General features: G+C 41.2%; 1 protein-coding gene across 1 annotated transcript; it reads right to left on the bottom strand.

Annotated features, from left to right (window-relative positions):
• Window positions 1-312: 312 nt before the first annotated feature.
• LOC129702220 (ADP-ribosylation factor-like protein 13B) lies at window positions 313-50,546 on the bottom strand. The gene is made up of 10 exons (XM_055643874.1): window positions 46,416-50,546; window positions 45,859-46,004; window positions 44,136-44,206; window positions 40,023-40,272; window positions 33,810-33,915; window positions 22,308-22,510; window positions 14,897-15,017; window positions 8,631-8,889; window positions 6,450-6,563; window positions 313-688 (listed from the first exon to the last, which is right to left on the bottom strand). The coding sequence occupies exons 2-10, from the start codon at window positions 45,915-45,917 to the stop codon at window positions 633-635; spliced, it is 1,239 nt and encodes a 412-aa protein (XP_055499849.1). The 5' UTR covers window positions 45,918-46,004; window positions 46,416-50,546; the 3' UTR covers window positions 313-632.
• Window positions 50,547-121,896: the final 71,350 nt, after the last annotated feature.

Here is a 121,896-nt window from a genome sequence, read left to right as displayed (position 1 = left end):
TTCTTTTCTACATGGTTTATCCCAGACTTGTTATGATCTTTAAGCTTAGAATAAAAAAAAGGCTGAGACCCTAGTAGATGCTCAGGTACCTTTAACAATACAATTTGTACAAATGTCAGATTGTTTCCTTTAAATATATTAAGCATGAAACAAAGAATATGCAATAAATGCAATTATTAAAGACATGAGAAAAAGAGAGCATAGCATTGCATATAAAAGAAACTGAATTTAGGATTAACTGTGCATCAGCTTCTCTCTGACAGCTAAGTATCTGATGACGTTCATAAAAATAAAATACAAAGTTCTGTAGTAACTCAGAGGGTCAGGCAGTATCTGTGGAGGGAATGGTCAGGTGACATTTCATGTCAGGAGCCTTCTTCATTAATTTCTGTTAATAAAAACAAAACTGTTAAAGATCTTGTTTATTAAGTTCCATAATTTGTCAATATTTTCTCACGATGCCAGTGAAAATAAAATTTAACGCATTAGCTGACAGCCACCTGTTGTACCTATACATGTCCAACAATGTTCAAGAAAGCATGGACTTTAAATGACAGCTCCAGTTGATACAATGCAATAATATCAAGTGAGTGAAGAACCCAGCTCATCAGAATACACATTGAATTGATTGTTCAGTTGTTAGCTCGAGGTCTGGTCTTTAATGCAAGGAGTGCTTTCCTGTAAAGATCTGAAAGGAAATACAAAGCAAAGCACATGGATTAGATGAAACTAAAGTGTAATTAAGTATGGAATCCCTTGCATTCTTTGAGTAGATAAAATTAAAAAATAGGAATTAAGTATATACCAAAAAAAATTGGAATTGATTATAAAGTTACAATCTTCTAGCTTGTCCCTTATGTTACATGTGGTTATGTTGTTTGAACAGTAATTATTCATATCCAGGAGACTAGTCACCAAATGGGAACACCAGAATTGTATACAATTCCTAGGTATTTATATTCATTAAAACATTATTTTCATATTTATATTATATTCATTAGTAACAGTTCAGTCATTTCTGGAATCCATCTCCTGATAGGTGATCTGTATGATTATTGTTTAAGACAGGACCTCTTGATGTCCAAGCTAATATCTTCTAGACTATAATACTGAGTTTGTTGACGTCAGATACAATTAGAATCCGTGTACCTAAATTGGATGATGCAAGGATGGAAATGTTCCTGTCCTTTAAATTAGGTTTAACACAAGATCTGCTGAACTGTAGCCTGCAGAGAGGGAGCCACCGAGCCAGCCCATGCTCATCCTGCAAAGACCAGAGACTAAGTAGATGGAGCCGATGATGATGACAGACCTGTTGGGCGAAGAGCTAGGCTGGGAGGAGAGGGAACTGTGGTCTAGCCCAGTGATTCTCAACCTGGGGCCATGGCAAATTTCAGGGGGGCCACAGAAAAAAATTGGGATTTAGGGGCCCACAGGTTCAATGAAGGGGGCCACAGAGCTACCACCCGGTTGCCTCCTAAATTTCAGTTCTAATAAATTTAAATCTATGTATTTGAAATATTTTTGATGTTTGTGGAATCGAATAAAAGAGAATATTTGTGCAATTAATAGACACTGATATTTTTATGGAATGTATTATAATATTGAAGTACTTTTTTTTCTGCTAATAATGTCAGGGGGGGGGGGGGGGGGCACAGAAAAATTAAAAGATCCCTAGGGGGCCATGAGCTAAAAAAGGTTGGGAACCACTGGTCTAGCCAACCGCGATCTCAAGGTTGCCTGTGGGAGTCACTCCTCGAACATCAAGGTGGACAGGAAAGGAGAGGGACATTGTTCGCTGGTCGATCCACACGTTCAAGGAAGGTGATGGCTGGAGGTCCTGCAGCAACCTGGGGCTTGCCCGGACTAGGCAATGTTCATTATCTCTAGAGCACGGACTGGACTTTGAAAATGGCACCAAAACCTGGCACTTCCTACATGTGGGCTCAGTAGACTATTTTTGTTCACTTTGCTAATCGGGCATTTGCTTAGTTATGGCAATACTTTACTGGATTGTACGTAAGAAAATAATTTCACTGTGCATTTGCACATGTGACAATAAAAGCACCTTTGAATCTTTGACATTATGGGTCGATCCTGTGTTATAGCATACCATATTCTAAGCCACTATTCAAGATATTTTAGTGATTTTTGTGCAGCAACACTGAACTCTAACTTGCTCTTTTAAGGCTTCATTATAGTTAGAAACATAGAAACTAGGTGCAGGAGTAGGCCATTCGGCCCTTCGAGCCTGCACCGCCATTCAATATGATCATGGCTGATCATCCAACTCAGTATCCCGTACCTGCCTTCTCTCCATACCCCCTGATCCCCTTAGCCACAAGGGCCACATCTAACTCCCTCTTAAATATAGCCAATGAACTGGCCTCAACTACCCTCTGTGGCAGAGAGTTCCAGAGATTCACCACTCTCTGTGTGAAAAAAGTTCTTCTCATCTCGGTTTTAAAGGAATTTCCCCTTATCCTTAAGCTGTGACCCCTTGTCCTGGACTTCCCTAACACCGGGAACAATCTTCCTGCATCTAGCCTGTCCAACCCCTTAAGAATTTTGTAAGTTTCTATAAGATTCCCTCTCAATCTCCTAAATTCTAGAGAGTATAAACCAAGTCTATCCAGTCTTTCTTCATAAGACAGTCCTGACATCCCAGGAATCAGTCTGGTGAACCGTCTGCGCACTCCCTCTATGGCAATAATGTCCTTCCTCAGATTTGGAGACCAAAACTGTATGCAATACTCCAGGTGTGGTCTCACCAAGACCCTGTACAACTGCAGTAGAACCTCCCTGCTCCTATACTCAAATCCTTTTGCAATGAAAGCTAACGTACCATTCGCTTTCTTTACTGCCTGCTGCACCTGCATGCCTACCTTCAATGACTGGTGTACCATGACACCCAGGTCTCGCTGCATTTCCCCCTTTCCCAATCGGCCACCATTTAGATAATAGTCTGCTTTCCCGTTTTTGCCACCAAAATGGATAACCTCACATTTATCCACATTATACTGCATCTGCCAAACATTTGCCCACTCACCCAGCCTATCCAAATCTCCTAGCATCCTCCTCACAGCTAACACTGCCCCCAGCTTAGTGTCATCCGCAAACTTGGAGATATTGCCTTCAATTCCCTCATCCAGATCATTAATATATATTGTAAATAGCTGGGGTCCCAGCACTGAGCCTTGCGGTACCCCACTAGTCACTGCCTGCCATTGTGAAAAGGACTGGTTTACTCCTACTCTTTGCTTCCTGTTTGCCAGCCAGTTCTCTATCCACATCAACACTGAACCCCCAATGACGTGTACTTTAAGTTTGTATACTAGTTAAAGCTCAATTATCCGGTAGTCATAAAAATGTCACTAATTTAGAGGGAGCACCTTGGTTGATACTTTACAGAAGGGTTGCCTGTGATAAAGAATTTTAGTTCTGGGGTACAGTGGGACTCGGTACAAACATTGGTGCCGAGAACTGAACATTATTTTAGAGGAAGGAGACAACAAGATATTTTAGTCAAAAGATGGTGAATCTGTGGAATTATTTGCCACAGAATGCTGTGGAGGCCGTCAGTTGATATTTTTAAAGCAGAAATAGATAGATATTTGATTAGTACAGATGTCAGAAGTTATGGGGAGAAGGCAAGAGAATAGGGTTAGGAGGGGAGAGATAGATCAGCCATGATTGAATGGCAGAGTCGACTTGATGTGCTGATTGGCCTAATTCTACTCCTATCACTTATTAACGCTGGTAATGTGATGGAGGAGGGGAGTAAGGGATCTTGGTTAGGGAGGTAATGATAAGGAAGTCATGGTATGAGACACGCTGGAATTTTGAATTAAATAAATTGTGTAAGAATATTAGCCTTTGCAGCAAAATATTGGGATTAATCATATCTACAGTATGGCAAAGGTTTTGAGTGGTATCAGGAAGTGGTTCTGTGATGTAGATCCTTGCATATTTTTCATGTCCACACCTTGCCTGAGCAGTTAGAGGTTTATTGCTCAACAAAAATAACTAGATGCCAAATGAAGCATGAATTATACAGTCTTGGCGAGTTAAAGTCAATGATATAATTATTAGAGCCACTTGCTTAAAATCAACAAACTAAGGGAAGTTTAGAAAATGGATTTATGGATTTTCTGATTACTAGACTCAATTCCAACATGAGCTATGCAATTGACAACTAAATCTTTGGTAAGGTATTCATACAGAAGAGCTGACTTCTAATGACTTGAGTTCTAAAAAACCATCAGGACATTATCAATAAATATCCTAAATCCAAGTATAGCTAAATAGCATGATTGGGGTTTCAATTATCATTTGGAATCATTAAATGGATATCCTTTTAAACCTACCCTATCCATGTACTTGTCCAAATGTTTTTTAAACTTTGTACCTGCTTCAATTACCTCTTCTGGCAGCTTATTCCAGGGGTCAAGGAAAGAGCATTCACGTTGCAGCCCTGTTTCCACCAATCTTTCCACCACCACACACAAGAAGCACAAGAAGCACAAGAAGCACAAGACGCACAAGACAGACAACATTGTGCAGATGCCAAGAAGTGTGTCAGCTCTGACTGAACAACTTCTAATCTTGTGTGTGGGCTTGATAATAAGAAAAAGCTTATTCCATATAGAAACATAGAAACATAGAAAATAGGTGCAGGAGTAGGCCATTCGGCCCTTTGAGCCAGCACCGCACCATTCAATATGATCATGACTGATCATCCAAAATCAGTACCCCATTCCTGATTTTTCCCCATTCACTTGATTCCGTTAGCCGTAAGAACAACATCTAACTCATGAAAACCTCCAGTGGATTGGCCTCCACTTCCTGCTGTGGCAGAGAATTCCACAGATTCACAACTCTGGGTGAAAATGTTTTTCCTCATCTCAGTCCTAAATGGCGACCCCTTATTCCTAAACTGTGACCCCCTGGTTCTGTAAATCCTAGCCAAAATGGAGCCAGTATAGAGCCAAAATAAAGCAGAGGATTCATGCATTGCAAGGCCTTTTTGGTCAAGTCTGTATTTCTGTATAAGAAGCCACAGGCGGTTGGCTAGTGCCAGGAAGTCTAGGTCCCAGATCAATGTTGCAGATATGAAAGGTATAAGTATCTTTGCAATTGTCAATATGTATGAGAATCTTGCAGAGGACCTCCAAAATATTGTAAATGCATGAGTTTCATTGGATTGCTGCACAAGGATTGTAAATAATGTAAATAATGTTGCAAGACAGTTACCCTGTTGTTTGTTGATTGGCCAAAGTGTTAAGCCCTGGCAGAATTGTTTTGAGTTCCAGGGTAAATGTTGCATTATTCAGTGAATTAGCTTCCTTCCAGGAGCTTCTGCAAGAAACATTGTTTTAGGCACTCTGTAATCGGATTGTGGAACTGTCAATAATGCATTGATGTAATTAATATGTTTGATTGGATTGTAAGGGGACCACCACTATGTAGTTCGGCCCCTCGAGGTTCGTGGACCTATTAAAGGTAGTCCCACTTTGGATCGCTGTTGATCTTCTGGAAGGGCGCTTGGGATTGCGTGACCTTTTGGGCAGTGCCTGCTTGCACGAGGCTGAAGGGCTTGGCCAGGCAGAGACAAGGATCGAACCCGCGGTGGTTTAGGTATCATGTAAGGGATTTGTTGTTATTCTAAAAATAAAGTTTAGTTGGTCCAGTGCTTGAGTCAGTGTTTTTTGCTGAACTAGACTAGGGGGTAAGCTTTAGAAGAGCATATTTAGAGTTCTGGACTTCCCCAACATGGCGTACATTTTTGCTGCATCTAGCCTATCCAGTCCCTTAAGAATTTTATATGTTTCTATAAGATACCCTCTCATCCTTCTAAATTCCAGTGAATACAAGCCCAGTGGAACCATTCTTCCCTCATATGACGGTCCCACCATCCCGGGAACTAACCTGGTGAACCTACTCGGCACACCCTCAATAGCAAGAATGTCCTTCCACAAATTAGTAGACAAAAACTGCACACAATACTACATGTGTGGTCTCACCAGGGCCCTGTACAACAGCAGTAGGACCTCCTTGCTCCTGAACTCAATTCCTCTTGCAATGAAGGCCAGCATGCCTTCACTGCCTGCTGTACCTGCATGGTTACTTTCAGTGACTGATGTACAAGGACATCCTGTATCATTGAACCTCCATTTTCCCTAATTTGACACCATTCTGATAATAATCTGCCTTCCTGTTCTTGCCACCAAAGTGGATAGCCTCACATTTATCCACATTATACTGCATCTGCCATGCATCATATAATATCATCCTTTGTGTAAAATGTTGCCCCTCAGGTTCCTATTAAATTTTACTTCCCTCATCTTAAAATGTTTAGAGTTCTAGTGGACATACTTGATTCACTTTTTGTACATTTAAATAGACATTTAACTCAAACTACTGGATTCTGACTATGTGTTGGCCCTTACCCAGAGGTGCTGTTAAATCCACATTTTTGGAAAAATCATCGTCAGGGTCAGCTGAATTGATCTTGTTTTTGCATTTCATCTTTATTTTCTTCCCCTTATTTTTCTTTTCAGAATCTAAATCAGATTTTTAAAGAGATGTAATCACACAAAATAATCTATCATCCAAATTAAATTCCCTCTAGGTTTTCTAACACTTTCAGACATTACTAAATAATTATATGTTATCACCTATTCGTTTCAAATAATTTTCACCTCTCAGGAACTCATTTGGTTTATAACACATTGTCTCTCTGATCTTACTTTAGGCTCTAAATGTATAACTGAGTGAAAATATGAACAAATAAATGTGTTATGAGCCTTTAGAGTTCAAAGAGTACGATGGGGGAATTATATGGATAAACTTTGAATTAGCTAATGCTATTAAACTAAAATGTACAACATTTACAACTCTTAGACAGGTTGATATTCATCCACTTCCTATATTGAACTTTAAACAGAGAATAAATAGCAAGCAGGAAACTTTGGAAATAAATAGTTTTCAAGACATTTTTACAACACGCCAAATTGAGGGCAGTTTAGGCAGGACTCCAATAAATACAATTAAATGACGAGTAAAAAGAATGAACTTCTTAAACATCAATGAGACCAAATAACAGATTCCAAATCAGAAATATGCTGCATTTACCAATTACCTACTTTCAACTCTGCAATTACATCAAACCAACCATTTTGGCTGACTGCTTATTTTAATAATTTGCTCACAACAAAAAATTGCAACAACTCCTTAAACACAGGGAAATCTACCCGTATATGGAATAACTGATATCAACATAGATGGAGATTGATAGAAAGGTCACAGAGGGAGGGTTGAGGAAAGATTTGAAACTTGAGATAATTCTGCCACAGAAGGTAGTTGAGGCCAGTTCATTGGCTATATTTAAGAGGGAGTTAGATGTGGCCCTTGTGGCTAAAGGGATCAGGAGGTATGGAGAGAAGGCAGGTACAGGATACTGAGTTGGATGATCAGCCATGATCATATTGAATGGCAGTGCAGGCACGAAGGGCCGAATGGCCTACTCCTGCATCTATTTTCTATGTTTCTAAAATTTAGAGATGGGATGGCGAAGGTAATGACCTCCAAAGATGCTGTGAAAGAAGTAGAAAGTGTACAAGAGAAATTATAGGATTAGAGAAGGTTAAGGAACAAGACCATGGATGGATTGGAAAACAAGGATAAAAATGCAAAAAATCATAGCATTAGTGGATCAATTAGCGGATCATTCATTGTTTATTATTGTCTCGTTAATGGGACTTGGATTCAGGTAGAATATTGGTAGCAGAGTTTTAGATGCATTCATATTAATGGAGAGAAAAAGCCCAGAGGGCAATGGAAACATTGCACAATGTAGATAAAACAAAAATATGGAATATTTTGTTCATACAGCAGGGACCAAATGAGACTAGGACTAAGACAAGAGAAGTTATCATTTAAAACTGGCATTCACCGAGGTTCAAGTAGGGTATCAAGGCAAACAGTTTGTGTCACTTTGAAGTATTGGCTAAGAAAAGAGGCGAATAATGTGCATGGAAATTGACTTTTATGGTGGATGAACAGTAAATTTGCCGCCCCAATTTAATTGGAAAAGTCATTATAGAAGTTTCTCTGGTTGTGACGGGACAAATCGTAATGGAACTGAGTGACGGCAGAACCTTTCAATTAAAAAAAAAGCTTTGGTATGAGAGGAGGATAGGGTGTTCAATTGGGCCAATATCTGCAAAGATATTGAAAAATCTGGGGAAGGGTTGTACAGCGCTTTGCAAATCATGGAAAATGCCATTTGTGACTTTGGTGAAGGATCATTAATGCTTCGCACAAAAAATGAAAAGTGATGAAATTATATATAATAAATCAATATCAACAAGGCTTATATATTGTAACAAACTACCTCATATTTCCAGTGGATCAAATTCCAAAGGAGAACAATACATCCAAATCACATATTAAGTAACATTTTATGCTGTAAAATTTTGCCAGATGGATTCAGATTGATTTTGTGGTTATCTTTAATGCCATTAATTTAAGATTTCTCATATCAAAGAGAAATTTGCGTCCTTCCTATTCTATGAAATTCATTTCTTACTGCATTTCAAATATGCCACAAGCTAGGGACATAAATTTACCTTTAATAGCTTCTGTGTTCCCAGAGTTTGGCATCAGTGTTTTATTTTCTGCTTGGTGAGAATTATCCAACTGAATGATACTTCTATCCCTCTCATTCCTCCCTTTGCTGGATACAATTGTATTGTTAGTTGTGTCTGAGGAAGTAGTGTTTCCACTCGTCAGCCTCTTTGTTCGAGATAAACTCAGATTGCTGCCAGAAAACCTGATTTTCTTCTTTTTTTTCTTGGTCACAAAAGCATTCTTGATTTTTTCTTCATTCTGTTACAATAACAAAGGAGAATTACAGTTTCACCTTGGCATCAGCAGAATAATATGTTCCAGTTAGAGTACAGTTACAAGTTGAATACAGGTACGTAAATCAATAAAATGAATTTACATGACATTTATGTACACCAACATGAATGGTGAAAATATGAACATAATTGGAGATTAAAAAATAAGCCTCCTTTTTAAAATGAATTATTCATTTTATATTTATGCATTTTTTTCAGGTTTGTGACATAGATTATCATGGTAGAAGGGGTGGCTCCTCTGAATTCTTAATCCTTTCACCTAATAAATGATGTGGAAGAACAGTGCTCTATTACTCCTCCTGCCGAATGAAAAGCACATGATTTCCACTTAGCATTTCCTTCCAGCAGACTAATGGTTGCACAAGAACAAAATGCTGTGGTGTATAAGCATTCAACTGTTTAATTTCTGTAAGGAACCTTAGGGTGAATATTATTGACTCAAACAACACAAAAACAAGGTTGTGTAGCCTACTGTGCTTGTCCTATTTTTCTAAAGAGATTCACAATTAGTCTTATTGATTTGTTCTTTCCTCTGTAACTTTCATCTACGAATGTCCAATTTCATTTCAAAAATTACTGCTAAGCCTGCTGCCAGTACTTTCACAGTGTATTTGCATCATGACACTAATATGCTTATTATAGAGTAAATATTAAGTTTAGAAATAAGATATGTATTTTCATTAATATTGTATTTTAAGTAAGGATTGTTAAGTGCCAGTACATTCTGGAGATAAGTTATGCATTCATTCATGCATTCAGTCAATCATCTCAAAGAATGCCTTGAGAATAAATAATCATAAAACATTTGTATCTAGAATGTTTAAGTTGTGGTGATGCTCTGGAAAAAAATGATGGATTGTGGCCAGTAGAGTCTGAATTCTGAAGGATTATTAAAGGAACATGAGATACATTTGAAACAAATTGATTGAAAAGAGATATTTTTAAAGATAATTGAAAGTGTAAAAATTAAATATGGAACATTTTTTTAAAAACCACGAGAAGAGTAGAAGGAATGCAGACTCAGATTGGTTAAGGCGAGCTTTAGGAAGATCTCTGCAGAAGTCTTCTTCTTCTTAAACAGTCCCTTTGGATGGATGATGATTTGGTTCCACTCCAGAGGTGGCTGATAAGGGTAATGTATAGTCTGCTACAAATGGGACAGCAGTAGTGTTTGATGGGCTGGTTGAGTGGGTAGTTCGGGAGATGATGCAATCCTTTTGCAGTTTACAGTGGGCTTTTGTCCGTTCCAGCCAAATAGACTTGAAACTCAATGTAATCCTGAGTATTACGTCTCCAAATTAAGTAGTCACAGGCCAGGAATTCTGACGAGCAGAACCTGGAAGAGAGTGAATGTTTTGGGTGTCTGGTATCAGACTTGAAATAAAAATAAATCATGCAGGAAACATGCAGCAGACTAGATAACATTTGAAGAAGGATAAAAAGAGTTAACATTTTAGGTCAATGTTGAAAGTGAGTAAACAAATACAATTTAAGTTAGAGAGAGAATGGGGGTGGGATGGATAGGATAAAGGGGATATTGCTGATAGGATGAAACCAAGGTTGTGGAAGGATAAAAAGGATGAGACCGTTCCAATGAACAACTTGCTGAGAGACTGATAGAAACAGTCCCAATTTCTTACAAAAGGGAATTGAAACAATACTTGCAAGATTAAAGAGAAGGATAGTGCAGATTGGTTTATGCATGAGAACCAATCATAGTAGAATAGCATCACTAACTCCACCCTACTGTACGATTTATACTAACACCCACTTCCTACACGGGTCAGTCTTGGAAGTGGTCACGATGTTCAAACAACTAACAACCTGCTGTACCGCTATAATATGAATACTGATTTCCTTTGACCAGTCGGTCCCCAAGCTACTGATATCTGTGGACCCGGTAAAAGAATACCCTGATTTGTTCGATGGCAAACTAGGCAAGCTGCCTGCGACCTACAAGATATCCATTGACCCCAATGTTGACCCTGTCGCCCGCGCACCGCATCGTGTGCCACATGCCATGAGAGACAGGATTAAGTCTGAACTAGAGAACATGGTCTCCTTAGGCGTACCAGAAGAGATCAGGGTCTCCACCATGGTTGCTACTCTCAAGAAGGATAAAAATGAGCTCAGCGTGTGCATCAGTCCGAAGGATTTGAACTCTGCCACCAGGCATCTGCATTATCCTATGAGGACTGTCAAGGACATTGCGGCACAGATCGGACGAGCCACTGTATTTTCTGTCCTCGATGCAAAGAGCTCTTTCTGGCAGGTACTACTGGACGACGAGTCGTCAAACCTCACCACATTTGCCACTCCATTTGGCAGATTCAAGTTTCTAAGAATGCCATTCGGCATCAACTCGGCCAGTGAAATCTTCCAGAGAAACATGGGACTGCTGTTCCAGGGTCTCCCGTGTGCCATCATAGTTGATTATATCTTGGTTTATGGCAAAGACTTACCAGGAGCATGACTACAACCTAAAGCTTATCATGGACCGGGCACGTCAGATAAACCTGAAATTTAACTCTAACAAATGTAAGTTCAGGGTTTCAGAGTTCATCTATGTCGGTCATGTGTTCACTTCTGACAGTCTCAGGCTGGATCTGAAGAAAACTGCTGCCATCACAGAGATGCCAGAGATGTGCTCGGCCTGCAGCGATTCCTGGGTATGGTGAACTATCTTGGGAAATTCATACCAAACCTCAGTGAACTGAGTTCGACTCTGCAACAACTAACTAGAAAGGATACTGCTTAGTCCTGGTTCCAGCTACACCAAAATGCTTTTGATGTTTTAAAATTGAAGCTGACCAACGCACCAACCCTGCCATTTTTCGACCTGAACCGTCCTGTGACAATTACCTGCGATGCCTCACGATTCGGACTTGGCGCAGCCTGCCTACAATCATCTGCCGTTGGAACTTTGCGCCCTGTCTCCTATGCCTCCCGCACCATGACCGACACCAAACAGCGCTACGCGCAAATCGAGAAACAGCTGCTGGCCGTTGTCTTCGCTTGTTCCAAATTCAAGGACTTTATCTTTGGCAATGTTTTCACGGTCGAGACAGACCACCAACCCCTGGTGACGATCCTCAACAAACCTACACAAGCAGCACCTGCATGTCTGCAGCATATGACGATGCAGCTCCAGCGCTTTGACTTTAAACTTGTTTACAAGAAGGGTAAAGACATGCTCGTTGCCGACACTCTCTCTCTCGTGCACCACGGGCATCCAACGAGTGACACCCCTACGAACGGGACAAGTTTATGGTCCTCAGCATTGACTTTGTTCCTACAAAACAACTGCACCGCCTAGCCAAACATACAGCCACCAACACTGCTCTCCAGATACTTTCATCCGTAATCAAAAGAGGCTGGCCAGACAGACAACCCAGTGTACCAACAGAGGTGCAGTCGTTCTTCTTAGTCCGCGATAAACTGGTAATACAGGATGGTGTCATAGTTAAGGGCCACAAAGTCGTGATCCCCTCATCACTACGTGACGAATACAACAAAGAGGCACACAGCGGTCACCCAGCAACTGATGTCACGCTGGCCCACGCACAGAACCTGTGAACAGAACAGAATTTTTGTGTACCTGTTCTACTGGCCTGGGATGACCAAGTACATACAGCCTCCTGCCCCATTTGTAACAGCCTTGCACCACACCAAGAGAGACAGCCTTTACTGCAACAATTTCCACCAGCACTGCCCTGGACGTCGCTGGTGGCAGACATTTTCGAATGGCATGGTAAACACTTTCTTGTCCTGGTTGACTCCTATTCCAACTGGTTTGAACTCAACTTACTGACTTCTATCACATCAGAAATGGTCATTCAAAAGTTAAAGAAACACTTCTCTACATTCGGCGCACCTGTCCATTTGCAGACCGATAAAGGAAGACAGTTTACCAGCCACGCTTTCAAGCTCTTTGGCAACCGATGGAATTTCCACCATGTCACGAGCAGCCCTGAATACCCACAAAGTAACGGGCTCGCTGAACGAGCTGTCAGAAGCGCTAAACATCTAATGGAACGCGCACACCTAGCCAATTCAGACGTGTATCTCGACCTCTTAAACCTCAGGAACATTGCTAGAGACAGAACCCTGGGCTCGCCGGCCCAGCGACTGATGTCCAGAACAACGAGACCTCCGATTCCGAGGCCCAGCAGTGCTGAAGCCAGCTACAATCCAAAAGCGTATCCAGGAGAAACACGACATACAGAAACGGTCGCATGGCAAGTCCAGCAAACCACTCAAACCTCTACTACCGGGCCAAGTCGTTCGTTTACAAACTTCCGTGGGACATTCCCATTTGGGTAGTGTTGTTGGTCTTGCTGAAGAACCACGATCTTACCTTGTGGACTATGATGGCACCTTATACCGTCGGAGCAGCCAACACTTGGTTGCTGTGAAGGAGCCACGTCCACCACCAGCTGGTCCTTACGCTCCACCTCTACTGTTCCAGCCGTCTGCTGCCACGTCCACCAGTTCCAGCATGTCCCGTACCCCTCCACGACCGACGGCTATGACTAACCACAAAAATACCTCTCCTGCATGCTCCCCCTGTCGGTCACCACGGATGTCCCCTGCTGCTTTCTTTCTTCTAGGGTTCACCACCTCCCTTTAATCTGTCTGTCCGCGATTTTGGCGCTGTTTGGAGAGGGCTTGGTCCGTATGCATTCGGGCCATATTAGTGGACCGTCTGATAGATATGGCGACTATGTTTAAATTCTTAAGACATGTATGCTTACCATATCCACTCTTTACGGGGAAGGATGTAGATTGGTTTATGCATGAGAACCAATCGTAGTAGAATAGCATCACTAACCCCATCCTACTGTACGATTTATACTAACACCCACTTCCTACACGGGTCTTGGAAGCGGTCACGATGTTCTAACAACTAACAACCTGCTGTTCCGCTATAATATGTTAATATCTGATGGGATAAATTGCAGATGATTTTAAAACTTCAGATTTTGTAACATTGCTATCTCTTTGGCTATGTTACAGATTGGTCCGATGCATTTGGATAGTTCTGATAGATTTTTTTTTAAGAATTGGCTTATTGGCATCCATTACAGGACCAGATTAGATTGGTTTTCTTTATGTAGAATTAGAATTGAGGAGATTTATAATCAAAACCAGGTCTTGGAAGCGGCCACGAGTTCTACAATAGCTGTACCGCTAATTTACTGATTAAAGATGAGGAGAACTTTCTTTACTCAGAAATGTTTGCGATATGGCCTAGTTCTTTATGACAAATTGAGGGATCAAAACCAGCGAATACAATAGGGAAGAGGAAAACTTCTTTACTCAGAAATGTTTGCAAAATGCCTATGAAAAAGGTGGATAAGCACATAAAGAGGAAACAAATAGGTAATGCCTATAAATAAAGTGAGGTAAGAGGGTAGCCGATTGTACCATTAAGACTTGCCTGTGACTCTTGAACAGCCTAGTCCATCACAGAATTGTCGATTTCATGCAAACTGACTAACTTAATTAAAGTGGTGTGCCAAATACATAAACATCAAGTTAACATAGGATTAGGTCATAGAGATGCCTTGTGTGGCATTATTAGCGAGGTGCCATGTGTGGGCATGCATATCCCTCACTTCTATGTCTATTCATTACCACATCGAAATCAAGAATGGGCATCACGTTCTGGCACATCTGACCTCTTGTGACTCACAATCAGAGACATTGAAAAGGGCCGCTGCTAGAAGGCAATTGGGATGAAGGGGGAAGCAAGGTTTCAGGTTCTGCCAGCTAATGTTTAGTCAGCACTGGTATACCATTTTGTCCCACAGAGATTCTCAAAACAAAATGACTGCACTGGCAGGATTAGCTGAATGAATAAACTTGTGGCAAAGTGGTGTCAAGCAAGATTAAGCACACATTAATTAACAATGCTAGATTAAAAAATGAAGGATCTCTACAGCAAATAATCATTTTTTTTATTTTCATACCTGAGCATTGATGACATTACTTAACCGCTTAGATGAGTTGATCTTTGCCGGAGTTGTGTCTTCAATGTCTTTCAGATGGTGACTCTTTTGTTTCTCTAAACCAACTCTGGTGTGCCTTTTTCTATAAAATAAAATTAATATTATATTTGAGGTTCCACAGAATGTTCCTCAAAGATTATTATATAATCCATGCTAATAAAAGCCACAGATTATGCACTATATTATGCACCAACAGTGGATTGCCCCAAAATAAAATATTATATTCTCAATTTTTTGCACTTCCTTCCTTTAGTCTTTTGCAATGATCGGTGCAGAAGGAATTTTTTTTTCACACCTTTAACTTCCAATAGATTGTACGCTGAGTTAGTTTACAGTGAAGACTATTTTTGTATGTGCCTGACTCAAAACCTACCAAAGGATTTATAGCAAGAGATAGAGAGTTCTTGGCTGCCTCTGTCAGATACTGTATGTACCTTGCTAAATATCATCCTAAAATTTAGAGTTGGTAATTCCTATCCTTGCTCTCTGCTTTTGCTCCACCAGGTGGCGCCAGCAATGGCTGCCTCATCAACAGTCTGTCTGTCCCTTTCTTTATCATTGTTTTTTTAGCATGTGTTAAATGTATGTTTTTATCGTTCTTTAGCTTGTTTTATGTAGGCCGTGAGGGAGGGGGTTGGGGAAACTTTTTGTAATCTTTTACCTCAACAGATGCGATTTATATTCCGTATCATATTTCTTTCTGCACTGCAGCCTAACATCGAGGAGTTGGCGTTCTTTGCTGGAGACTGATTTCGAGAACTCCACTGCGGGGAGCCTACGGGACTTTTTCATCGTGGAGCCCGCAATGCCTTTGCCAGGGATCGACCTCTGAGCTCTACCGCAGATGCTTGCGGACTTTAACATTGCGGTGTCTGGTCAGAGACTGACTTCGGGAACTCCAGGCTGCACGAGCTTCGACAGCCTCGACGCGTAGGCTTTGATCACTCCGACGCGGGAGTTTCGATTGGCAAGATGCGGGAGCTTCGATCGCCCTGATGCAGGGGCTTCGGCTGCAGGCTGCAGGAGCTTCGATCAGTGTACAGTGTATGGTAAATCATTTAAAAGAGGGGGGAGGGAGGGAGGGGAGAGGGGGTGGGGGACGGGGGGGGGGGGGGGAGAGGGAGGAGAAGGAGGGAGAAGGAATGGAGACAACTTTTAAGAAGCCAGACATACACGGCTCTGAAGCTCGGCAGACATTAACATTACTGGTCGGTTATCCTTGGTTCGGAAAACTACTGCTTACGTTTTATTCCCCCAATTCACCGGTCAGCACCGGCTACAACTAGGTATGTTACAATACTTACCTTCAACAGCGCTGCAATTCTGCCACTGGCTGTGTGCGTGATTTTGGCGCGTTTGGGGGGGGGGCGGGGTTAAAACGCGGAGTGCAAGATTTTGCTAAAGAATCATTCCGACAGCCGTTCTGTGTGTTTTTTTTTTAAATTCGCCCGACAAGTTAATCACTAGAGTGATTTTAAAATCAGCTTCTGAAGCCATCAACGCCGACAACGGGGACAGATTTTATGTAGGGGACAGGTAAAAGAAAGTAGTTTATTGTTATGTATAAAAGTGTTTCTTAAGATGCATTTAATTCACATTTTAAATTGCGAAATGGTGATTTTTTGCCCCGAAGAACCGGCAGTGTATTTGCTGGAGATATGGGGGACTAAATCACCGCAACCTGAATGTTCCAAATGGTCCCGTTCCAGAAAATCCCACTCGCAAGCTGATTTAAATGGCCATTAATTTACAGGTATTAAACATTAAATTCCTTCCATTTGGCCTATAAACCCATGACAATGAGATTTAAAAATTATGTTATATTGTGAATTCTTGTGTGAATGTTATTTGGACACTTAGGCTATTTAAAAATGGTAATCTATTCTTAAGAAATGGATAGATGTTTAGATCTAGTAATTGAATTTTGTAATTAGCTACAGTTAGGTAACTAACTAATTATATGCTTTAATTTCAAGTCATCTAAGTAAGATTGTTTCATATTTGTTTCAGAATGCTTCAAACTGTAATAACTGAAATATTCTTTCAGTTCTCTTAATTTTTAAGAAAGTTATGGGCTTTTGACTGTTCTCGATCTCAGTCAATGGAAAAGCAATAGGGAACAAGATGCTAATTTCCGAGTATGAAAATGGCCATAACCTTTTTAATACTGAAGATATGAATGTGTCAAATTAAACTTCTTTTTATGCTTTATCTGATGGGATAAATTAAAGACTTGATTTTTAAAATCTCAAAATTTTGTAACATTGCTACTACAACCAACGAGAACCTATGAGAACCTTCGACCACCTGGCAACCCACTAGGACCTCCTGGCGACCTGCCTACGGCACGAGAATTCTTGCTACACTCCATGGAGTGTAGCAAGACCATGAAGGCGACTACCTGCCAACCACCTGCAAACATGTGGAAACCATGTGGCGACCGCAGAGTCTCCTGCAGTCGCCTAAAAAGTTGCCTAAGTGGGACCGGCCCATTGGGTTTGTATGTTTTTATTCACTTTCTTAATGCATTTTATTTGTTAATATTTAATGCACGGCTGTTTGATTGGTTGGTATGTGTTCAGTAAACTAGCAACAAATGCCAATGACAATTGGATGCTTCATCCACCATAAACCTGGTTCTCCTTTCACTGTGTTTGCTGCAGTGAAATGGAGCTGCCTACCCATCAGAAGAGCGGAAAAATTGTAGTCCTCCTTTCCCCCCAAATGGCAGCTTATACAGAAGGATTTTTTTGGGGACCTGGAATGGATCGTCTGATAGGGGAAAAGCCGTGAAATAAGAAATGGAAGAAATAAAAATCACTCATACATTTGAGTCACATGAGGCCATAGCCTGTGGATATTTATTCTTACTAAAAATAATTCAAATGTAGATTGCCATCTCTGCAAAAGCCAATTGAAGGTACCAATCAGATTATTTTTTGTTATTGGTCATCCTTATAATGTGGTGCAAAACAAAATCATAAAATGGGACAAAGGTCATCTTCAATTCCTTGAATCATGCATTTGCGTCACATGGGTGAAAACCTGGGGTTCCACATCTCTGAGGATTGACACTGTCATCACACGCCTGCTGGTGAGAAAAGGCAGCGCCTTTACCACCTCAGGCAATTGAGGAAATTCAGAGTGTCTCCGAGGATCCTCCAGTGCTTCTACGCAGCGGCGGTGGAAAGCATCTTGTCCGGGAACATTACCATCTGGTTCGGGAATTGCTCTGCCAAGGACAAGAAGGCTCTGCAGAGAGTAGTGCGTTCGGCCGAACGCACTATGGGAACTTCACTCACCCCCCTGCAGGAACTATACAACAGGAGGTGCAACTCCAGAGCAAACAAAATCATGAGAGACCTCTTCCACTCCCTGCTGCAACAGACTGTTCCAGCCGCTACGGTCAGGCAAACGCCTCCGTTGCCATGCAGTGAGAACGGAGAGGTTGAGAAGGAGTTTCTTCCCAAAGGCAATTCGGACTGCAAACGCCTTTCTCACCAGGGACTAACTGTACAGAACGTTTTTCCTTCTATTATTTATTATGTAAAATAATATGTGTGTTATGATTGTGTTTATAATTTGTTTGGTTGTTTTGTTGTTCCGCGAGCATTGCCACTTTCATTTCACTGCACATCTCGTATGTGTATGTGACAAATAAACTTGACTTGACTTGACTTGACTTGACATGGCATAAGCATAAATGGATTTACTTATGCCAATAATAGCTGAAAGCATACAATTTTTCTGCAAAGCATGGGATCACCAGCCATAAGCCATAAGCATAATACAAGATAAAGCAATTCTTACTCCTGCTTGGTCATGTGATATGCAAAAATAACGACTGACTTGAGCTCCATCGCGGGCGTGGTCTTAACGTCGGAATAGATCCTTTGCCTGGGATTGCTCCAACCGTGGCCTGCGGACTTTACATCAGGAGCTCGCAGTCTCGGGAGAGGCTAGTCGGGAGCTCCAACGTCACAGAGATTCGACCCGCCCCGATGCGGGGTTCAATCGCCTGGCGCCTGGGGAGCTGACATCCCCCCGAGGAAGGAACGGATCACCCTGATGCGGAGGGGCCAAACGCAACCCGCTATGGCAGTCAAGATCGTCCCGTCAATGGAGGGCTTAAGGCCCCCGACCACGGGAGAGCAGAGAAGGGAAGAGATTTGAACTTTTTTTCTGCCTTCCATCACAGTGAGGAATGTGGAGGAGTCACTGTGGTAGATGTTTATGCTTCTTTTTCTTCTTCTTGCGTATGGCGTGCACAGCCTAAAGTTGTTGGACAATTTGTTTTATTTGATCTTACTTGATTGTGCACGCCAGGTCAATTGCATTCGTTGAAACAGGGCGGACCACGTGAAGGTTGCAATCTCCCACCCCGATGTTTATGCTAAAATGTATTTTGAGTGTTCCGTTGCTTTTTATTTGAATGACTGACTTGGCAAATGAAATTCCTCGTATGTTGCAAAACATACTTGTCTAATAAAGTATTATTGTGATTTATTGTGTGATTGTGATTGATAACATTTACTATTCATGCAAGTACTAGCTTCCAGGGAATATGTGTCTGTATTTTCTTAAATTGGAATGTGGAAACTTGCTCATAGAGTGGTGACCAGCAGATGGAGCTCCCACATTTTATTCTTTGCATGGCAATTTGCACGTTCTTTTCTATTGCTTCACTTGATTATGTGATCATCATCTAACTGCTCCCATTCGCTCATTGATCAGATAACCTTGTTTACAGCTTATTCCCATGGTCGACCCGGTTTACCCTGTTAGAGGCATTCTCCTCCCCCACTCTCCCTGCAACTTTACGAGCTTCTTTGGTCCCATTTCTGTTCTGAGAAAGGTTGAAACATTGACTCTGTTGCTCTTCCTTCAAATGTCAAATATATCCAGAATTTTCTTAATTTATTTTATTTTAGATTTTGAACATTGCAGTTTGTTAAAATTACGTTAAAATAGAATTTCCTAGACATTAATTCATTGGAATTGATAGTGCAAAACACACTATCTATTTGTTGCAATTTTGCCTCCAAAGTGCATTAAATAAAACTGATGCCCAGGGACACTCCAGAAGTGCAACCGCTACTATATTGTGCAATAGTGTTGCCTAACTAAGAATGAATTTCTGGGCACATATATCCATGTTGTAGATGACACTAAAATAGCTGGTATCATAGGCAGTGAAGATTACTATCAAGAATGACAGAGGTATCTTTATCAGCCAGGCAAGTGGGCCGATGAATGGCAATGGAGTTTAATTCAGTTAAGTGTAAAGTGCTGCATTTTGGAAAATCAAATCTATGAACCTACACAGTGAGTGGTGGGAAAACTGAGGGAGATTGAGGGAACTGTGAATACAAATACAAGAAGGCGTATGATATGCTTGCCTTCATTGCTCGGGTCATTAAATATAAGCATCAGGAAGTCATGTTGCAGCTCTATGGGACTATCGCTAGGCCATATTTGGAGTATTGCATGGAGTTCCTGCCGTCCCATTACAGGAAAGATGTGGAGGTTTTGGAGAGGGTGCAGAGGAGGTGTACCAGAATGCTACCTGGATTAGAAGGGTTCAGCTACAGGGATAGGTTCAATAGACTTGGATTGTTTTCCATGGAACATCAGAGGTTATGGGGCAATTTGATAGGTAGATAAAATTATGAGACACATAGATAGGGTAGACAGTCAGAATCTTTTTCCCAATGTGGGAAATGTCTAGATGGCTTAGCTATAAGGCAAGAGTTCCCAACCTGATTCTGGATTTGTACATATTTTTTCTCGTTGACTGACTGTGTTTAATTCTGGTATATCGGTATGTGTTCATCATTAGTTGTTCATAAATAAGTGAAATAACATTGTTATGTGCTATTAAAGTTGCCAGGGGTAAACGGGATGGAAAAGGTTGGGAACCCCTGCTATAAGGCGAGAGGGGAAAAGTTTAATTAAGATGTGCGGGGCAGCTTTCTTTTACACAGAGAGTAGTGGGAGCCTGGAATTCATTGCCAAGGGTGGTTGGTGGAGCCAGGCACATGGAAATTCCAGGAATAGAGGATACGGAATATATACAGGCTGATGAGATCAGTTTAACTTGGCATCATCTTCAGCACCAACATTTCTGCTGTACTGACCTATGTTCTATGTGCATTGTTCCCTGAAAGTGGTATCACAGGTAGATAGGATGGTGATAAAGATTTTTAGCATGCTGGCCTTCATCAGTGAGGGAATTAAGTATAAAAGTTGGAACTTTGTGCTAAAGTTGAGCAAGGCACTGATGAGACTATACTATGAGTACTATTCGAGGTACATGGACAGGAAAGGTTTAGAGAAATATGGACAAACGAGGACAAATGGGACTAGCTTAGATGGGGCATTTTAGTTGGCATGAACAAGCTGGGCTGAATAACCTGTTTCCATGCTCAATTATGTATTAACCGAGAGGTGAGTGAGCCTCCATGCAGTCAGTAGGAAAGAACAGTTTTCATGTCTGACTGTTAAAAAGTAAATAATTTGCATTGATAGCGTCTTTCAAGATCCCAGGACTGCAAAAATGCTTTGAGCACTCTGCAGTCATTGATATAACATATGAAACATAGTTCGGTTGCAACTGGTGTCAAGCTCCATCATATTGGAAGTGTGTAAAGTTCTTAATGATTCCTGGAATTAAGCATTTCAGTTATTTTGCATAGAATGAGATTGTTCAAGCACCGAAAACTTAATTGGACAAAACAATGGAAAGTTTAGAAAGATAAATAAAAATAAATTACTCCTTTGGTGGATAGTTTGTGAACAAGACAGTATAGATTTTAAGTGCCTGCCAAACAAAAGCCTGAAGCAAACATACAGGAAACCGTCTCTGCTGTGATGGGAAATGGGAAGGTGGTGGAAGCAGAAATAATCATGGCTTTCAAATAGGAATTCGACTGTATTAGAAGGAAAAAACAAAATCTGGTTTACAAGAATAGGGCCAAGAAATGCATTGCTAAATAAAGAACAAATGGTCTCCTTCAACACTATGAAAGACAACAGTCTGTTGTGTCATGACAAAATCCCACAAATAGGATTGCAATAAATAAGCAGATTTCTTGGTATTTTGCAATATAGGTCAAGGGATAAATGTAGGTCAGAATACTAGGAGAACTCACCTGCTTCTTAAATAATCCAATGCAATCATTTATTTACTCCAAGAGAGCATACAGAATCACAACTTAACATCTTATCCAAAAGCATGTGCAGTGTATCACCCTTTTAGTACAGCACTGAAGTACCAACATATAAATTGTACCCTCGTCTCTGGAGTAGAAGAAGTTGGCTGTTCAAACTACTAAAGGATTAATTATGCCATGCTAACTCAAGATATTTTTACCTTTCTCCTTGTATGCTACATATTGGGTGTGTTTCCTCGCATTTTTCATTTACTTTGATCTTTGGTAGCATGGTGTCATGGTACACTCGTGTGCACAAATTGTTGTAGTCTTTGGCGATAGTGCGCAAGAGCCAGCGAAGCCCTTTCAGAATAGTTTTGTCTAGTCTTTTTTCAGCGTAGTCCAGAGTGGCTGAACACGGTTCCTTAAAACAAAATTATAGACATTGAATATTCATATACAGTATTATGGTTTACCATCTTATTTTGAAGTGGTGCCCAATAGTCAGGTAATAAATAGTACAAAAATCGCATCATTTTATTACAATCGATAAACCAGGAGGTAAAGGCCTATTGAAAGTCTATGGTTAATGAGGGGTTCAATCAGCTTTTAAATATTCACATTCACAGTTATTGTTGACTTGGCTACTTTAGCTATGTTGGTCTGGCCCTGGGCTGAAATAAATAAACTCTTAACAAAGGTTATCATTAGGACTGGGCATGAATTAAAAAACAGAGTTTGGTAACAACATTATTCCGCGTGGCAAGCACTTGAAGATAATGATGATCAGACCAATATATTTAACTATTTTGCAGTCAATGAGTAGCCAACTGGATACTAAATTAGCTTGGTGGTAGGAGGCAGAAATGGATGTGAAGGGTTGTTATTCAGAATGGAGGCCCAATGACCAGTGCCCCAGGAATCAATGCTACTTGCCTGCTGTTTGCTAATGATTTTGGATAAAAAGGTAGATGGTCTTGATTAGTTACTTTGTAGATTACAACAAAAATGGTGGTGATGGACTGTGAAGAAGGTTGACTAATGTTACAACAGGATGTTCATGACCAGTTCCAAAGTGACATATTTTGGGAAGTTAAAGCAGGATAGGACATACATAAGCTCCTGTAGAGTGTTGTTGAACAGATCGACCATGCATATCTATCTATCTATATAGCTAAAAGTCTCATCTTGACCACTTCCCATCTGCGCTGTATATTGATTTTAGAAAAAGTGCTACCATATATCACTATGATGTTTGGCCATCTTACTCACAGTTCTCCTCCGCTGAGGCAACCCTGAGGATTTTTCCAATTGTTGAAAAATAAAAGAGTTATGAATATTTAAAAAATCTTGAGATAAGATGTTTGATCCTGTTACCTGTCAATCGCCATGATGAAGGTAACACCTCTTCCGGGGGGGCGGGGGGGTGTGCTTGCAATAAATGATTTGTTAGCCAGCAATGTGCTTGCAATGAATGATGATTTGTTAACCCTTAATGTGCTTGCAATAAATGATTTGTTAGCCAGCAATGTGCTTGCAATGAATGATGACTTGTTTTTATAACCCTTAATGTGTTTGCAATAAATGATGTGTTAGCCCTTAATGAAATTAAATTAGTTGTTTGGCCTGCCCTGTGCTTTTGCTTTGCCTTTGCTTTGCTTGACCTCACCTGAAATGAAAGCAATTGGATTGTATTGTTGGCTGGCGCTGCCTGCCCTGTGCTTTTGCTTTTGTTTTGCCTTTGCTTTGCTTGACCTCACCTGAAATGGAAGCAAATGGGTTGTACATGTAGAGTAGCTATGGATACTATGAGTTTCAAAGTAAAAGAAGCACTGACACTTTTGAAAAATATAAAAGTGGATAAGTCTCCAGGTCCCGACAGGATATTCCCTAGGACATTGAGGGAAGTTAGTGTAGAAATAGCCGGGGCTATGACAGAAATATTTCAAATGTCATTAGAAAAGGGAATAGTCCCCGAGGATTGGCGTACTGCGCATGTTGTTCCATTGTTTAAAAAGGGTTCTAAGAGTAAACCTAGCAATTATAGGCCTGTTAGTTTGACTTCAGTGGTGGGCAAATTAATGGAAAAGATACTTAGAGATAATATATATAAGCATCAGGATAAACAGGGTCTGATTAGGTACATTGCAACATGGATTTGTGCCTGGAAGGTCATGTTTGACTAATCCTCTTGAATTTTTTGAAGAGGTTACTAGGGAAATTGACGAGGGTCAATTTTAATTGACGAGGGTCAAATTGAGGATGTTGTCTATATGGACTTTAGTAAGGCCTTTGACAAGATTCCTCATGGAAGGTTGGTTAAGAAGGTTCAGCTGTTGGGTATAAATGCAGGAGTAGCAAGATGGATTCAACAGTGGCTGAATGGGAGACGCCAGAGGGTAATGGTGGATGGCTGTTTGTCGGGTTGGAAGCAGGTGACTAGTGGGGTGCCTCAGGGATCGGTGTTGGGTCCTTTGTTGTTTGTCATGTACATCAATGATCTGGATAAATGTGTGGTAAATTCGATTAGTAAGTATGCAGATGATACCAAGATAAGGGGGTGTTGTGGATAATGAAGAGGATTTCCAAAGTCTACAGAGTGATTTAGGCCATTTGGAAGAATGGGCTGAAAGATGGCAGATGGAGTTTAATGCTGATAAATGTGAGGTGCTACACCTTGGCAGGACAAATCAAAATAGGACGTACATGGTAAATGGTAGGGAATTGAAGAATACAGTTGAACAGAGGGATCTGGGAATAATCGTGCATAGTTCGTTGAAGGTGGAATCTCATATAGATAGGGTGGTAAAGAAAGCTTTTGGTATGCTAGCCTTTATAAATCAGAGCATTGAGTATAGAAGCTGGGATGTAATGTTAAAATTGTACAAGGCATTGGTGAGTCCAAATCTGGAGTATGGTGTACAATTTTGGTCGCCCAATTATAGGAAGGATGTCAACAAAATAGAGAGAGTACAGAGGAGATTTACTAGAATGTTGCCTGGGTTTAAACAACTAAGTTACAGAGAAAGGTTGAATAAGTTAGGTCTTTATTCTCTGGAGCGCAGAAGGTTAAGGGGGGACTTGATAGAGGTCTTTAAAATGATGAGAGGGATAGACAGAGTTGATGTGGATCAGCTTTTCCATTTGAGAATAGGGAAGATTCAAACAAGAGGAGATGACTTCAGAGTTCAGGGACAGAAGTTTAGGGGTAACATGAGGGGGAACTTCTTTACTCGGAGAGTGGTAGCGGCGTGGAATGAGCTTCCAGTGGAAGTGGTGGAGGCAGGTTCGTTGGTATCATTTAAAAATAAATTGGATAGGCATATGGATGAGAAGGGAATGGAGGGTTATGGTATGAGTGCAGGCAGGTGGGACTAAGGGAAAAAAGTTGTTCGGCATGAACTTGTAGGGCCGAGATGGCCTGTTTCCGTGCTGTAATTGTTATATGGTTATATGGTTATTGTTGGCTGGCCCCGCCTGCCCTGTGCCTTTGCTTTGCTTGACCTCACCTGAAATGAAAGCAAATGGATTGTATTGTTGGCTGGCACCCCACTCCCACTCGCCACCAATATTGGAATTGGTGGCGTGGTGGAATATTGCGTTGGGGGACCAGCCCTTCCATGTGAACCTGGGTAGTCTAGTAGTTTCCTGAAAGTGGCAACATAGGTAGGAAAATTAATGAAGAAGGCATTTGACAAACTTATTATTGTCAGCTGAGGTATTGAACACAACAGTTAAAACTATGTTTTACAGTTGTACAAAACATTGGTAAGTTCTGATTAGCACATAACAGGAATTGTGTGATTAAGCTAGAGGAGATGCACAATGTAGAAGGATGTTGCCTGGCTGGCTCATGTCCTAAAATGATGTTGCCTCATGAGTTATAAAATGAGATTAAACAGGCTGAGACTCTGTTTTCCCTAGAGCAAAGTAGTCTGAGAGGCAATATGTTAGAGACGTATAAAATTATGAGAGGCATAAATAAGGTAGATAGTCAAGAATCTCTTGTCAGGAGCAGAAGGATTAAAGGATATCAGAAGAGCACATTTTTCACAAAAAGTAGATGGTATCTAGACTGAATTACCAGAGGAATAGCAGTACAGGGTACAACATTTAAAAAACATCCGTATGAGGAAAGCATAGGTGGATTTGGAATTATTGCAGGTAAATGGGATTAGTATAGAGAAGCATGATGGTCAACACAATCTTGGTAGCCCAATGGCCCTATTTTACACTGTATAACTCTATGACTCTATAATTGTCCAATGTGAGTTTGAGGGCTGAGGGGAGTCCATCTTACAAAAGGATGGCTGAGTTGTGAGATGTGGGTGGGGCCCTAATATCAAGGGCAATACCGCGGAATTGAGGAGAAAAGAATACCATATTTCCGGTAAGTTGTAACTTTTGTCTTTAAAAATGACCTCCAATTCCTTATGTTCATTATTTTGAGTTAAACTCTGTCATCTTATTATTTAGACCCATCCACCCTTCATTATTACTGTGAATTGGTTTATTTTCATAATCTGCTAATTCCTCACTGAAGATAGCTACAAACACAAATGGCCTGCAGTACCACTACACTATTGAATCTCCCTGAGCAACCTTGGAATGTTAATCCTGGCCAGATTGGCGGGGCTAGGACTCTAAAATGGGATAAAAACTTCTGGGCTGCTGGGAGATTTGGTCAATTTGAAAGTGCTCTCTGTGGAACTGGGACAAGCTGTAGAGTGGTGCCAGTTTGTCTAGAGCCTAGATCCAAGCTGCAGGAAAAGAATAAGAACATCTGCAGACCCAGTCAATTAGGTGCAAAATGCATGGAATGGACTGGGTGACTGCAAACCAGACATACACCTTGTTAATAATTGCAAATAATGTTGCAGAGTTTCACTTTGCCAAATGTTGATTGGATGCGGTATTGAGCCTTGTCTGGTTTTCTTGCAGATCAGGGTAAATGTTGCTCTGTTTGCTTCCTTGAGAAGCCCTGTTTGAATACAATCTATTAGCTGCTGTATTATTGGGTTAGGGAAATGTCTGTTATGTATGGGGTTAATCGATATCTGTAATTGGATTGCAAAGAGACCACCCCCTTGTGGTTCTGCCCCTCGAGGTGCAGGGACCTATAAAAGTCAGCTACCATGAGGTCCTGCATCGATCTTCCGGGAGAGCGCTTGGAACTGTGTGACCTTCTGGAGTTTCTCTGTTTGAGCGAGGCCTAGAGGGCTTGATCAGGCAGAAACGAGGATCGAACCCGCAGTGGGATAGGTACAGTAGTTGAACTGTAATTGTGTTTGGTTAAAATAAAGATTAGTTGATCAAGTGCTTGATTCAGTAGTTTTTGACTGAAACTAAACTGGGGGAATGCTTAGAACGAGTAATTTACAGGAACACAGAACAGTACAGCAACGGAGCTGGTCCTTCAACTCATCATGTCAATGCCAACCATGATGCTAGATTAAACTAATCCCATCTGTCTGCACATGGTCCGTATCTCTCTCTTACATGTTCCATATGAGGAGAATGTGGACCATTTCCAGCCCTATTATGCAACTGAATTCAAAGGGTTCCAGGAGCAGAAGACAATCAAATACATTTCATACAAATCCAACAGGCATAAAATCATGTGATTGCAAAGTTGGGGCTGTGCCTCATGAATTATTCATGTTCTTACATTCTGAGGGTGGTTTTATTTATTTGTGATTAGATTATATGGTTATCTGCATCATACTAATTGCATTGGGTAGTTGAAATGGCATTTTGACGTGAAAAATGTATTACCTTTACCTAGGGAGACATCTTTATTTAAGGCCCACAAGAGGCTAGAGAAACACTGTATAGAAGTAGGCCCTTTGGCCCATCACACGCATTTATACTTTATTGGTGGTTTTGTAACATTGTATTCCCAGTTTTCAAGTATGTATAATGCTGACTGAATACATTGGTTAATCTGGTGAATGAACAATATTAACCCATGAGTAAATTAACAAAGTGCAGGGAGTGAAACAGTTAACTGGAAAAACAAAGCTTATATTTTGCTTGGGTATCCTACAACCCAACAGCATGAATATTAAATTCTTCTATTTCTAAAACCACATCCCTTACTCCTGCTTTCCCATCTATCCTGGGTTTCTTTTTATCCCCCCCCCCCCCCCCCCACCCCTAGTATGTATACCTTCCTCCCAATTCCATTCCACTTCTTCCCCGCTCATGTCCCCTTTCTCTTTTTATTCCTCTCTCCCCATTAACTGCCATCCACTACCCCTCACTCCAGTTTTCCATTTTACACCTCCTCTTACATCCTTCTCTGATTCTCCATCTGCAGCCCATCGACTCCATTTCACCTTCAGCCTTAGTTACTATATCCACCCATCTGCCAATCACCCCTTGTCACCTGAATCGCTTATCACTTGCCAGATTTTACCCCACCACCTACCTTCACTTCTCTATACCACCTTTCTCCCCTCTACTCCATTAATCTGATGAAGGAACCCGACCCAAAACACCGCCCAACCATTTCCATCCACAGAAACACCTCCACTGCCTGACTCACTGAGATCTTCCAGCACTTAAAAAAAAAAAAATCAAGATTCCAGCATCTGTAATCTCTTGCGTTTTCAATATTAACCCACGATTCTTTAATGTGTACTCAGTTCATACTTCATTAAAGATAATAATGGAAAGAATGAGATGTAATCTAAATATAGATACATGCGGTCAAATTACTTCTACTTCGTATAATCTATATTTCTACAATTATTAGGCAGACATTTTCAAATAGATCTTTCATAAAAATATTTTTTTACTGGTACCAAAGATGTTTCTGTTGCATTACTCACACCAACTCTGGTAGTTATTTTTTTAGTACCTGGAAATGCTGGGGCAGTTTAGGATGGCTGGCGAGACAAACTGTAGAAAGCCTAGAAAAACTTTTAATCGTGTTCTTCAATTCTGCAGGCTAATCAACTACAGGTGTGATGGCCTTTCAGGGGAACCTTGCAGAAAATCACTCTCCATGCTTTTTGCAGCTATCATGTTTGATGATCAAGGTACTGAAGCTAACGGTAATACAAATATCTATTATTGAGGTCGGTGAGCTGTTAAATGAACCAAATGTCTTTCAAAATGTACAACTCATGAGGTACTTGTATTTAGCTGCTGGCATGTATTTAATGCTAATATTTAAAAACCTGCCAGTCTGTAATGCCACAGTATTCTCACTTCTGGAAGTGGCGGTGCTGTCATGCAGCTGCGGCTCGCCTGCAGTCCGTCTGTCTTTTTCTTTGGTCTTGTTTTAGTTTATTTTTAGTTGTGTATGTGTGGGGGTGGGGGAACCTTGTTTTAGTCTCTTCCTTCGGGGTGATGCGACCTTTTAATTGTCGTATCCCCGTCTCTGTCTGCGCTGAGGCCTAATCATAGAGTTGGAGGCCTCCAACTGGGACTGACCTAGAGGCTCCGGAGGCAGAGCCAGGACTCACCATTGCGAAGCTGGATGACTTTGGGGCTGTGGTGGCGCTGCGGCAGCGGCCCGGCTTCGGAGCCTCGGAGGCTTGGACCGCGGGCCCAGTGGATGATAACACAGGAGCTCGCAGGTCCCAGGTTGGTGACCTATTCTCCGGAGCTCCCGCAACAGCAGCTTCGTCCGCTGGAGTGGAGGGTGGCAGCTTCGTCCGCCCCGGGCCGCGAAGTTTGAACTGGCCCATTCATGGAGCTAGGATTCGGCCGCGGGACACCCAGCGGGGGGGCCCAGCATCGAAAGCCTGGATGGCCTCAACGCAGAGGGAGAACAAGGAAGGAAGAGATAAGACTTTAAGACTTTTGCCTTCCATCACAGTGAGGAGGTGCCTGGTAGACTCAATGTGGTGGATGTTAAACTGTTTTCATTGTGTGTTCTGTTATTATATTTTCTGTCATGACTTCAAGGGTAAGAAAAAGACAATAAACAGAGAATAAGAGAGGGTGGGTTTCTTAAATGTGTATATTTTAATGCTAGGAGCATTGTAAGAAAGGTGGATGAACTTAGAGCCTGGATTGACACCTGGAAGTATCATGTTGTGGCGATCAGTGAAACATGGTTGCAGGAGGGCTATGATTGGAAACTAAATATTCCAGGATTTCGTTGCTTCAGGTGTGATATAATTGGAGGGGCAAGAGGTGGAGGTGTTGCATTGCTTATCAGGAAATATTACAGCAGTGCTTTGGCAGGATAGATTAGAGGGCTTGTCTAGGGAGGCTATTTGGGTGGAACTGAGAAATGGGAAAGGGGTAGCAACACTTATAGGGGTGTATTATAGACCGCCAAATGGGGAGTGAGAATTGGAAGAGCAAATATGTAAGGAGATCGCAGATATTAGTAGTAAGCACAAGGTAGTGATTGTGGGAGATTTTAACTTTCCACACATAGACTGGGGAACACATTCTGTAAATGGGCTGGATGGTTTGGAGTTTGTAAAATGTGTGCAGGATAGTTTTTTGCAGCAATACATAGAAGTACCTACTAGAGAAGGGGCGGTGCTGGACCTGCTGTTAGGAAATGAGACGGGTCAGGTGGCAGAGATATGCGTTGGGGAACAGTTCGGATCCAGTGATCACAATACCATTAGTTTCTGTATAATTATGGAGAGGGTCAAAACTGGACCTAGGGTTGAGATTTTTGATTGGAGAAATGCTAACTTTGAGGAGATGCGAAATGATTTAAAAGGAGTAAATTGGGACATTTTGTTTTATGGGAAAGATGTGGAAAAGAAATGGAGGACATTTAAAGGTGAAATTTTAAGAGTACAGAATCTTTATGACACTGTTCGGTTGAAAGGAAATAGTAAAAATTGGAAAGAGCCATGGTTTTCAAGGGAAATTGGACACTTGGTTCGGAAAAAGAGAGAGAGCTACAATAATTATAGGCAGCATGGACTAAATGAGGTGCTTGAGGAGTATAAAGAATGTAAAAAGAATCTTAAGAAAGAAATTATAAAAGCTAAAAGAAGATATGAGGTTGCTTTGGCAAGTAAGGTGAAAGTAAATCCAAAGGGTTTCTACCGCTATATTAATAGCAAAAGGATAACAAGGGATAAAATTGGTCCATTAGAGAGTCAGAGTGGACAGCTATCTGCAGAGCCAAAAGAGATGGGGAAGATATTGAACAATTTATTTTCTTCGGTATTCACCAAGGAGAAGGATATTGAATTATGTGAGGTAAGGGAAACAATTAGAGTAGCTATGGAAACTATGAGATTCAAAGAAGAGGAAGTACTGACACTTTTGAAAAATATAAAAGTGGATAAGTCTCCAGGTCCGGACAGGATATTCCCTAGGACATTGAGGGAAGTTAGTGTAGAAATAGCAGGGGCTATGACAGAAATATTTCAAATGTCATTAGAAACGAGAATAGTGCCGGAGGATTGGCGTACTGCGCATGTTGTTCCATTGTTTAAAAAGGGTTCTAAGAGTAAACCTAGCAATTATAGACCTGTTAGTTTGACGTCAGTGGTGGGAAAATTAGTGGAAAGGATACTTAGAAATAATATATATAAGCATCTGGATAAACAGGGTCTGATTAGGAACAGTCAACATGGATTTGTGCCTAGAAGGTCATGTTTGACTAATCTTCTTGAATTTTTTGAAGAGGTTACTCAGGAAATTGATGATGGTAAAGCAGTGGATGTTGTATATATGGACTTCAGTAAGGCCTTTGACAAGGTTCCTCATGGAAGGTTGGTTAAGAAGGTTCAATTGTTGGGTATTAATGGTGGAGTAGCAAGATGGATTCAACAGTGGCTGAATGGGAGATACCAGAGAGTAATGGTGGATGGCTGTTTGTCAGGTTGGAGGCCAGTGACTAGTGGGGTGCCACAGGGATCTGTGTTGGGGCCACTGTTGTTTGTCATGTACATCAATGATCTAGATGATGGTGTGGTAAATTGGATTTGTAAGTATGCAGATGATACTAAGATAGGTGGTGTTGTGGATAATGAAGTAGATTTTCAAAATCTACAGAGAGATTTATGCCAGTTAGAAGAGTGGGCTGAAAGATGGCAGATGAAGTTTAATGCTGATAAGTGTGAGGTGCTACTTCTTGGCAGGACAAATCAAAATAGGACGTACATGGTAAATGGTAGGGAATTGAAGAATGCAGTTGAACAGAGGGATCTGGGAATAACTGTGCACAGTTCCCTGAAGGTGGAATCTCATGTAGATAGGGTGGTAAAAAAAGCTTTTGGTGTGCTGGCCTTTATAAATCAGAGCATTGAGTATAGAAGTTGGGATGTAATGTTAAAATTGTACAAGGCATTGGTGAGGCCAATTCTGGAGTATGGTGTACAATTTTGGTCGCCTAATTATAGGAAGGATGTCAACAAAATAGAGAGAGTACAGAGGAGATTTACTTGAATGTTGCCTGGGTTTCAGCAACTAAGTTACAGAGAAAGGTTGAACAAGTTAGGTCTTTATTCTTTGGAGCGCAGAAGGTTAAGGGGGGACTTGATAGAGGTCTTTAAAATGATGAGAGGGATAGACAGAGTGGACGTGGATAAGCTTTTCCCACTGAGAGTAGGGAAGATTCAAACAAGAGGACATGACTTGAGAATTAAGGGACAGAAGTTTAGGGGTAACATGAGGGGGAACTTCTTTACTCAGAGAGTGGTAGCTGTGTGGAATGAGCTTCCAGTGAAGGTGGTGGAGGCAGGTTCGATTTTATCATTTGAAAATAAATTGGATAGTTATATGGATGGGAAAGGAATGGAGGGTTATGGTCTGAGCGCAGGTATATGGGACTAGGGGAGAATACGTGTTCAGCACGGACTAGAAGGGCCGAGATGGCCTGTTTCCGTGCTGTAATGGTTATATGGTTATAAGGTACACAATTTTGTTCAAACTAAAAGTTTGAATGACAATAAAGGAAACTTTATATACTTTATACTTAATAAATAAGTAGTAGAGTGAACAATCTTGAGGTCTCCAGTCCTCAATAACAAGGTATCAAAGCCGCAGGATACAATAATGAGCCCATTACAGGTCATTTTGGTTCCCTATATCCCTGTCCCAATTTCCTTCAGGATTTTCACATTATGCAGATAGAGTTTACTTCAAACAGAAAATGCGCAAATTTGCTTAAATCTCTGTTGTGAATGTTCACAGGAGTCCTACCAATTATAAGCTTGTTAACATGTCGCCCCACCTACCCTTCTTATCCCTTGACTTCATATCATGATTGAAGCTAGGTCCCTGTTTGCCCTGTTGATCAAGTTACCTATGAACAGCAGAATAACAATTGAATGGTATGCTTCAGATGCAGAGGCGATCCTTTGTATCATCTACTGTACATTTTCAGGTACTTTGCAATGGGGTTTGTAATGTACACATAACAGAATCAGTTAGAATTTCAGTACAATGGTACCAGAAGAAAAAAATAAGTGAGAGGATCTGCCACAGGAACACATACAAATGGATGGTTCAATGTAGTTGAATGGAGCCAGAATGTACCAACTTAAACCTTGCAGGTCAGTAGCAGCATTCCTATTTTCTGTCAGGTCTACATCAAAACATTGGCCCACGACCTAAATATGAGTGTCCTTTGTACTCTTGATAGACGCATTGCTCCTCATTTATTGAATTGGAGAGACCAAGATAAATATGTCCACCATTATTATTTTAGAGAGGGTACTAATGGAGTGTGAAAGATGATAAAAAAAGTAAGGAGTTCCTCAATGATGCAGTAGCTGTATGAAACTTACAAGATGGCAGAAGGATTTATTTTCATTAGCCATTTTACCCAGGGACATCTGTTCAATAATGGCAAACTCTGGTAGAGCCTCAGCTTTATCCTGTTTGTTTGCAAGTCTGAATAAAATATAAAAGGAAAAACATTCAATGCAAGAAAATGAGAAACATGCAAAAAATACTCATAGAGTGTCGATACAAGGAACTGCAGATGCTAGTTATAAAAACACAAAGTGCCGGAGTAATTCAGCGGCTCAGGCAGCATATCTGGAGAAAATGGATAGGTAATGTTTTGGGATGGGATCCTTATTCTGACTGATTGTGGTGGGGGAGGGGGGGGAAACTGAAACGAGGAGAGACAGGACAAAGCTTGGCGAGCGATCACACGGCAGGCTTTGTCTATTTCCTTCGCTCCACGTTGCCTATTTCTTGCACTCCAACATCAGTCTGAAGAAGTGTTTCGGACCGAAACGTTGCATATTTCCTTCACTCCAACCACACACAACTGACTGACATCATCCGCTTCACCACTAACTTCCATCCGGCAATCAAATACACCTGGACCATTTTCGACACTTCCCTACCATTTCTTGACCTCACTACCTCCATCGCAGGTGATAGACTTCTGACCGACATCCACTATAAACCCACTGACTCCCATGGCTATCTAGACTACTCTTCTTCCCACTCTGCTTCCTGTAAGGACTCCATCCCCTATTCCCAATTCCTCAGTCTACGCCGCATCTGCTCCCAGGATGAGGTGTCCCACAACAGGGCATCGGAAATGTCCTCATTCTTCAGGGAACGGGGGTTCCCTTCCCCCACCATAGATGAGGCTCTCACCAGGGTCTCTTCCATACCCCGTAACACTGCTCTCTCTCCCCATCCCCCCCCACTCACAACAAGGGCAGAGTCCCCCTAGTCCTCACCTTTCACCCCATTAGCCATCACATACAACAAATAGTCCTCCGTCATTTTCGCCACCTCCAACGTGACCCCACCACTCACAACATATAACCATATAACAATTACAGCACGGAAACAGGCCATCTCGGCCCTACAAGTCCGTGCCGAACAATTATTTTCCCTTAGTCCCACCTGCCTGCACTCATACCACAACCCTCCATTCCCTTCTCATCCATATGCCTATCCAATTTATTTTTAAATGATACCAACGAACCTGTCTCCACCACTTCCACTGGAAGTTTATTCCGCACCGCTACCACTCTCTGAGTAAAGCAGTTCCCCCTCATGTTACCCTTAAACTTCTGTCCCTTAATTCTCAAGTCATGTCCTCTTGTTTGAATCTTCCCTATTCTCAAAGGGAAAAGCTTGTCTGCATCAACTCTGTCTATCCCTCTCATCATTTTAAAGACCTCTATCAAGTCCCCCCCCTTAACCTTCTGCGCTCCAGAGAATAAAGACCTAACTTATTCAACCTTTCTCTGTAAGTTAGTTGTTTAAACCCAGGCAACATTCTAGTAAATCTCCTCTGTACTCTCTCTATTTTGTTGACATCCTACCTATAATTGGGCAACCAAAATTGAACACCATACTCCAGATTTGGTCTCACCAATGCCTTGTACAATTTTAACATTACATCCCAGCTTCTATACTCAATGCTCTGATTTATAAAGGCTAGCATACCAAAAGCTTTCTTTATCACCCTATCTATATGAGATTCCACCTTCAAGGAACTATGCACAGTTATTCCCAGATCCCTCTGTTCAACTGCATTCTTCAATTCCCTACCATTTACCATGTACGTCCTATTTTGATTTTTCCTGCCAAGGTGTAGCACCTCACATTTATCAGCATTAAACTCCATCTGCCATCTTTCAGCCCATTCTTCCAAATGGCCTAAATCACTCTGTAGACGTTGGAAATCCTCTTCATTATCCACAACACCCCCTATCTTGGTATCATCTGCATACTTACTAATCGAATTTACCACACCTTCATCCAGATCATTGATGTACATGACAAACAACAAAGGACCCAACACAGATCCCTGAGGCACCCCACTAGTCACCTGCCTCCAACCCGACAAACAGCCATCCACCATTACCCTCTGGCGTCTCCCATTCAGCCACTGTTGAATCCATCTTGCTACTCCTGCATTTATACCCAACAGTTGAACCTTCTTAACCAACCTTCCATGAGGAATCTTGTCAAAGGCCTTACTAAAGTCCACATAGACAACATCCACTGCTTTACCCTCGTCAATTTCCCTAGTAACCTCTTCAAAAAATTCAAGAAGATTAGTCAAACATGACCTTCCAGGCACAAATCCATGTTGACTGTTCCTAATCAGACCCTGTTTATCCTGATGCTTATATATATTATCTCTAAGTATCTTTTCCATTAATTTGCCAACCCTGGAGTCAAACTAACAGGTCTATAATTGCTAGGTTTACTCTTCGAACCCTTTTTAAACAATGGAACAACATGAGCAGTACGCCAATCCTCGGGGACTATTCCCGTTTCTAATGACATTTGAAATATTTCTGTCATAGCCCCTGCTATTTCTACACTAACTTCCCTCAATGTCCTAGGGAATATCCTGTCAGGACCTGGAGACTTATCCATTTTTATATTTTTCAAAAGTGTCAGTACTTCTTATACTTTGAAACTCATAGTATCCATAGCTACTTTACTAGTTACCCTTACCTCACATAATTTAATATCCTTCTCCTTGGTGAATACCGAAGAAAATAAATTGTTCAATATCTCCCCCATCTCTTTTGGCTCTGCAGATAGCTGTCCACTCTGTCTCTCCAATGGACCAATTTTATCCCTTGTTATCCTTTTGCTATTTTTGCTATCAATATAGCTGTAGAAACCCTTTGGATTTACTTTCACCTTACTTGCCAAAGCAACCTCATGTCTTCTTTTAGCTTTTCTAATTTCTTTCTTAAGATCCTTATTACATTCCTTATACTCCTCAAGCACCTCATTTACTTCATGCTGCCTATAATTATTGTAATCTCCCATTTTTTTTCCAAACAAGATGTCCAATTTCCCTTGAAAACCATGGCTCTTTCCAATTTTTACTGTTTCCTTTCAACCGAACAGGAACATACTGCCCCTCCTCTAGTAGGTACCTCTATGTATTGCTGCAAAAAACCATCCTGCACACATTTTACAAACTCCAAACCATCCAGCCCATTTACAGAATGTGTTTCCCAGTCTATGTGTGGAAAGTTGAAATCTCCCACAATCACTACCTTGTGCTTACTACTAATATCTGCTATCTCCTTACATATTTGCTCTTCCAATTCTCGATCCCCATTTGGCGGTCTATAATACACCCCTACAAGTGTTGCTCTTACTAAAATCTTCCCATCTCCCCCCCCCCCCCCCCCCCCTCCCCCCCTGTCTGCTTTCCGCAAAGACCGCTCCCTCCGTAACTCCCTTGTCAATTCATCCCTTCCCTCCCACACCACTCCCTCCCCGGGCACTTTCCCTTGCAACCGCAAGAGATGCTACACTTGTCGCTTTACCTCCCCCCTTCACTCTATTCAAGGACCCAAGCAATCATTCCAGGTGTGACAGAGGTTCACCTGCATCTCCTCCAACCTTATCTATTGCATCAGCTGCTCTAGATGTCAGCTGATCTACATCGGTGAGACCAAGCGTAGGCTTGGCGATCGTTATGTCAAACACCTCCGCTCGGTTCGTATTAACCAACCTGACCTCCCGGTGGCTCAGCACTTCAACTCCCCCTCCCATTCCAAATCCGACCTCTCTGTCCTGGGCCTCTTCCATGGCCAGAGTGAGCACCACTGGAAATTGGAGGAGCAGCATCCCATATTCCGCTTGGGGAGTCTGCACTCTCCTCCCCTTGTCAGCTCTCCCTCAGCCCTCGGGCTCCTCTTCCTTTTTCCTTTCTTCCCCCCCCCCCCCCCCCCCCCCCCACCCACCCTCCATCAGTCTGAAGAAGGGCTTCGGCCCAAAACTTTGCCTATTTCCTTCGCTCCATAGATGCTGCTGCACCCGCTTAAACACTTAGTCCTACCCATGATATCTTCCAGCTTCTTTACCCTCCTCAATCGCACTGCAATGATTCTGAAGAAAAGTCCCTGACAAAAACATCATCTATCCGTTCTCCAGAGATGTTGCGTGACCTGCTGTTACTCAAGCACTTGTATCTTGTTATGTTAAAATGCTCTGTCCTCTAGTATTTATATCCAAGAACGTTGAGTTACCAGTCCTGTCGGTCCCTCAGCTATGTTTCTGTAATAGCTATATCTCCATCCCATAGATCAATCCATGCCTTTCACTGACATTTATTGACTAATATTATACTGATATCTAGACATTGTGAATATACTTTGATACATAAAGTTTCCTTTCTCTATGCAATAAAAGCACCATACATTAAAAAAGAGAATGAAGGGAATAACATCTATCTAAAATAGATATCTGCTAAGAGGTGTGATACATTCAAGAAGTAAAAGGATCAAACTTTTAAAATAAATTGCCCCAAAGCATTTTACAGTCAACAAAGTACTTTTTGAATTGACATCAATATTGTATTAAATATGAATGCTACTGGCATATTGCAATGTTGTTGAATATCACATAAGATTGGATAGAATACTGCAAACACAGGCATGTTCATCTCACTAATATTTGTGAGTAAATGCATGGGAATGGAAGTTTGTGCTCAGTCACTTTTACTAGATTCGCAAGATAGGAGCACCATATTTGAAATTCATTTCCTATGACTTCCATAGGGCCAAGTTTCGGAACCTGAGTGCAAGATACAGCTTCTATGGTGACCAGGTGATATTCAACCCCAACATTGTAAGAGCATGTTTACGGAACTTTTTTGATGCAGCACTTTAAATTATGAATATGATATAGCATTTTCAATTTATTTGAACTGGGACTGCCAGCCAAAAGAGTTTGAGAACAACTGAATTAGACATTGAGTACATCTCTTTATATGCTGCCACATCAAACAGTGAAATGGTTGTTGATCAAACAGTGAAATGCCCATCCGCCAAGGCCTACGGGATCTCCCCATTGCCTCCATTTCAATTCCCCTTTCCATTCCCAGACTGATCTTTATGCCCTGGGCCTCCTCCATTGCCAGAGTGAAGCCACATACAAATTGCAGGAATGGCACCTCATATTTTATTTGGGTAGCCTACAACCCAGCAATATGAATGTTGAATTCCCTCATTTTACACAATTTCTACTAACACTCCCTCCCCTCCCACTTTGTTCCATTCCTCCACCATAGTCATTTAACCAGTTCCCCAGTTCACCACATTGTACCCCTTATGAGGTCACACCTTCCCTGGCCAATATTGGGCCTACCAGGGCTTCATCCTGCCTGAGGTAATTAGTCGTCACCCCGATTGGTCCTGGTCTTGTCTCACCTCCAGCTCTTCAAACCCTCCACCCATTACTTTCAGTTTGAAGAAAGGTCCCGACCCGAAACATTACCAATCCTTTTCTCTCTAGAGATGCTGCCTGACACACTGAGTTACTACAGCACTTTGTGCCTTTTAGTGAAATGGGTGTTTTGTTTTATACTTGTTTTATACTGAATGCTGGCACAAAGCAGTCACCCAATTTGAGTTTGCTTTTCCAATAAAATGGGCACCGCAATATGAACACTGAATATAGTACATTAGTATTGATGACGTATAATAAATCTCACTGCTATTTCAACTATGCTTCCTTCTACCAGCCTCAATAGATCATCCTTCACAATTATACTCAGCTTCAACAACACTTCGCCATTAATCACACCTTCCCCTCATTTCTTCTTTCGGCATTTTGACTGAACTGTTCCCTTCACAATTCACTGGTTTATTCTTCCCTTCCCACCAACCACTCCACTTTTAACAACACTTTCCCATTCAATTGTAAGAGATCCTGCAACTACCTTTTTACCTCTTCTCTTCATACCATCAAGAAATCTCAAACACATCCGAGAAGAAATGTTTTCTTCTAGGAATGTCAAAGCAGTATATGATTGGGATGGTGATGAAGTTAGGAATTAGCTGATGAAGTGATGGCAAAAAATGTAATGGTCAGAAAATCTGGTCTCCACTTAAATTTTAATGATGCCAAATACAAATTATGTTTAGTGGTTGCGTGTTCATTCTATTTACCTAGTCAAGTCACAAAATAAGGCAAAGTGCTATCAAATACTTTGGTTCTCTTTAATCATCCATCGTGTACTTTATCCAATAGATTTTAGGACTTACACGAGGACAGGTTTCCCAGACATCTTTTCATGCTTCATTACTTCTGATAGAACCTTTCCAGCTTCCTCTATTCGCTTCACATCCGTAGAATCAACAATGAAAATAAAGCCATGGACTGCAGAGTAATAATTCTTCCAAGCAGGTCGGATTTTCTCTCCACTGCCAAGATCAAATAACGTCAGATTAAACCGATCTACCATGAGATCTGTCCTGGAAAATCCGCCATTTGGACGAAGGAGAAAAGGAGATTCTGTTGAAGAAAAGAGAGTCCAGAGAGAGAGAGTGTGTTTTATTGTCATGTGTCCCAGATAGAACAATGAAATTCTTACTTGTTGCAGCACAACAGAATATGTAAACATAGTACATTGTAAACAATATGATAAACGAGGGAGGAAAAAATTCAGTGTGTATATAAACACATACTCACAAGTACATACATATATATATATATAAGAGGCTTGAATACTTGACCCCGCCAGGTGATGGTATGTCCCGCGGCCGAATCCGAGCTCCACGAACGGGCCGGTTCAAACTCCGCAGCCCGGGGCGGATGAAGCTGCCACCCTCCAGTCCAGCGGAAGAAGCTGTTGTTGCAGGAGCTCCGGAGAACCGATCACCAACGTGGGACCTGCGAGCTCCCGACTTTGTCGTCCACTGGACAAAATGAATACTGCTCACTGTCCATACTGATTCCTCACAACACTCATTGTTTGCCTGCCTGCCTGTCTGCAGGCATGAGCCCTGCTAATGCAGAGGGGTAAATAAACTGACCTTGCACAAAAGGGTATTGTTCAGTCAGGCATATTCAGCACTGAATATTGAGCAATGTTAGCCAATGAATGCACTAACATTCCTTGAAATGAGACAAAGCTAAATGTGCCACCTTTAACAAAACCTGTCAAATCACCAAATCTTTAGATTGTCTGTGATATTCAGAGGCATTTAAAAACCATTAAAATTGGTTAAAATAATTAAACAATAAAGAAGTAATAATAATAATATTGAATGAATTAAAATAATATCAATACACTACAAACTACATAACAAAAGAAAATGTAAGTATCTAAATAACAAAACTTACCTTTCCCCACCTAATTTAAATTCAAGTTAACAGGGACTTCCATTCTATTCTAGGGTTGACTAATGCAGAAAGGGAGAGGCATTGCGCTGCAAAACCACAACGGAATGAGCTCCCTCTGCAGTACTCAACGTGAAGTGCAGTGACAGATGTGCTTTGATGTATCACTCCATGTATCCTAATCTTACTATATTACTTATGTATGTACCCAAGAGTGATTGAACGCTGGTGACACAAAGGGGGAAATTGAGAATGGGTAAGGAGGGGCCAGATAATCAAGACTTGTGGAAAACTCAATCAGAGACTTAGGATCATATTGTGAATTTGAAGTCTAGGAGGTATGTTGGACCATGTAATCAGTGGTGAGTCAATAGCTCGGTGGGTGAATGCCAGGACTTGAGACAAGGGATTCAGTAACATTGATATTGGTATTGGTTTATTATCGACACATGTACCAAGAAACAATGTAAAAAATGTGTTTGCGTACAATCCAGGAACAGCATACATGAGTACAGTAAAACCCCATGTATGAGTACAACAGGTAGGGCAAAGAGAAAGGAAAGAGTGCAGAATAAAGCGTTACAGAAAAAGTGGATGGGCTACAAGAGGTGGATTGGGAACTATATCCTTATCTGATGAGAATTCCATTCTATAGTCTGATAATATCAGGGAAGAAGCTGGTTTTGTGCTTTGAAGCTTTTGTATCTTTGGGAGAGGGCAGAAGAGGAAATGACTGGGGTGTAAGTGATACTTGATTACATTGGCTGAGTACAGCCATGTGAGGGTAAAGCTCGGAGGAGAGCCTATAAGTAAATATCTTGAAATTATTTGTAGATTCTTTCAGCTGCAAGTTGGGGACTTATTCAGAGAAGCCCCCATTAAATTGCAGCAGAGCAGGTTGCAATATGAACCTGGTTGAGCTGCGAATGCCCTAAGACAAGTACATATCAGGACAATGGGTGTTAATTTCCACCAGCAATCCCAAATTGAGTTTCATTGGGAATTATGTTGTTACATCTGGATCTAACACAGAAATTCGCTCATCTATGAAAACACAATTTGCAACATTAAGAGACTGGCTGCATTTTCTGAGAGGCACAATTCAATCTGAAAATCATCAATATCATTTTCCACTCCAGAAAACATTGACTTTCATACGTGCAGCTCGAAGAAGGTCAATGCCAAGCGACCACATATTTAACCGTGTGTGCTTGAAGACTGACAGATCTGGCCAAGACAGTAGTGTGATTTCTTCTCCTACTTGTTGATGGGATCTGTTCTGCTTCCGTCCCTTTACTTATGTGATGACATTATTTCACCGAAAGTCCTGTCGACCTGCAGGAAATTATGGGCAATATTCTCCTACAGATTCCCGCTGATAAACACAAACTTTGTTTGGACTTGCATGATCACCAGGTTGCTTGCTGCTGATCACAATTTACATGTCTTTTTTAGGATCTGGGCATTACTGACAAGGTACACTGTTTTTGCCCATCTTACATTGCCCTTGAGAAGGTGATGGTGAGCCACCTTCCTAAACTGCTGCAGTTCTGAATGTGATATATTTTAAAATTCGGAGGTAAACCTTCAGGTAATGATTGTGTTCAGTGTGCCATAAATATAGTATGTTTAAATATGGGACACAGGCAAGCCCTATCAGATCATCAGCATTTTAGTTTTTGGAATGAATAAAATATTTTTAGATTAAAACAAAATTAGAAAATATATGTAGCAGTATGAATATACAGTAGGACAATATCTTTCCCAAAACTATTAACATCAACATCATAAAGTGGAGTAGAAATAGTCATAGTTGTACAACATGTAAATAGGCACTTCTTCCTAACTTGTCCATGGCGACCAAGATGCACATAGCTAGTCCAAATGACTTAAATATTCTAATTGTACCTGCAACGTACAACGCCTTCCTATGTCAACTCATTCCATGTAGATTCCACCCTTCCTCTAAAATGTTGCCTCTCAGGTTCCTATTAAAACATTCACTTTTCATTTTAAATCTTTGCCTCTTGTTCCTGATTCGCCAACCCTGTGAAAAAGACTGTGTTCATTCATCCTATCTATGCTTCACATGATTTTATGTAAGGCCATCTAACAGTGGCCTATCTTGCATGTTCCAGTTCAACTACTATACTCATTGCCATGACCGAAGAAGACCAGTATGCCAAAGCTGCCCTATTTCTATGATTTATCAAATCCTACGTCACTGCACCTTTTGGCATTTATTTCCATTATAAATTCTAAGCACACTTATAATTGGAATAGTTAATGCAAACGCGTCACAATGAAACTATTATCAGTGGAGGTGCATGCTACATGTATTGTAGTACATCAAAAAATGCGAAATCAGCTCATGCTACCTGTCAAATAATTTCATGAAATATCTGCATCCACATTAAAAATGGAAATGGATTATGCACACGTATCACACTATAATTATATGCATTCACTGCTGGTTGAGGCACAGCAGCATTTAAAATGATGACTTAATTACATCTGCACACCCTTGACTAATTAATCCCTAGTTCTTAACCCTTTCTCAAATAACTCTTGGTTTCACTGTCCCATGTGTGACACCAAAAGCTATTAAATAAAAATCTGACAAAATTCATATTTCGAGCCTGCATTCATGCATATCCAGTGCAAATATTGTAGTAAACTGAAGAAAAGATGCTCTGTCAGGCTTAGTTCTAGCATTATTCTCCTGTTTTTTTAACTCAATGGAAAAAATATTCAGGAAATGTCCACAGCAGAGAATATGCATAGCTTCTAAAATTTTTTCTCCAAAGGTTTAGTAGTTCACACCCAAGCTTCCCACAATATAAAATGCAATTTCAAGATTGCCATTGTTGGCTGAGTGTTAATTTCATTTAAATTCTGCTTCAATGTAGTCAGTTAATTTTCTCTGCTTTCCCATGAATCAAGGTTTGCACGTGTGACATAAAAGTGATGTAAACTATTAAAATCTATAATTATGTATCTGTCTTGATCGTATCTTAAGGCAATGGTTCATTTACCTTTCTGTATTCCTTTGAGTATTGAAGTTTTCCCTGCATTACTCAGTCCAAGGATCAGCAAAGTGACATTTCTAAAACAGAGATGAACAGTGTGGAAATGCTTAATAGACAAATTTACATAAATTCTGATAGAAATATCAGAAAATAAATTAATATCATGCGGTTATGCCAAATGTGAATGCTTGGAATGACTTGTCACCATGATGAATCAAACCTGATTTATCTACAAAGCATTGTTTTTCTACTCAAGAGCATTCCCGTACTTCAACAAGGCACAGTTGCTCAAATCTAGTTATAATGTAGAGGCACCAAACGTCGTTAATAAATGGGTTACTTTATTCAGGCATAATAGGTTTGAAATAAATACACGTTGATCCTCTAACATAAAGTTGTTGTTGCTGCTGCGAGGCTGTTGCCTCGTTGGCTCGAGCTGAGCTCCTGCTGAGGTGGAAGGACACTCACGAAAAGAGGGAAGAGAGCTGGTCAGCTCGAAGTCAGAGAGAGAGAGAGGGTTGTGCCGGGGTTCATTATATATACAGGACACACCCCTATACCCCGTGACAACTCCTCCCTGCCATTGCCCAGTCATGTGACCCTAGCCCCGACTGCTGAGGGTTTGTGTAGCTAGTGGCCCAAACACCGGGTGCTGCCACAATAACCCCGTAGATGTAATAAGTGCCATGGTTTTCTGCCATCTAAACTCTGTTAATGCCCATTTGCCTAGCTGCCAAGAGTAGCGCAAAGCACTTTTCACAAACATTACTATTTCATTATTTTCCCCCTCCTTCCAAATCCTAATACACTCACAGGAATCTGCTCCCATTGTGTTTTACTGCCTGCTGCTATCCACTAATGCATCAATATTGTGGCACTGTGCCATTTCCACTCTGTTCTTGGATCAGGTATTGATGAATTTACAGATCAGATTAGTTCTCATGATAGAATTGTACAAGCACTCCTTTAAATGATACAGTTCATTATTTTAGCACCAAGATCAATTTGAGTAATACAGGATTTGTGCACAAATCCTCATGCATTGCTGGTCCTGATTCCTGATTAGAACAGTGCCAGTTCTTAGCAACATAGCACAAAATCTTCAGCATGTTTGCAAAAACATCAACCTGATTCAGAAGCCACAAATAGATGTCTCGGGAAATGCCACACCACCAATAGTCCTATCCTGATTCCACATATAAAACACACACCTCTTCCCCAAACACCACCAGCTCCTTCTGGCACCAGTATATTCCTCTATGTATAAAATGTGAGCCAATTTTCTTATTTTCTTCCTTGATGTTCATTACAAAAAGATAATGGCAAAAAAAACGAATTATGACGTGAATGAAGTACATAGGTTTGCTTAGGATATTTCAAAGAAATGGAACCTTTCGTTAATTTTTCTTCAAACCAGCATCAAGATCGGATCGTAATGGCAAGTTATAGATCCTACATGTCTGCATAATAATCAGCATTATAATTTTCCCACTGTAGTTTAATCCCAATCTCAAGATTGATAATTTCATTACATGTGAAGGTCAGTTCCTAAATTCAAAATGTTCTGAAAAAACATAATGGTGAGAGCTCATGACTCATTGAAGTGTGGCGAAGATGCAATTGAAAGAAGATGTAAAATGACTTGTCCATGTCACTTTCCGCTGGTAGATATTCAGTAGCATTACTTATGAGATATTTATTTTATGTCATCAGAGCAGTAATAACTCACCTTATCGGCTCCTGAACTTTCCGAGCCCAGATACAGCAGTTTGCCATCAGGCTGAACATGATTTGGAATTAATGCTTGATGTAGGCCAGTTGGATCATCCAGTTTGGAAAAATGGCTGTCAAACTTATATTTCCTAGATTCAGGAGCTAAAATAAAATAAATCGGGATGAAGAGCAGAATTAAAATCCAAACCAAATTACAGTTAAGAATATTCTCTCAACGCCTATTGTCAAAGCTAATTTTCATATTAATTTATGTTGTCCCTTTTGAATCCTGCTATTCATAGAGATTACAATGGAATTCTACTTCCATTCTGGAAGTCTGTTTGTCCTTGAAATTTTTTCTCTGAATGTACGATGCTAGTTTCAGCTCAGTGCCTTTTGGAACAGCGCAGTACAAACTAATAAATACAGGGGAACATGATGCTGTCAAACACCACCATTAGATTTTGCTGCGAGCACCAAATAAAGCTCTGCTTCTGAGCTGACTATTTATGTACTAGTAAAACTTTGAAAGGCATATTTCCTGAACAAAACATTCCTTTAAATAATACTTACATGGAAAATAGGTCATGCAGCACTTCTTTTGCTTCAGTGCAGTGTGATTCAAAATTGATTTTACGTGGAGTAATTTGCAGTTGGTATCATTTCTGTATGAAATTGTGTCAATTTCTAAATTTGACAGGCCACTTCGGTAGCAGTCCAAGTCAATGTGCCTAATATGTTCCTTATATTCCTAATATTACTTAGATAAGTACCTAATGATGTAATTCATCATGCAATGTACGTTTCATGAATTGGAAAAGAATTATAGAACAGTCACAGAAGAACTTGGAGCAGATCATGCCTAGTTTGTGATTGATTTGTAATTGAAAGGGACACTCTGCTGCAGGAATCTCTAGAAAGCAATGCCAGAATTAAGTGGAGAATGCTCAAATACCTCCCAAAGTACACAGTCAGTGTTTAGATTAGCAAGGAGTACTACTTGCAGCATTTAGGTTCTGAGCTACTTTATTGAGAATCTCAGCGATGATTCTACTCTGCACTTCATCGCTGTAGATTTGAGGACAGCTGTTGCAGATAACATGGAATGTTTGGGTGGTGTGGTAAGAGGCATATAACATGGATATCTACAAAGATCTGAAGTAAGGAGAGTTTCCAGAGATGGCACATTGTACCTGGATCTCTGATGAGCAATGGCTTTGGAAGCTCGGGTTATCTTAGGCAGCAGTAACAGCAGTCTGTGACATTCTGCAGAGTGAGCAGCAACCATGCTCTACTGCTGGGAATGCTCTCTCTCTCGCTCTCTCTCTCGGGAGATGAGGGTCACAATAAGTCTCAAATTCCCAGCCTCCAGTCATCAGCCATATTTCCTAGCTTACTGCTTATCACAGCATTAGAGCGCTCAATAGGTTTTGTATCAAAGAGGAATGATTTAATTTACATTTATATCATTAAGCTGAAGGTGACGTCTTGGGCACTTGGATTTATCAGTGTTCTTAACTTCCCCAGATGGCAGGCAGCCATCACTTGCATTTGTGTTTCCACAGAGAGTATCTTTAATAAGCAGGATATAGAAGGGTTTTGTACATGCTATGTACAGTTTGCCATGGATCATGAGAAGAATTTTATGGTGGTCAATGCCATGTTGTGACTCCCAAATGATGCATTATCCTTAGGATATTTCCAGTAGCCAGCACTTCCCTGAGGGTTGGATTCTAAGCAACTATTTGTATTCACTATTGCCATGGATTTTGACCCCAGAAAACTGCACATGCGTGAAGAAAATGAATTTGACCCGCGTCAAGGGCAATGCGTCATCAACTGCTGTAGCGATTTCAGTGCAGCGTGCTGCATAACCTGGCTGACAGAATATAGCAGCCAGTGCCTGAGGAAGATCTGAAGTCCAGGAAGCAGGCATAGAAGGCCAGTGGAACAGTAAAAATTGTTAAGGTATTGTTTCTGCCTGACATCAGGTGCTCCACCTTCTGACTGAGTGAAGGATTGAGGTATTGTCCAACTAATCAATAAAGAATTCCCTTAAAGAGAGAAGATTCTTCTGATCATTCTCCATAATCATAGTCCCCAAACAACATATCAAGATATTAAGCCCTGCTACAATTATTTAGATGTTTTTTACAACGTTCAGTATTTGTGGATGGATGGCACTCCCTTAATGGACTCTATCTTCTGCACACAATATATTGTACATTGAGGAACTCCACACAGGAGGTATCACTGGTAGAACACAGCTTTCATACTCTAGTCTCACATCAACAGTGAATATTTACCATTGTGCCCCATGCAGCTATCCCAAATATTGATCAGGTTGGCATGCAAAGGGCAGAATGATTCATTGAAGGGTAATGTTTCAAACAAATGAGTCCTCTCTCATTTATTGATGAGAAATCCCTCATGAAATTCTGTGAGGTTCATTTGAAGTCATAAATCAAATGACTATTGGCAGCAGAGCTAGTAGAGCCACTGCCTCACAGTGCTTGAGACCTAGGTTCAATCCTGACATCAAGTGCTGTCTGAGTGGACTCTGATGTTCTGCATGTGATCATGTGTGTGTTCCCAAGTGCTCTGGTTTTCACCCACATCTCACAGGCATGTAGGTTGATAGGTTAATTGGTCACTGTAAATGTGACTGATTGAATTGAGTGGTGGAGAGAGACCCAATTGGCTGAAGGGCCTGTTTTAATGCTGTATGACCCTGACTCAAAGATTACTGTAAGATAAACTTTGTGAAAGAACTGATTAAGCCTCAGCACTAACACAACATGCTCCAAACATTAGAAGTTAATACTGTATTGTAACATCACCCAGCTCTACTCCAATTGGTGTCAGAGGTTATGGGGTGAGGTTACGAGAAGTAGTAGAGGTATCAGAGGTTATAGGGAGAAGGCAGGAGAATAGGGTTAGGAGGGAGAGATAGATCAGCCATGGTTGAATAGCGGAGTACACTTGATGGGCCGAATGGCCTAATTCTACTCCTATCCCTTATGACCTTTTGATCTTGTGAGCTCAAAAACATTTCCTACTATAACTACCTTGCCTAATTTTCTACTTTTCTAATTCTTTCGCACTAAAGCCTTGTTATTTTGCATTTTTTTCCTTTTCATTGCCTTGCAGAATTTAGATGTCATTTATGTACAATTGAGGTTTTCTGTGTTAGACATGAGTCTATATGCCTGCGATACTGTTGCAAGCAAGATTTTCACTGTACCTCACCGTAATTGTGTATTCCACAATAAACTCAACGATGAAACCTGATTGTTTGTGCCGCGTTTATTGCTATATGTAATAGAGGGCTCTTAGAGAAAATAGACATTGAGTCGATGTTTGAGCTCATGTTATAACCTTGTTGATTAACTTTCCCTTGGATTAAGTCCAATAGAGATTGCTATTATAAGTATTGGAAGAGCAGGGTGAAGATCCAGGAATAGGAATCAGCTTCATGCTAGAGGTTATACCAGTCATTGTCAGAATAATTTAGATGCTACGCATGTCAAATTGTTCCATCATTAAATGCAACGAGACAACCCTTTTCATCTGAAAATCATCCATAACTTGCAAGCAACAATCAAAGTTGACCTCCATTGACCTGAAATGCATTAACGTCAACAGGCTTGCTGATTGATGCGTCAAACAGGTAAGCAGTATGCCAGTGATTGTTATGTGAGTGTGACATTTTTTCTGTACTCTGAGATGTTATTTGTACTAGCTAAACATTTATTTGACTAATACTGGTACATTCATTTGGAGCAAAGCAAAGTCAAATTATGCAAATGATACAAATAATGGAAAATTATGATGTTTATATACAAAATTAAACACCTTAGTTCTTCCCCTACTTAGCATTTTTAGGTGGGTTTCAATGACCTATTTCTCTCTGTGGCTGCAATTTCTTTAAATTGGACACAGATGTCCTGATGTATCATAATAAACTGGTCATGGCGCACATTAACTCCAGCCTCCCAGACACCCGTGATCTACTGCAGTTTGCCTATCATCTTCAGAACAGGTCCACAGCAGATCTCCCTGCTTCTCCCTGGCGCTACTCTCATCACTGGAATATCTAGATAACAAGAACGCTTATGTCAGACTCCTATTTATAGATTATAGCTCGATCTTCAACCCAATAATCCAACCAAACTCATCTCCAAACACCTTAGCACTTCCCTCTGCAACTGGGTCTTCGACCATAATTCGCAGATTTTCAGTGAGAATAGGCGGCAAAGCATCCTCCACAATAATTCTCAGCCTCTAACTGTACATCCTATATACTCATGAACATGTGACTAAATTTGTTTCCAACTCCATTTACAAGTTTGCAGGAAATGAGGTGGCATGCATGCCCCAGACAGGATCAATGATGCCAAAGTGGAGATGTGGAAACATCTTCAAGTTCAATGTTCTGAGGAAACAAATTTCACCAACAATTTTTCCTGGACCAATCTATGGCCAAGAAAGCACACCTCAGTCTACTTCCTCAAAAAAATAAGGAAGTTTGGTACGTCCACAACAATTTTTACCAACTTCTACAGATGCATTGTAGAACGCATCCTATCAGAATGCATTACTGGTTGGTTTGGCAACAACTCTGGTCCAAAACCACAAGAAATTGCAGAGAGTTGCAGAGAGCTGCAGAGAAACCAGCCTTGCCCTCACCCCCCAGCCCCCATCTACACTTGGAAGGCAGCTAACATAATCAAGGAACATTTTCATCCATCATTCCCTCTCCAATCATGAGGAAGTTACAAAAGCTTGAAAGCACATTACATCAGATTCAGGGACAACTTCTTCCCCACTATTAACAGACTATGGAACAATCCTTTAATAAGATAGGGTGCACTCTCAACCTACCTCATTGCAAACCTTGTTTTTTTTTAATATTTGCATTGTAACTGTAATGCTTTAACATTCTATATTTGCACTCTGGTATTTTTCTCTTTGCACTACATGTTGTATTTGTTTATGGCTTGATTGTAGTCATGTATAGTATGATGTGACTGATTGGCATGTAAACTAAACTTTTCATTGTATCTCGGTACACATAAGATTAATAAACCAATATCTATACCAATGAACGACCAGCTTTTGGTATTATTGGTTACCCATTAAAATAATAACTGTTGAAATTACAACGAGGGTACAAATATCATATTATTTGGGAAACCAAAGAGCAAAATAATTTAGTTGCCTAGCATCCCTGCAGAGGTATTGTTTTTATACTTTTCAGACAGAACTATGCGGAGAGTGATTACACCTGCCTGCTGTCACCCTAAATTTAACTGTTATTCAACTACATCCAACATAAAGAATAACACATTTAAAATCCCAGGGTCTTTCAAGGAAGTATTAGAAATTGACATTTATAAATTGAAGGAATCATGACTATCTTATTTTTAAACTCAGTTAGAAATTATTTTTGTTTTAGAATTACCTGAACTCACCTACTCTTGTAAACTGTTCCTGTGAAGATAATCACATTCAAAGTAGGTCATCGCTGATGTTTAATCTAAACGGAGAGCAAGATGATCAACTTAAACACTGGAATATTTAAAGTGATTGAATTCATCATTACTCGGAATATTACAAGAGTAATCCTGTTGTCTGTTGACCTGAACTTGTTCACTGTAACAAGCACATCCACGTATGCTAACTGTAATCCGGATTTTTATAATTCCCTTGTTAATCCCACTGGGGGAGGGTAAGGGGGTAAATGTGGAGAAATGGGACACATGCACACTGCGGTTCTTTTTCTTTCCTCTCTTACCAAATTTTACAAAATAATTCCCCCTGTTGTTAGACTATTATTGATAAAAAAGAAGATTCAGTCAAAAGGCTGTTATTTAACTATGTCATGGACTCTAGTAACTTCAGAGAGATTTTCTTGGTTGTGTTAATTTCATTCAACATTAACGACGCAGTGGTGCTGCTTTCCAACGGGAACGGTGACGGACGCACACAGACATCTCTGTCGTCCAGTTCCTGCGGACTTCCGCCGCTGGAATTATAGGATTTTGGTGTGCTTTATCATAATTTCCTACAATGCTATGTACTTCAGTGATCGCAACTACTACTGAAGTGCAATTGTCCCCCCCCCCACCCCCCCCCCCCCCCCCCCCCCCGCCCGCCCCCCCCCCCCCCCCCCCCCCCCCACCGCCGACTTTCAATAGCACCACTTCCAAACTACGACATTAGGAGAAAAATCGATTTCTAATTTTGTGCTAGTTTTGTTAAGGATTGGACACTCATTAATTTTGTCACTATTCAAGATAATAGATATGTATTAACTTCCAAAAGAATTAAACATACAGTGATAGTAATTACACGTATTATTAGGGCCACACCTAATTTATAAGATAACAAAGAGTTTTAAATTTAATACCTGGCAAGTTTTGTTGAATTCTGAAATACTTGTTTTTACACTTATCTTTATATAATTTGGAGATACACCTTCTGATCCATCATGAACTTTGATTTTAATAGGAACTAGACAAAGTGCAGACCCGTTGGGTCTGCTCCTCCAAATGCAATATTCCACCACTCACACGTTCCACACGTTCCCCCAACGCAATATTCCACCACTCACACGTTCCCCCAACACAACCCGTTCCCCCAACACAATATTCCCAGCACTCCCTCCCCCTCCTCTTCACCCTCCCTCTTCTTTCCCCTCTCCTCCTGCCCTCCCCCAATCCCTCCCTCACCTCTCCATTCCTCTCCTTTCCCCTCCCACAGTCACTCTATAACTACTCTCCCCTCCCTATCCCCGTTCTATCCCCCTATCTCCCACTTACCTCCCCCTATCCCCCCCCCTCCTCCCTCCCCCACTACCCTCCTCTCCCTCTATTCCCACACTCCCTACCCCCCCACACACCCCCTCCTCTCCCTCTATTCCCCTCATCCCCAACTCTCCCTCCTCACCCTCCCCCACCTTCCCCCCCCTCTCCATCCCTACCAACTCCTCTCCCTCAATCCCCCCACTCTCCCTCTTCACCCCCCAGATCTTTATCCTCCCAGCCCCCCCCCCCCCCCCATCCCTTCCTCACCTCTCCCTCCCTCTCCTTTCCCCTACCCTCAGTTGCTCCCTTCCTCCCTCCATAAAAAGCAGCATCTGCAGTTCCTTCCTCAACAGGTCATTCATTGTTAGCTGTGTTTAGTCCCATTGACTTGACGATTGGACCAGTTTGCATTATGTGTGCGTGTGTGCAAGTTACTCAAATTCGGTGCAAACTACTCGGCCACCCTGTAACCTGACTCTCCCTCCCTCTCTCTGCCCACTCCGGCTCAGCCGCTGCTCGGCCTATCCCTTTCCTGCCCGACTGCCCACTGCTGCCGCTTGGCCCTTCCCCACCCTGCCCACCCACCCTCTGCTGCTGCTTGGCCCGTGCCCACCCACCTACTTGCTTGCCCGCCTGTTGCTGCCGCTCAGCCCGTGCCCACCCACCTACTTGCCTGCCCGCCTGTTGCTGCTGCTTGGCCCGTGCCCACCCACCTACTTGCTTGCCCGCCTGTTGCTGCCGCTCAGCCCGTGCCCACCCACCTACCTGCCTGCCTGCTCGCTGCCGGGGGAGGGGGGATGGAGTTGGGTTTCGTCACGGTGGGCACCATGAGTTTCGATGAGCTGGTGGAGAAGATCTCCTCTGAGAGAGCGGTGAGGGTGAGTTACCGCAGCGGCAGAGGAGGAGACGGACGGTCACAGCCATTCACCTGGGAGATGGGTAGACGGGACTGCTATTGCCGCAGAGGGTGGGCGAGGGAGAGGGGTGAGTGAGGAAGAGTCAGGCGGTACCAGGGCCTCCACTGACACCCCACCCGCAGCCGCCGCTGGTGGGGGAGACGGTAGACAAGTTAATGTGAGGAGGGGAGAGAGGAGTTTGTGAGTGAGGCAGGAGGGGCTGTGGTGCAGGAAGGGGCGTCATCACCCCGGCCTTGGCATTGACTGACAGAAGAAGAAACCAATCTGCGCATGTGCGGTTTTAAAGATTTTTAAACCTTAATAACTTTAAAAAATATACAAAAGCTTGTTGCACTTGCAGCACAGGAGAATGGTGAGTCAGGTGGCGCAAAATCGTAGCGCTATCATGTACCGTTTTTGAGCAGATAGAAAATCTATGCAAACCGGAAGAGCACAAGATCAGAGTTTATCTATAGATGGTTCCTATACATTTTATCACAGGTATATTTTGATTGATTGAAATGATTTGATTGGTGATACTTATCTAGGCCTAAATACAAAAATTAAAATGTGCCAGCAATAATTACTATGAGCATTTTGTACAGAATTGGTAATCTTTTATGAAAACATTTAATCAATTCTATTGATAGGTCATCAAGCTGAAATGTAAATTGAAAAGCAAAAGATTGCAGATGCTAGAACTCTTAAATAAAAACAGAACATGTTGAAAATACTCAGCAGATCAGGCAGCAATATAGAAATAAATAGTTAACATATTGTGTTGGTGAGATTTTGGTTCTTCCCTTCTGCACAAATGCTGCCTGACCTGCTCTGCGTTTCTAGCATATTCTATTTTTATGTCAAACTTCAGGATCCACAGTATTTAGCCTTTGTTTCAATAATTTATTTATCGTTTAAGCAAGTTCCTCAACAATGTTCTTGAAGAAAAAGGCCAACCGATGACTAGTCATCTACGACAAAGCTGTTAGGCCAAAGACATGGACAGAGGCAACCTATCTAACAAAGGAAGGTAGATAAAAATGCTGGATAAACTCAGCGCGTGAGACAGCATCTATGGAGCGAAGGAATAGGTGACGTTTCGGGTCGAGACCCTTCCTCAGACTCTATCTAACAATGGATATCTTTTTTGCCTTTGCTTAAATATTGTCTCTACAAAACTCCATCTTTTCTGAAGAAATTAAGACAGCATAAATGAATATTAATTCATTCCTTACATTTAAAACCAGAGATTTTGAAATTCATAATATCTGATCAAAACATTGGGCCTGTATAATTCTGCTATAATGCATGTTATCATAACTCCACCCCCCAAAAATCAGCCTATCCTTGCCTGAGGTCATCTTTTGCTGGACCTAATTTGTCCTGTTTTTTAGCTTCCAGATGTTTTCTCCACTCTCCCCTACTACAACAATGTGAAGAAGGGTCCCACCCCAAAACCTCACTTATCCAGGGGTTCTCCAGAGAAGCTGCCTGGCCCGCTGAGTTACTCCAGCTTTGTGTGTATAAAATGGACTAGCAATCACTTCTATTGACACTTGTGCAATGGTACTCTGATAAACAATGTAACATACAGCTTTTAGCATTTTAGCTTGCAGTAATAAAATTAAACATTGCTACTGAAAAGACCTCTATTTTTAAAAATCCTTCAGGAAGAATAACTTTGTTATTGTGAGTCAGAAAATCTCTAGACCCCTAAACAGACAGGAAGGAGGGAGGAAGGAATCTTCATACCATTGGGTTGTAAGCTACAGAAAGGTTAGTATGGGACTAGGAAGAGGGTTAGCAACTGGATGATCCAGTAGGCCTTGGCAGACTGAGTGCAAGCATTCAGCCAAATGGTCATCGAGTTTTTGCTTGGTTTTGCCGATGTTCAGCAGGTCACATCAGGAATATTGGATGCAGTAGATGAGGTTAGAGGAGGTGCACGTGAATCTCTAACCTTGAATAAAAAGAAATAGAATAGTGGTAACTATGATTTATTTGACTATGACTTAAAGACACTAATAAGAATAAAATGTTTGCTATAATTATTATTTCTTCTTCCTTGGGACAGTCTAGCTTTAGTGTGAGGCATTTGCATCTACTTGCTTCCCCACGCTTAATATTCCTCTGTTATCAATTTGTTGACTTTTCTGAATTACAAATAGATGAAAAATAAAATTAATAAACCATATCATACTGTGAAAAATCCCCACTAGAGGGTGCCTTAAGGCAGTGAAATAAGATTTACAAACCATTAATTTTCGTCTTATTGAGGAACAATTCCCCCTGGGGAAACTTAGATAGATATGGGGTAACAAACTGTTTACTTAAAACTATTTGAGTAGCTTTATTAATAGCTGGATAAATCAAGGTAATCGAGCAGGTAAAATCACAAATTTTCAATGGAAGGATTTAATTTTATTCCAATATGCATTCAGATCTGATCAGCACTACCATGGCATCATCATAACTTTTGTGTCCATCAGTTTATTCTTTCTGAAACACAAGAGTAGTCACCCACAGAGAAAAGGACCTGTCCCACGAGCATGCGACTGCATGTGGCAAGCGCGACCTAACGTGGTCGCTTGAGCCGTATGGCCTCGCGGGGGCCGGTCCCACTTCGATCGCCGGAGCCGTATGGAGTTGTGCGGAGCTGGTCCCGACATCGCGCGGGGCTCCGAAAAACTGACAGTGTTCAAAAATTCCGCGCAGCAACGGCCTGCCGGCCCACAGCCGCATTGAGGCCGTACGCACTGCCTCGACGGGCATACGCAGCGTCTCGACACCGGACGCAGCGTCTTGATGTCGTACGTCACGCGTGAACGTCCCGCGGACTTCGCTCAAGCTTCACATCACTCACTCAACCTCCGCGCGGCCCCCGCTTCCAGTTTGGTCGCGCTCGCCACATGCAGTCACATGCTTGTGGGACCGGCCCTGTACAGGGGTCACTCAACCTCCGCGCGACCCCCGCGCGGCCCCCGCTTCCGGTTTGGTCGCGCTTGCCGCATGCAGTTGCTTGCTCGTGGGACAGGCCCTTAAAGATTCTTCATGCTGTATGTTCAAAGACTTCAAGATCAAGGACTTCAATTAACTTAAACTATGGCAAATAAGTCAAACAATGAAACATTTGAGCTTGGATAAGGAACCAAATGCAGAGTTACCCTTATGCCCAAGGAATCAGATTCAGAAATCTTAAGAGATGGCAACGGCATGGAATTACCTGTTAGTTCTTGAGTGTGATGACTCTCCCAGGAATATATATGCAGATACGTAAGCATTAAACAAATATATGTAATTATTGAGCTGGGGTTTGAAAACCTGTAACACACATTTACCAGTAGTTTCCCCAAATTGTTCTGTGTTCCCTGCAAATAGTGGTTAAGCCATTTTATTTTGATTCATTATTTTCACATTTCTACGTTTGATAATGCAAAAAAACACAAATTCATTCAAAATGAACAGATGTATACTTTCTGTAATAATATCAATAATTTGATCTATTTATTAACTATATCAAAAGGACATTTTATTGACCATCTAACTTTTTTTTCTCATTTCTCACCCCTTTTGTAGTTTAGCACAGTTTGACATGCCCACCGAGTCTATCTATCTCCACAGGGAAAGTGCAGATAAGAAAAAGCAAGGCCTGCAACAAAGTAGATTGGAAGATCAGGAATTCATTCTGAGCACATGAGAGGTCTGGTCAACAACCTGCTAACAGCAGTGACAATGCTGTTCTTGAACACGATGGTCTATTGCTTCAAGCTTTTGAACCTTCTGGTAGAGGGGAGACAAGACAATAACTGGGTTGTGAGTGCTCCATGATGATGTTACCTGCTTTCCTGTGGCTGTGTGAAGAGTAAATCAAATCGATGGTGGGAAGAAGATGGTTTGTGTGATGAACTCAGCTCTCTGCAACCCTCTGCAATTTCTTGTGGACTTGGGCAGAACAGATGCCAAACCAAGTTGTGATGAATCCAGGTTGGTTGTTTTCTATGTAGGAAGGAACTGCAGATGCTGGTTTAAACCAAAGATAGACACAAAATGCTGAAGTAACTCATTGGAACAGGCAGCATCTCTGGAAAGACGGAATGGGTGATGTTTTGGGTCGAGAGCCTTCTATGTTGCATCTATAGAAATTGATATGAGTTGTTGAGATGTTGAATTTCCTTAGTCCTGAGGAAATCGAAGTATTGATGTGCTTTCTAGGACATAGCATCAATGTGGTTCTACAAGCACACATTGTCGCTGATGTTTATACCCAGGAACTAGAAGCTCTCGACAATCTCCTTTGGTACAGACTCAGATGTGCACTCCACCCTGAAGTCGACTGATCAGCCCTTTTGTAATACTGATATTGAAGGAGAGGTTATTGTCCATTAAACTCTCAATCTCCTACCTGTAGCTTGTCTTATCATTGTTTGAGATCCGGCTCATATATGTCAACTCCAAGTATGCAAATGGAGTTAGAGTAGTATTTGGTCACATAGCCTTGAGTGTATAAGTGTTACAGCAAGGGGCTGAGAGCACAGCCTTGTGGGGCACTGGTGGCAAGAATTAACGTGGAGGATATTTTTGTCACCTATCCGTACTGATTGCTGATCTATAGGTCAGGAAGTCAAGGATCCAATTGTAGAAGTGTGTGTTGAACCTTAAGTCCAGGGGTTTGGAGATGAGATTGTTTAGAATTATTGTGTTGAAGGCAGAGCTATAGTCAATAAATAGGAGTTGCAGTGGGTATTCTTGTTCCAGGAATGAGTGTAAGGCCAAGGAGATGGTGTCTGAAATGGACCTGATGCAGCGGTCAGTGGATCAAGTCTAGCTGGGAGACTGGAGTGCCATAACCAGACTCTTGAAGCATTTCATGAAGGTGGATGCAAGAGCCACGGATCGTAGTCAATAAGACATGCTACCATTTTCCTCTTTGGTACCAGGATGATTGTAGTCTTCTTAAAGCAAGTGTGAACCTGCAAGCTGTCCACACAGGTTCTGAGGACACAGCCAGGATTCAATAAGGCTAGTCGCTTTCCATGGAAGGCCGGTCTGACTGTGGGTACCGGTGCACTCAAGACTGACGGGGTTGGTGACATAATTCCAATGTCCTTCTATTCAAAATGAACATGAAATGCATTGAGTGTAGGAAGGAGCTGCTGATGCTGGTTTACACCGAAGATAGACAGAAAATGCTGGAGTAACTCAGCGGATCCGGCAGCATCCCTGAAGAAAAGGAATAGGTGAAACCCAAAACATCACGTATTCCTTTTCTCCAGAGATGCTATCTGATCCACTGGATTACTCCAGCATGGAATACATTGAGGTTGGCGAGGAGGGATCTTTGCTGCCTGTGATTCTGCCTGATTTTGCTTTGAATCTTAGGTCCAGGTGTTTGGAGATGAGATTGTTTAAAATTATTGTGTTGAAGACAGAACTAATAATTAAAATGTGTGCTTTATCACAATCGACAGGTGTCTTTTTGGTTGGTCTGGAACTATAGCTTGGTTTAGAATTGTCTCTTGGAGTCCCTGAAGATTTTCTGTACCTAGAATTCCTACACAGGTTGGGATCGCCCAACTTGATCATCTCAGACCTCACTAATGAGTGGATCTCGTGCTTCATCATTGGAGTTTCCCCATTGGAGTTGTCGAAATGACTTGTGTTTAAGAAGGAACTGCAGATGCTGGAGAATCGAAGGTACACAAAAAAGCTGGAGAAACTCAGCGGGTGCAGCAGCATCTATGGAGCAAAGGAAATAGGCAACGTTTCGGGCCGAAACCCTTCTTCAGAAGAAATGACTTGTTTGGCTCGCAGTCCTAACATGCTTATTGATGAAGTTTGTAACAGGATAAATATTTAGGTTGGCTGCTGAATCCTTGAATATGAACCAATCCACCAACTGAAAACAGCCACACAGGAACTCACCTGTTATTTCAGATCAGCATTGTATAACAATACTTAAATAGCTGAAACTAGTTAACTGAAATCAGTTGCCTCAGACACTGTTGGACTAGGCTGTACCAGTCTCATCAAGGGATTCATAGTGTGCAGTGTTAAATTAGTGGATTAATTTAAGTTAGGGATTTTATGTGGAAATGGCAATGTTGCAGTTTTATATTTATGTAAATAAATACAATTAAGTTTAATTAAATTTAGGCAGACATAGCAGGGCAGTTGATGTGTTGCAGGTGGAGTATGTGGAAGTTAATGGAAATCATGGTATTGCATTGAAACCTTATTTGTGGCAAGTATTTGCAGCTGAAGGAGTTCTGTCTCAGAATTTATGACCTTACGATAGAGAGCCAGACACAGCAGTTTTCTCAGGAGGATCAAGTTTTGCAAGATGCAGTCAGAGCCTTAAGCCGTAAATTCTGAAGATCTGGTCATTCAAAAGAGACAGGAAAGTGTGTCTATGAGTGAGGCAGAAAAGGGGATACAGCGTTTGCATTTCAAAGCCACAGCCCATTTATTGTCCAGCTGATACACCGTGTGGACAAGAGCAGAGACTGGAGGGAAGACAAGCAATTGATTATAGCATGGTGATACAGGAGACTATTTAAGTGAAATAGTCATGGGGATGAATACTGCTTCATGATGGTTCGTCCTAAAGGCTGTGTTTTCTGGCCAGAACTAGGATTGAGGACATGTTCTTGTGCTGTGAGCTGAAGAGAACCATGGAGTGGAAGCTGCGAACCTCGTGGGGACCAGTGACATAGATAGGACAAAGAAGGAAGATTTTGCAAAGAGGTACAAGCAGCTACAGTCTATATTATAAATCAGAACCAAATAATTCATATTTTTTGCATTAATCTCAGGATCAGCAAGGTCACCAAAATGGACTATGTATCTTTGAAATTGATGTGAGTGAAATGAGTTTCATTTCATGGGACGCTGACATCAGTACTGGGGAAAGAAGGAACAGTTCCATTGGGACTAGCTTCCCTTGATTCGGCAGGGACCAAGCCTGCATCTTAAATTAAACTTCTCGATGATAAATGTTTTAACCTATATAGTAATGGGCCTGTCCCACTTGGGCGATTTTTCAAGCGACTGCTGGCAACTGTCAGAGTGGAACAGACACACACATCGCTTCCTTCATCAGCCCGTTATGCAGGTGAGGGACAGGGGAAGCGGGGGGAGTGCTGTCTGAGTGAAATTCACACGGTGCAAAGCCAATGTGATACAACCACACACTGCGATGAACAGGAAGATTGGCGCTGTAATTAAGAAGGTGAAAGCACAGTGTACGGGAAAGGTCATGCAAGTCCTTTAAAAGAGGGGGTTCAGCGGGCATTTAACATTACCGGTCTGTTCTCCTTGGTTCTGAAAACTCATGCTTATGTTTTTTTCCCCAATGAGCCAATGAAAATGACAGGTCAGCAAAGGCGATTAAACAAAACTACCTACGACTACCTCGACTACCCATAACTATTTGACGACCCCACTACCACTGCACCCACGACTACAAAATTATCAATTATCTCCATGGCAACAAATTGTCGGTCGCAGAAAATTTTGCTATACGTTGAAAATATTTGCACCGACCATACTGAGGTCGCGACTATTTCCCAGAAGGCGGGAACTGCTCGCGACCATGAAGGAGACTCACCAGAGACCACCAGCGAACATGTGGCGACCATGTGGCGAGCGCAGAGTCTCCTGCATTCGCCTAAAAAGTCACCTAAGTGGGACAGGCCCTTTAGTGGGACAGGCCCATAAGGAAGGGAATTTTGGTGGGGGGAAATTTAAAGTTAAAGGGAAGGGACAAGGTAATAGTGTAAAGTAGCAAAATGAGAAATGATAATCAATGCATACAAACATAAGAGTATACCTCCAATGAGGGTGATGATACTAAGGAAAATAATATGAATACTAAATTGAAGGGTTCTTTGTAAAAATGTATGCAGCTCTCATAACTGGACAGCTAAATTAATGGGACAATAGAAATAAATGGGTACAAGTTAGAGCTATTGTAAAGGCAGAGTTATCAAGGTTGGGAATTGCATATTCCAGAAAGACAAAATGCAAGAGGAAAGGTAGCCCTGATAATAGCTGATGGAATAAAGACAGTGGAGTGCAAGGATGTTAGCCCAGAAAATCAAGATGAAAAAACTCAGAAATACCAATGGACAGAAAGCACTGGTCCAAGGTGTCGATAAATCTCAGGTATGTGTAGTACAGTAGGATGTAGCAGAAAACGGGAAATAAGAGTTGAATAAAGCAAGAGTAATACAATAGATATGGAGGACTTTCAGCTCCATATATATTGGGCAAAACAAACAAACAGTGGTAGTGTGATGGATAAAATAATGGAGAGCATGGAAAATGCTTTTCCTGATCAACAGGTTGAGGAACATGAGAAGACCGTGTAGATATTTTAAATATACTGCTTTGCAATGTGTAGGGATTAATTAATAACATTCAATTACACATTTTCCAGAAGGGGTCACTCACTGCAATCAGGAACCACAAGCCCTGGTTACAATTCTCTCATCATCAGCTTAAATGCACAAAACCGAATGCAATACATGCACTGCCAACCTTTCTCATATATCATAGAAACATAGAAAATAGGTGCAGGAGTAGGACATTCAGCCCTTCGAGCCTGCACCACCATTCAATATGATGATGGCTGATCATCCAACTCGGTATCCTGTACCTGCCTTCTCTCCATATCCCTTTAGCCACAAGGGCCACATCTAACTCCCTCTTAAATATAGCCTTTGAACTAGCCTCAACTACTTTCTGTGGCAGAGAATTCACAGATTCACCGCTCTCTGTGTGAAAAAAAAAATTCTCATCTCGGTCCTAAAGGATTTCCCCCTTATCCTTAAACTGTGACCCCTTGTCCTGGACTTCCCCAACATCGGGAATAATCTTCCTGCATCTAGCCTGTCCAACCCCTTAAGAATTTTGTACGTTTCTATAAGATCCCCCCTCATTCTTCTAAATTCCAGCGAGTACAAGCTGAGTCTATCCAGTCTTTCTTCATATGAAAGTCCTGCCATCCCAGGAATCCGTCTGGTGAACCTTCTCTGTACTCCCTCTATGGCAAGAATGTCTTTCCTCAAATTAGGAGACCAAAACTGTACGCAATACTCCAGGTGTGGTCTCACCAAGGCCCTGTACAACTGCAGTAGAACCTCCCTGTTCCTATACTCCAATCCTTTTGCTATAAATGCTAACATACCATTCGCTTTCTTCACTGCCTGCTGCACCTGCATGCCCACTTTCAATGACTGGTGTACCATGACACCCAGGTCTCGCTGCATCTCCCCTTTTCCTAATCGGCCGCATTCAGATAATAGTCTACTTTCCTGTTCTTGCCACCAAAGTGGATAACCTCACATTTATCCACATTATACTGCATCTGCCATGCATTTTTCCACTCACCCAAATATCCAAGTCACCTTGCAGCCTCCTAGCATCCTCCTCACAACTAACACTGCCCCCCAGCTTTGTGTCATCCGCAAACTTGGAGATGTTGCATTCAATTCCCTCATCCAAATCATTAATATATATTGTAAATAGCTGGGGTCCCAGCACTGAGCCTTGCGGTACCCCACTGGTCACTGCCTGCCATTCTGAAAAGGACCCGTTTACTCCTACTCTTTGCTTCCTGTCTGCCAGCCAGTCGTCTATCCACATCAATACTGAACCCCCAATACTGTGTGCTTTATGTTTTTAAACTAATCTCTTATGTGGGACCTTGTCGAAAGCCTTCTGAAAGTCCAGATATAACCCATCCACTGGTTCTCCCTTATCCACTCTAGTAGTTACATCCTCGAAAAATCCTATAAGATTCGTCAGACATGAATTACCGTTCATAAGTCCATGCTGACTTTGTCCAATGATTTCACCACTTTCCAAATGTGCTGCTATCCCATCTTTAATAACTGATTCTAGCATTTTACCCACTACCGGTGTTAGACTAACTGGTCTGTAATTCCCCGTTTTCTCTCTCCCTCCCTTTTTAATAAGTGGGGTTACATTAGCTACCCTCCAATCCTCAGGAACTACTCCAGAATCTAAAGAGCATTGAAAAATTATCACTAATGCATCCAATGTTTCTGGGGCTACTTCCTTAAGTACTCTGGGATGCAGCCTATCTGGCCCTGGGGATTTATCGGCCTTTAATCCATTCAATTTACCTAACACCACTTCCCGACTAACCTGGATTTTACTCAGTTCCTCCATCCCATTTGACCCCCGGTCCACTGCTATTTCTGACAGATTATTTACGTCTTCCTTAGTGAAGACAGAACCAAAGTAGTTATTCATTTGGTCTGCCATGTTCTTGTTCCCCATGATCAATTCAATTGGTCTGCTATGTCCTTGTTCCCCATGATCAATATCATACATCTATCTTGATTTGATATCTTTAACCCTACATCTCATGGATCATTTACTTATAGAGACAACAGTGGACCTTAATTACATCACATTTGTATAGTTTAAATGGTTTAAAAAATCTGTTTAGTTCACTAAAGGGAGAGGGAGTAGGAGAGAGAGGGACACTTCCCTGCTAGTCAGGCTTCCCGCACCACTCAGGTTAGTCAACACTTGTGCAAAATGAAGTAAAACTCCATCTGCAGCCCAGAAAAATCTGACACAAGTCCAATATGTTAATTTATTATTATAGAACAGTACAGAACAGCACAAAACACAGGCCCTTTGATCCACACAGTCTGTGCCGCCCATGATGCCGAGACTATCTCATATCTACCTGCATATAATCCATATCCCTTCCATTCCATGCATATCCATATGCCTATCCAAAAGTCTCTTAAATGCACTATCATATCTGTCTGAACCACCACCCCCAGCAACACATCCCAGGCATTCACTGCTGTCTGTGTAATAAAACAAAACTTGCCCTGCACATTTCCTTTAAACATTGCCCTTCTCACCTTAAAGTTAAGCTCAATAGTATTTGATTTTTCCATCTTGGGAAAAAGGTTCTGATAGTCTAGCCCAGGGGTGGGGAACCTGCAGCCTTCTAGGCCATTATGTGCAGCCTTTTGTATGAATCAAAATTTGTAGAACAAATCCTTTTAATTTTATTAATGTTTTTGTTCGTCTTTTATTATTTTAATTTTAATCTTAAAATGAACGTATTTAAAATACCAAAGAGTACAAGGAGATTCAACGAAATAATCCTATATCTAATTGAAGTTTCTTGGATGCGGCCTTATTAGATTACAGCTAACTTAATGCAGCCTTCCAACATGAATAGGTTCCCCACCCTTGGTCTAGCCTATCTACACCTCTCGTTATTTTATATACTTCTGTCAGGTCACTCCACAACCTCTAGTGTTCCAAAGAAAACAATTCAAGTCTGTCCTACCGCTCCCTGAAGCTAATACCCACTATTCCAGGGGTTATTCTGATAATGCTCCTCTGCACTTTCCAAAACCACAATATTCTTCCTATAATGGGGATGACCAGAACTGCACACAATACTCCAAATGCAGACTAACCAAATATAAAGCTTTAATTTATGCCAGTCGGCCCAGTTTCATGACATTCCTTATTTATGATTCAGAGGCTCCAACATGTGTGTTTGACATTTGCTGACATATGAAAAGAGCAGGAAGAGAGGAGAAGTCTCAAAACTTATACTGTGTGCTTATTAGTCAAAGGGTAATGATGTTTGAGAATCAGGAAGGTTAAAACTTGAGAGATTAAAAATAAATATTATTTTGATCTCACTAAGATCCCAGTGCAAGATTTTGATAATATAGAAATCTAGAAAAATTTACCCAGCAACCCTGGGATATTATGTTCCTCAGAAGACTAAGGATGTCTGGTATGTCTCCGCTGACGAAAGATTGAAAGTATGTACCTCCAGATTCAGGAACAGCTTATTCGCCTTTTTCAAATATCAGATATTGAATGGCCCTCCCATAAGCTAGGGTGAGGTACTGATCTTCCAACCTATCTCATTGTAGTCCTTGTACTTTTCATATTTGCACTATAACACTATAACGCTGTAATACTATATTCTGCACGTTTTATTTTCTTTGCACTATTTCTTGTTCTTGATATGGCTAAATTGTACTCATGTATAGTATGACTTCACTGGATAACACACAGGCAAAGCTTTCCCTGTATCCCTGTACATGTGGCAGTAATAAACTAATACCAATTACCGGAATTTTCAATCCATGCTCGCCAACTGCTACACTTCACTTCATTGCCTTTGGCCATACACCTGTTAATTTCTGTGACATATCTCCTTGCCACGCTAATTTAAAAACAATTTAATTTATCACATGATGAAAGAATTCTTTTCCACATCTCCTCTGTCATTTCCAGTATGAAAGACATTAGAAAGAAAATTACAAAAGTGGTTTTAATTCCAAAATATTTTTTCTTTCAGGTTGCTTGCAATGACTTTTCTGTAGTTATTGGAAAAAAATCAGCATTAATAACTCGGCTAGATTTTACTTCAAAATGATGCCACTAAAATTGAAATTGAAATGCAGATTGCGTCAATAATCCAGACTCCTCTCTGTAAAGTTGTTTCAGATAGTCATGTACAATTTAGAGATGCTAGCCCCACTAAAAAAAGATGACAGGTTTTTATAGGTTGTGATGAAATTACAAATAATATAAGCCAGATATTATTGCATTACGATCATTATACCATTATGTTCACCACAGATTGATGTATGAATCACATTAACACCAATGAACAGATAAAAATAACTTCAAAACACTCAATAAAAAATAGATTTCAAAGATCCATTCAGGACCAACACATAGAAAGAAAATAGGTGCAGCAATAGGCCATTCGGCCCTTTGAGCCAGTACCACCATTCAATATGATAATGGTTGATCATCCAAAATAGTACCCCTTTCTGGCTTTTTACCCATATCTCTTGATTCTCAGCCCAAAGAGCTAAATCTAACTCTCTCTTGAAAACGATATGAACATCTAGGTAATACCTTAATATCTTAACCGATAGGTCTAAGCAATGCTGAATGATATGTCAAATTCATGCGCCATCCTACCAGCAAACAACATAATGCCAGAATTTTGTAGAAAATAAGGCGTAAAAATCTGCGTCTATCATAGTTCAAAGATGCTCCACCATATAATTGCAAGTACCAAAGAAAATTCACAGTCTTTGCAGACAATTGCAACCTGGACAAATTGATATATCCCTCGTTATTGTAAAGCAATGTTAAACAAATCCATCGCAACAAATACTAATTATATTGTTATAACATAACACAACAAATGAAGTATCTCATATGAGTAATTCTGAAATTAGCCTATCCTGTGGAGTGTAACAGGGCAGGGAGAGTTAATGAAGAGCTGCTCATCAGATTGATGAATTTTCTTTGACATCAGCAATAGATATACCAATTATAATTTGGTTAAAAACTCTAATCTTAACCACACTCTCAACATTTCTAAGAATGTGTCAGATTAGGATTACATAATTCAACACTTGCAAATCTTAACTCATTTTATTTAAATATAAATCCAAATTCAATATTAGAAAATTAAGTATATATAAGATGCAGCAAATCATTATGCAGCTTTGTATGACTTTGTTTGGACAGCATTTGGGGAATTTGCATGCAGTTCTTATCACCCCATTAGAGGAAGGATGTGGAGGCTTTGAAAAGGGTGCAAGGGAGGTTTACCAAAATGATGCTTGTATAGATATGGTATTAGCTATGGGGAGAGATTAGACAGACTTGGATTTTTTTGCTTGGAATGCCGGAGATAGCGGGGAGATCTGATAGTATATCAAATTGCGAGAGGCACAGGTAGGGTAGACAGTCAGACCTTTTTCCCCCAAGAAAGAAAAGTAAAATACTAGAGTGTATAGCTTAAAGGGCCTGTCCCACATATGCGATTTTTTTGGCGACTTGCCGGGACCCGTCATAGTCACAGCAGGTGGACGAAAATCTTCAACATGTTGAAAATCCAGCGGTAACCAGAAAAAGGTACGACTCTTTGGGCGACAACTCACGACCGTACAGGCATCACCTCGCAACATGTTGTGAGGTGACACCTGTATGGTCGTGAGTAGCCGCCCAGAGAGTCTTGCTGAGAGGGGAAAGTTTAAGGGAGATATTCAGGGCATCTTTGTTTTTACACAGAGTATGGCGAGTGCCTGGAACATGATGCTGGGGTTGGTGGTTGGGGCAGATATGATAGTGGTATTTAAAAGGCTTTTGGATAGGCATATGGATATGCAGGGAATGGAGGGCTATGGTTACATGCAGGTAGATAAGAGATGATCTTGGCTCATGTTCAGCACGGCCAATGTGGGGCAAAGGGGCCTATACATGTGCTGTTAAGTTCTATGTTATATATTTAACATATGTAAACATGACATATGTTTAATTTGTTTATGTGATTATTTATATTGAATAGGCTTTGACATTCATAGAATATTTGTGAGTTTCTTCCATTTCCAAATCAAACTGAGATCATTCATGATAGTTTCTTGTTCCCTGTTGATGTATTGTTCCATGTTTATTTACTTGAATACAATTCACAGACTAAACCTGAAATGGGAATATTTGTACATAACATATCAGGAACTGATCTCAGGGTAATTTGTCAATGTATTACTAGTATCTACAGGATTTTGCTGATTACTAATTAATATCAAGGAGTTCCTACAGTGAGATGGTGCAGATATCATAAATGTCCACAAGGAGATCACACAACCCTTCTCGAATTCTGGTATTAGTGAGTTCCCTTGCGTGATCAGTGCTGTTATTCTTGCCTAGATAATATAGTAGGTGACTAAATCAGGCATGGTAATCTAAACCATTTTGACCACTGTTGTTAACTGAGTTGCATGTTCAAAATGATAGGAGCAGAATTAGGCCATTCGGCCCATCACGTCTACCGCCATTCAATCATGGCTGATATATCTATCCCTCTTAATTCCATTCTCCTGCCTTCTCCCCTGCTAACACCCATACTAATCAAGAATCTATCTATCTATATCTGCCTTAAAAATATCCATTGACATGTGGAGATGTCAGTGTACAGGGGAGAGATAGAACACCTACATGAGTGTTGCTACATTAATAACTTCACACTCAATTTCCTACACATCCTTCCGAAAAGAATTAATTTATATCAGTTAGTCTTGCTAATGATGCCTTTGATTTACTCCCATGAAGATGGCCCCAATAGTCATTTGCATAGGCAAACATAAAGTAATTGGCTCTACTCATAAGATAGCAGCAGGACATGGCATTTGGGAAATCTCCCTGAATGCTACCAGACCCCATATTATGATTTTTAAATAGTCTAACCTGCTTCAGTGTATCAATATGCTTGTATTTGCTCATGACGATTGGTGTTTCTTCTTTCCTAGTGATATGAGATGGTGAAGTGGAATGACAGCCCCACAATGTCAGCACAGGACTCTACATTAAAAAATGGTGAGGACAAGACAAGAGGTTGCTTTAGCCTAGATAAGGATACCATCAATCATGTTATACGCGGAGTGAAATGTTGTTCAGGAGGGATTGGTGAGGTATGGTAATTTTGTTCGCTACAATGTTAAAATGTACCAAAAAGAAATAATTTTTAAGGTTAATCTCAAAAATGTTGTTAACTCTCCAAGTGATTTGCTGTTTATCCCATTCTTATCTCTATAATAGATCAGAATTGTTTGAACCGATGAACGTTATACATTTTTTTTAGTTCAACTAGTAGCAGAATGTAGAAAGTCCAGTCCTGACATACTCCATTGCTGGTTTTCCACAGTAAAGCCAGCCTTGGTGTGTGTGAATCAGGCTGGCAGAGCTGCAGGGAGCTCCTCAGTAGTACTGACTGTCAGCAGTGATGTAGATGTACAGGTACGAATGTCTGTGAGCAAATCGCTAGCTACCACTGCTGCTCCTCAATGGAAGGCAGACTGAATTATCTTGGTCATGCCTCATAATAGGATGCATCTTCATAATTGACCAAAATAAAAAGGTAAGGGATGTTAAATCATGACTAAGGATTACTGAAACATTTCTCTCTGTTGGTGATTGTCAGACATCAGTTGAATCTTGTCCACAAAAGCTGTTTTACAAAAAAATTGAACTGGTAATATAACTAGCTTTAATCAATTTTGTTTTCTGAATTCGTGTGTGTTTTTAAAGTAAAATGCAGAAGATTTGCATTCAGTTGCATACATGAATCATCATAATGAAAATGTACTTCTTTAATCAGTTTAACCATGTAACCGAGGTTGTTTGAATTCTTATTATTTCCTCAGCAAAATAGATTTTGCATGAATATGCAGTAACCTTTCATTGCCTACAATTGCACCACTGTATAAAACAAAAACAAAAAAAATCATATTGGTGTTTGGAGATTGTCGTGAGCTTGTTCACTCTTTGCACTGTCTGGCTGAGCACATTTGCTTGGTCTGCGCTGCTTCACCTATTTAGGAAGATTGGAGGGCAGATGCTGGCCGTTTAAGATGAGGGTGATCTTAAAGACTTTGAATACAGAGTGGGATTGCACAGTGCACACGTCTTCATCTTTTAAATTTCTGCTTTAAGCATTGAACTGCTATCATGTCTGTCTCTTTGCTTAGGAAGTGTAACAACTCTTACCTGGTAGCTTTGATGGAAACTCTGAAATCCTAGTCTATTTCTTTCCCTGGAGCAGGATAGTAGTTTGCGACTGGGTGGGAAAGGAGAAATTAGAGGAAGCAATAGCTGTGCTCCCAGATTAATTCTTATTGAAAAAAATAAGCTGATCATAAAATCATGATTCGACTAGTAGATCAGAATAGTTCAGTTACTATAGAAACAGCATCACTATTGTTCAAGATGGTGGAGTTATGGACCACACTGTCCTCTGATATTTATGTTTCTCACAGATCCAAATTGGTGATCTTCATTTGAAAAGTTGAAATTGAAAATGACTGTTTTCTAAAATCATGCTGCAGTGAAGCAAATAGAGATGCATATTTTTTCCTCGGCTTGGGTATAATTCATCATTCACTGATGATGAATTACAAGCTAGAATGTCTGTCCTTATTTGCAGAAAGGGAAAACCCTTCCCCATTTGAAAGCAATCTGTTTAAATGATATCGGCTTTTCCGTTTATCCTAATGCATTCTTCAGTCATTTATAACATCAGATTATAAAAATAAATTGTTTCTTGTAAGCTATTTCCACAAGTTTTTTATAACGATAGGGATATTCAAAAGCCTTAAACTTGATATCTGTATGACATCATTCCCTTGGCTGAATCAAGGCCAGAGCCAATTCAAAGCTCATACACAAAGTGGATATCTTTCAAAATGCTATTCAATTCAGTCACTTGTTCATAAAGTGTTTATCAATATTGCTTTTTTGTTAGCAACGCACACAATTGATTTGATACTGGTTGACTATAACACTTTTAAGAGCACGGTTAAATATTTTGTTTGGAATTTATTTTAGTTAAGTAAAATAAGTAATCAACTCCAAATCAAGACGAGTGGGGGACCAAACTCATTCACTCACTCACTTGGGATTAGTTATCTTGAAAGTCAACATATATCTTCTTAATACGTGGACTTGGCCACTCCTGATCACCAACTCAGAGGCAATTTGGAGGCATGTTCTCAATGACTGGTTGTTGCTATTTGGCAGAGGAATAATCTGGCAACACACAAATATTTACATTTGCATCCCAGTGGACAAGTCAACATTTATTGGTGGTGAATCATGTGGAATAGTAGCTCAAGACAAATGCTTAAAAAAATTTCAAGTAGTTACTACGAAGCCAATTTATTTCTGAACAAATTACCCCCAACAATATTGATATTAGAAATGGAAACTAAAAAAGCAATTATTATACCAGGTATATTAAATTTATTGGAGCCATTGTTTCAAACATTTTCTGTTTTGATTTTAATTTTAATTTTAAACCTGTCATTGGTATCAATTTCCACCTTCCTTATTGATCAAGCGTTATGTTTCTTTGACATCCCCAAACAAACCAGCAAAATACTATTCTTTATATAGCGAAAAGAGATATATGACCAAGAGGTTTCTTCCCATCTCCCACTGTATCAATAATTCGTTTAGCACATCTATAATAAATTAAAATCATAAATTTAACGTTAAACCAATCATCCACTCCTCTACAAACATTTTGCCTATATTTACCTATAAACCAATGCATCCAGAGATATACCCTCTGATAATTCATGTTCAGAGACACCCAGTCTCCTGGGCTACATTATTGTCATTGGCAAATAATGGACGCTTAACATGACATTGATTATACTTGTGCAGATTTTGAAAATAATTACCAATATGCAATCACTTGCTTGTAAGGAGAAGACATTAAAGGTGAAATCTCATTATCCACATTACTCTGTTGTCGAGGGAGAGAGGAAATAAAACCAAGGAAGGAGAAAAAATGTGAAATGACAAAAGAAAAAATGAATGCGAAAGAAAATGTGGGCAGCTCCGGAGACATGATTTTCTACCTATTTTAGTGGACCTATGTAACAAAATAGCATAGTATCTGGCAATTTCATAGCATAAATGTGCCAGTCTTGTATAGTTTATATCGCACGTGTTACAAATATTATATTATAGAACAAAGAAATATATTTGTTGAACATGAACGAAGTATTTAAAATAAAGGGTCAGTTATTTTCAAACTGTTCAGTTGACCATCACAATTTGACCTTTTCCTGAAGAGATGATGATTTGCAAACAACTGACATACTAATTATGAAATTTCTTCAATAGAAGCAATTAGCTTTGATTGATTTAATTAGAACATTTTCTCACTGCAATTTTATGCTGTGCCATATCAGGGCAATACAACTTTAAATAAAACGTTATCATAGCTTGCATCATGAGAGTTCCCAATTGGGATTATTCTTTTCAAGGAGTGAAAGATTCAAGCTCACACCAGGTAATATTTAATGATACAAATATCCAATCTTTCCAAATGCTAATTTGTCATTCAATTGGGGACTCGAGCTTAGACAATGTACACACTGAATGGATGGTTTAATTCCCAACACTGAGATTAAAGAATTGGACTGTCATCTGTCCAACATCTTTAGTTTCTTGGGTCTCTTCCCCAATACTATTCTTGGACAACTCCCTCCTCAGTCCATAAAAAACATTTTCAAAATGTCACCGCATGATGCTCCTACACAATAAACCCATTTGCCTGTCACCCCCATGCTCACAGGTATTAACATCTTCTCTCCCTATGCATTCAGTCCAAAATAATAATCTTCTCAAAATTGCTCAATGCCTTTCCTTCGCTCTAACGTCCTCTAATAAAGTCCTCTAATCTAGCCTTCTCGGCATCCATTCTGTCTTTTAGCAATGTCAGAGGTTTCAGTTTTCCCCTGAAATGCCTTTTATTGTGCCTTATGTATTCACATCTTTAAACCTCCCCAAACCCCATTGAAGCTTTTTTAAGGTGCATAGGAACTTCTTCTCACAAAGACTTGTGAATCATTGGAGTTGTCTATCCTGCAGGGCTATGAATGATTTAGGATCATTAGGGGGTATTGAAAGAGGAAGTGGATTTTTCCTTAGAAGAACATGGAATTAAAGCTTGTGGGGAACTACACAGAAAAATGTGATGAAGCCTTGGGCAGATCAGCCATGATCACATTGAATGTCATTGAATGGCAGGGCAGGCTTGACAGGATGGGTGGCTCATTACTGCTCCTATTTTCTTGTGCTATTATATTCAATGTCAGTAATCATTCTAGCTCCTGCTTCCTGCCACAACATTCAATTTTATGCCAGCTATTGACAAAGCAACTTGGAACACATATTTACATTAGAGAAATATATACTGTAATTGCAAGTTGTTACGCAACTGTCATGTGATGAGATTTTAGCTTGCATTTTAATATTTGTATTATTTATCCATTTATGGGATACAGACATCACTGACAATGTCTGGCCAGCACTTATTGTCCATTTTTAATTGCTCTTGAATTGAGGAAGCAGTTAAGAGTTAACTTATCATCCACTTTAATGGGCCTAGAGTCATATGCTGATAAATCAGGAGAAAATGTCTAATATCTAATGGCTACATTTACTTTGTTTTTGATAATCTAATGGTATCATGGTTACTATTACTGAGGAGTACAAAAATAAATACAAAGTGCTGGGCTAACCTAGCAGATTAGGCAGCATCTCTGATGAAAATGGATAAGGTGACGTTTTGGGTCGGGACCCTTCTTCAGAGTGATTGTGTTCAGATTTATTAAGTGGTATCGTTCATTTTGAATAAGGCAAAGTGTCTGAATATAGTCCTTAAAGTAAGTGTGGATGAATGTTGCTGCAGATTCATATGAATTAGAACCCAGTTGAAGTTATTCATAGGCACAGTTTCACAGATCTTTGCTTCTGGGTCTTGCTTCTATTGTCTGGATACATCAATGACTTGGATACTGCCCCAAATTTGCAGATTATACAAATGGGAAAAAAGATAACTCCAAGGGCATTTGATTAAGTCGGGAAAATGGGCATGCACTATGTGGATAGATACTCATTTCCCCTCGCCCCTCTCCCCTCCCTTCTTCCTCATCTAAAAGTCAGTTAACCAGTTCCACAGTTTGCAGTGATGTATCCCTCTTGGGATCACACCATGGCTGGGCATCACTCAGCCTATCTGGAAACTACCCTGCCTGAGATCATTTGTTGCCAGCCCTAATTTATCCTGTTTTTTTTCTTACTTCCAGTTGCTCTTTTCTTGGATGCTGCCTGACCTGCTGAGTGTTTCCAGCATTGTATGGTTTTCATTCAAGTGAAACATAGAAACATAGAAAATAGGTGCAGGAGTAGGCCATTCGGCCCTTCGAGCCTGCATCGCCATTCAATATGATCATGGCTGATCATTCAACTCAGTATCCTGTACCTGCCTTCTCTCCATACCCCCTAATCCCTTCAGACACAAGGGCCACCTCTTAAATGTAGCCAATGAACTGGCCTCAACTACCTTCTGTGGCAGAGAATTCCAGAGATTCACCACTCTGTGTGAAAAATGTTTTCCTAAAAGATTTCCCCCTTATCCTTAAACTGTGTCCCCTTGTTCTGGACTTCCCCAACATCGGGAACAATCTTCCTGCATCTAGCCTGTCCAACCCCTTAAGAATTTTGTAAGTTTCTATAAGACCCCCCCCCCCCCCCCAATCTTCTAAATTCTAGCGAGTACAAACCGATTCTATCCAGTCTTTCTTCATGTGAAAGTCCTGACATCCCAGGAATCAGTCTGGTGAACATTCTCTGTACTCCCTCTATGGCAAGAATGTCTTTCATCAGATTAGGAGACCAAAACTGAAGGCAATGTGGGGGACAGGAGGAGGTGATAGGTTGTCATGGGGTGAAAAGGGTTGTTGCAGGAGCATGTATGCAAATGAGGGGTTGTTACAAATCCTGAAAGGAGTCTACATATAGGAAATCCACAAACTCTTTTCCATGTTCATGAGCCAGGTCAATTCTGGCTAAATCAGGCAGAAACAGACTTCAATTTGCCACTTCAAGGTTTGATTTTGCATCCTGTGCCATTCACAGTCTAACACGTGGAAAAGTGAATTTTGCAACTCTGACATCAAAACATGATCCATATGCCATTTAATGTCACTGCATACAGTATATTCAAACACATCTATTTGTAAGTATGTGATATGGGCCGCTGTAGGCACTTCCAGTCCTGCTAAGGAAAGGTTTTGAGGCAGTGGAGAAAGTACTATGCAATTTTACTGCTCATTGGAATGCTATTTAGAGTATAGAAATGCAAGAAAGTATTAGACCATCACAATAATTTATTATATTTCCAATTTGCTGTGGGATGAAAGATAGTAAAAGAGTGAACGGATGGGGCACAGAAAATAGGAACAGACTGCATCCAATGTATGAAAGGTCTAACAAGAGCTCATAGCTACATGATTAAATGTAAGAATTGGAGCAGAACAGAGATAAAAAACACAGTGAGCTGTGAAGTTGTGAGTTAGCGATTAAGGCAAAGAGAGGTTTAAAAATAGGCTAGATGAGGGGGGGGGGGGGGGGTGGCGAAGAAAAGAGAAATTAAAGAACATAGGAAGGCAAAAGTCAATAACATCACAGAATTGCAGAATAGTTGTAGCTAAAAAGGGGACCATACAACCCGCTGACCATACCAGCTCTGGTAAGAGCCATCCCGCTGGTTCCGCTTGTCCGCACTCTCTCCCAACTGATTATAGTTTAGTTTAGTTCAGAGATACAGCACGGAAACAGGTCCTTCAACCCACTGAGTCTGTGTCGACCAATGATCACCCATTCACTAGTTCTATCGTCTACACTATGGACAATTTACAGAAGACAATTAACGTACAAACCTGCACGTCTTTGGAAGGTAGAAGGAAACCAGGGCACCCGGTGAAAACCCACATGGTCACAGGGGGGAATGTACAAACTCCATTCAAACAGCACCTGTAATCAGGATCTCTGACGCTGTCAGGCAGCAACTCTACCACTGCGTCACTGTGCCGCACTGTTTGTTCAGCCATTTACTTAGCTCCCTTTTGAATGCTCAAATCAAATCTGCCTCCCAATTCTAGACCTAAACCATTCATTGCTCAAATATGGTTCTCCTCATGACACTTTTTGGTGCTATTACCAGTTGCCCTCCTCATGTATTCTCTGGTTAGCATTGCTACTTTATTAGAGGATAACAACAGACCAACTGGGCATTTCGGGATCGTGACCTCTATGCAGTTATGAGGTCTCCAATAACTTTATTATTTTTAAGTGGGCTGCACCTTGTTCTCTCTCTGCCAATTCTTCCTATCCTGCAAAGAAAAAGTAACACAAATAAAAAGCACAAGACCTTGACTTTCAATAAACCATGTCTTTGAACACCAATTTATACTTGCACTTTTCAATTGGAGAATCAGCAGAGAAAAGGAACACTGAAGAGTTATTATAGACCTTAAATGGACCAGATTAGCCCACTGAAGAGAGTAAGATAATGACCAACAAGGAAAAGTCTAACCACCTTATCATTCAACTGACATCACCACTGCCTGTTCCTTCATCATTGGCATTCCTGTGGTCACCATTGACCACAAATTTAACTGGACCAGGCATATATTATAAAGTAGCCAAAGAGACTGGGTACATTGTGGGGAATATCTCACCTTCTGACACACCATAGTCTTTCTAATACCTTCACTTGCCTAGGTGAATGTAACATCAACGACTCTCAAGAGATGTGATACCATCCAGGAGGTCTTGGAAACCATCCAAGCCATCCTGCTTGATCAACATTCTGAACATACATTCTCTTCACCATCATTACACTACTGTCATAGTGTGTACCAGTGTGAACTAGCTTTGCAATTACTTGCCCAGGTCACTCCTATCTACATCTCCTATCCCTATCCAGATCTACAACTTCTTCAACAAGTGAAGGCCATGGAATCATGTGCACAGAAACATCACCTTCACTTGCAAATTCCACTGCATGTTACACACCATATTAATTGGGGAATATATAAGCATTCCTTCATTGTCGCTATCTATAATTCCTGGAACTCCCTCCCCAACAGTCCTATGGAAATATCTTCACCAGATGGACTTTAGTGGTTCAAGAAAGAGACTTGCCTCCACCTCCTCAAGAGCAATTTAGAATAGGAAATAAATGCTGGCCTATTCAGTAAATCCCACATCCCAAAGAGTGGCTTAAAATAAAGCAAGTTGAAAGTATTTAGGAATAATTCCATGTCTTTCAAAGCAGCAAAGGAAAAATGTGGCAATGGGAATTTATTGAGTCAAAAGTAAATAATTTGATGATCTGTGTTATAAACACAATGCTGCTGGAGGTGAAGCTACAGTTTTTTTACCAAAGTGCTTATAATTTATAATAGCATGGCCACAGTCATTGTAAATGTGGGCATCACTCTTGAAGGTGACCAGATTATATAATTACTGTTGGGTTGAGCAGAGGAAGTGCCACCATCATCCACGTGATCCTAGCAAAGAGCCTTTGATACCTCAAGACTTTTCTGACACTGACAAATACAGTGCTGTCAGCAGGAGGAATTGCGTTTGATATTGGACAATGCTTCACAAAGTAGTTTGCCAGATGAAATGTAATATAACTGGGTTCAACTGAATTCCACGCAAAGCTACGTCTTTATTGCTTTGAGAACTTCAAAGGAATTTATGCAGGCTTTCATGCAAGCATATTGAAATGCATTATTCTCCAGGCAGTCCCTTGGGATCAAGGATGACATGTTTCTTCTCCAGTTCTGTAAGTCCCCTCCAAGCTGGTTACCAAGCTCTCAGATCTGGGTTTCTGCGCATCCCTCTGCAATTGGATCCTCAACTTCCTCATCCACAGACCACAGTCCGTAATGGTGGAAATGTTTCATCCTCAATAACAATCAACACGGGAGCACCTCAAGGCTGCGTGCTCAGCCCTCTGCTTTACTCACTCTATAATCATGACTGGGGAACCTGGACATAGTGCGAACTCCATCATCAAGTTTGCTGAAGATACCACTGTTGTGGGATGAATCACTGATGGGGACGAGTCAGATTCGGATTCAAACTTTATTGGCATTGTGCAGTGTACAGTACAGAGACAACGAAATGCAGTCAGAGTATCGAAGTGAGATCGACCGATTGACCAAATGGTGCCAGCACAATAACCTGGCTCTCAACACTAGCAAAACCAAGGAACTCATTGTGGACTTTAGAAGGGGTAGGATATGGACCCACAATCCCGTTTATATCAACGGGACGATGGTGGAAAGGGTCAAGAACTTCAAATTCCTGGGCGTGCACATTTCCGAAGATCTTTCCTGGTCCCAGCACACTGATGCAATTATAAAGAAAGCCCATCAGCGCCTCTACTTCCTGAGAAGATTACGGAGAGTCGGTATGTCAAAGAGGACTCTCTCGAACTTCTACAGGTGCACAGTAGAGAGCATGCTGACTGGTTGCATCGTGGCTTGGTTCGGCAACTTGAGCGTCCAGGAGCGGAAAAGGTAGCAGAAAGTTGTGACCACTACCCAGTCCGTCATCGGCTCTGACCTCCCCACCATTGAAGGGATCTATCGCACTCGCTGCCTCAAAAAGGCTTCCAACATCATCAAGGACCCACACCATCCTGCCCACACTCATCTCTCCGCTACCATCGGGCAGAAGGTACAGGAGCCTGAGATCTGTTACATCCAGGTTCAGGAACAGCTACTTCCCCACAGTCATCAGGCTATTAAACTCACCAACAAACAGACTCTGAAATGTAACAGCCTATTGCACTTTATCTGTTTATTTATGTGTATATTGAACTGAACCTGTATTTTTGCTTACAATATTCTGTTGTGCTACAGCAAGCAAGAATGTCATTGTCCTATCTGGGATACAGAGAAACATAGAAACATAGAAAAAAGGTGCAGGAAGAGGCCATTCGACCCTTCGAACCATTCATTGTGATCATGGCTGATCATCCCCAATCAATAACCCGTGCCTGCCTTCTCCCCATATCCCTTGATTCCACTAGCCCATAGAGCTCTAACTCTTTCTTAAATCCATCCAGTAACCTGGCCTCCACTGCCCTCTGTGGCAGGGAATTCCACAAATTCACAACTCTCTGGGTGAAAAGGAATTTTTCTCACCTCAGTCTTAAATGACCTCCCCTTTATTCTAAGACTGTGGCCCCTGGTTCTGGACTCGCCCAACATTGGGAACATTTTTTCTGCATCTAGCTTGTCCAGTCCTTTTATAATTTTATATGTTTATACATGACAATAAACTCTCTTGATTTGACTTGACTTGACTTAATTCCTTAGGTAGCTGATGAGGCCAATGTGGGACCCTCAGACTCTACTATAGTTGGGGCAGTGGGTATTTGATGAGGCAGGTGACTTTGCATTGGTATAGAAAGGAACTGCAGATGCTGGTATAGACAGAAAGTGCTGGAGTTACTTAGTGGGTCAGGCAGCATCTTTGGAAAAAATGGATGGGTAACATTTTGGGTTGGGACACATATTCAGATTGATGCTTCGGGTCAGGTCTGAAGAACGGTCCCGACCCGAAATGTCACCCATCATTTTTCTCTAGAGAGTTACTTCATTGAGTTACTTCAGCACTTTGTGCCTATCTTCGACTTTGTATTGGTATTGTTTTATTATTGCCACAAGTACAGAGATACAGTGAAAAACTTTGTTTGCATTTTATCCAGTCAAATAACACTGTACATCTGTATAATCAAGCCATATGCATGTATATCAGGTCATGCCAAGAGAAAAGTATCAGAATACAAAATATAATGTTATGGCGTTGCAGTTATAGAGAAATGCACATAAACATTTAGTGCAATCAAGTTGGTTGGGAGATCAGGATGATATTCTCTGCTTATGAGAAAACCCAGTAAAGTCCAAGAGTCATACAGCACGGAAATGGGTCCTATGGCCCAACCTGTGAATACTAACAAAGATGCTGCATCTAAGCTAATCCAATATCCCTAGGAAAGGTTATCCATATACCTGTGCAAGTGTCTTTTAAATTATGTTATAGTACCCATCTCAACTACCTCCTCTGGCAGCCGTTCTATATACTTACCAATCTCTGCGTGAAAAGGTTGCCACTCAAGTTCCTGGTAAATCTTTTCCTCTCACCTTAAACTATATCCTCAGGTTCTTGATTCCCTTAAGCCAGTAAAACTCAGTGCATTCACCCTGTCAATTCCCCTCATGATTTTATACACCTCTTTAAAATCACACTTCAGCCTCAAGTGCTGCAAGGAATAAAGTCTTAAGGGCCTGTCCCACTTTCCCGAGTTATTCACAAATTCTCCCGAGTTTTCAAACTCACAGAATGTTCGTAACGAGTCTGTAGGAGGCTGTAGGAGTCCGTGAATATATCGTAGTGGCTCGTTATTCCCGCTGTAGGTACTCGGGGCATCAGGTAAGTCGGGACATTTTTTCCAGCCTGATGAAAAATGTCCACGAGTAAAAAAATAGCCCGTGTACCTACGGTTGTCATAACGAGCCACTACAATATATCCACGGACTCCTACAGCCTCCTACGGACTCGTTACGAACATTCTGTGAGTTTGAAAATTCGGGAGAATTCGTGAATAACTCGGGAAAGTGGGACAGGCCCTTTAGTCTGCCCAGCCTTTCCCTCGAGCTCAACCCTTAGGACTTGGCAACATCCTTATAAATCTCAGCACTCTTTCCAGCACAATTACATCCTGTATATTTGGGTGACCAAAACTGAAAACGATACTCCAAATGCAGTCTCACTAAGTCTTGTAGTGTTGTAACATAACATCCCAACGTCTATGTTCATTACCCTGAATGATGAAGGCCAGTGTACAGAAAGTCTTCTTCACTACCCTAACTATTGTGACATCACTTTCAGGGATCTATGTACCTGTACATCTGCATCCCCCTGCTCTACAACACTCCCCAAGGCCCTACCATTCACCTATATGGTCTTGCCCTGGTTTGACTTCCCAAAATACAATACACTTATCTGCATTTAACTCCATGAGCCAGCCCTGATAATCTGAAAACAGTGGGGAAGAAGCTGTTTCTGAATCCGGTGGTATGTGTTTTCAAACGTGAGTATTTTCTGCTCAATGGGAGATGGAAAAAAGAGGGAGTGACTGGGATGTAAATGATCCTTAATTATGTTGGCTCCTTTCCCATATCAGTGTGAAGTATAGATGGATGTGTAGGAAGGAACTGCGGAATGCTGGTTTACACCAAAGAGAGAAACTCTGATAGTGGAAGAGGCCCAGGACAGAATGTCTGAAGAAGGGTCTAGACCCAAAATGTCACCTATTCCTTTTCTCCAGAGATGCTGCTGGACCCGCTGATTTACTCCAGCTTTTTGTGACTATCTTTGAAAAATAAATGGAGTCGATTGCGGGGGAGGCTGGTTTATGTGTTGCACTGGGCTAATTCCACATCCCTCTGCAATGTCTTGTGGTTATGGGCAGATCCTGCTACCCGTGATAGTGTCAGCCCTTTGATACTGTGGGCTCTCAATAGAAAACACATAATAGACAATACATTCAGCCCTTTGAGCCAGCTCCGCCATTCAATATGATTGTTGTGTATTTGGGTGCTTTGAACAGACTTGAAATAAGGCTCGGACACGGGAGCAATCATACAAGCTTCTTTACTGCAGGACGCCACCTTGAGTCTCCCCCTGCTCATACATACTTGCACAAGACATCACAAGACACCAGTTACTTATGCTAATTATTATCCCATACATAACACCCCTCCCCCTTTAACTTGGAGGCAGGTAACACTATTTCTATTATATACATAACACTCCTTCCCCTTTAACGTGGAAGCAGGTAATACAATTTATATTACATACACAGCACTCCTTCCCTTTTAAGTCACCTGTACGGTATATGCTCTTTTCCTACCCATCATTGAATAATACACTGTTGCACAATGGTATTATACTTAAACCAAATACATTAACCCTTGCTTTATGAGTTATCATTTTCTGGTTCATGTATTTGTTTTGTTTTCCTCTTTGTAGGTGGGATCTGACCCATGGATGCAAGTTTCCATTTTCTAGCAGCTTCCTCTGCTGTTCAGTTTCCCTTTTCTGCTTATTTATCTGCTCTTGTTGTTTCATGAGATTCTGCAATGCATAACCCTTTGTCCATTGCTCAGTGAATGAGGCTCCATGCTGGACTATACTGAAGTGTCCTAATTGTAATCGGTCCTGCATACTTTTGTCTTGACCAACAAGCCTCTCTTCTTTAGACTCTTCTATTAGCAACTTTCTACTCATTGTCACACATTTATTCAACCTTTCCTTGCATCGTTCAAACCTTTTCTGTTGTTCATTTACTCATCTTCTTAAGTCACCTTTCTGGTTCTTTTTCAAGAAGTAGGATCTATATTGTCTTTGCAATACAACACTGCCTTTCCTATATTGTTTAAGTCTTTTGTATCATTTAAGCCTTTTCTGTTGTTTATCTATTTGTCCAATTAAGTTACATCTCTGGGTCTTCATCAAGTAAGATCTATATTGTCTTTTCACTACAACACTGGCTTTGACTTTGCTCTGCTTAGTTTTCTTGTATAAGCACGGTAGTGAGACTGTACTACAATTGTTGTATCTTTCCGTTTGAGGAAGTCTTTCCTATATCGTTTAAGCCTTTTGTATCGTTTCAGCCTTTTCTGTTGTGCCTTTATTTGTCTTTTAAAGTCTTTCCGATACCAACTCCTACAGAGTACTGACTGACTTTTTTACAGTAGCTCTCTTTTGCTTAACCCATTGCCTAACCACCATACTCTTGTAGGCAGTCTGAATGGTAATAGTTGCATCCCTCATTGACTGATATTGCACAAACCGGGAATGCCCTATTTTGCATGCTTTGTACCATCTCTGGATCGAAATGACTGCTTGATGCACAGCTTTGTAGCATGCCCTTAATCGGTAACCACGGTATGCTGCTTGCAGAGTGACTACAGCCGCCTTTTGCATCAAGAATTGCTTTCTTGTAATGCACATTCTTATGAATGACTTAATACGGTGTGCTGCCTTGATTTTCTCAACCAATACTCTGGCTTTGATCCCGCGGTATAAGGCCTGAATACAAACTACTGCTTTTCTCAAACTATTATAATGTCTCACTTGGACATTTCTTATCTGGCAAGCTCGGTATCGTTGCTGTACCGCAATGGCAGACCAGCGTAGTTTTTTAAAATACTGACGCTGTTTATGCATCTGATAATAAGTCTGTATGACCTTGGCAGATTTGTACATGCCCCGCAATTGCTTTCGAATAAGCATTCCACGGTAGGCTGCCTGAAGCAGTACAACACTGCTGCGTATCTTCATGTAAGTTTTGCGATCACTTACCATTTGAAAGTGTGCCCTATAATGGGTTTGCACTATTATAGCTGCCCTTCTCATTGCCTTGTATTGGCGGTATACTCTATGCATTCTAAATGCTGCTTGTATTACCGTTGCTGCCTTCTGTTTGTTCCGGGTCTCTCTCCGTACCTTCATACCCCTGAATGCAGCTTGAATAGATAGGGTTGCACTTTGGATGGCAATTTCCCTTTGCCTTTTACTTCTTTTCCTTTGCCTTTTCCCTTTGGCCTTTTTCCTCTGCACTTGACCTTTGTCACTTGACATTTGACGTGTCATTTTACACTTGACTTGGGTCCCTTTGCACTTGACCTTGGTCCCTTTGCACGTGACCTTGGTCCATTTGCACTTGACATTTGTCATTTTGCACTTGACCTTTGTCCCTTTGCACTTGACCTTGGTCCCTTTGCACTTGACCTTGGTCCCTTTGCACTTGACCTTGGTCCCTTTGCACGTGACCTTGGTCCATTTGCACTTGACCTTGGTCCCTTTGCACTTGACCTTTGTCCTTTTGCATTTGACCTTGGTCCTTTGAGGGACTCCCTGCCATCTTTAGTTCAGGCTCCTTGCCTCTGAAGGAGCCTGAACCCTTGGAGGTTTTGGCGAGAAATGAGCCATTAATACCTCCTTACACTCCTCATACGTTTTATCCGTGGGCGCTGCTGGCAGCAGTAACGTACGGAAGGTGTGATAATTCTCTCTTCCTAAGCCTAATATGAACCATGCTCTCTTCTTCTCCTCTGTAGTGATATTATTGGAAATGAACGAAGCCTCCAAGACTTCAGTCCATTTCTCAAAATTGCACCCAGAATCTAACTGGGGCCATTTTCCTATCCATTGAATAGCCATGCTACCTGTTGCTATCCAGGTGCCCTATTCAGGTGCTCTTGCACAGACAAAACACTGCTTACCTCAAGATAAGAAAACACATATCTCCTGTACAGCCAAAACACTGGCTTCTGCCCTGGATAATACAGTTCTGTATTAATTAGCTTTAGCAACAATCACTGTCTCTTACTTAATCTTATAATAACAGATTTATACTATTAACCAACATTTTCTGTTAATAGCAACTAGAACATTTTAAACATATTCTTCCTATGCACATAGATTTACTTAAATTATTGATAACAGTCCAATGCATTACACATCCAACAGTCCTGTTTTTATTGTGACAATGCATTACAGTTTTATTGTGAAGGATTTCACTGCTCCAGCTTGCGGCCTGTGGACCAAAGATGCTCTAGTATCTTTGCTGTGGACTCTGGTGCATTCTTGACCTCTCTAGCTGTCCCCACCGGTAGTTTTGCTGTTGGTCTCACCGGACTTCCACTGCTGCTTTAGCTGGCTCCCCCCCAGGGCTTCACTGTTATTTCTAAACACCGCTGGCCACTCTGGACCTCCGATGCTGCTGCTGGCTCAGCCGTTGCTGTTGCCTTTCTGCTGCTAGTCCCTGCTGCTCCAAGCGTCGGGACTGTGCCTCTCAGCTTTCTCCACTCTCGGCCGTCTCCCGCGACCGGGCTTTCTCAGCTTTCTTCCCTCAACCGGGCTGACTCTTCTCCCGAACGGGCTGAAGTGCTTGAGTTCTTGAATGCTGTGTCCCACTTCTCTAGCACGGACCCAGTCTTCGCTGAACTTCCTTTCACGCCCGGGCTTTCCCCGCTCTCGGCCGTCCCCTGCGACCGGGCTTCTCGGCTTTTCTTCGCTTTCCTCGCGGGCCTGTCCGCTTTTCTGCTCACTGTCGGGCTGACTCTGCTCCCGACTGGGCTTTCTTTACTTTCTCCCCCCACCGGGCTGACTGTTCCTGGTTGGGCTGAAGACTCGGCCTCTGTCGATGGCTCTCTGGACCTGTCCGTGGCCTACACGGTACAAGGCCCTCACCCAACGTTGGTGGCTGCTAATGGGGCTGGCCGTGGGCTACACGGTCCTCTTTTGTTGGTGGCTTTTCTGGACATGTCCGTGGCCTTCACGGTACTAGGCCCCCACCCGCCGTCTGTGGCTGCTGCTTGGGCCTGGCTGCGGGCTGCACTGCCCTGGATACATTCCAGGTAAGCTGACACCATGCTCGGTGACCCTTACTGCCCTTGCTTGTTTTCCTAGCTCTTCCCCTTTCCTACCTTTTTTTCTTTTTGGCGCCAATTCAAAACTATTTGGCTTGGTGCTGTTCCCTTTGTTTCCAAATACACTTCTATTTTTATGTCAATTGTCAATTACCCTGCGAGTCGGGTCGGTTCCGGTTACTACAAAATCAACTCAAACACTGCTTGTAAGCCATTTAAAAAGAAATGATTTAAAATATATTAAAAAAGACAATTACCAGAGTCAAATTTTATTCTTGACAAGAAGTATGAACTGACAGAATGATGAATCTAACCCTATATCACACACACAAATTGTTCATTGCTTACACTGCGAGTCGGGTCGGGTCGGGTCAGATAGGCTCCGGTTACTAAAATGGGCGGGGAAAAATGCCCAGGATCCCCTCCGTAGCGTACTACACGTCAGCCCATTGTATTTAGCAGGAGTAGCCTATCTTGCACCGCTATAAGATCTTTGCATTCAAGTGTTCTTCAATTGGAAATCCCACTACATCCACTGGAGGCAAGTTCCAACAGGAAACTAAAGGTCAGATGGCGCAAGGACCAAGTGCAGGGGATCCAGCAGCTTGCTGATAATGATAATCCTTCAGCTGTATCAAGCCGATTTACTGCCTAAAGGGGTTGTTCCACTGCGGCGATGTAATTGGCGAGTTTAGAAGAGCTTAGGAGAGTTTGAAAAAGTGTCATGTTGAAGACCTCCCTCGACCTCCTTCGACCATGTTGAAGACTGGCTACGACTAGCTTCGACTAACTTCAGGAAAATTAGACAACGAATAGTGGAGAGTTAAGACGACCTCCTTCGATCTCCTTCGACCTCCCTTCGACTATGTTGAAGACTATCTACGACTACCTTCGACTACCTTCAATTACCTTTGACTACCCTCGATTACCTACGAATAAAATGCCGACCTACTACGACCTACCTTTACTAAACCTACGAGTAAAAAAAATATTGATTTTTTCCATGGCGACCTTTTTTTACTCGCGGGCATTTTTCAGCATGTTAAAAAATACGCCGTGACCTAGCTGAGACCTCGAGTACGCGGGGCCTACTCTCGAGCATGAAGGGGAGTTACAAAGACCTCCTAGGACCTTGTGTCGACCATGCTGCAAGGGCAAACTCTTCTGAACTCATGGATTAGATCACTGCAGTGGGACAGCCCCTTAAGCATTCTCCCCCAAATAAGTCCAAGAATTAGGTGAACCAATCCAAAACACTTTATGGGCACAAGAAGTAACACTTTAATAGACACCTCCACCTTGAACTAGTTCCTAACATAAATAGCCTTGAGTTCATTTCACAACATACTATCCAAGCCAACTTTATCACCATATCTGATTGACAAGTAAACCATATAGAACATACTGCTTTAAGAGGGCATCAATAATATCGGTGCCCAAGAAGAGTAAGGTGACGTGCCTCAATGACTATCGATCAGTGGCACTAACGTCTGTGGCGATGAAGTGCTTTGAGAGAAAAAATATTTTGAGAGGGCATAAAGAACTAAATCATGTACTATGAAAACTGATGTATAGCATTGTCAGCAAAATGATAGAATACATCAAAGCAAGTGCATCATCATTGCAACTGATTGGATTACTATAATCTGGATCTGTACGGTAACTGATAGTAAACAAGAAAGTCAATTGAACTGGCAGGCAAAACTGGAATCAGTTGGAATCAGGCCTCCAGGCTTTTTGGCATTGGAGCTGTCCAATTACAGAACTGAGATCAAGGATAACACAAATCACATATACCTCAGGAGTGGAGTCCAGGTGCAGATAAGTGTTGATTGCCTGCCAGTTTAAGCTGATGAAAGCTGTTTATATTGCAGCCTTTCTTTGGAGGCTGGACTACCATGTAAACAAGGCAGGAGACTAATCTCCTGAGGCAAACTGCTGACGTCAACATTGGGTAACATCAACAGCCAGACACAACTTTTGAAAACCGTGATACCCAACATTATGCCACAAGGCATCAGAAAATTCATCTGGTCATATAAATTAATTTAAATGTGCTTGCTAGAATCACAGAACCAATACCTCAGAGCAAGGCCACTAGGCTCATCATATTAATGCCAGAAAAAAAGTACTGTAAAGAGTGCTAAATCCTGCATTGGCTCTTGGGCTAACCCTATAATTGCAGCATATCAAATGCTTATACAGGATTTTTTCCTGTCTGCACTATAATGGAGTCATAGAGTCATACAGCATGGAAACAGGCCCTTTGGCCCAACATACCCACACTAACCAACTTGTCCCATCTACACTAGTCCTGTTTGGGCCATATCTCTCTAAAGCTATCCTATCCATGTACCCATTCAAATGTTTTTTAAACATTGTGATAATACCTGCCTCAACTTCCATCTCTGACAGCTCATATACCTACCACCCTTTGTGTAAAAAGGTTTGCCCTGAGGTTCCTATTAAATTAAAGATGCTTCTATCTTTCATTGAGTCATCTAAAATGAATCAAGACAAATCCAAGGAAACTATTGCCATGAAGTCAGCAGTTTGGGGAAGATGCTGGAGAAATTGAGCCAGATGACGTTGGAAGCTGATTCCATCCTTGCAGAAGATGTTACAACAATATGGTGATAATAAACAAGATTAGATCAGATTTCAGTGCACTGAAAACAGAAATGTGACATACCAGACGTTTTACAATATAAAATGAGATTATAATGTTGCAGAGGATAATGGCAAGATCCTAGTTAGGACAATTAGTTGTTGTGTGTGTTAGCAATGCTCAGCTTGGTTTTACATTGGTGAACTGAAAAATCTGACCTTAGAAACCACTGAAATCATTATCTAATCAGTTTTTATGTTGCAGGCCATTAACGCACTCTTGAGTTTTAGATATGTGATTAGTGTGCAGACTAAAGGAGATGATATAAAACTGTCAGTGGATCACTACAGGTTCACTGGAGCTGAAAGAATAAGACTGTAAATAGAAGTGCTTTGCAGAGATTAAGAGAGTTGGTTCCTTGAAATTGCCAGTCAATATATGAATGGATAACTCGTGCTCATACCATGAGTGTTTAATTAATTATAACAATACTACAGAACCTTGTGAAGTTTCCCCAGTATTTAATTTAAAGATGCATGAAAGGTATGTTCATCTAACTTTTGTGCATTTTCCAAAGAAAAGCAATGTACATGTGCTACATTTTTGAGGAATGGAAAATATTGATCGTAAGTCGAATTTAAAAATAATTTATTCTTTACTTTTTATATTTATCCTTTAACATCCATCGGAAAAATACATAACTCAACAAGTCGCTAACAACTTCCCAGGTTAAATTAGTATGAAAATAATAATGCAAAAGTAATATATGACAGATGCTGAAACTCTGAAATAAAAGCAGGGACAGTGAGAAGCACTCAACGAATCGGGAAGCAGTTGCGAAGAAAAATACTAAGGTTAATATTCAGTTTTATGACCTTTCATTTGATAAAAGGATAGAAAGATTCTTATAATGTCGAATTAATGTTTTTTCTAACCTCAAAATTTCTTCAAGTGCATCACACAATACAGATCTTTTTTTTCTCTTAAATGAAATAACAAATATCTTAGCAACATTGAAGGTTTGAGCTCCTATTTAATTTAAGAAATGCTGCAGACTCCATGAGATAGACATAACTGGTTAATGGGATGTTATTATTGAATTTTCCAAAGTATGGGTGGGGCAGAGATTAATACTGTTTGGCATTGGTCAAGGCTTCAAGTTCCACTTGATGAAGTCTAGAAGCAACGGTAGATCAGCATATTTCAAGAGTCGATCATGTCCCATGGGTTTTCCAGGGATATTCCATTTTTCTCCTACATCCCAAGGATGTGCAGGTTTTCAGGTTAATTGGCTTTCCAATGTGAACAAGTGACCAATGATCGGCATGGATTTGGTGGGCCCTTAGGCCAATTCCAATGCTGTATCTCTAAACAAAGAATAACCGTCTAGCATATGATTTTGCTGGGAGTATCTGAGTTACATCAAGCCACTTGTGATGCACTGAATTAATTGCCAAATTCAACAATAATTTTACTTATATTTTTACATTTTTGTAGTTTTACCAATGCCATACACCGCGCAGACACATAAAATAAACCTTGCATAAGCATTGAAACTTTTTAGAAAGTCTACAGGTTCATGTGTTTATCATCATAAAATATATTTATTATGAGATATCATTACTGAAGGAACTGTTTCACTTTAAAACAGAAATACAAATTGTAATTAATCCTCCTGCATGACAGGAGACAGTTACAAACAGTAGTAAAGAGAAGCTAGAGGTTATCAAGAATGATTATAATAGCTCTAAACACTGTTCAGTTTGGATTGCTCAACATGACATGAATTTAATGCTGTGAGATCTTTTGGTAGGATTCCCAATGCCATGTTTATGCAAACATTAGAATTCAAAGGCATGTGTAGAAAATAAGCCAAGCTACATTGGATAGTTTTTATATTGTTGCTTTTCATAACCCTCTGGAAAATTCTGATCAGCTGACTGCACTAAATTAAATCTCAGCTTTCCTTCTAACCCTTGATGAAATTAATGATCCATATTTTTGATGACATAAAATATAATTTGAAGAAGAAAATAATCTTCTGCTTAAAGGTCAGTTGTTTCTTCATGAATCCAAAACATGTGCTTTCTCACCATAACTGTCAATCTCTACTATGCCCAGGAGCATTAATGAATGTGTTACCAACTTATCTAGACAGCAACAATCTTCCCTGATCAGTTATTCAAAAAAGTATTTCTAACATCAAACATCTGAATTGTTGAACTCTTGTCACTGATGCTTGAAAACTTCACTATTGTGAATCAATCTTGCAATTTCCTTCATAATCACAATAATGTGAATTAAGTCCTGAAATTCGTTCTCTTTTCCAAAACAATCAAATGCAATTTTTATGCTTTCACCTTGGCATAATTTCCTGAAGCCTGAAACTAGTTTCATTGTTTAGTCTCTGGCCTCTCACGAAAGGATTATCCTTTTATATTGTTCGTAATTCCTGACCAAATTGCATATCATATTCTAGACTGACTGAGAATTCCAAGTGTTCTTTGAACACCTGCGCTTGGTCCACCACGGCCTATTGGATCTGATTGCTAACCATTTTAACTCTCCTTCCCATTCCCATAGTGACCTTTCTGTGCTGGGCCTCCTCCATTGGCAGAATGAGGTCACACTCAAACAGTGGGAACAGCACACTATTTCCGCTTTGGTAGCTTACAACGCAATTATATGAATACGCCACAGTCGTTACAGACTTCGTAAATAAATGTGTGAAGGACTGCATCCCTACAAAAACCTTCAGAGTGTTTCCCAATCAGAAACCTTGAATGAACTTTGAGATCCGCACTCTTCTGAAGTCCAGACACAGGGCATTCACTTCTGATGATACAGTGGCCTACATGAAGTCCAGATACGACCTTGGTAAGGCCATCAAAAAGGCCAAAAGGGACTTCTGATCCAAACTGGAGAATGAGACAGATGTTTGGCTACTGTGGCGGGGCCTGAATGCAATCACCTCTTACAAGGCGAAACCAGGAGGCAGCTCCAATGTTGGCGAAACATCACTCCCTGACAAGCTCAATGCATTTTACGCTTGCTTTGATAGCGAGAATACTGATGTGTCTTCCCGACCCCCCATTCGCTGTCATGACATCTCAGTCTCAGTCACAGAGGCCGACGTCAGGAAATCCTTCAGAGGGGTGAACCCCCGAAAAGCACCTGGACCTGATGGTATACCCGGTCGTGTTCTAAAAACCTGCGCGGATCAACTGGCTGGAGTTTTTACGGACATTTTCAACCTCTCACTTCTGAGGTCTGAGGTCCCCACCTGCTTTAAAAGGGCATCAATTATACCAGTGCCCAAGAAGAGCAAGGTGACGTGCCCCAATGACTATCGACCAGTGGCACTAACGCCGGTGGTGATGAAGCGCTTTGAGAGGTTGATCAACGCTGGCTGTTTCTTGAGGGAAATATCATAGCTGGCGAGCTGTGTAGAGAGCAGCTCTTATACTCATAGTGCGTTTGTGTCTGTCTGTGTCGTCTCCCCATCTGTCTACGTCTTCTCCGTTTGTGTCTGCAACGTATCCTGTCTGTACCGTGTCATCTGTACCGTACTGTCTGGCTCGTATCCTGTCTGTCTGCCTACTACTCCGTGTGTCTGCCTTGTACCGTCTGTATCTGCCTCCTACCCGTCTGTGTCTGCCTCCTACCCGTCTGTGTCTGCCTCCTACCCATCTATGTCTGCCTCCTACCCATCTGTGTCTGCCTCGTACCCCGTCTGTGTCTGCCTCCTACCCTGTCTGTGTCTTACCCTGTCTACGTCATATTGTCTGTGTCATACCCTGTTTGTGTCTGACGCCATCCCCTGTCTGTCTGTGTCTGTGTAGGGCCCTGTTTGGTGATCATACCATCTGTTTTGCCCCACCACCCACTCCCTAAACTGTGACACTGTCCAGATATTGCTGTGAAAGTGCAAGCAGGAATCAACCCCTCGTCTTTCCCTGTCCCTCTTCCTTGCACGATGCTGCAGAAGGCATCTTATTTCCAGATGCAACAGATCGAGTCTTCCCCACCACCACCCCTCTCCACCAGCATACCCAATTTCTTCCTGCACCCTATTGTAATCTTTACCCTTCATCTAACCCACGCTGGCCCTTCTCTGGGTGAGGCCAGTATCGAGCAAGTATCGCTCGACGTCCACTGTGGCCTGACCCTACCTCAGCAGTGCACAGTTGGTTATACTTGGTGTAGAGGGAGCTTCACTCTGTGTCTGATGCTGGGAGAGTGTGATGGGATGGCATAGAGGGAGCTTCACTGTGTGTGTGTGTGTGTGTGTGTGTGTGTGTGTGTGTGTGTGTGTGTGTGTGTGTGTGTGTGTGTGTGTGTGTGTGTGTGTGTGTGTGTGTGTGTGTGTGTGTGTGTGTGTGTGTGTGTGTGTGTGTGTGTGTGTGTGTGTGTGTGTGTGTGTGTGTGTGTGTGTGATGTCTGGGGAGTGTGTGTTGAGACACTATTGAGGAAGCTTCACTCCGTATTCCACTTGTACCCTGGAAGTGAAGTGATAGTGTAAGAGGGGGTGTTATTCTACATGCAACTCCGTAAATGGGTGAAAGATTCAAGTGAGTAAATGAGTTGAGATATCAGTAATGTGTAGGAAGGAACTGCAGATGCTGGAAAAATCGAAGGTGGACAGAAGTGCTGGGGAGGCTCAGCGGGTGAGGCGACATGTATGGAGGGATGGAATTGGTGATGTTTCGGTTCGAGACCCTTCTTCTAAGGGATAAAGGAAACAGGCCATTGTTAGCTGTGGACTGGGCCAAAACGAGTTTAGTTTAAGAAAGAACTGCAGATGCTGGAAAAATTGAAGGTAGACACAAAATGCTGGAGAAGCTCAGTGGGTGAGGCAGCATCTATGGAGAGAAGCCCTCCCTTCACCACCTCCAGTTTAAATTCCATTTGGAATATTTTGGAGGACCAAGAAACCAAGAACCAAGAACCAAGATCATGGAGCAAATCAACTCCTACCTCGACAAAAACCTGGACCCACTGCAGTTCGCTTACCGCCACAACAGATCAACGGTGGATGCGATCTCGCTGGCCCTCCACTCCGCTCTGGACCACTTGGACACCAAAAACTCATATGTCAGGCTGTTATTCATCGATTACAGCTCGGCATTTAACACAATCATCCCCTCCAAGCTGGTTACCAAACTCGCAGAACTGGGTCTCTGCGCATCCCTCTGCAATTGGATCCTCAACGTCCTCACCCACAGATCACAGTCTGTTCGTATTGGTGGAAATGTGTCAGCCTCGATAACAATCAGCACAGGAGTACCTCAAGGCTGTGTGCTCAGCCCCCTGCTGTACTCACCCTATACTCATGACTGCGTAGCCAGTCACAGTACGAACTCCATCATCAAGTTCGCTGATGACACCACTGTTGTGGGACGTATCACTGATGGGGATGAGTCAGAATATAGAAGAGAGATCGAGCAACTGTCCATATGGTGCCAGCGCAATAACCTGGCCCTCAACACCAGCAAAACCAAGGAACTGATTGTGAACTTTGGAAGGAGTAGGAGGGAGTACCACAGCCCCATTTATATCATGGTTGAAAGGGTCAAGAACTTCAAATTCCTGGGCGTGCATATCTCTGAAGATCTTTCCTGGTCCGAGAACACTAACGCAATTATCAAAAAAGCTCATCAGCGCCTCTACTTCCTGAGAAGATTACGGAGAGTTGGTTTATCAAGGAAAACTCTCTCTAACTTCTACAGGTGCACAGTAGAGAGCATGCTGACCGGTTGCATTGTGGCTTGGTTCGGCAATTTGAGCGCCCTGGAGAGGAAAAGACTACAAAAAGTAATAAACACTGCCCAGTCCGTCATCGGCTCTGACCTTCCTTCCATCGAGGGGATTTATCGCAGTCGCTGCCTCAAAAAGACTGGCAGTATCATCAAAGACCCACACCATCCTGGCCACACACACATCTCCCTGCTACCTTCAGGTAGAAGGTACAGGAGCCTGAAGACTGCAACAACCAGGTTCAGGAATAGCTACTTCCCAACAGCCATCAGGCTATTAAACCTGGCTCGGACAAAACTCTGATTATTAATAACCCATTTTCTGTTATTTGCATTTTATCAGTTTATTTATTCATGTGTATATATTTATATTATGGTATATGGACACACTTATTTGTTTTGTAGTAAATGCCTACTATGTTCTGTGTGCTGAAGCAAAGCAAGAATTTCATTGTCCTGTACAGGGACACATGACAATAAACTCACTTGAACTTGAACTTGAACTTGAAGCTGTAACACTATATTTCTGCACTGTTTCCTTTCTCTTTTTCAACTATCTGTTGGACTTTAGGTTATATTTATGTATGGTATGATTTGCCTGCGTAGTAAGCATAACAACGTTTTTATCTCTATCTTAGTACAGGTGGCAACAATATATTAATACCAAACATGTAACATTACATTATGGGAGCTAATGTCAACTCTTGTGATTGAGATGGTGTGTGTCAAAACTGGCTGCAGCCTTGGAAGGAATTAATTGTACATCTGGCTCTCATTGCTATTGTCAATCATCCCAGTATTTCTCAGCAACTACTGCTACTGTGTGCTCAGTCATCTATTCTTCTAAGCTGTCTTGCTAAAATTCTATCTGGGACATATGACAATAAAACTCTCTTGACTCTTGCTTCGAATCTAAAGACGTGGTGCCTAAAACAAGATTACTGTTTTGTTTTTTGCTTTGTTTCTTCATTTTATGGCCCAGAAATAGAAATGTGATTTTTGCCACATCATTTGAAGACATTTTCTTTCTCTTTGCTACCCAGTTGGGGAAAAAAAAGAAAAAGCATTTTTTAGTTCAAAGGTATATGGTAGTGTGTATAATAAGTTGGCATGGAGCATCGCAGACTTTAGGCAGTTCATTTTTCTTCAATCATCAGCAGACTCTGGTAAACAGAGATAAGGATTGTTAAGCTTCAAAAGATACATGTCTACTGAGGTGACATTGCCATAGAATTGTCTGTCAGATTTTCATGTACATTTGTTTATTTATATATAAAACATACATATTATGCTCTTGAATTTTTTGCAGGTCTCCATTTTTGTTTTATATGATGAGCGTGAAAGGGAAATAAAGCAAGGATATTAACTCTTGAAATCGGTATCTTCTGCGAAAATTGGAAAGGGTGAGAGAGATGTCAGAAGGTTAGCTGGAGGCAAGGAAAGAGCGAAAAGGAGAACAACATTTATATAGCAACTTCATCAAGGCAAGGTGCCCTGAGGAATATTACCAAGCTGTACACAGAGATAATAGGCCTGATGGCAAAAGGTTCAATTTTATGGAGCAGATCAAAGAGGGCGAGACGGGTAAAGAGGTTCAAATGTTTTCGGAGAGAATGAGAGATCTGAGACCTATGGTGGCCAAATGCACAGTCACTAGTGGTGGAATGATTAATATCGGAAATGATCAAGCAATCAGATTTAAAGAAGCACATATCTCAAATTGTAGGGCCGGAAGTGATTACTAAACCCTCAAAGGTGACACCATGAAGGGATTGAAAACAAGAGTGAATCTTAAAATCAAGGCATCATTTAACTGGAACTAATTTTAGGCAGCTTACACAGGTGTGTCAAAAGCTACTTCAGGTGAATTCAGAACATAGCCAGCGGAATTTTGGGTGACCACGAGCTCATGGTGTCAACACTTAGAGGGGTGTATTATAGACCACCTAATGGGGAGCGAGAATTGGAAGAACAAATATGTAAGGAGATAGCAGATATTAGTAGTAAGCACAAGGTAGCGATTGTGGGATATTTCAATTTTCCACACATAGACTGGGAAACACATTCTGTAAAAGGGCTGGATGGTTTGGAGTTTGTAAAATGTGTGCAGGATATTGTTTTGCAGCAATACATAGAGGTACCTACTAGAGAAGGGGCAGTGCTGGACCTCCTGTTAGGAAATGAGACAGGTCAGTTGACGGAGGTACTGGGGAGCACTTCAGATCCAGTGATCACAATACCAATATAATTATGGAGAAGGTCAGAACTGGACCATGGATTGAGATTTTTGATTTGAGAATGGCTAACTTTGAGGAGATGGGAAAGGATTTAAAAGGAGTGAATTGGGACATTTTGTTTTATGGGAAGAATGTAGTAGAGAAATGGAGGACATTTAAAGGTGACATTTTAAGAGTACAGAATCTTTATGCCTGTTCGGTTTAATTGGAAAGAGCCATGGTTTTCAAGGGAAATTGGACACGGCTCGGAAAAATAGAGAGATCTACGTTAATTATAGGCAGCATGGAGTAAATGAAGTGCTCGAGGAGTATAAAGAATGTAAAAAGAATCTTAAGAAAGAAATTAGAAAAGCTAAAAGAAGATATGAGGTTGCTTTGGCAAGTAAGGTGAAAGTAAATCCAAAGGGTTTCTACAGCTATATTAATAGCAAAAGGATAACGAGGGATAAAATTGGTACATTAGAGAGTCAGAGTGGACAGCTATCTGCAGAGCCGAAAGAGATGGGGGAGATATTGAACAATTTCTTTTCTTCGGAATTCACCAAGGAGAAGGCTATTGAATTATGTGAGGTAAGGGAAACAAGTAGGGTAGCTATGGAAACTATGTGGATCAAAGAAGAGGAAGTACTGACACTTTTGAATAATATAAAAGTGGATGAGTCTCCAGGTCCTGATAGGATATTCCCTAGGACATTGAGGGAAGTTAGTGTAGAAATAGCAGGGGCTGTGACAGAAATATTTCAAATGTCATTAGAAACTGGAATGGTGCCGGAGGATTGGCGTACTGTGCATGTTGTTCCATTGTTTTAAAAGGGTTCTAAGAGTAAACCTAGCAATTATAGACCTGTTAGTTTGACGTCAGTGGTGGGCAAATTAATGGAAAGGATACTTAGAGATAATATATATAATCATTTGGATAAACAGGGTCTGATTAGGAACAGTCAACATGGATTTGTGCCTGGAAGGTCATGTTTGACTAATCATCTTGAATTTTTTGATGAGGTTACTAGGGAAATCTATGAGGGTAAAGCAGTGGATATTGTCTATATGGACTTCAGTAAGGCCTTTGACAAGGTTCCACATGGAAGGTTGGTTAAGGAGGTTCAATTGCTGGGTATTAATAGTGGAGTAGCAAGATGGATTCAACAGTGGCTGAATGGGAGATACCAGAGAGTAATGGTGGATAACTGTTTGACAGATTGGAGGCCGGTGACTAGTGGGGTGCCTCAGAGATCTGTGTTGGGTCCACTGTTGTTTGTCATATACATCAATGATCTGGATGATGGTGTGGTAAATTGGATTAGTAAGTATGTTGATGATACTAAGATAGGAGGTGTTGCGGTAGATTTTGAAGTAGGTGTTGAAGTAGATTTTAAAAGTCGACAGAGAGATTTAGGCCATTTGGAAGAATGGGCTGAAAGATGGCAGATGGAGTTTAATGCTGATAAGTGTGAGGTGCTACATCTTGGCAGGCCAATCAAAACAGGACGTACATGGTAAATGGTAGCGAATTGAGGAATGCAGTTGAACAGAGGGATCTAGGAATAACTGTGCATAGTTCCCTGAAGGTGGAATCTCATGTAGATAGGGTGGTAAAGAAAGCTTTTGGTGTGCTGGCCTTTATAAATCAGAGCATTGAGTATAGAAATGGGATGTAATGTTAAAATTGTACAAGGCATTGCTGAGGCCAATTCTGGAATATGGTGTACAATTCTGGTCGCCAAATTATAGGAAAGGTGTCAACAAAATAGAGAGAGCATAGAGGAGATTTACAAGAATGTTGCCTGGGTTTCAGCAACTAAGTTACAGAGAAAGGTTGAACAAGATAGGTCCTTATTCTTTGGAGTGCAGAAGGTTAAGGGGGGACTTGATAGAGGTCTTTAAAATTATGAGAGGGATAGACAGAGTTGACGTGGATAAGCTTTTTCCATTGAGAGTAGGGAAGATTCAAACAAGAGGACATGATTTGAGAATTAAGGGACAAAAGTTTAGGGGCAACATGAGGGGGAACTTCTTTACTCAGAGAGTGGGAGCTGTGTGGAATGAGCTTCCAGTGGAAGTGGTGAAGGCAGGTTTGTTTTTATCATTTAAAAATAAATTGGTAGGTATATGGACGGGAAAGGAATGGAGGGTTATGGTCTGAGTGCAGGTAGATGGGACTAGGTGAGAGTAAGTGTTCGGCACGACTAGAAGGACCTAGATAGCCTGTTTCCGTGCTGTAATTGGTATATGGTTATATGGTATACAGTGCAAGGGAGGCTAGCCCCAGGAATGCATAATTATTACAAAGATAACAATTTCATAGATTAATGTTTCCTTACGACAAAGTGAGCAATGTAGAGACACACAGAAACTGACAGGAATGTCTGCAGAAACAATGAACTGCAGATGCTAGTTTACAAAAGAAGACATTGAGTGCTAGAGTAACTCAGCAGGTCAGGCAACATTTCAGGATAACATGGATAGACAATGTTTAGGGATGGAATGCTTTTTCAGAATGTGTGCAACTGATTTACTCAATTCTCTCTATACTGCTCTTGTAGAATACATACAGATCTTGCAATTTATTCACCACATTTATTTCTCCTTTTTGCAAGCAGCAATGCATATTTGCACATGGTTTTTAGATTTAATCTAAGTTCTGAATGACTTTGATCATTGTAAAACCCATACTTTTGATTTTGGATCAATTTCTTGACGAGGAAAGTGCCACTTCCTGACTCAATTCAAAATAACCTGTCAATAACCAGTCTCCATTGGATCAACTTCTGGGATATAAGGAGAGTCACATAACACTTCACGTCATTATTTTGCTGGAATCATGTGGGTTATGTGTACGCTTGTAATTTTATCTGCTATTCTCATAAAATATTTTTTTCTGCCACATACATCAACTGTCACTCCAATATCACATTACCGAATATCAGGTTTAGTACAGAGTGTTAAGACAAAAATTATATTGTTAGGTTTATATTTTTTTTCCATAATCTGATTCACAGATTAATTCATCTCTCAATTGCCTCCCTCGTGATTGGCAAATCAAATTTAATAATGTTATGAGGCCTCGAGGCATAACTGAGCAAGAATATAACCTGTAGTAGAATGCAAACCATTCTATAGTCCACATGATGTTTTCCCCTTGATGTCTTATTGTTAAATTTGAACACTCCTGTAATAGTCGTTTCTTTGGTTTTTGAAAATGTGCACTGATTTCTCAGTTACACCCTTTGGAGCTGGATGTTTGGTAAAATAAGATTGTATTTAATGTCATATTATTTTTCAAAGTGCACAATTTAAAACAAACATAACGTACCTGAAATAAGTTCTTCTTATAGGAGCTATGATGTGAGAAAATTGATCTCATGTTTAATAGTACATCCCAGACTTGGCCTAATGTGTTTCATTTCAATCTATTTTGATTGGCTGCCCATGTGAAAGGAAATGTTTTCAATCAACATGCTATCACTTCCTACAAGGTGAAATCAGGGGGCAACTCAAGCAACAGCGAACCATCACTCCCTGAAGAGCTCAATGCGTTTTATGCACATTCTGATAGGGAGAACACTGACGTGCCTTCCCAAGCCCCTATAGTATCCCCGATGCTATTACAATCTGAGTCACAGTGACCAACGTCAGAAGATTTGTTCAGGCGGGTGAAACATTGAAAAGCAAAAAGCATGAAGAAGTATACATATGCAAGAACGGTCTCGACCCAAAACATCACCCATTCCTTTTCTCCAGAGGTGCTGCCTGTTCCGCTGAGTTACTCCAGCAATGTCTATATCTATACATTGTTATATTTTGGGATATATGTCAGTAAAACACCCCTGACTTAACTCGTGATCTTATCAGAATAATCAACATGTATTTTTGTGAAGGCCTAGTTGGCTGTTTCCAACACTTCTTTGGCTGGACCACAATGTCAACAGCTATCACATTTACCTTTGGAAAATCTATCAACTGTTAACTCAAATTAAACTTGATTGCTCATTATGACATTTTATTCAAAAAAAATATTCTTAATAAATGTGGTATAATAACTCCAAGTCTCCATTTAACATAAATGTGTTCCTTTAATAACTCATATTGTCAATGATGGTCTGGTCTCATGACTTCATCTGAAAATGTGTCTCTTATAGGCCATCATTGTGTAGTTTAATCACTTTCAGAATGATATCCCTATTTTTTTGTGGCTCTCAATTGCAGTAACTATAAAATCATTGTCTGCAATTTTCAATTTAAAAGTCATACTTTTACTCTTGTATCGGAAATCTATATTCAATTGTAGGGTCATATTGAATAAAAGGATGGCTCACTATTTCATTTTCCAATGCAGTCAGTGTGCTAAAAACAACAATAGCCTGTGACCAAGGTAAGTAGGAAGTAATGAAACTATTTTTTCTCCAAAGAAAATCCCTCATGTTCTTTTTTTCAATTTGAGCAGTTTCTCTCACTTTCCATGAATGTACGCAATACCATCTCAATATTTTTCTCTTGACCGTTGTCCATTACATGCCTAACAATAACTCTCAAACCATCACAAGTTTCAAAGTAAATATTACATCATTATGAATTAACTAAGACTCGCTTCCAGACTCTTCTTACATAAGTCGTATAAGTTTTCTACTTTTTGCCCCTTCTCTATACCATCTTTCTTTTGTCTGATGCAATTATATCAATATTGCTGACTTCCTTATCTATATGTGTGGCATATTTAGTCTGGTGAAAATTTGGCTTTGACCAACTCGATATAAAAATCTTGTGAACAAGGCAACTGGTACTGATCACCTTCAAAAGCTTGATTTAATGTCACCATGTCTATTATAGATAGTTGATGCTGTCTAGTCACTTTCACTTCTCTGACTCTATTCTATTCTAATTTATCTAACTCTGGTAGTCTCACTTGACTTTTGAAACCTAATTCCAAATGTGTACTTCTCTACAGTTTTTTGATGGGTTAGGAATAGAATCACCTTCTAACATTTGTATTACTTTTTAATTCAAGGGAACATATGTTCATAACATGCTGGCCCTTTTATGTACCAAAGGAATTCATTTCTCCATTTCACCAGGCCATTGCCAACGTGGCAAATTATAATTGGCCGTGACTCTCTTAAAACAGCAAATCATGATGCCCTATTCATCATCGCCAGACTTGCTAACTTGAGGAATACATTCCCCAAATACCACCTGCATGTTGTCAGCCCAAGCAGGATGTTAGCACTCCCTTTCACTGCTAACCCACCATCAAGTATGTATGCCCTCACTTCAGCTAACCTGATCATCTATTTGTTTGTTTGTCTCTCAGTGCTGCTACTGCCGGCCTGCAGTTAGAGATTAAAGTGCAAAGCATCAACAAAAGGAAAACTGCAGCAGTGGTCTGAGCATGTACAATCGGGAATGCATTGAGTCAGAGGACTGGAACATGTTCAAGACCACTTCATCCTACTTAAATTAGTATATTTCAGTCATCTATGGATTTATCAAGAAATGCGTTGACAACTTCATTCCAACGGAGACCTACCCTAATACATCAGGACGTGATCAATATCCTGATCATATCCTGATTTATTATATCTAATGATATAATACATCAGAGATACAATCAGGATCAACCCTAACCATAAACTTTGGTTGAACAGAGACATTCACTCTCTGCTAAACTCCAGATCAGATCGATGCTTTCAAGAAGAATGATCCTGCAATGCACAAGAAGGCTAAGTATGAGCTCAGCCTGTCTATTGGAGATACCAAGAGGATTGCAAAATAAGTTGGTGGCTCAATACAAATCAAGCAGATGCCAGGCAGAAACTGAATACCATCATGAGGTACAAGCCAAAATCAGGAGCGATCGCTGGCACTAGTGCACCTCTACCCAATAAGCTCAATGTCTTTTGTGCCTATTTTTGATCAAGCAAACAAATTTCAACCTCCAGCCAGGCTCACCTGACTCCTCTGTCCAATGGATCACAATATAGGCAAACACATGAGAGAAAGAATAGCATGTTCAGGTTTACAAATGTCCCATGCTGCTTCAGTCCCTTTTTTACAGCAACTATGGGATACATGTAAAACAATATTAATCTTTACTAATCAACACTCTAGTTCAGTAACTTTATAAGGACTGTTTCTGATCTCCCTACAGATTTTGGTGCTGATTCCACTTTTGAACTGTTTGTTTCCAGATCTGAACCTAAGGAAGGTTTGGTTGCTTTGTTCGACTTCTTTGGACTTGGTCCTTCACGTCCTGAAATCAACGCTAGATCCGATTTTATAATCAAGTGGTTTGCTATGCAGACTGGTTCTTGAGTAGAGATAATTTGGTTTATATGAACATTATAGAATTTATCACCAATATTAATCGAATATCCATTCATTTGCAAACCTGTTCCGTTTCCTTCCTCACATTGTGTGACCTCACTGGAGAGGTGAAGAACACTTGTACATTCATTTTTATTGAATTTGTGTTCCCTGTAATTAGTGCCAAATTACATTTGTGACAGCCTTTTCTGCTCAATTCTAGTCGACAATAGATTTGAAATACATAATATGAAAGAACTAAGTTTGAAATCATTCAGGGTCTTACATCTGCAAAGCGAATGGATTAAAATTGAGAGCTGTTGTCAGAAACACATTTTTCAGGTAAGCCAAACCAAGTAGTCCTCAACTCATCTACAGTTCACTCACTTTCACTTTACTCCAATGTGTGTGACCTTCATTCTTTTTTTTGAGAAGGAGTAGGGAATGCCTGCTCACAAATTCTATTAATGTGGGTGGCCATTGAACATCCAGCTACTCACTAGGCAATTGAGGTAGCTGTAGGCAATCTCCTTTGCTGACCGGGTATTTTAATTGGCTCATTGGAGTTTTCAGGACCAAGGAAAACCAACCGGTAATGTTAAATGCCCGCTAAACTTTATTAACAGTTGGCTGGCTTCTTAAAAGTGTCTCCACTCCTCCCCTTCTCTCCCTTTTGCTCCCCTTCTCTTCCCTTCTCCCCCCCCCTCGCTCTCTAAATGACTTACCATACACTGTGCCAGCCGTCTTTGACCTTCCTGTTAATCGCAGGTGTGAATTTCAGACAGCGTTCCCCCACTATCCCAGGTCCCCGCCTTTGCTGTGTGTGTGTGTGTGTGTGTGTGTGTGTGTGTGTGTGTGTGTGTGTGTGTGTGTGTGTGTGTGTGTGTGTGTGTGGTGTGTGTGTGTGTGTGTGTGTGTGTGTGTGTGTGTGTGTGTGTGTGTGTGTGTGTGTGTGTGTGTGTGTGTGTGAAAAGTTGTGTGTGTGTGTGTGTGTGTGTGTGTGGACAGTTGATCCAGCTCGCGGTTCCATCACTGACGGTCGATCCAGCTCAAGGTTTTTCAGGCGAGTGCCCTCGAGCTTGAAGGTCAAAAACAGTCACTGAAAAGTTGCATTAGTGGGACAGGCCCTTTAGGTCTGCTGCATGAATATCAATCTCCAGATTACGAACCTATCCATCCTTGTCTCAATCCCCTGAACCTATCTCAGAAGTGAAAGCAATGAGTTCCTCTCACCCATCACATGCCAACTTCAGCCTATGTATTATATTGCAATGTACAAGAACTGCTTCATTTACTGAGCTTATCTATTATTATTATTATTTATTAAATCGTTGAAAACATTAGCGACGCAGTGGTGCTGGTTTCCGATGGGCATTCCTTACAATGCTATGTACGACGAACTGATCGCAACTTCTGCCGGCCCCGATGGCATCCCTGGCCGGGTGCTTCGGGCATGTGCTGGACAAACTATCCCCAGTCCTCGCCGACATTTTCAATCTTTCACTGGCCCAGGGTGTTGTCCCCACTTGCCTCAAGACATCAACTGAATTGTGGATGGTCGTTGGCTCGCTAAGAGCTCATCCGCCATTTGACAGGTCTTGTTGTTGGTCCTGCTGGGGGTCCACAGCCCCCTCCTCACCTGGCAAACCAGGTGTGGGAGACCGTTTAGTCACCGACTATCCGACCTTGGAGCAGTTAGCACGGGTTTACATGGTACCCGTGGCGGGGGGAACTCCCCCCGACCTGACCAATGTAGCTTGTCTAACATCCATCCAATGTGTTTTGGTGCTCCTTGCACATACACTTTTTACCTTTTCCTAACAAGTGATGCAATGCCACAAGATCTGGAAGTAATCTTGTGTAATACAGTATCACCTCTCATTATGAACTAGGCTTTGGTGCATTAGTGATGTCTTGTACCGGCAGGTCACCGGCAGGTCACTGGTATCACCTTTGAAACAAGGCACACTGCATCTTATTGCAAAGTTTGTATTTTGCATCACATTGTGTTTATGTATCCATCAGAAACTTACTTCAAGGTCATATTTTCTGCATTTATGTCAAGAGCGCCAAACAGATTACAAAAATAATGATGTCAGATGAACATCTATTGCAGCCTGGACAATGCAGGATGAACTCTTAACTCCAAAGGATATTCTTCTGTCGGAATCACACTGCATATGTGTGTGTGTGTGTGAATGATCAGATACTGTTGATTAGTGTTCTCTAATGTGTTAGCATTCAACTACATAGAGGTTTAGGAGATGACCAATTTTATGAATACTTTGACCCAGCTATCTTTGTATCCTGCACATCCTCATCTTGCTAAGTGTATGTGGTCATCATTTCCAGCATTATTTCATGTGATTTTGCAACACACAGTTTTGTGTGTCTCAGCCCCCTTCGGTCGGGGCTGACCATGGGTGTCTCCAGGGTGCTATGGACACCTGTGCGTGACTTTGTTTAACGTGGGGAGAATGGTTCACAGACAGCCACACCACGGTCCTTGTCAGATCTGGGTCAGGATCCAGTGGCATGGAGTCCAAGACGATTGGAGACCTTTTTCTGCTGCAGCCTTCATCCACCTTCCCAGCCATTCTGATGGTCCACTAAGGTCAGCCATCGTACTCTGTCTGTTCCACCTTTGAGGTCTTGGTTGGATTGCTCTTTGTCAGAGACCTCCCCCTCGACCTTACTGCCACGGGTGGCCCTACCAGGAGCATTGCTCCAGAAGGCATCGCTCTTCTTGTTTCCACATATCTTTACATAAAACTATTTTCATTTTGCATGGCACAAAGAGATTTATCAGTATGCCATATGCTTCTTGTTCAATCTCCATTAGGACTATTGCTTTATCATTCCAGCATATCATGTCATTTTGAGATCTCGCAATATTGCTTTCGCCTTGGACTGTCTGTTTATTGTTCTCCTTCAAGAAAATGTCTGACTGTTCAATACATGCGTTGAACTATTATTGAGCTTTTATATATCTAGACACCTGATATGGTCAGTAGAAGCAGCCATGTTGCTCTGTTCCTATTCAATAGTAATAGTAACATTGCTAAACTCAGCGTGTTGACAGCATAATTGACAAGACAAGTTGTTGATGTGGTTTGATTTGCTATAGAGGTCTTCAACAGAAGATTTCAAACAAATCTCATGAGAAAAGGGAATAAACAGCTGGAGGATAATTTGTTACCTCTTAAATATGATTATCTATTTATTTATTTATGTCGCACTGTCTCAATTAAACTGGAAAATGTATGTTAATTTATTTCTGATCCTTTTCCAGTGACTTGTTCTTCAGAAAAATCAAGAATCATTGAAATGTGTTACATCTGCTCCTTATAATCTTAGAACTCAGAATCATACTCCTCATCTCTTTCTGTCCAGTGGATATTGCAGTGTATTTTTTTTAAATCTAGCTGTTTTTGGTGTGGGGACAAAATATTAAATTTTCCTCAGAATCCAAAATGACAGAGGTTTGGCTGCAGTTCACAGACATTGAATATTTCAAAGGGCAGAAACAAATTTATCTGCTGTTTAGTGGTTGCCTTAGACATCTTCAGCCAACAATCATTGCTTCATCAAGAATGACCACCAGGAATGGTGTCAACAATATAAATCTTGATGTTTTTAGTAGCTTCAGATGAAAAGAAGAAACCTATATTTTTCCTAACCTGCACTGCTCTGGGTTTCTCTCAGGGCTGGTTACAGGGTGAAATCTTCACTATTTAAATTGTTTTTAACACTAGTTTGGTTAGATAAAATGGCTGCATAGTATTTTTCCCTGTATCTCAGTACACGTATCAAGAGAGTGGCAGTGGAAGGACGCCAGCTGTGAACAGTCCGCAAACTCACCTTCTGTGTCCTTGGAAAGTGCCCTAAAGTTCTGTGATAAGCTTGGGAAGCAGGAAATGGCGACCTTGGTGTATGGAAGCAGAAGGGCAGCTGTTGGAGGAAATGGATGGCACATTTGAGACGGAGCTGAGTTGTACGCAGTGGCCATAGAAGGAGCTGACAGCATCGCTATGGGCCAGGCCGAACCATACATTATTGATGCAATGCCATAATGACACCGGCCCTTGTGAGAAAATAAGAAATTGCATATCTCCTAGGGCCAAACCCAACATTTTCAAGGACTTAGAAGTTGCAAGATGTTATAAATGTAGTGACTTACTGTGTGCTGTTCCAGAAGAGGATCAATTTTATTCTCATAGAATGATTTACTGGATAGCACGCAGACCATGCATTTCACTTTGTCTCTGCCCGGATACAGAACTGGCTTCATGAAAGGAAGCAGGGTGTGGTGGTGGTGGAAGGTTGTCTTTTGGTCTATGGCTAATGGTGTGCCTCGTTGCTGAGCCTATTATAATCGTTGCTGGGCCTATTACTGTTTGTGGTTTGTATCAACCATTTAAATGAGAATGTACAAGCCATGATTAGTAAAGCCCTTGTCCCACTTACGTGTCCTTGGCACGCTAATTACGCGACCTCGTGGTCGCGCTGAGGCACGACGGTCCCGCGAAGGTCGCACGCGATTTCATGTGCCCGCACAGCCGTCTGGAGCGCATGATGTCATTTGAAGATGGGCACAAAATGCAGGAGTAACTCAGCGGGACCGGCAGCATCTCTGGAGAGAAGAAATGGGTGATGTTTCGGGTCGAGACCCTTCTTCAGTCTGAAAGAAGGGTCTTGATCCGAAACATTATCCATTCCCTCTCTCCAGAGATGCTGCTGGTCCCGCTGAGTTATTCCAGCATTTTGGGTCTATCTTCAATTTTCTTGGCTCCGCTCTGGGAGTAGAAGTGGGGGTGGATCCGGACCGCAACGGCCATGAGCTCCAGGCCGAGTTCGGCGATCGTTTGCCTGCTCTGCTGCTGTTGGAGGTGAGACATTGCGTCGTGCCAGGGTCTTGGGCCTGTCCCACTTGGCCGTCAGTTATGCGACAGGCTGGAGGTGCGCAAAGATTTAGTTCGCTACAAAATTTCGGAGCGCCGCGCGATATCGCGCACAACTCCATACCCCTCAGCGCTTCTCAGTGGGTCCGGCCCCGCTCGGCCACACGATGCCCGCGCGCCTGAACATGACGATGAGGTTGCGTAATTTGCGTGCCAATGACACATAAGTGGTACAGCGCTTTAAGTATACAGATAACACTAAAACACATGGTATTATGGACGGTGGAGATGGTGATCAAAAATTACAACAGGATCTTGATCAACTGGGCAAGTCAGATGAGGAATGGCTAATGGAGTTTAACGCAGATAAATGTGAGGTGTTGGACTTCAGGAAGGCAAACCAGGGAAGGATCTTGACCTTGAATGATAGTGCCCTGAGGAGTGATGCAGAGGGATCTAGGATTGCAGGTACAGTTTCTTTAAAATGGCATCATGAGGGGATGGTAAAGAAGGTTTTTGCTACATTGGCCTTCAATTAGGATATTGAGTACAGATGTTGGGACATTATGTTACAGTTGTACAAGACGTTGGTGAAACCACATTTGGAGTATTATGTGTGATTTTGATCATACTTCAATAGCAACGTAATTCAGCTGGAAAGAGTGCAGAGAAGATTTACAAGGATGTTGCCAGGGCCTAAGGGACTAAGCTATAAGGAGTTGTGCAGGCTCGAACTATATTCCTTGGAGTGCAGGAGGCTAAAGGGTGATTTTATTGAGTTATATAATCATGAACAGAATTGATAGGGTCAATGCAGTCTTTTACCCCAGGTAGGCGATTCAAGAACCAGATAGGACATATATTTAAGTTGAAAGGGAAAATATTTAATAGGAACCTTATGGGCAACTTTTTCACACAGATAATGTTGGGTATATGGAACAAGCAGCCACAGGAGGTTGAGGCAGGTACAATTACAACATTTAAACGACACTTGGACAGGATAGGAATGGTTTAGAGACATATGGGCTAAACACAGGCAAATGGGACGAGTTAAGATGGGGCATCTTGGTTTGCATAGATTAGTTGGGCTGAAGGGTCTGTTCCATGCTGCATGACTATGATTCTGTACACGTGACAATAAATAAACTAACCAACAAAACCAATACCAGTACAAATAATGGTGATGCATCTTGTGAATTGTAAAGGTTCAATCATGTCTCTTTAATCGATTCTGTACTAGAAGCGTTCAGTATTTCAGCCATTCATTAATTGAATTGCATTCCATTGTTGATTCTTTGATTCTTTTCGTAAAAGTTACAGTATAATTGTACTTGCGACATTAGGCTTAGCTATTGAGCTATTTATGAACAGTATTGAATTTTCACCAAGCAACGAGAGTGATTAAATTGAGTAATTTTATATTTAGCTGAGGCTGTTGAGCCCTTAAAAACCTTTGAATCTGTACAGGCATTTGATTATATTTTCGAGGGCAAGAAGCGATGAACTTGATAACTTGAGCCTCGACCCACATAAGAATGGAGACATATCAAAACTGAACAATTCAGTTCACCATCTTCACTATTGTATTTTAGCCATTTCCAGTACTTTGATCAGTTACTCTTCTCTTTGGGCATCCTTCATGTCCAGTATGAAGGGCAACACACAAGTGTCCAGCAAAAACTGAAAGAATGATATGTTTACAGGACAGAGGAATCAATACCCCCTGGATATTGAGCTTCCCGCACAGAGATACAGCGTTTCAATCCATGCTATCATACTTCGCAATTTACACTGTCCACGCTCTCAGAATGTTATGTATTTCACCTAAATATCCCCTCAGATTTGTGTTTTAAAAAAATCCAACGCATCCCAATCTTTTTAAACACTAAATTCTCCAAATGCAGCAACGACCTTATAAATTACCTCCAAAATGCTATGATGGTTTGTTGCATATTATAAGCAACCATCTTGTGATGGTTTAACGAGAGTTTCATAGAATCTGAACGCAACCTCCTTCATCTTAAATTCTCTGTCTGTAATAATGCAAAGTTTCTCCTATAGATTTTCCATTTTACATATCTAATACCTTCATGGATCTGTGATTATGCACACCAAAATGCTTCTGTCTTCTCTTCATTTTACTTCTAAGCTTCTTGCCATTTGTCTGATGAATTACCAGATGAATGGAGAATGTGAAGTATTAAAAAAAACAAGACCATGTTAGCAAAATTAATGCTCGCAGGATTAAAGGAATAAAATAAGGGTTCGGCATTTGGCTGACAGAAGGTAGTGGTGATCAGTTCTTTTTCAGATCAAAGGGAATTATTTTGGATGTGTTCCCAAGGATTCTGCATTGAAGCTCCCATGCCTTTTGACCTGGGATAATGTCTGCTAATAAATCTGCAGATGATATGTAACTCAGCAATGTAGATGGATAGAAAAATAAGTCAGAAGCATACAGGCAAGCTAATGACATCGACAGATAGATGGCAGATGAAAATTAACACAGGGAAATGTAACATTTAAATTTTGCAGGAAACCGTGCCAATATTAATTGAAGTACAGAGTACTGAAGTGGATACAACAACTGAGATATGAACACGCAGTTTGAGAAGACTGCTTGAAAATCTTGTCTGGACTTTATTGATTGAGGTACAAAATATAAAAGCAAGGAAGTTTATGTAACACTTCTTAGGCCTTAACTTGGTATAGTTTTCAGGTCTCGGCATGGTATTTTGTGCAAGATGTCACTGCCTTCGAGATGGTGCAAAAAGAAATTTACTGGAATTGTGCCAAGGGAAAGGCTTTCTATTATGTTGGGAGATTGGCATTGTAGATGTTGTTCTCTTTGCAGCAGGAACAGACAAAAGGAAATTTGCTAGAATGTTGAAAGCCACCAACAGTTTTGGCAGTTTAAATGAAGAGACATGGCTCGAAATTGGATGGCATTGTATTGTTTTGTTTTATCGTGTGCTGCAACCCAAAATAAACTCTGCCTGGAGTAAATCACATTAATGATTGTGTAATCTTGTCAATCATGAAATTGGTAACCTTCTGGTATTGATCAATTGTGGCATGTTTGAAATTCCCCCAATAACTGCAGAGATATAGAAGCATGGAGTTAAACAGCCCAGAAACTGACCATTCAGACCAACTTATTCTCCGCAACCAAGATGTCTATCTGAGCTAGTCCCATTGGCCTGCAGTTGGCCCATATCCCACTAAACCTTTCCTATGCAGATACCTGTCTAAGTTATACATGCTGTAATTGTATTTGCCTCTATAACTTCCTCTTTCCTATGCAGATATCCATCTATATGAAAAAATTGTCTCTCAGGTCCCCTTTAAATCTTTTGCCTCTCATCTTTATTTTTAGACTGCTATCCTGAGAAAACAACTGTTATTATTCATCTTATCCATGACCCTCGTGACTTTAAAGAGCTCCATAAGTGTCCTTTCAACCCCCTACACTGCAGAGAAAGAAGTCCAAGAAGATTGAACCTCTCCTTGCAACTCAAGCTTTCCAGTCCTGGTAAAATGCTCATGATCTTTCCAGCTCAATAATATAATTTATATAGATGGGCAAACAGAACTGCACACAATACGCCAAGTGTTGGATGGAGATGGCTGAGAAGGACCCTGCCTACTGTCGTATAACAGGAAAAATGGCCCTTTGGCCCAACTTGTTCATGCTGACCAAGCTGACCCATCTAAGCCAGTGCAATTTGTCTGAATTTTTGGCCTATTCCCTCTAAACCTTCATGTCCATGAATGTGTTCAAATGTTTTTTTTGTGTTGTTATTGTACCTGCCTCAACTACTTCCGATGGCAGCTTGTTCCATAAACGCACCACAACTCATTATGGAAAATGTTGCCCCTCAACGTCCTATTGAATCTTTCCATTCCCACCTTAAACCTATGCCCAATAGTTAATGTGACAAAAAAAAGATAATGTGCATTAACCATTAGGTTTTCTGTTGGACCAATCCTTATAAAAGTGTCTCTTCATTAGTGTTAACTATGCTGGAGCTTAGAGCAAACCAGATGCTGTGGATATTTTGCAGCACCCATTGGGCAGAGATAGTCAGGCTTTCTGTAAGGCAGAGTCTGAGAAAACCAATCTTTGTGGGGTCATTGACACCTTCAGCACAGATTTGCTTGTAGCAACGTTTCTGTGTCATTATCAACATGTGTACCACCATCAACCTGCATTTTCAAACAGGTAATTTACCTCCTGCCATTCCTCCTCGCACCACCAAGTGATAGTGGGGGTAGGAATGCTTGGTAATGTTAGAATAGGAATATAATTATGAAAGTTAATAATTTTTAATGCATTTAGAATGTATTGAGAAAGTCTCTCTCAATGGGGCAGCAACAAATGTTCTGGGAACTCTCATGTATCAGATCAACTGCAGCAGTTCACCAAAGCTTTTCGCGATCCCAGAATACTCACCTTGGTAAGGCAAAAACAAGAGGAACATGGGAGCACTACTATAGCACCAAACCTTCATCTTTACCCACCATTCTGTGCTCAATATCATATCGAACCCATTCATTGGACGAACTGCACCACCTCCTTCTAAAGGGCATTTATAGATGAGCAATAAATATTGAACTAGTTGTTTATATCTCCATCCCACAGTAGCACTAAAAAGAACAGACAAACATCCAGGATATGGTAGTTCCCACCTTAGGATTTCAGAAGAAATAGGTGAGGAAAGTGCAAAAAAATTTAACCTATATCTACAAAATATTTTTTATTTCTGCAATTGTCTCTTACTGTAATTGTAAATGGAAATTCGTAGCTTTGATTTATACATATATTTTGGAACTGTGGTGATGTAGGACACAGTTAGTTTGCATGCAGTAAGCTTCCACAATTACAACATGATGATAAACAATTTTATTGATGCTAGTTGTGTAAATATTGTGTAGTGTGCTTTGGCCATTCCTCTATTTTGAAACAATATCATGGCGTCGGTGTAATGCCTTTTCCTGAACAAGTATTTCGAATGTTACAGCATCTTCTGACCAATGCATTGGCATCTCAACCAAGACATTTTGTTCAAGCCTCGGGAAGCTATGTGCGGCTCCAATTTCTTTTAGGAAAGGCAAGAAAGAGCTAAAATAAAAGATGGCCCTTGTAGTTTATCATCTTTTGCGGTGCCTAAACACAGAGTGACTATGTACTTTGAGAAGTTTGTGCTCTGTAGGAACATCATGATATATTTGGGAATGGCAGGTCATATCTCAGAAAATGCAATGGATAATTTGACGAGACAACCTCTATGGGGGAACTTTGGGGGAACTTCTTTACTCAGAGAGTGGTGGCTGTGTGGAATGAGCTTCCAGTGAAGGTGGTGGAGGCAGGTTCGTTTTTATCATTTAAAAATAAATTGGATAGTTATATGGGCGGGAAAGATATGGAGGGTTATGGTCTGAACACAGGTGTATGGGACTAGGGGAGAATACATGTTCGGCACGGACTAGAAGGGTCGAGATGGCCTGTTTCCGTGCTGTAATTGTTATATAACACTTAACTTCAGAAACTTTAAAATTAAATCACTTGGAACCAAAGAAAAATGATTGACCTTATTAAGAAATGATTCAAGATTGACGATAAAGAGAAGAGAAAATGAACATTTGTTTTGATTAGAAAGAAGTGATAAGTTATGCACCACACATATATGCAGTGGAGCACCAACTGCTCATTATATTCATTAACGACTTGGATAACAAAATAGAATCATATTACTAAATTTGCTGTGACAGGGATTGATGGTATTGTGAGCAGTACCGTCAATAGCATACAATTACAAGGCAGTTGTTGACTCCGGAAATCTGCACCTTGTCTTTCATTGTAGGTTAAATGTAAGGCAATTCACTTTAGATTTAAAAGATAGACCTATGTACAATCTAAATGATGATGTAAATGTACGAAAATACATGTAATTAAGTTGTTGCTGGAGGATACTAAAACTAATCAAAGTAGCTAATGGAATGTTCCAGGCTGCAATAAAAATGAAAGGAAGATTGGCTGCAGGGGGGAATGTCATATGTGGGAAGAAGGGCAAGGGTAAGGGAGAGTTTAGTTTAGTTTATTGTCACATGTACCAAGGTACAATGAAAAGCATTTTGTTATGTGCTATCCAGTCAGCGGAAAGACTGCATGATTTCAATCGAGCTGTCCATGGGATAAAGGAAATAATGTTTAGTGCAAGATAAAGTCCAGTAAAGTCCGATTAAATATAGTCTGAGGATCTCCACTGAGGTAGATGGTAGACAAAAATGCTAGAGAAACTCAACGGGAGGCAACAACTATGGAGAGAAGGAAATAGGCGACGTTTTGGGTCGAGAAGGGTCCATAGATGCTGCCTCACCCACTGAGTTTCTCCAGCATTTTTGTCTACCTTCGATTTTCCAGCATCTGCAGTTCCTTCTTAAATTTCCATTGAGGTAGATGGTAGCTCAGCACCATTCTCCAATTGTTGAGTTGCCTGATAACAGCTTGGAAGAAACTGTCCCAGAATATGGACGTATGCTTTTTCTTACTTCTGTATCTTGTGCCTGATGGGAGAAGGGAGAAGAGGGATTGACCGGGGTAAGATTAATCCTTGATTATGCTGCTGGCCTTGCCAAAGCAGTGTGAAATGTAGATGGGGGTCAATGGAAGGGAGGTTGGTTTGTGTGATAGTCTGGGCTGCATCCTCAATTGTCTGCAGTTTCTTGCGGTCTTGGATGGAGTTCCTCTCAAATGATGTAGTTACCATCATGCGTAGTGGTTGGGGAGGTTGGAGTTCGTGCTGCAGCCCAGCCCTAGAATGAGGAGCCCCACTGTACCGGCTTCGCTCTTCCCCTCTCTAGCTCCAGCGTCTCCAGGACAATTTCCGGCAAAAACAAACTGGTGGTGGCAGGAGTGGGCATAACCGCCCCTCACCATCCAGTTCATCCAGAAGCCAATTAACTTACGAACCTGTCTGTCTTTGGAGTGTGGGGAAACCAGAGAACCTGGAGAAAACCCATAAGGTCACAAACTGTCAGGATCGAGCCAGGATCTCTTGCGCTGCACGACCGCTACGCCACTGTGTGGCCCAATCATGAGTTGTGGAACAGGCTAGTAGAAGGAACAGAAGCAAGCGACCTACATTTAATTCCAGATTCAGAGACAGTTTCTTCCCAGTTGTTATCAGGCCACTGAACCATCCTACCACCAAGTAGAGAGAGAACAGTCCTGAACTACTATCTACCGCATTGGAGACCCTGGGACTATCTTTGATCAAACCTTACTGGCTTTATCTTGCACTAAATGTTAATCACATTATTCCCTTTATCTTGCATCTGTACATTGTGGACGGCCCGATTATGTTTGTCTTTGTACTGGCTGGTGAGCATGGAATAAAAGCTTTTCACTCCACCTCGATACAGATGACAATAAACTAAATTCAAACTCAAATATAGGAGAATTCAACGGCATATTGATGTAAGCGAATACGATACGATACAAGACGATAGCACTTTATTTATCCCAGGAGGAAATTGATCTGCCAACAGTCATAAAGACACAACATACACGAAACATGAGGGGGGGGGCCTAGAGAATTGAATGCGCGGAGACGACGGAGAGTGTGGACTATTAGGTGTCTTGGACATGGAGTCAGGTGGGGCACAACAGGGATTTCCGGAACCAAGGGGAGGGATTAAAGTGATGAGTGGAAAGGATTGGTGATGTTCAAAGATTGGCGGGGAGAGTGGTGGAGGGGGGGGGGAGGGGGGGTAGAGGAGTCAGTCTCAGTCTACCCCACGACAGAAGGGGGAGTTGTACATTTTGATAGCCACAGGGAAGAAGGCTCTCCTGTGGCTTTCTGTCCTGCATCTTCGTGGAACCAGTCTGTTGCTGAAGATACTCCTCAGGTGACCAGTGTGTCATGGAGGGGGTGAGCAGTATTGTCCGGGATGCTCTGCAGTTTGAGGAACATCCTCCCCTCCAAGACCAACCTCCCATAAATCCAACTCTCCCCAAGGACGGAGCCAGCCTTCCTGATGTGTTTATTAATCCTATTGGCGTCGGCATCCACGGCCTTTGCCCTGCTGCCCCAACACACGGCAGCGAAGAAGATGGCACAGGCTATCATTGATTGGTAGAACATCTGTAGCATCTTACTGCAGACATTGAAGGAGCGGAGTCTTCCGAAAAAGTACAGCCGGCTCTGTCTTCTTTTACAGGGCCTCAGCGTTCCTGGACAGGTCCAGTTTACTGTCCAGGTACATTCCAAGGTATTTGTACCACCTGGTAAACTGCACATCCACACCATTGATGGAGGCAGGGACAGAGGTGTTCCTCTCCTCCTAAAGTCCACCATTAATGCCTTAGTCTTGTTGATGTTGAGCTGCAGGTGATTCAGCCCACACCTCTCAACAAAGTCGTTGACTACACCTCTGTCTTCAGCTTCCCTCCCCTCACTGATGCAGCCCACAATTGCAGAGTCACCTGAAAACTTCTTCAGGTGGAATATGAGGTGTTGTTCATCCCGTTTGCATGTGACCTCATTCTGGCAATGGAGGAAACCCAGGACAGAAAGGTCAGTTGTGGAATGTGAAGAGAGTTAAAATGGATAGTAACTGGGAGATCAGGAATACCAGATACAGTAGATGAGGTTAAACAAGATGCTCATGAACCTCTGTCTCACTGGAGGGACTGTTAGGATCGCTAGATAGAGGTGAGGGAGGAGGCATATGGACAGGTGTTCCATCTCCTGTGGGTGCTGGGGACAGAACATGGGAAGGTGGTGGTTTTGATGGGAAGGGATGCGAGATCTAAGGAGTTGTGGTGAAGCTGCCTATGTCGAAGATGGAAATGGGGGGGGGGGGGGGGGGGGGGGCAGGGGGTGGGGGTGATGGTGGAGGGTGGGAGTGGTAGGGGAGATGTGACTGGTTGGGATCAAGTTGGAGGTGACAGAAATGTCAGAGGATGTCATGTTGGATGTGGAGTCTGGTGGGGTGAAAGGTAAGGATCAGGGGAACTCTATCCTTGTTCCATCTGGGGGAAAGGGGAGTGAGAGTAGAACTACAAGACACAGAGGAGACACAGATCCATCTAGGGCAACAGGGAGGAAACCATGTTTACAAAAGTATGATGACATCTCTGTTGTCTCTGAATGGAACATGCCATCTTAGGAGCAGATGTGACGGAGATGGAGAAATTGAGATTAGGGTATAGCTGCTTTGCAAGATGCAGGGTGGAAGGAAGTGAAGTTTTGATAACGGTGGGTGTTGGTGGATTTTTCGTAAACGTCAGTCGGTAGTCTGTCTCCTGTAATGGAGTCTGAGAGATCACGAAAAGGGATAGTGGTGTCAGAAATAGTCCAAGTGAAGAGCAGGGTTGGTGGTCAAGTTAATTAAATCATTGAGTTCTGCATGGTGTGTAGGATGCAGCACTGATGCAGTCATTGATGTGGTGGAGAAAGAGTTTGGGGATGGAGCCAGTGTCCATTTGGAATAAGGCTGTTTAACATAACTGACAAAAAGCCAGGCATAGCCAGGCATAGCAAGTGTGCATGGCTACACGTTTAACTTGGAGAATGCGAGAGGAATCAAAGGAGAAGTTGTGGAGCATCAGGACAGATTCCGCCAAGTGGTGGTCTTAGTAAAGGGAAATGGATCGGGTCTCTGTTCAAGGAAGAATCGGAGAGCCTTGAGATGTCCTGATTGTGAAGGAGGTGTAAAAGGACTGGACATCCACGGTAGAGATGAGGCAATGGGGCCAGGAATCTGAAAGTTGTAGAAAGGCTTGAGGTCTCTAAAATGTAGGTCGGGACCTGGCAATGGGGGGTGGGGGGGGTGGGGGGTTGGATAGAATCAAGGTATTTAGAGATGGAGGTTGGAGGCTGTGAGGGGGAGATCATCAGAGGTGATGAGATCAGACACAGTCAGTGAGATGATGGCCTGGTGTTCTTCTGTGGGGTCATGGTCAAGGGATAGGTATGAGGAGGTGGCCAAGAGCTGATGCCTGGCCTCAGCATGGTCAAGGTCGGCCTGCCAGACTACAATAGCATCTCCCTTGTTTAATAACAATGTTGAGATTGTTGCTGAGTGTGTGGATGGCTTTGCAACAGAACATGCTTGAGGGTAAATGGCCACATATTCTTTCTGTCTTTGCACGGCAGGTGAAATCCCCCATTCTCTGATGGTGACCATCATTAAATGGGAATGCTCAAGGAATGGGAAAGGTGGCCTACTGGTCTAATGAGAATGGGTATCCTTTCAGATTTTCCTGGGCTTAACACTAGAAAACAATGGTCATCCTGTCTCAGTCTTAACTCTTCATTTATCACATTTTTATTAAGCAAAATGTATTCAATATAAGAATGAGTAAATGATTTATGTTTAAAATTCTTCTCCCATACTTTCCTCAAATGTGTTTTATAACCAACAAAAGCAGATCTGATCAATTAAATTCCATGTGACTCTGCTATATCCTTAGCAAATTAGCCCATCATCTTTGCTCCGTTATTATCTGCTCTGCCATGAAATGTGATGCATTCGAAAAGACAGTGTTCTGTAATGCTGAGTCCCTGACAGTTAAAACTGTCCTTTCATCTTGTAGTTTTGACATTGCAGTCAGCAGAAAAGAGGAACTATCTCACTTGACGAAGGGTTATAAACAAACCAGTCTCTTCCTGTTAGCCGATATGCAGAACCTTTTACAGTCTTCTTTTAATGTAATTCAATCAGACGCGGTTGATTTCAGGGAAGCGATCAGAGATGAAAGCATATAATTCCAAACTACCACACAATTCTGTTGATACCGTAAGGCAATTATCTAAATCCATTAGGAGTGGAAACAAGAAGCTGGCAATAGGATTTTATAATTCCAACCAACAAAGAATATCAAGCCGAGATCCTGCACAATTTCACTGTTAACAAATTTTTGGATTTAATACCAAGTACTGACCTTTCAAGACAGTTGTATTTTCATCGGATAGAGCCTATAAATGCTGATGTCCATGGCTCATTAACTTGCAAATTCAGATGAATGTTTTAACAGCAGTGTTATTGGATGTGCTCAGTTTCTCTAATATTAACTGCATCTGGTTGTAAATGAGCAATAAATCATCCCTCCAGGAGTGGGCTCCCATAAAAAAAAATCAAGAGTTTAGAGCAAAGGCTGAATTACTGATTTTTAAATGACTTTCCAAACAATGATGGGCGAATAATTTAGGAAAGTTGAAAATACAAACTGCATTTTGCATAGATATTTCTTATCCAGGAAAGGCTATATTTTTTTGATATTTTTGTTGTTTGTTGACATTTAGCAATAGAATAGATTTGAATATGAAGCAAAGATCATGCACAGAATATCTGTCAACAAACGTTGTAAACTGTAAAAATAAATAACAAACTTAACTTAGTGTAATTTTACTCAACTACACCGAACCCTCATCTGAATCATGCAGAATTTTTGATTATAGTAGAAACTGTAAATACTAGTTTACAAAAAAAGACACAAAAGTATGGAGTAAATCAACAGGTCAGGCAGCATCTTTGATAAACATGGATAGGTGCCATTTAGGGTCGGGACCCTTTTTCAAATTGCCCTAAGAATGGTTCTGACTTGAATCGTCACCAATCCATGTTTTCCAGAGATGATGCCTGACCCGATGAGTTACTCCAGCAGACTGGTCTGAAGAAGGGCCTTGATCTGAAATGTCACCTATCCACATTTTCCACTGAGTCACTCCAGTACTTTATGTCAGAGTTTTTGACTAGTTATGCGACAGGACCAAATTATATGATGTTGTCCATTCAAAGTAAACATGGTAATAGCAGTTGGTCGTTAATTAATTAATGCCTATTCTCAAAATTTCTTGAGCTTCAATAACTTTTATGAGAAAGAACTGGAGAATTGTGTCACCAACCCTTCTTCGAAGAATTGCATCTTGTAATCAGACTTGAGTGGCCCAACTCGAATTAAACATTTATGGCTCGTTGTTTTAGGTTCCACAACTACAGGATATTGCTTCACTCTACTCAATCAAATCCTTTGACCATCAAAAAGGCAGCAGTTAATTCTTCCCTTCGTCTTGATATCTACGCATAGAATAGGCACCATTTTTTCCAAAATTGATTTTCTGACATGTTATGTTGTGTTTTGCATGCAATTTATTCCAGATATGGAAAATTTAATTAGAATGAGTATTGTCCATTCCGTCCTTTCAGATAGTGCCTTTACCAAATTCCATGCACGGTACCCGTCCAGGCTATTTCAAATAAGAAAATGAAAATTATATGGAGCATATCTTATGTAGCCATTCAATAACCACCTAACCTGGAGTTGTATCTCTCCATGTGTGAATATCATTTATAGAAACCCTTAGCTCATAGCTGTGTGCTTGATTGAGTTGATGCTCAAATTCATTGTATCAAGTCATGCTCTGTTGATTTTCATTAAAGAAACATTCACCTAGAAATGTCCAAATGCAAAGAAGAAATACTTCTATTGACGTATAGCTCTCACATATTATCTCTGCAATCTGCATAGTAATTCCAATGCTGGTTTACACAACCCTGGAAACAAGACTGCAAAACAATCCAGACTGAAGCTGGTCTTCCCTGACTAGCTGCAGAGATCCTAAATTAAATGAATTTGGCAATAATCTCTGCTCATTTCCCATTGGGTCGAAATCAATGTTGCTGGCAGGGGGCAGCTCACCTTCTATCTCTAAGAAGGTGTGGGAATGAATTTCTTCAGTGAGTTTCTCAATTTTAGCTGAAAATCCATGCAAACATGGGGAAATGGCGTGAATGCTACGAAATTTCTATAATTTAAATTAAGCTATAGTGAACTCATTTATAAGCAGGAACTGAGAGATACACCTATGAACAAACGGATGCATTATAATTTTTCCTTCAGATTCTTTGGAACCTATGGACTACTTTAAGCTTGATTAACTGTCAAGAGAGTGGTGCATAAAAATCAATATATACTCACTTCCTGGAGTTGAATGTATTACATTAGCCATAAAGCATTGAAGAGCTGAACCGATGGTCTTAAATAATACAAAGTTGTAAGGTCCGTGGCAAAGAAGTGACTATCACCAATGGAATATGTGTAGAATAACTTTGGTCTGGATAGGGAAGCCCTCCCTAACCAAAATAATTAATGAAACCTTTGTGAAGCTAAGGTAATGTAATACATTTGTTTTTCACACCATGGGGCAGGTAGTCCTCATGAGATCGAGACACAAGAAACTGCAGATTCTGGAATCTGGAACCAAACACAAAGTGCTGAAGGAACATAATAGGTCAAGCAGCATCTGGGGAGGGAATGGACAGGCGATGTTTTGGGTCACAATCATACTTCAGGCTCAGTGTCTGACGGAGGATTACGGCCTGAAATGTCGCCGGTGCATTCCCTCCGCAAACTCTGCCTGACCTGTTTTGTTCCTTCAGCACTTTGCACTTTTCCAGGGGAAGAGAGAGAGAAAGTCAAGCGTGTTTCATTGTAATATGTACCGAAACTGAACAATGAAATACTTACTTTCAGCAACACAACAGGTTTGTAAACATCTTATTGATGCTCCTAATGTTGTTCTTCATGAGATGCTGGAGACAATGCTCTAACTTCACAGTTCGATGTTCAATGGTCAATGGCTCTTTATTGTCTCGTGTACCTAAGTACAGTGAAATTATTTTTCAGTTCAGTGCCAATCTTTCTTTATATTACTCAAAAAATACCACAAAGTGCTGGATCACTGAAATCACTTGAATGATTGTTAGCAAATGTTGCAATTAATCCCACCATAATGTTTGCACATTCAATCATCGTACACAAGAGCAACAGTCAGAATATTGGAGTTGCCAATTGAAATAAAAGTATTGGGTTCTCCGCGATGTAAGTCAAAGTCCTGATATTAAGCATGTAGATATAAAGAGTTAATTTCTTCTTTTCTGTTAGTGGGGTTAAAAGCAGTTCAAAAGGAAGTTACAGATTGAGGAAAGGTCAAGGCCCAAGTGAAATTTGAAATCAAAGATGCAATGTTTTTTAACTTAAGGAATTTCTTAATCACAAGCTAATGTAGATCTGAGAAAAAAGGGCAATGATGGACAAGACTTGTGGGTTAAGATTCACCCAACAGAGTGGAAAACGGAAATCTGATCAGGAGTGCATTCAGATATAATTGGACAAAAGTTTTAAAGGAATATTTGAAAGTAAACTGAAATTAGAGCTGAACAGCACAAACGTTGTAAGATCCGTTTACAATGCAATTACTTTATTGGCAATGGAATATATGTAGAATAATTTGAGTCTGCATAGGGAAACCCTACCTAAAGGGATGAAAAAAATAATTACCAAGTGGAAATTGTGGTACCTCTATCATCACAAGCAAATAAATTGACATAATTGCTGAAAGGAGACTTTAATGCCATGAGCGTAGCTTTTGGACTGATCTCCTTTACACTGAAGAAGGGTCTCGACCCGAAACGTCACCCATTCCTTCTCTCCAGAGATGCTGCCTGTCCCGCTGAGTTACTCCAGCATTTTGTGTCTAACTCCTTTACAATCTGTTCCCATTGTTGTGAATTTTTTTACAGCATTAAGAAATATCAGTTAGTGTTAGAGAC

Source organism: Leucoraja erinacea, chromosome 12, assembly GCF_028641065.1.
Source record: "Leucoraja erinacea ecotype New England chromosome 12, Leri_hhj_1, whole genome shotgun sequence".
Lineage (NCBI taxonomy): Eukaryota > Metazoa > Chordata > Chondrichthyes > Rajiformes > Rajidae > Leucoraja > Leucoraja erinaceus.
Note: the sequence above shows the minus strand (reverse complement) of the source record. Positions and strands in the feature narration are given on the sequence as shown.

Coding starts and splice junctions, on each gene's coding strand:
- LOC129702220 (XM_055643874.1), bottom strand. CDS start 45,917: ATGTTCAGCCTGATGGCAAACTGCTGTATCTGGGCTCGGAAAGTTCAG. Junction 33,916..40,022: donor TCTGGGAAACCTGTCCTCGT/GTAAGTCCTAAA, acceptor TATTTTATTCAG/ACTTGCAAACAAACAGGATA. Junction 15,018..22,307: donor TGTAGCATACAAGGAGAAAG/GTAAAAATATCT, acceptor TTTATTTTATAG/AAAAAGGCACACCAGAGTTG.